Here is a 122,641-nt window from a genome sequence, read left to right on the forward strand (position 1 = left end):
AGAAACTGCAATTTAGCGTAGAATAACCGTCCAGGGCCATATAGACTCTCCCCTACCCCTCAACCCACAATACAATAGAATTCAGGTGACTGGGCGATAGAAACAACTAATTTTGCCAACATTAGGCGTCCAACACCGTATAGACTATTGTAGGGATGTGAAGAGGAACTGTTGTAGGTGGGCCGAGAGCAATAGAAACAATATGTATGCACAATAGAATCCTATTGCCTGGCAATAGAATCCAATTGCCTGGACAGTAGAAATTGCTAAACTAAACCTGCCTAAACTACCACTTTCTACGTCATTGCATCGATATTATACAATAAAATTTTATTGCCTGGGCGGTATAATTCTATTGCCTGGGCAATAGAAACTGCTAAACTAAACATACCCAAACTATCACTTTCTGCTGTCATTGCATTAACATTTAAAATTCTATTGCCTGGGCAGTAGAATTCTACTGTGCATAACAATCTAGCTAGTGGTGAAAATCATTTGTGAAAATAGATGTCAGAGTGAAAAGTTATTGAAAAACAAGAAAGAAAATTGATTTGCTCTCGAGAGCCTGGGCAGCCCCCTGGTTGGACCAGACTAGCGCGCGGCCCACCGACTAGAACATAGCATGCCCTGGGTTTCCACGCGTAACCCCCGGGCCAAAAGAACAGTAGAATTCAATTGCATCGGCAGTAGAAACTGCTAAGTCAGGCCACACCACGATCCTGGGCAGTAGAATTCTATTCCATGGGCAGTAAAAAACTGCTAAAACTATACTTGTCCAAACTACACACTTTCTACTGTCATTGCATTAACATTATACAATAGAATTCTATAGCCTGGGCAGTAGAATTCTATTGCCTAGATAGTAGAAACTGCTAAACTAAACTTGCCAAAACTACCACTTTCTATTGTCATTGTATTAATATTATACAATAGAATTCTATTGTCCAGGCAGTAGAAATTGCTAAACTAAACCTACCCAAACACACACTTTCTACTGTCATTGCATTAAAATTATACAATTGCCTACATTAACATTACAATAGAATCCTATGGCCTGGGCAGTAGAATTCTATTGCTTGGGCGGTAGAATTCTACTGCCGGGAGTGTAGAAACTGCTAAACTCAAGCTGCCCAAACTACCACTTGCTACTGTCATTGCATTAAGATTATACAATAGAATTCTATTGCTTGGGCAGTAGAAACTGCTAAACTAAACATACACAAACTACCACTTTCTACAGTCATTGCATTAATATTATAATTTTATTACCTAAGCAGTAGAATTCTATTGTGCATAATAATCTAGTGGTGAAAATCATTTGTGAAATAGATGTTCGAGTGAAAAGTTATTGGAAGAAAGAAAGAAAAATGATTTGCGTGCGTTAGTGTTTTTATTCTCCCTCTCTCTATGCATGCGAGTGCGCAGGTTACAGCATGTTGCATGCGTCATGTGGCGTGGGCCAGTCAGTTTTTTAATCCTGTTTCAAGTGAAGCGAGCGGCTTTCTGTACATGCGGCCACGTGAACCTGCTGCTGCATACCTGCATGCGAGGGCAGCGGCGCCAGGCCAGCAGCGCGGAGCGTGGGGGCACGCGGCACGAGGGAGCAGGCGTGGGGGCATGCGGGGTGCGGGACCTAGGAGGGGCGCGCTAGGCTGGCTCGCGCATGATCTGCTGGGGCGTGGGGGCTGGCTCAGGCTCCCGGCAGCCTGAGCTTCCAATAGGATATATATATATATATATATATATATATATATATATATATATATATATATATATATATATATATATATATATATATATTTGTATATATATATATATTTGTATATATATATATATTTGTATATATATATATTTGTATATATATATATTTGTATATATATATATTTGTATATATATATATTTGTATATATATATATACAAATACTGTGTATTTGTGATTGTGTAACAACCCAGAGGTTATTACGAAATTAGTAAAACTTAAACGTGCTTAACCCAAAACTAATTGGCTTGACTCTCTGCTGCTCGTCGTCGCCATGGTCAAGTTGGCCACGAACGCCGCCCGCACGCGTTGCGCGCGACGTGTGTCCCGCGCCCATGCCGTGCCCATCCCGCCACGCCCTTATCCCTTCGTCCAGGTGCCTCACTCCCTCCTCTCCTTCCCAGACCACGCCGGCCTCTCTGGCTCGCGCCCGAGCTCCACCATCGGCTGGCATGGCCACCGAGATCCGCTCGGCGGTGAACTCCCACTTCCGGTCATCATCTTCGACAACCAAAGGCTAGAATCGACTTTCCTCGACTACCTAAAGCTCATGCTCTCCTCGTTCCAGCGCGTTCCGCGAGTTTCCGCGCTCGTTCTCGAGTCATACCGCCGCCGGCATGCTGCTGCTCGCCGCGAGACCTGCGCACGCGCCTCTGTGCCGCGCCGCCGAGCGCCCACACTTCGTCCGGCCCTGCTGAACCCTCCCATGGCCGCCCTGTCGCCGGCCACTCACCGGAAAGCCGCCACAGCGGCACAGCACCACCGCCGGCCGCCGCTCGCTGTGGAGCCGCCTCCACTGGCCACCCCGAGCCCTCAAACCACCACCCACAGGTAGCTCTCGCTCTCCTCTTCCTCCTCCACCCCTCCCTTGCTGCCAGCTAGCCCTCCCATGGTCGGAATCGCCGTTCCCCTTTTCTCCCCTGCTCTGTTTTCGCGACCAGGGACCCCAGACAGCAATAGAAACAATTCTAGGGGGTTTTCTGCGAAGTCCATGACTCAGGTGAATAGTGCTGCGAAGGGTTGTTTTTCAATAATTGGCTGAAACTTTGAAAAATCATAGAAAAATCAGAAAAATGCAAACTAAAATTTATTGGATTCCTTGTCCTAAGATCTACAACTTTTCATACAGGTTGATCTTCAGTTTCTAAATACTTTTTGCTCTAGTTTAAATGTTAGTTTAAGTGGTTGCAAGCTTTGAAAATGCATAGTAGATAGTAGAAAAATGGTAAAAATGTAAAACCAGTTGGATTAGCTTTGATTTGGCATGTAGAACTTAGGAAAAATATTTAACCTGCTGTTTGTTTAATGTTTTCATGATGTATTGATTTAATCATGGTTAATGCTTGTTTACGCTTGTCTATTTAATATCTGGAGTTTTGGATGTTCAAAAATTATGAAATTTATGCAGTAGCTTATTCTTTGCATGCTTAGTTCACTGTAAAAATTTCATGTCCAGAAGCTATGCACATGTGTGTAAATCTATTTTTGTTCAGTTTGTCTTGTTGAGGATAAAATAAATACTTTATGTTATCAATAAATGTTGGTTAATTATTTTTACACTCATTCTCAGTAGCATATCATGTTGGTAAAATTTGGTTATAAGTTTAAAGCAGTAAGTCATGTTTCTGCTTTTGATTAGTTGTTAGCCATAGCTTTCCTGTTATACTTGTTGCTAGGCAATCTTTTTCTGCGGGTTTAATTTCAATAATTCATATTGATCTTGCATAATTGAAGCTAATTCCTAAGATCAGATTGTGGGTTACTTTCATGTCACTTGGTCTTATGTGCTGTTTAGTTGAATAAAAATATCTAGTTACCCGTCTTGCTCTGTGTATTTGCTTTGTCGTTCTAAGCAAGTTTAGTAATACTTTTTGAAGGAAACACTTCAGGCTAAAATAAATTGAATGAATTCTTGTATTGCAGCCCCAACCCATTTGCCTTGTGAGCTCGTTTGTTATGTTTACTCGGTAAATAATTGTCCAGCCATATCTTCTCTATTATTCACATTGCATTGCATCATGTGTTGTTTTTCTTATATTCATGCACTCGTATCATTGCATATCATTTAGGTACGCTAGATGTACAACGTGTGGATGTGAGGCACGTGCTAACGGAACCGAACCACAAGACGATGAATGGTGGATACATCTAGAAGATGGATGGATGGAACCCGAAGTGCATGACCGAAAAGAAGATGCTCGCCAAGCGAGTATCATCTAACTAACACTGGCAAGCCCCGGTGCACATCCTATTATTTGAAATTATGACACCTATATATGTATTTATTACTTGTGCATTACGTTTCAGGAGTTGATTGGAACCCTAGTTGCATGATCCCTAGGTTTCCCTGAATTATACTAGCATGTATAGGACGATAGAAATGCTATGCTTAATACTTCTCGATAGAAGTCGAGTGACTTTTTGCACTCGCGAGATATAGGATACTTAGAAGTCGAGTAATTTCCGGTTACTCGCGAGATATAGGTTATATACTTATATACAGTACCTGAGTTGTTGAAATTGACATGGAAATATGAGACCGGGCGGGGAATGATGATTATGTATAGGTATGGCAACAGGACAGGGTTCCTGGGTGTCTTAGCCTCGTCCGTGTCGATTGAGGACCGTACCGTTGTTGGCCCTGCTGATCATGTTTGAACTGTACTAACCGCATGTCGGGAGTAGGAGGTAGTCGAAACCGGTAAGCCGAGTACTGCCTTGCTTCGAAAGTACAGGAACCCGCACCCAACTCCTGGGGTAGTTGAGTAGTCGTGGAGAAATGGGGATGCATATATTTACTTTTGGTGGTCTCACGTTGAGCTCGGCTGACCATATGTCGTTGGGCTGGTTCCTGTAGTTCGAGGCGGGGAGGGGAATGGTTGGTCCGTATGGTCCGACGGGGCTAATACGTGCCGTGTTGGTTAGGTCCACCTTGCAAGGTTAAATCGGATCGATTCGCCGTCAGTCGCTCTCGGACATGAGCACCTTGATCTCCGAGTCACATCGTAGTAAGGAAATGAAACTGTCGGAACCCCAGGACTGGGGTAGCCCCTCTTACTGTGTCTAGGCAAGAGCCTTGTGGTTATCCTTGACTACGTCCAAACAGTCGAACCCCGGCGGTCCGGAGCCCTGTTCACCCGACAGCGGTCCCGGACCCGTCCCCCGGCTGGGGAAGGTCTGGGAGCACCACGTGTTCCGGAAGAAGCAGGCGCTCAGCCCGAACAGCCGGGGGCTCCGGACCTCCCGTGGAGGTCTGGACCCCCGCGGAGTCCCGGACCCCCTGTATAGTAACCGGACCCTCACTAAGGGAAGAAATTGACACCCCGCCCCGGGGAGGTCCGGAGCTGCCACGTGTCTGCAAGCACAGACGCGTATATAAGGCCGCTTGGTCTCCATACTAAGGATCACCTACCACTGCATTCATTGCGGTAGGTGGACGTCCGCATTGATATAGCAAAAGCCGAGGCGATTCTTTGACCAGGGGACACTATTGATCACGTATTACCAAGACGTGTAGTGGAGCCGCTGGCGCCGCCCACGCCGCGCCTGTCAGTCTGCCATGACAGATGGACACGACGGCTCGGGTTCACCCATTATGACGCCTACATGATAGCCTCAACAGGCCACGCCGCAAGCTACGTTTCCCCAACGGGCACCTTGCTGACGGGACCAGAGAAGACCCCCCTGAGTCAGAGAGGCAGCAGGGCATGGAAGCATATCGGAGAAAAGATTCACAACTACTGTAGCCATTTAAGTACTCTGCGCAGTATGCTACACAGTCACGTTGGGCCCACTTGTCGGGGCCTCAACGACCAATGTATCCGCACCCCTTGATCTATAAAAGGGGGGCGCCCGCTAGAAGAAAACTCAGGCTGAAAAAAGGCCAAGGCCCGATAGAGGATAGGTTCATACAAAACCAAGAACAATACTTCTCCCAGTGGATGTAGGGTATTACGCTCCGGCGGCCCGAACCACTCTAGATCGTGTGTTCTTGTGTGCTTGCCTCAGTGCTAGATTAGCCTAACCGCCTAGTACTTCCCCGAGTCCTCCCTCACTGGGAATAGGCGGGTGCGCTCCGCCACCCGGCCGTGGGTACCCCAAAAATCCCACGACATTTGGCGCCGTCCGTGGCGAAGTCAGGCATTGGCTGGATCTTCAGGCTTCTGAGCTGTGTTCATCCTCTGCAACGGCGAACGAGAAGATGAAGGAAGGCAGGGTGACGCCCACGCCGCATGCCATGGCGCCGGCACAGCAACGACCACAGATCGGCGGCGCACAGCAGCGGCGCCTACTGTGTGTCGCCACTGCGACACCTCAAAGCCGGCGCGGCGGCGCACAGCGGAGGCACCGCTGGGCGCTGCCGCCCCTCCATCGACTCAAGGTTTTCTCTCAAGCAACGGCCACGCTTCCTCTGCGGTGGCATGGCGTCGGCTCAAGGCTTTCTCTCAACATGGAGCCTGGAGCCAACGGCCATTCCGGAGGAAGTTGGCCGTGCCGTCGTGTCGTCGCCGGCACCACCCGAGGTGCTTGGTGCTGCTGCAGACAGGATCCCGCCACCTGGCGCGGGGGCCCCTGGCGCTAGCACCAAGGACAAGCCGGCAAACGACCGCCCTTCTCCACGCTCCGTGCTCGTCCATATGAGCACCCGTTCTCCTGCTGCGCCAGGGCGGAAAACCAGGTTCTGCCGTAGCAAGCGGCAGGCGGGCTGGCTCCCGGTGGCAGACGGCGACGGCAGGGGGCCTCTCCCATTCAATGCCAAAGAATTTGTCTCATGCTACCTCAGCATATGACAGCTCTTAGGCAAGGAGTGGTCCCCCAAGCTCCCGAGGTGATGCTAGATGATGCAGTTCATGCACATCCAGGGCGCCTTCGCCTCCGACGACTATGAAGAATCCAGGAGTAGCGGTACCACTTCCAATCAGAGAAGGACATGCTGTATAGAATGCAGCCGAAGGTTACTCCTAAGATAAGACTTAGAAAATTCCTCCTTTGTAATAACGTGGCGCCTATGTGTGAGTCCAGAGTGGTCAAAGTCCGACCTTGTAAACCCGACCTCTGGCCCTATCACACAAACAGGCAAAAAGCGGTCCGGAGCGGTAGAGGTCCGACCTCGTAATCCCGACCTCTGATGTATACCAAGACAACCACAATAATAAAGGAGATTTTCTTTCTCAGTTTTATCTAGGCTCCACCTTGATTGCATTTACTCGCCTTGGTTTAACTATTCTTTCCTCTTAAGCGGAATCTTCCTTTTATTGCTAACAATCCAAGTTAAGTTGCTGGCTTGTGGCCAGGTGGGGACACCCCTTCTAGCTGGAAGGCAGTTCGGACCCCTAAGGACCTGCTCCGGAGAAGTAGTACTTGTATCCAGGGGTAGAGAAGCTCCGCGTAGCTTAGTCTGGTAATGTACCCTAAGTTTACGTACTTCACTACCCTGTTACAAGTACTCTAGCATCCGAGACTGCTGTCTTTAGAGGTCCCGGGCTCCCTTCTAGTATAAGGCTTGGTTTCTCGCACCTTACTATGAGGTCCGGTGACATATTTCATCGGGTCGTCAGCAACGTCTCAAGACCGCTCGCCACGGTCGCCAAGAGCCGGGTCCGGGAAGTGGTGCTTCCTCCCTGAGCGATCCGAGGTCTGTGTAGCCGCTTAGCTTGGTTCCGCACCCTAAGCCTACACCTTCGTCGCCCTGTGGAGAGCGCTCTAGTACCTAAACCTGGCAACCGGTGTACCGGCCTTAGGGGTCCAGAGCGCCCGCTCTCTGCATGAGCACACCGACGCAATCAAGTTTGCGTGGAAACACATCACGATAGTAGGCCCCACCCGCGGGTTCGTACCTCTCCCGAGGTGGGCCCGGGGGCCACTGTCGGTACCCCAGGACTGGGGTAGCCCCTCTTGCTGTGTCTAGGCAAGAGCCTTGTGGTTATCCTTGACTACGTCCAAACAGCCGAACCCCTGCGGTCCGGAGCCCTGTTCACTCGACAGCGGTCCCGGACCCATCCCCCGGCTGGGGAAGGTCTGGGAGCACCACGTGTTCCGGAAGAAGCAGGCGCTCAGCCCGAACAGCCGGGGGCTCCGGACCTCCCGTGGAGGTCCGGACCCCCGCGGAGTCCCGGACCCCCGCGGAGTCCCGGACCCCCTGTATAGTAACCGGACCCCTCACTAAGGGAAGGAATTGACACCCCACCCCGGGGAGGTCCGGAGCTGCCACGTGTCTGCAAGCACAGACGCGTATATAAGGCCGCTTGGTCTCCATACTAAGGATCACCTACCACTGCATTCATTGCGGTAGGTGGACGTCCGCATTGATATAGCAAAAGCCGAGGCGATTCTTTGACCAGGGGACACTATTGATCGCGTATTACCAAGACGTGTAGTGGAGCCGCTGGCGCCGCCCACGCCGCGCCTGTCAGTCTGCCATGACAGATGGACACGACGGCTCGGCTTCACCCATTATGACGCCTACATGATAGCCTCAACAGGCCACGCCGCAAGCTACGTTTCCCCAACGGGCACCTTGCTGACGGGACCAGAGAAGACCCCCCTGAGTTAGAGAGGCAGCAGGGCATGGAAGCATATCGGAGAAAAGATTCACAACTACTGTAGCCATTTAAGTACTCTGCGCAGTATGCTACACAGTCACGTTGGGCCCACTTGTCGGGGCCTCAACGACCAATGTATCCGCACCCCTTGATCTATAAAAGGGGGGCGCCCGCTAGAAGAAAATTCAGGCTGAAAAAAGACCAAGGCCCGACAGAGGATAGGTTCATACAAAACCAAGAACAATACTTCTCCCAGTGGATGTAGAGTATTACGCTCCGGCGGCCCGAACCACCCTAGATCGTGTGTTCTTATGTGCTTGCCTCAGTGCTAGATTAGCCTAACTGCCTAGTACTTCCCCGAGTCCTCCCTCACTGGGAATAGGCGGGTGCGCTCCGCCACCCGGCCGTGGGTACCCCAAAAATCCCACGACAGAAACAAAACGAGTTGATACATGTTGATGTTATTTAATCAATTATGTTTTCATCTTGGTTGCTATAGATATGCAAATCATAGATGTTTAGCCAATTTATTGTTATAATTTGGAGCTAAAATTTTGAAGTTAAGGATCTATTTTAGATGCTTTTTGGCAAAATAAACCCACCAGCCAAAAGGCTTGCATGTCTAGATAATGGGCTAAGTATACCCTTAGTCGGGTAAGTCTTGCTGAGTATTAGTATACTCAGGGTTTGTTGTTTATCCTGTTTCAGGTATAGGAGCTAACCCGGATTCACATCGGTGGGCTCGATGTGACGCCCTCACGTCTCCGTAGTTATTGTTTTATTTCAAATTATTTCAGTTGGTTTCTAATGAAAATCTTTCTCAGGTTAGACTCTCTCTACCGCTGCTGTTATCTATTATATGAACTTTAATTTGTAAAAGTCATTTTGTAAATACCTTAATATTGTTTACTATTTTGTAAAATTGTATCATACTGGTACCGTCTGCACTCGCCGTCGCGCGAGACTTATGGTGTGTTTCGATCGGTCTGTGGGATGGAAACATGCTGTCAGGTTACACTTAATTAAGCTAATGTGCGTGATGCGTTCAAATGATGGTCATTACGCTTAATTAAGCCTTTTAACTTGGCGGTTCTGTCACAGATCGGTGCCTGACTGCCTGCAAATTCTAGTATGAAATACTAAAGCCTAACTGCAGTCTGTAAATATGTAGCAAACAAGTATTTCTATCTGCTTTAGTTTATTCAGATAGCCTGAATGCTTCAGAAACATTTCTTATATACTGGAATAGAAAGCATTCCAGCCTCTATACTGTTATGCATTTGGCCGTATGTTTCAGAAACTAACCTTACAATGGCGCAACGAAGCAGAAGCATACGAGTTTGCATTGTAGAGAAATACAAGTATCACAAAAAGCAGCTTATGACACATTACGCTTTTGAATAAGGCGTTTCACGGAATCTGGACCTGAAACTGGTTTTTTCTCCAAGTCCTGTATGGCATGCTCCAAGTCAAAAGTCTATCTGTAAATTGCCTGTCCCAACTGTACGCCACTGTTACGGGCTTAGGTTTCAACTAGTCGAATTTCATCCACAATAATCATGTAGTAGCACAGACGAATTGCCAGTCACCCACGTATTTGGTAACTGCTGTTTGGCTCAGTCCAGTCTGACGAACTCAACAGCATGCCAAAGTTGATTTCCATGACGTGTCATCTTCCTCATTCCTGCGACGTTGGGACTCACCGATATCAGATTCAGACGAAGCTGCATCTCTACTGAATATCTGAATGTAACACGCGCACTTGGCATCAGACGAGATGAGCAAGCCGGTGTGAATTGAATTGGTCCACGCACTGAAGCTGGCCTTGTGTACTTTTCAGGGCTAGCTGCTAGCCACACTGAGTACGGATTCTGCTGAAATCTTCGGACCGTTTCAAGCATCAGTAACAAGACCTCGATTTCTTCATCAGCAACAACCTGCCAACATTGACAAGAGTCAACATGCTTAACTTCAGCCAGAATTTGCCAGTCCCTTTCATTACGGTTTGTACGCAGAGATAATGATATCAAATCAAGTGCAATTGATATGTTACTAGGTACTAGTTGCCATCTCATATATATGTTAACACCTGCAAACTAGCTAGTAACGGAAGCATCAACAGCTAGTTGCTGCAGAGTGCAGACAACCAAGGAGAAGAAGAATAGCAGGAGAAGATAAAATTGCACTTGATTAGTCACCATGGAATCGCACGAGAGACCAGACAAGCAAAGGGAAAGCCATGGCGGCACTGTGCTGCAAAGCCAAGGCAAGGAGAAGCATGAGAGGTTCCTCGACTTCCTCAGGGCAGCTCCGTCCAAGGAGCTCGGCGTCGCCGCGCCGCACGCCTTCCTCAAACGCGTCGCCGCCCTCCGCGCCCTGCGCGCCAAGTGCGTCGCCTGGGCGAAGCACCCCACCAACGCGGCGATGCTCGTCTGGCTCGCCTTCGTCGCGGCGGGCGTGGCCTTCGTCTTCCTCCTCATGACGGGGGCGCTCGACTCCGCCGTGCCCGACGCCGGGCGGCGCAAGCGGTGGACGGAGATCGCGAACCAGGTGCTCAACGCACTCTTCACCATCATGTGCCTGTACCAGCACCCGCGGCTCTGCCACCACCTCGTGCTCCTGGTGCGGTGGCGCGCCGCCGACGCCGTCGAGCTCCGCGGCGTCTACTGCAGGAACGCCGCCGCCGCCCCACGGCACGAGCGCGTCCACGTCGCGGTCGTGCTGGTGCTGCTCCACGCGACGTGCCTGGCGCAGTACGCCTACTGCGCGCTCTTCTGGCTGTTCAGCAGCGACACGCGCCCCGACTGGGCCGTGGACCTGTGCATGGCGCTCGGCCTCGCCGACCCCGTCGCCGCCGCGCTGTACATGGTCTACGGCCCGCTCGGCAGGAAGATCACGGCGTCCGCGGGTGACGAGGCGATGGCTACTGGGGCGGCGCTGAAAGTGGAGAGCGGCGGCGGCGGCGGTAGGTGCGGAGCGGCGGTGACGGCGCCGGAGTGGGCCGGCGGGCTGCTGGACCTCGCCGACGACCCGGCGGCGGCGGCGCTGTCGCTGGCCTGCACTTTCTGCGTGTTCGGGTGGAACATGGAGCGGCTGGGGCTGGGCAACATGTACGTGCACGTCTTCACCTTCGCGCTGCTCTGCGCCACGCCGGTGCTGGTGTTCGCCGTCGCCGCGCTCAACATCCACGACGCCACCGTCGGGTACCTCGTCGGCGCTGCGGGCGCGCTGCTGTCCGTGCTGGGGCTCGCGTACGGGGGATTCTGGCGCGCGCAGATGCGGCGGCGGTTCGGGCTGCCGGCCGCCCGGTCCGTGTGCGGCGGGCGGCCCGCCGCCGCGGACTACCTCAAGTGGCTGCTCTGCGCGCCGTGCGCGCTGGCGCAGGAGGTGAGGACGGGCAACCTGTACGACGTGGAGGAGGGCAGGCTGTACCTGAGAGGCAGCGGTGAGGACGTGGCGACGGAGGAGGAACCGGGAATGATGGCGCCTCTGGAGAGGGAAGGGTGCGTTGCGCCATTGACGGCCGGCAGTAAGGGAAGTGCCCGCGATGGAGTTGAGTGTGTCGTCGCCGTTGATGCACCGCCGCTGCAAATGATGGGCGAGGAGCGGTGGAGGTAAACAGGTAGGAGAAAGGGTGTATCAGACATGGAGTATCGAATGAAATTGCTAATCCGTTTTGTTCGTAATCCGAATTGCCGAAGGGATACGGCCGCCGTCCGCCGACTGCTCCTCACCGGCGTCAGCAAGAATAGCAAGTCCCTCCGGAGGCTCCCCGTAAAGTCCTCCATGGCCGCCGCCTCCAGGCCAACGTTTTAAACAGCGGAAGCCATTTAGTTATCGATGTCTAAAAACGAGCTATAGCCAGCTACAGTGGGCTATAGCGGTAGCTAAGAGCTAAATTGTACGTGAAAAAACTTAGCTAAATTTCTCTCAAACAGAGATAGCGGAAACTATAGCTGGAGATTTAAAACCTTGCTCCAGGCTCCACCTCGGCGGAAATCCAGACCCGACCTTGTATTTTACAAAACTCCCCTCAACCCCTCAATCCGTCTGTAATATTTTCACAAAACACCCTCAGTTGGATCGCGATCCAGATATTTTTCAGAAAACCCCTCAATCGGACTGGAGTATTTTCACAAAACCCCCTAAATTGGATCGCGATCAATGATCGCGATCCAAATATTTTTATAAAACCCCCTAAAACTGTAAATCACTTGCAATATAGTCCCTCCTGTTCTGTCCCCCCCAGCCCACATCCGGGGCTTTTACATTTTTACCATTATAACGAATTGCACTCATCAAATTATCACTATTACGATGCCACCTACATCTATACCATAAGAGAGAAGTTTGACTTACAAATTTACCACATTTGAGGATGTGACAGTCACGAGACCGGTCCACGCTGGCGCTGAGTCAGCAGGCACCGACGCCGTTCGACCCGTTACTGCGCGCTGGGCCCGGTTGATGCCGCCGCCGCGCTGCTCCTTCTTCGCTCCTCGCCTCCCCGCCCCCGCTCCACGCGTCCCTCCTCCTCCCCGACCTGCCCCTGCAGCCCCACGCGCCGATCCGCGTCTACCTCCACCCCTCCGGCGCGCTCCTCGCCGCCGCGCACGGCGCCGTCCCCGCCCACCGCGCGCGCCCCGCCGCGAAGGCCCTCGTCTCCAAGCTCCAGCCGGCGGAGGTGCTGGTCCTGGACGCGGTCCGGAGCGCGTCGTACAGGGGCCGGCTCGCCGCCGACGAGCCCGTGGAGGGGAAGCTGGAGACCCGCGCGGCGCGCGCGCGAGGAGGGGTGGGCGCGGCCAGGGGCGTGGCGGCGCTGGCCCCGCCGGGGAGCGTGGTGGACGGGCTCGGCGCGGCGGTGCTCGCGGAGTGCGAGATCCGGGGCAAGGCGGCCAGCATGGTGGTGACGTGGCCGGCGGGCGCGAGGCCCGCGGAGTTCGCGGTCATGCGGCGCGTGGCGGCGGAGCTCGGCGTCGACACCAACAAGATCGCCGCCAGGGTCTCCGGCCGGGCCGAGCTGGATGTGTTGTACACTTGAGAATTGAGATGTTCTCTGCTACTGCTTCCAATTTCGTTGGCTGTACTGTCTGACGAATTGGGTTTCTGGCATTTCGGGGGAGAAATTTGAGATGTATCGGGCGAGTTGGTTTTGTGATTTGGTATACGATGAATCTTCGAAATGCGGATGAACAAATTCTGATCTCAATTGTGTCATCGCTGCAGTAGTGTACTGAGTCGGAAGCTGCCTTGCTTTGATTGTACCATGAGAATGAATTAAGCTAGTCCCTGTTTGCCACTTGAGTTCTGATGAATGTTCAGTGAAGGCTTGCTGGACTTCCCTTCCGCACTAATAGAATGGGTCTCTGTCTTGCGTGTTTCTTCTCTTGCTAACTTGTCAGTGTGCAAGCATGAATACAACCGGGCCCAGCGCGCAGTAACGGGCCGAACGAAGTCGGTGCCTGCTGACTCAGCGCCAGCGTGGACCGGTCTCGTGGCTGCCACATCCTCAAATGTGGTAAATTTGTAAGTCAAACTTCCCTCTTATGGTATAGATGTAGATGGCATCGTAATAGTGATAATTTGATGAGTGCAATTCGTTATAATGTTAAAAATGTAAAAGCCCCCCATCCCCGGTGTGTCCCTCCCCCACCTCTTGCCCAGCTCTCCTCCATCGACGCTTCCACGGACCACGGGCGCCTCGCTGCTTGGGTTGGAAGCAGCTACTGCAAGGGCCACGACGACGAGAAGGGCAACAAGAAGCCCGCCTCGCCGGCGGCAGGCACAAGCCTGATCACTGCAAGCGCCTGCTCTGCGAGCAGAACCTACTCACTTCCGTCGTTCGACTTTTTATGTCGGGCGCAGCCGATGCCGCCGCCGCTGCCGCAGTCCGTCGACTCCTAGTCACCGGCGTACGCCCGAACAACCACCTCCCACCGCTCGCAGTGAAGCTCCTCCACGGCCGCCTCCTCCGCCTCGACCTCCTCACCGACCTCTTCCCGCTCCTCCTCCGCGCCGTCACCTCCTCCGGCCTGCACCTCCACGCCCTCCGCATTCACTCCCTCCTCCACAACCCCTCCCACCTCACCTTCCCCTTCGCGCTCAAGGCCGCCTCCCGCCTGCCCGACCCTCTCCCAGCCGGCGCGCAACTCCATGGCCAATCCCTCAAGCTCCCGTACCACTCCAATCCCCACGTCCTCACATCCCTCCTCAGCCTGTATGCAAAATGCGGCCGTCTGCACGACGCCCAGCGGGTGTTCGACGAAATGCTCCAGCCCAGCACCGTTTCTTGGACCGCGCTCATCACCGCCTACATGGACGCTGGGCGCTTCCAGGAAGCCGTCGGCGTTGCGAGGAATGCGTTCGCGAGTGGCATGCGTCCAGACGGCTTCACGGCCGTGCGGGGTACTTACTGCATGTGCTCGTGTCACCGATTTGGTGACCGGTGAGGCAGTGTGGAGGTTGGCAGAGCAGGAGGGGATCGCTGGGAGCGTGTTCGTGGCCACTGCGGCGTTGGACTTGTATGTCAAGTGCGGCGAGATGGAGAAAGCTAGAGAGGTGTTTGACAGGATGCAGGACAAGGATGCGGTGGCTTGGAGTGCTATGGTTGGGGGTTATGCCTCCAACGGATTACCACGAGAGGCTCTGGAACTATTCTTTGCAATGCAGGCAGAGGGAATGCGGCCGGATTGCTACACGGTAGTTGGGGCACTATCAGCGTGCACAAGGTTGGGTGCATTGGATTTGGGTCGGAGGGCAGTCGGGATGTTGCGCTGGGATGAGTTTCTTGACAATCCAGTCCTGGGTACCGCACTGATCGATATGTATGCCAAGTGTGGGAGCACGGGTGAGGCATGGACAGTGTTCCAGCAGATGAGGAAGAGAGACATCGTTGTCTGGAATGCGATGATCTTGGGGCTTGGTATGACTGGCCAAGAGAAGATTGCATTTGCGCTTGCTGGTCAGATGGAGAAGTCAGGTATGACACTGAATGATAATACCTTTCTTGGATTGCTCTGCAGCTGTACACATACTGGCCTTGTAAAAGATGGTCGGTGGTATTTTCGTAACATGACTCAGTTATACCATATAAGCCCTAGGATTGAGCATTATGGTTGTATGGTTGACCTGCTCAGTCGTGCGGGGTTGCTGGAGGAGGCGCGCCAGATGATTGAAGACATGCCAATCCAGGCCAATGCTGTTATATGGGGTGCGCTCCTTGGTGGTTGCAAGATCCACCGGGATGCTGACCTTGCTGAACATGTGCTGAAGCAGCTCATCAGGCTGGAGCCATGGAATTCTGGAAATTACGTCATGCTCTCTAACATATACTCTAACAGTGGAAGATGGGAAGATGCAGCAAAGCTCAGGTTGGAAATGAAGGAGAAGGGGGTTGAGAAGGTCCCTGCATCTAGCTGGGTTGAATTTGATGGTAAGGTCCATGAATTCCGTGTTGGAGACAAGTCGCATCCCCTCTCAGATCAAATTTACATGAAGCTTGAGGAATTGGGCATGGAAATGAAGGCTATGGGTTATAAACCTACTACTGAGGTGGTGATGTTTGACATTGAAGACGAAGAGAAGGAGCATACGCTAGTGCATCACAGCGAAAAGATAGCCATTGCATTTAGCCTTCTTACTACTAAGCCAGGCGAGACCATAAGGGTCACCAAAAACCTCCGGGTTTGCAGTGACTGTCACACTGCCATCAAACTCATCTCGAGGATAACCAATCGTGAAATTATTGTTCGAGATAATAATCGATTTCATTGCTTCAGAGATGGTCATTGCTCTTGTAATGACTACTGGTAGTATACAGACAACTTCCTGATGCAGTTTTGAGCAGCAGGGAAAGTTGAAAGCATCATTGTCATTTTGATGTAAAACTGTAGTCAGGCTAGAGTTGTAATTGGAGCATAGGAGAGGTAGACTATAAGGCAGGCTAACACTGCAATGTTATATTTTTTTCCTCCCCGTTCTATTGTTTTCTCCTGAGAGGAATCGATAACATTTCTCTGTGGTGCTCTTGTGATTTCTTCCACACACAAAACCACACAAACTTTTTGGTTTCTGATATGCATTCATTTCAGCAAGCTGTACACGGACCTCACTAAGAAACTGTGAGGCTACCAGATCATTTCAGGGCTCTAAACACTAAGTTCAGCTCCATCAGTAGACCTGAATGTTTGCATTGCGCTGATCTCTTCTCCAATCCCACGGTTTCTCCGGGTTCTCTGATGCCCAAAGCCCTCGGTGTGCAGCTCTTGCCTCTCTCTCCCACTGCGAAAAATCATGTGGCCAGTGATAAACTTCTAGGAGTAACATATAGTTCTGAATTTGGATGGTCTAATCTGACATTCTTTCAAGATTGAGCACACAGTTGCCCTAAAAAAAAGATTGTGCACACAGACTGCATATAGCTATCGTTCAACTTCAACACATGTGCTCGTACCATTATACTACTATTATCATAGTTCGGTCATGTTCATGTCAACAAGAATACTACACGTTTCTCAGAGTGATTTGGAGCATCCCACATATATGAATTTAGGTGCAATGGAATTTCTTACCTGTGCGAACTCTGGGCGCTTGTCGTAGGTCTTGAAATGCCATACATGACCACTCTTCAGCATTTGCTCCTGAACAACTCCAGACAGACACACACACACAATTGCTCTCGTCAGAAGCAGTAAAATCTAGGCCGTGTGAGCTACTACTATTAAATAGTTTATTTATGCTTGACCTGGATGAACACATTATCACAATAAATGTCTCCCACATAACGCCCAAACTGGTCCTGTCCATACACATAAATTGTGACACTTTTCCCACCAATGAGTTTCACCAATGCATCTTTTGATTCCTTCCCATTAGGCATTTTAAGCTCGGGTGCATCAATGCCTCTTCAAGTGATGAAACAGCATGAGCTTGGAAATAGTATTTCCAATATTATTACAAATGCAATTTAGATAAACACATACCTCATTCTAATCCGGTATTTCCTTGCAAGTATCTCTTCGCCTGAAATCTTTATTATCCTGCTCATTGAAATTCTTAGTGAGCTGTGCTTTTTTATGATTCTATAAAAAGCAAAGTATATATGTAAGGTAAATACATTACCCTCAAATGAACATGATCGCTTTATTTTTCTCCCCTTCAACGGTTCAGATTGATTACTTGTGCCCACTAGTATCATAGGGGTATTGATGTGAAAACTGTGGCATACTAGTAAGGCCCTGTTTAGTTCCCACCCCATAAACGCAAAAACGCAAAATTTTGCGAAGGAATCTTGCTAATTTGAAGTACTAAATGAAGTCTATTTACAAAACTTTTTGCATAGATGGGCTGTAAATCGCGAGACCAAAAATCTAAATTAACCTTATTTCTCCCAAACATTTGCAGCACTGATATTTCCTTAGCTGTTGTATGCTTGATTTGGCACAGGGGTGGAGAATTGCTACGTATTCAAGAGCCGCCTTCAAGAGTATGCGCAGAAAGCTGGCCTTCCAACCCCGGAATACCATACCCTCAAAGAGGGCCCTTCCCACGAACCAATCTTCAAGTCCACTGTGGTGGTTAACAACACCAAGTACGACTCTCTGCCCGGATTCTTCAGCCGAAAGGCTGCAGAGCAGTCTGCCGCTGAAGTTGCGCTCATGGAGATAGTTAAGTCCATTCCAGCAACTGAATGCAGAAGCATCCCAGCAGTTGTAAGTTGCTCATGTTCTTAGCTTTCGAGTAATTTTAATCAGTTTGAGTGGTTGGTTAGAGTACTTGATGACAATCACATAAGTTTTTCTTTTCATGACATTTCACCAAGTTTCATATTGTTGGTTCTTTGCTGTTTTCTCTAGTTGTTTGTTTAATATTTTTGAAGCTCCCAGTTATGCTAAGGTATCCCATGAATACAATAGGGAATTTGTGGTAAGGATTCGTGCAAGCTTGTTCTGCCCGTTTATGAATCATAATAGCTCACTGTATGTTTATTAAATTTTCGTACTATGTCCAGAGTTTTTTTCCCCCTTCTAGAATTTGAAGATTCTTTAGTTCTTATTAGGAATCAGGATGACTAAATTAGCATCAGTGGGCATCCCTTCTTGATTGATGTGTTCGCTGATACCTGACTATGCTTTGCAGCAAGAAACTGGCCTGTGCAAGAATCTTCTTCAGGAGTATGCTCAGAAGATGAATTATGCCATTCCATCTTATATTTGCACTAAACAAGCTTCAGGCGTAGCTCCTTTCATATGCACTGTTGAGATCGGTGGCATACAATACATTGGTGCTGCCGCTAGAACAAAGAAGGAGGCAGAGATAAAAGCTGCCCGAACTGCTCTTCTTGCAATCCAGGGTAATTTTCTTATTATTCGACGCATCATGCAAATTTGTTCCTCCTGTTCAGTGCTAGCTTGGATGTTGAGTCATAAATGGATAATGTTTTGTGCAGGTCGATCAGAGGGTTGCACAAATGGTGACACAAAGTACATCGTTGTTCCTGGCCAAAGAGAGGTTAAGGAGGCAGAGAAGAAGCCAACTGAAACTCCAAAGCCACTTAAAGTCAAGAGAGGTGGTCACAAGAAGAAATGGAACAAGAGGAAATTCATGAGGAAGACTGACCAAATATTTGATGTTGAAATTGATGGACCTAGAGTGGCTGGGGATTCTGATGTCCCAATGCAGGTAACAATAGCAATGGAGCCATTCAGCGATACTATAATCCTGCAACCTGAGGAGCCTATAAGAGTAGGACAGGAGCTTCTTAGAGATACTACAATGCTACAACCTGATGACGAAGCTACAATTGTAAAGCATGGGCCAGCCGGTGAAACTGCAATGCTGCTACACGTGGAGGAAGCTAGAGTAGTAGAACAACAGCTAGCTAGAGATACTGCAATGGTTCAATCTAACAAGGAAGTTGTAGAACCACCCAGCAGCAGTGCAACGCCACAGCCTGGTGAGGAAGCTAGCATAGTAGAACTGTGGGAACCTAGAAGTACAAAACAAGAGTCACTAAGTAATGTTGAAACACTGAAACCTAAGGATGAAGCTAGAACCATAGAGCAGGAATCACTGAGTGGCTATGTAGCATTGCAGTCTAATGGGAGCGCTATGGATGCACATGAGCCAGGGCCACCAAGTAATACTGCAGTGATGCCACATAAGGAGCAAACAGAAGCCGAGGCCACCTCACATTTGTGAACTGGTGCAACCTAACTAGAACCTATTTTTTTCAGAACAGCAAATCTGTCCATGAACAGGAAGCCTGAAATTCAGGAGACGCGTGCATTGCTGGAGACATAGGTCCACAGGAGATATATGATCACGAAATAAATTGTGGGGTTGACTACAGCATAATGAGCATACAATATTAATGATGTATTCACATGCAAAGAAGTGGTATTTCTAGTTTAGAGAGAATTATGGAAAAACAGATGAGACTGTGTGCTGAGGTTGTTAGTTCACATTCGCCATTATTAGTATTAGATTGTATTCCTGATATTATGGTTGGGTTTTCCTGTCGAGAGAGGACTATTTAGAAATGAAATGAATTTGGTGTTGCTGGTCCAATCCTCCACTTGAATTCCATGATCTGGTCATTGGATGGCCGTTTCAACATTTGTATTCATTGTTTGAAGCCATAATATCTCATCGTGAATGCCAATAGAAACAGCCGTACCTTTTTCTGCATTTGCAAGCATAGTTCACTGACTGCCCAAACAACACTGAGCTAACCAACTTTCAGGAGTATTTGTGTGTGACTATCTGATTTGTACGGCAAAAACCGTGTTTACTATTCACATTCATTGCGTGACTGCGATACAAAATTTTCTGCCCCTAGCGTGGTTATTCTGTTGCTCAGCACTAACTGTTACCCCAAATTCCCCTATATATATGCAACATTGCTGAATGGCTAGATCTCAACACTGCTGTAAGCTTGCACCTTCTGCACTTGATTCTCAGCCATCATCCTCCTTGTCTCCTCTGCAGACTGCCACTCTCCATCTCCAGCATAGGCATTCGACAGTGATACGTAGGTGCCATCGCTGCTTGGCGCCATTCTCAGGATCTGCTCTGCTGCAAGCACGCCAAGTTCTTTGTTCCCATGAATCCGGCAGCCATTCATCAGAGACCTCCATACTGCAGGCCATGGCTGAAATGGCATTGCTTCTATGACATCTTTCGCTTCGCTGACGAGCCCTTTTCGCGCCAGGAGATCGACCAGGCAGGAATAGTTGGCCCTTGTCCGATGCACGCCGTGTGCAAACAGCATGGAACTGAACAGCAGCTTTCCCTCCTCGACTTGCCCAAGATGACTGCAAGCTGAGATGACCGCGACGAACGTAGCTGGTGTTGGAGCCAATTGTAGTTCTTCCATCTCTCGGTACAGCCTGAGGACTTGATGGATCAGACCATGGTTGGCATAAGCTGTCAGCATGGTGTTGTACAGTATGGTGTCCTTAGTTACCAACGAAACATCAGTGAACACACTTTCAGCAGCAGTAACATCGCCACACTTTGCATACGCATCAACCAAGGCGCTTGCCACACAGAAGTGCTTGCTGTACCCTGCCCTGACAACGAGGGAATGAATGCATCTGCATTGCCCTATCAATGCTGCGTTTGCACAAGCGTTCAGGATGGTAGCCAGGATGAACTCATCAGGCTCCTGTGTGCACTCATCTCTGAACAAAGTGAAAAGGTAAAGGGCCTCATCGTTCAGGCCATGCTTCAAGAATGCAGAGATGGTGACTCCCCATGATACCAAATCCATCTTGCCAGTGTCCTCGATGACTTTCAGTGAACCATGAACTGAACCAAGGGTTGCCTTTACTTTGATTAGTGAAGTCGAGACGAACTGACATGAAGCAAACCCATGTTTCAGAATACATGCGTGGATCTGCTCATGGTTTCTTGAGTCGTGAGCTTGTTGGAATGCAGACAAAACAGCTGGATAGGTGAACTCATCTGGTTTTGATCCAAAGCAGAGCAAGCTGCGGAAGAGCTTCATTACATCTTCAGAACTACTGTGCAGACCATAGCCTGCAATCATCTCGTTCCATGTCATAATATTTCTGACACTGAGATTACTGAAGAAGCCATAAGCAGAGTGGAGCAGACCACATCTAGACAGCATGTTGATGACCGCATTCGCTACAAGTAGTTTCTCAGAGTAGCCATGACGATAGGCAAGTCCAAAGATCTGAAGACCGAGGGAGGTGTTCTCCTTAGCACCACAGAGCCTCAGCATGACAGATAATGTAACTTGGTTAGGTTTACAACCATATAGTGACATGTCGACAAAGCAGTCTGTAGCTGCCTTCACTTCCTCATCATTGGCAAGACCGGAAATTACCGTGTTCCAGGAGACAGTGTCCTTTTGCCGAATCTTACCAAAGATAGCTATGGCCATTGTAACACCTCATGTGTTAATTCCTAGTAATTAGGAGTAATCATGTTTTTAACATCGTCATTAACACTAACCGTGCATGCATAAAATGTTTTTAATTACATTTTGCTAGCTTGTTAACACATGAAATAATGACTATTTTTCAAATCCAATAAAACATGTTTTAAAAATAACTTTTAAATTTTTGCTCAAATAAACTTTTGCCTAAAAACAAAGGTTTAGAGTTTTATCCTGTGAACAACTTTCATATTGGTGGATTTTGATGTTGCTATGCAAAAAGTGAAGAAAACTTTTAATTTTGCTTTGAATAGGACATTAATGCTTTGGTTTTAACATTTCAAATTTTAAACCATGATTTGATCTTCAAATGAAGTTTTGCCTAAAACAAAAGTTGGAGGAAATCAAATTTTGAACAACTTTCATTCTTAGAATTTTTCGAGTTTCTATATGAAATTTTGAGTTTTGGACGGTCAAAATCGAGCTAAGTTTCGTTGAACCATTTTCTCCCTCTGTTCCAGCTTCCGGCGCCCATGCCGCACGCCCATGCCAGCGACGACTCCACGCGTCGGCGATCCTCGGCCTCCGCTCGAGCGCGTCCTTGTCCTCTCCCCGAAGCCATGTTGCCCTTGCGCCTTTCCTCTTCTCCTTCCTCGAGCTCGAGACGAGCAGAGACGAGCGGAGCGCCGTCGACGTCGCGCCGACCACCCCTCGCTTTCCCGCCCCATTTCCACTCCCCAGAGCCGATTCGCCTCGACCCGAAGCTCCGCAGCCTCTCCACGAGCCCGACCGAGCCTCTCCCCAGCCGAATCGGCCCGGCGCCGCGCCATAGCCGCTACGGCCACGAGCCGAGCGCCAAGCCGCCGCTCCCCTGCCCTGCCGCTGTCGCCGTCGCCGGCCACCCCAAACCCATGTGCCGCGCCTCTGCGAGCCACTGTGCGCCGCGGATGCCCTTTGCCAGGCTGATCTCCGCGCCGCTCCGCTGCGCCGTCGACCGGCCTCGACGCTGGCAAGAACGTCGCTCGCCATGGCCACCGTTTGCCCTGCACGTCGAGCCCTTCCTCCGGTTCTCCTCCGCCCGAATCAAGGCCGTGGTGAGCTCCCTCTCGACGCCCTCATCCTCCCTGGCCCCTTCCCCAACCTACATCGGCTGCCCCCTCACCGGAATGACCGCGCCCTCGCAGCTCGAGCTGCTGCTCCGCCGCTGCCCCCCTACAGACCACCTCCGACTCCGGCTCTTGCTTCAAATCGGCCCTAGGCGAGCCCCTTGTGCTTCCCCACCACCCCACTGCATCCGCCATGGCCTCCCCTTGCCAAACCGAGCTCGTGAGCACCTCCTCTGTTCCAACTTCACGTGGAGGGCCTCGTGCAGCAATTCAGACAAATGCAGGGGGGTTTATGCACTGTCATAGACTCATAGAAATAGTGTTTCAGGGACCAAATCGCTTGAAACTTTGAAAATACATAGTAAATAGTAGAATCGTAAAATAGGAAATTAATATGTTTTGGAATCCTTGTGAGAAGATCTGTGCAGTAGAGGTATAAAAGTTTATGTGTTAGTAGAAAAATATTGCTCTCGATATTTATCTATGTTTGTTAGACATAAATTCATATATTTAGTTGTACTACTCAAATTGCTATGAAATTTTTATGGTAGGCTCTTCTTGTGAGGTGTGTGCTGTGGTAAAAATTTCAAGCTGATTAAGTGCAGTATGACCGAGTTCTTGAATTAACTTGTTAAATGCTTAGTACATAGAAATGTATAAAAATAGAAAATGTATTTCCATTGCCCTTGGATGATGTTCTTATGCCTTCTAAACTTTTAACATGGCCATGTGCTTATAGAAAATGTTGAGTTTTGCATTTATCTAGCTCTCACATGCTTAACTTAAACTAAAATTTGTTTTGTCGGTAGTAATTAGTTTATAAAGCATGTGCATGCAATATTTATACAGCATCCTAGTCTTTGCATGTGTAATCCACCATAAAAGTTTCATGATCAGAAGAGGTGTGCATGTTGTAGATCTTTAATTGGTTAGTTTATCTTGCTATTGTGTTACTCATGTGTAGATCTTGTTAACTTTTGAGAACCAGTTTATTGGTTAATTTTGTTAGCTTGCTTGTGTTGGCTTGTTAAGTTAAATGGTCTTGGTGTGCTCTCATGCTTTTTTTTTACTTGCTAGTTAAATAAAGTTCTAATCTAACCCTTCTTGCTTTACATGTTGCTTGGCTTTTCTAAATGAGTTTAGTAATGCTTTTCGAAAGGAAACACTTCAGGCTAAAATACTTAAATGAACTCTCATGTTGCAGCACCAACTCTTTTGCCTTTTGAGTTTGTTTGTTGTGTTTACTCGATAAATGATTGCACAGTCCTGTCTTTTCTTTAATTGCATTGCATTTGCATCATTGCATATCATCTAGGTACGCTAAATGTGCGACACGTGGAACCGGAGGGCAATGTTGAAGCCGAGCCAGAAGATGGTGCACGGGTGGACTAATCCAGAAGACGGAAGGACCGACTGCAGTGCATGCTTGGACTGGGATGATGTCAAGCCGGTGCAAGACTACAAGCTAACTAACTGACTTTGTGTCAAACCCAAGCAAGCCCCAGAGCATAACCCCTAATTTGAGTGTTCAATGTTTAATTAAGTATTTGTGCATTTATGTTTTTAGGAGTTGTATGGAACCATAGTATGCATGTTTCTCCCTAGGTACCTTTGAGTCTATACTAGTATACAGGTGTCGTTAGTATTGCCATGCTTAACTAGGATCCGGTAGAAGTCGAGTGATTGCTGTCACTCGCGAGCTATATGTTTTTGTTATTTATGGAAAAGTGGCTTGAGAATGAATCCGTGAGGAAAGAAAAAAATGGAGACCGGGCAGAGAGGAATTGGATTACGGATATGAAATGTTTGGAAAGTGGACCTCCGCCTGTGTCGATTGAGGACCGTACCGTTGTTGGCCCTGATGACCGAGGATTGAACAGTACTAACCACATACCGGAAGTAGGAGGTAGTCGAAACCGGTAAACTGTGTACCACTTTACGACGATACTCTGAATTCCGTCCTGCTACGCTGGGCGTGGGATGATGGCGGGTGTTGGATTGGATGTCGCCTTCGGGTTCTCTGGGAGTTCGCTGTGAGGGGCCCTTCACCTGGGTTTTAGCAGGCGTGGTTCAGATGTCGTGGTAATGATGGAAACAGCTGACGCGTGTGGCCCGGCGTGGTTTGCATGTGTCGTGTGAGTTAGGTCCACCTTGCAAGGTTAAATCGGATCGATTCGCCGTGACTCGCGGATATGAGAGCCTTGGTCACTGCGTCACATCGTAGTAAAGAAGTGGAATAATAATTGAAAGACGAGGATGGAATATATGTTTATGATACTCTTGGAAAATATAATGTGATGTACCATGTTTGCTCTAGATGTTTATGCAAACCTAGTTGATATTTGTACATTAAACTTGAGCTAAAATATTGAAAGCAAGGATCCACCATTAGTAGCTTTGAGCAAAATAACTCCAGAGCAAAAAAAACTTTGCATGTCTAGGAGTCGGCTAAGTATATACCACTAGTCGGGTAAGCCTTGCTGAGTATTAGTATACTCAGGGTTTGTTGTTATCATATTTTCAGGTAGCTGCTGCTTGTTGGAGCTAACTAGGATTCACATCGGTGGGCTCGATGTGACGTCCTCACGTCATCGTAGTTATCGTTGTTTTTCTAAACTAAACTTCTATTTATTTTCCGCTGTATTTTGAACTCTGATATTTTATGTAAATTTGTTTACAAAACTCCGTATTATAAATTAAATTTGAGAACTTTTATCTGTTTGTAATCATCTGTGCTCGTCTTCGTGCGAGACTTCCAGTGTTTTCGATCCTTAACCCAACAAGCTGCCGGATTACATCGTTTTAAGTGCATGATAACTAGATTAACAATTAAGATGATAGTTAGCGCACTTAAGCCGGTTTAATTTGGGCGGTTCTGGAACAGCCATGTCCTGCTGTCCTGTTCTGAAGTACATATCAACAAGCGCGTTCAATCGTTCATCACTGAAGTACTGGATTCGAACCTGTTGTGGATGCCAAGACCATGTAGCTGCCGCCCAAAATTCAACTCGCTGTTGATCGAAGAAGCCTTTACAGCTGAAATATAGGTGAAAACATCAGGCGTTATTCCACAGCGATGCAGCTGAACCACTGTCCTCATCGCATCACATGCGTATCCATTCGAGATATAAGCTTCCAACATCGCGTTCCAGCATGCCAGGTCTCTGAAAACAATGCCTGCAAACACGTGCTCTGCAACAGCAGTACGCCCATGCCTGGCATCAACGAGCTTCCCACATAAGGATTGGCATCCAGGCCAGCTTTGACAGCGAGGCCGTGAACGGAAAGGCCGAGCCTGGCATTGGCCACAGCTGACTGGCAACAAGCACCGAGCGCGCATGCGAGAGCGAACTCGTTGGGGGCAGAGGCCGTTGCCGAGCATGGAGACAAACAGCTGGAGGCCCAGGTCAGGCGCGGCGTTGCGCACGGAGCCGGACACCATGGCGGTCCAGGAGATGAGGTTCCGGTGCGGCATTTCGTCGAACACGCGGAGCGCGCCGGCGAGGTGGCCGCACCTCTTGTAGAAGATGAGGAGGTGGTTCGTGGTGAAGGTGTCGGCGGACACGCCGAGAGCCCGTGGCGAGGGATGGTGGAGAGGTGGAAGACGAGGAGTAGGCGATGGAGGAGAGGGCATGGGCGATGGCGAAGGGGTCCCTCTCCCTGGTGGGAGTGGGAGTGGAGCCTGCGAGGGTGGAGAGCATGTTTGCGCTGCGGGCAATGGCAGGTCGGGAGGAGAGGAAGAGAGCTGCCGTCGTTGTGGGCTTCATGCGGGGATGGAGAGCGCATGAGTGATGGCAATGGCAAATCGAGATGGGCGGCGCCGCGGCGTAGGGGCGAAGCAAGCATCAGCATCAGGAGATGGCGGCGGCGGCGGCAAAACTTGGATTCGGTTCCGGCTGTCCCAGGTGCCCTGCCTCTCACGTATCAATCCACTGTACATGTAAATTCATTGCACTACTAATACTGTAATCCGCAGTCAATATTCTGATTTTGAACTGGAATAACCTGTAAATTGTGCTTGATTTGTGATTTCTACTTCAAACTGAAAAACTTACGAGAAATGCTAGTGATTCTGCTGCGTCTGCAAGATTCACAGTTCACACTGTATCTAATACCGAGTAAGGATAAGGGTTAAAGTTGTACGAATAACTCAACGATGCTCTGCTCCTGTGTTTTTTTAATGAAAAAGAGTACACAAAATCAGCTTCAGTATTAATGAGAAAGTTCAGGTCAAACCACGACTGCCATAGTTTCCTCTAAAATTTATCAGAAAAAAATATGTAGAAAATGGTGCAAACAATGGAGCGAGAAATTAGAAAGCTCCATCATTTTATTCCCTCGTCAAATCAAATGGACAAAGTCAGCTTGTATTTCTCCGGAGCTCGTACGTGAAACGTACTCCAAATCGTACGTACCCAAGATTGACGTTGACCTGACCCCAGTTTGCTGGATCGCGCCCTTCATAAGCCGTTCCTTCTTGGCAGTACCACTTCTTGCAAGTCTCCGGCTCAGCCGTCGCTTCTTGCCACGTCGCCGCCATGCTTCTCGCCGGCGATGACAATGCCCCGGCCACACCGGACCACCACGCCCCTGCCCTCCCCAGCTACCGAGCCTCCACGCCGCCGCTCTCCGAGCACCTCCTCCCCGGCGACAGGCCACAACAGCGCGCGCACTGGCTCGGGCAGCTCCCCACCTTCTGTCGCCCAAAATCTGCCGACGACGACGCGTCGTCCGCCGTCGACCGGGGCTCCCTCCGCCGTGCGTGCAAGGAATGGCTCGAGAACCCCATGAACATCGCGTTGCTCCTCTGGCTCCTCTGCGTTGGTGTCTCCGGCGGCATGCTCGCGCTCCTCCTCCTCGGCCTGCTCGACGCCGCGTTCCCGGCGCCAGCGGACCGGAGCCGCTGGGTCGAGACCAACAACTAGGTGCTCAACGCGCTCTTCACGCTCATGAGCCTCTACCAGCACCCCGCGCTCTGCCACCACCTCTTCCTCCTCTGCCGCTGGCGACCCCGCGATGCCGCCGACCTCCGCGCTACCTACTACAAGGAGGGCGCCGCCGCCGCCGCCGCGCCGCGCCCCGGGGAGCGCGCGCACCTGGCCGTCGTCGTCGCGCTGCTCCACCTTACCGTCGCGTGCCAGTACGTGCTCTTCGGGCTCTACTGGGGGTACACCAGGCGCACGCGCCCCGAGCTCGCGGAGGACGGCTTCTTCGTGCTCGGCGTCGTCGCACCGGTCACCGCCGCCGTGTACACCGTCTGCAGCCCGCTAGGAAAGGCCAGCTCGCCGTGCAAGCTCGCGTGCTCTGACGTCATGGTCTCCGACGCAAAACAACGCCTTTCTCCGGTCGGGCACGTCGTCGTCGAGCCGGAGAGGGCCGGCGGCATGTTCGAGTGCGCCGGCAATGCGTCGCCGGCCTGGTGGCTCTCCTTCACCTGCACCTTCTGTGTGTTCGGGTGGAACATGGAGTGGCTGGGCCTGGGGAACGCGTGCGTGCACGCCGCCACGTTCGCGCTGCTCTGCTTCGCGCCGCTCTGGGTGCTGGGCGTGTCGGCGCTGCACATCCGCGACGTGGTGGGCGGCGCCGGCGTGCTGCTCTGCGCGTGCGGGCTGCTCTACGGCGGCTACTGGAGGATCCAGATGAGGGAGAAGTTTGGGCTCCCCGGGAGCACGGCCTGCTGCGGTTCCAAGTCCGTCACGGAGCGCACTGGCGCAGGAGGTGCGCACGGCCAGCCGCTACCACGTCGACGACGAGGTCTTCTTCTCCAAGGCTGCCGATGATGATCGGCATCGTCAGCAGAGGCAGTCGTTGCTTGCGGTGACCATGACCGATCACCACCGTGACGTTTTCAGTGCAACTGACATGGTTGCAGTGTCACAGGGGTCACCACCAGACGATGATCATGTGGCGGTGGTTGTTCATGATGACGACACCATGATGGCTCCGCCGGTTCAGGTTGTGGTTGAGGTGGAGGAAGATGACAAATCAGTGTTGTTCTTCATGGTGAGAGGAGCAGTTGTTCGGTTTCGACATTGGTGACGGTGAGGGAGGAAGATGCTGATGATAGTATGTCGTCTGAAGGAAGCTGGAGGGTGGAGAAGGTGAAGAAACTAATCAACATGCTCACTCTGGTTCTTTTGTACACCAGGGGCTTTCTTCACTAGAGGCGGAGGATATTGGCACATTCTGGGCAGTAGTTGGCATAGGTTAGATCACAGTCTCCTTCATTTTTCTGTTGCTGCAAAAGGGCATTCGATTTTTTTCTTCTTCTACAAACTACAGTTCATTGGTGTATATATACAGAAACACGTACGTGTAACAAGAGCCACCATGTGAATAGAATATGGGCCGTAGAATATATCTAAAGTTGTACTTTAGAACAAATCTCGAGATGTATGGATGGTCTAGATAAACCCCGCGGTCGCATGTATATGCAGGGGGCGGATTTAGCGTGGGGGCAAGGGGGGCTCAAGCCCCCCATGGTTGTGGTTGAGGTGGAGGAAGATGACAAATCAGTGTTGTTCTTCATGGTGAGAGGAGCAGTTGTTCGGTTTCGACATTGGTGACGGTGAGGGAGGAAGATGCTGATGATAGTATGTCGTCTGAAGGAAGCTGGAGGGTGGAGAAGGTGAAGAAACTAATCAACATGCTCACTCTGGTTCTTTTGTACACCAGGGGCTTTCTTCACTAGAGGCGGAGGATATTGGCACATTCTGGGCAGTAGTTGGCATAGGTTAGATCACAGTCTCCTTCATTTTTCCGTTGCAGCAAAAGGGCATTCGATTTTTTTCTTCTTCTACAGACTACAGTTCATTGGTGTATATATACAGAAACACGTACTTTAGAACAAATCTTGAGATGTATGGATGGTCTAGATAAACCCCGCGGTCGCATGTATATGCAGGGGCGGATTTAGCGTGGGGGCAAGGGGGGCTCAAGCCCCCCCTACCCCCATGAGCTCCATGGAAATTAGAGGAGAGGAGGAGGGAGGAGAAGAGGAAAGAAGGGAGAGAAGCAGAAGAAAGGGGGGGTGGGAGGAAGAAGAGGAGGAAGCAGCCCCCCTGCCGGTGATTCCAGCCTCCGCCACTGTGTATATGTGGATTTTTCGCTTTGCTGTCGGCCGCCCTCCCGCGCCCTTCACCGGCGCCGCTCCGTCCTCCCTCCCGCCTACATGGTGTTGTTGTCAGTTTCCGTTGTTTCCAAATGTATCGGCATTTGGTCCACCGCCTCAGGGATAACGTTCGTCCTGCATCATATCATGTATCCAACAGGAAAGGACAGCCATCAGCACAAAATGATTTTCAATGCATTATATATGTAATATGTTGATCCTTCATCTAATTATATATTCCAGTGAGATGTAACATATGTGCTAGCTCTCGATCGCTTCGCTATGCTTAATTTAATGAGGCAACGAATTGAAACAGGCAGGCATGAAGAGCAACTAACAACTCACCTGTTGCGATACAAGGGGACGTAGTCGTCGTCAAGCAGAAAATTCACGGCGAGGTCGTTCTGATCTGACTGATAATGCTCCAGGAAATCCAAGTCGAGGTTGTCATTTGTTGCTGCCGATGGCGGCGGCGCCCTGTTCAGTTCAGTCAGTAGCGTCGCATACATTAGTAATCAATGTATCGCAAGTAATAGTGCAGCAAATAAAAGCAGCAGGATGGGTGGGATTGGAACGCGCATGATGATAGCGTGCTCCGGCCAGTAATAAACAATATAATTGAGGGGCTATGTATCTGTCCGATCCTTCACATACTTGCATATATAACTAGACTAGATACGCAGGCAGCAAGCAAACAAGCGAGCATTTAAGTCATATTGGTTCAAATTAAACTTATTATGTCACAAAATCTATTTGCAGGGATTTTGATCAATGAATTTAAACAAAAATGGCTTACTTATCTCGCTGTAATGATCGGGTATTAAGTTATCTTGGTTTACATTAAATTTATTGTGTCACAAAATATATTTGCAAGGATTTTGATCGATGAATTTAACCAAAAATGGCCTATGGGCCATGGGCCTTATGATTGTTATAATGAACAATTGAATCTTTCTTTCTTATTTCGATTAACATGTTTTTTTCTTTTTATTTAGGTAATTGACTTCAAATTTGTATGAGCAGAGCCATCATCAGAAGCAGAGCAATCAAGCAAAAACACACGAGCATCGTCGGGATGGAATGGGATGGGATGGGATGGACGCACACGCACCGGACATCGTCGTCATCATGCGGACCCGCCACGGGGTTTTAGTTGGAGCGGGAGCCCCCAGGTGCTACGGAGACGGTGGTGGGAGCGGGGCCGGCCGAGGACGATGCGTCGCTGTCGCCGGCCATCGTGACGCGGCGAGACGACGAGCGATGGCTGCCTGCCGCTGCCCCAGTAGTACAAGATGCACTAGCATTCTGATGAGGGATCGAAATACCTTGGCACGTACATGTGGTCCTTGTGATCGTTACGCCGGTTGCTGTGCGGGTGGAGGCAGTTGGCGGATTCGCAGGGGGGCTCCAGCCCCCCCCCTACGGGCTGCAACCTCCATTGGAAGCTATGCCTGTGACCTGGATCCGCCACTGGGTGGAGGTGCAGATGGAGGTTGCCGCCGCGTTGGCCGGTGGCGGGGCCGGAGGGGCGGCCACAGCACCACCGCACGAGAACGGTACCGAGCCAGCCGGCCAGCGCGACGGCAACGGCGCTGACTAAGGCCAACCCACAGTCCTTTAAAATGGACCAAAACGAGATTCGAAAGTGCCCCATGGACTTGGATCAGTTGTGTGCTCTGCAGTACTACCTCTATCGTCCCAGTATAAATATACTTCTTATCTTGGAACTTTTTTCGAATGTTAAAATGACACTTAAGGGAGGTGTTGTACCTACACACCTACGAGATATTGAATTATCTCAGTCATTCTGTTCGGCAGCTCCTGCAGCCTCCAGCCCAACAGTATTTTCCTCTCACACCGCTCTAGCACCATCTTCCAGCCACCAGCCAACCAACAGTATTTTTTTCTCACACCACTCCAGCCACCAGCTCCAGCTCCAGCCCAGCGAACAGAGTGAGTATGGACAGCTCGTGATCCTAGGAGTACACCAGTAAGTATCTCCTAGGTGCCTAGGAGCATATATTGGTTAGCACATGTGCTCAAGATATTGGTTAGCACATGTGCTCAAGGTATTGGTCAGCGAACCAAAAATGTGTATGAATGGAATAGTAACAAGAGCGAGCAATACTGAAGAAAACTCACCAGTACGGTGCCCTCCCACTGGGATCCGTCGGCCATCCAGGTGGCCCTGGGCTCGCCGTCCTTGAGCCCCCTGGCGGCGTTGTACGCGTCGGAGCGCTGCTTGATCTCGTGCTCCAGCCAGGGGCGGATCCAACATGGGGGCAGGGGGGCTTGAGCCCCCCTACCCCCAATGCAGCAGTGAAGCCCCCCCCCGGAGCCCCCCCCCCTCTATTTTTTGCGCCATGGGAAGGAGCTTAGGAGGGGCTAGAGCCTGGCTGAAGGTTGACGAAGGAGATTTTGCCGTCGAGTCCGCCGTCCGGCCTGCGTCCGGCTATTGGTCCCCAACTCCCCATCAGTCTTGGCCCGCATATGCCACAGCCCAAAGAATTAGGTCGGCCCAATCCTAAACAAAATGGCCCATCCGGCCCGGCAACCCCACCAAAATATCAAACCCTACCACCAGTCCGGGATACCCCTGGCAGCAGCCTGGCTCCCGATCGGCCGCCACCCAACGCGACCTGGGGGCTGGCCAGCTGGGGGAGCGGCGCGCCGGCCCCGAGCCCGACGTTCAACGGCTTCCACCGCCTGCTTCGCCGTCCGGCCGTCCGCCGCCGCTCGCCTCCTGGCTCCCGCCGTCCGTCGAGCCGTCAGCGCGACCTGGGGGCTGGCCGCTTGGCCGGATGGGGGAGCGGCGCGCCGACGCCTGCGCCCGACGCGAGCACCACGCCGTGCCGCCGCACGGCGGCCTCGAGCTCGCGACTGGTGACCGCAGGCCGCAGGCCGCAGCGTGAGGACTGAGGAGTGCCCTGCCCCGTGGTCGGCGCCCTGCAACAAGGTATGCTCCTGATAGTCCTATAGAAATACAATTGGCTAAAAATTAATAGTGAAATTGTTACTTTTAGTATACTGAGTAGCCAATTGAACCTTGAATTCATCCCTAGATTGCAAGATGTCGAAAAGAACATTGTTCAACTATTATTCAAGCAGTAGCAGTACTCCTAGCCTAGAGAATAATGAGAACACAAGGCCACCAAAATTATCACGGATGGAATTTCGTTCTTCGGATATTGTTAGTGACCCAGGAATGTGCATACCAATTGATGAGCATCCATTTAAAATTAGAGATCAAGTGAAAAGAGCATATGCTTTGAGAGGACCAACTCAACCGGTTGGTATTTCATTTCCTCGCAAATGGCAAAGTGGTGAATGGAGATCCTTCCAACAAAGTTGGTTTGCAAAATATGATTGGTTGGAGTATAGTGAATCAAAGGATGCTGCATTTTGCTTGTACTGTTATCTTTTCTTTCAGCCCGGCAAGCTTGAAAATTTTGTGAGTGATGTCTTTGCAAAAAAAGGTTATGAGAAATGGAAGAAGGCTTTGGAAAGATTTGATAAGCATGCTGCCTCCCACTTTCACAACAATGCAATTATGAAGTGTGACGACTTCATGAACCAGAGGACAAGTGTGACTAACAAAGTTGTTAAGTACACTAAAGAGGAAGAAGCTCGATACAAAATTCGTTTGACCTCTTCTTTAGAAATTGTAAGATTTCTCATTGAACAAGGAGAAGCTTTTCGTGGACATGATGAGTCTTCTACTTCTCTAAACAAAGGTACATTTAGAGAGATGGTTGACTGGTACAAGAACAAGAAAAAGAAGGTGAAAGATGCATATGAAAAAGGTTCTAAACATTGTCAAATGTTGGCTCCTGATATACAAAAGGACCTTACCAAAGCTTGTGCAGAGGAGGTAACTGCAGTGATTATGGATGAGATTCGGGGTAGGCATTTCTCAGTGCTAATTGATGAGTCTAGAGATGTATCAATAAAGGAGCAAATGGCTATGATTTTGAGGTTAGTAGTCTCATGGATTATGTCATTTTAATTTCACAATTTTAAATTTTATTTATTAGTAACACACAATGGAATGTGTTATGCAGGTTTGTGAATGATGAAGGAAAGATCATGGAGAGGTTTCTTGGACTTAAACATATTGAGAAATGTACATCAGCTGCATTGAAAGAAGCTTTGGTCAATATGCTTTCCAGCCACAAGTTATCCATCTCTATGCTTCGTGGGCAGGGTTATGACGGTGCTTCTAATATGAGAGGTGAATTTAATGGTGTTCAGAGATTGATTTGAGATATAAATCCAAATGCTTTCTATGTGCATTGCTTTGCCCACCAGTTGCAGTTAGTGGTTGTTGCTGTTTCAACTTCTACCCCCGCCATTGCAGATTTCTTTAAATATGTTCCTTTAATAGTCAACACTGTGGGTGCATCTTGTATGAGAAAGGATGCATTGCTTGCAAAACATCATGATGTGTTGCTACAAAAGTTGGAGAATGGTGAGATTACAACTGGAAGAGGTATGAACCAAGAAAGTAGTCTAGCTAGACCTGGAGATACTAGATGGGGCTCACATCTTAAAACATTGCTTCGAATTTTGGTAATGTGGGAGGCTATCTTGGAGGTACTAGAGATTGTAAAGAAGGATTCTATTAAACCAACATGTAATGGTGGGGCTTTTGGTTTAATTGGTAAAATGGAAATCTTTGATTTTGTGTTCATCATGCACTTGATGATAGAATTATTGAGCACTACAGACAGTTTGTCAAAGGCTTTGTAAAGGAAGGATCAAGATATTGTTGAAGCAATGAATTTGATAATGGATGTCAGAGATCGCTTGCAGGATATGAGGGATAATGGATGGGAGCCATTATTCAAAAAGGTGAAGTTATTCTGTGATAAAAATGAGATTAAAGTGCCCAATATGGACAAGGAAGTAAATGCTAGAGGGACATCTGCACGTAGAAGGCAAAAGGTAACAAATATGCATTATTACAATGTTGAGATTTTCCTTGCTGCCATTGATGCTATTATGTTAGAGATGAATCATCGGTTCAATGAAGTTAGTTCAGAGCTATTAGTATGCATGGCTTCTCTTAATCCAAGGAATAATTTCTCTAGTTTTGATGTGGATAAACTCGTGAGACTTGCTGAAATTTATGCTGAAGATTTCAATGTTGCGGATCTTTTATTGTTACCGGGCCAACTTAAGGACTTTATCAACCGTGCTAGGAGAACTCAATATTTTAGTGGATGTAAAGAACTTTCAAAAGTTGCTGAAATTATGGTTACGAAGACAATGCACACATCTTACCCATTGGTTTATCGGCTCATTGAGCTAACTTTGATACTTCCAATGGCCACGGCTTCAGTTGAGAGGGTGTTTTCAGCTATGTCCCTTATAAAGACAGACTTGCGTAACAAAATAGGGGATGAATGGTTTAATGACTTGATGATATGCTACATTGAGAAGCAGATATTTAGAAGCATTGGTAATGAAAAAATCATGCAACATTTTGAAGAGATGAAAAAACGCCGTATGTTGTTGCCTAAACAGAATTTAGTGGTATGCTCCATTGTTCATTCTTTTCCAATATTCAAAATCATTTTCAAGTTGTTATCTGCCATTTCTCGCCAATTAATTTTCTCTTATATCATGTGCAGATTGCTCCTCATGAAGAATAATGGGTATCAAGTAGGTGTTTGGTGTGGAGAAATTGTCGATTTGTCTTTGGCTACTTTTTCAACATGTAATTTGTATTATTCCTCTCTGTTTTTATATATGCTACTTTGAACTATGATGCTGCTCTATTATGAGAATTGAGATAATATAATTGTTGGTTGCGTCAGCCCTCAGCCCCCGCCCCCCCCCCCCCCCCATTTTTTTTCCTGGATCCACCCCTGGTGCCCTCCCACTGGGATCCGTCGGCCATCCAGGTGGCCCTGGGCTCGCCGTCCTTGAGCCCCCTGGCGGCGTTGTACGCGTCGGAGCGCTGCTTGATCTCGTGCTCCAGCCCGTTGATCCGCGCCTTGAACTCGTCGTACTCGTTGCGCACGCGGCGGCGGTCGTTGACCAAGTCCTCCTACGCGCGGCCCATGTAGGGGTGGCTCTTGAGCTCGAAGTAGCTCTCGGGCCCGCGCCCAGACGGTGGCGAACTTGGCGGCCTCCGCCATGGCCTCGTAGGTGAGCAGCATGCTCGAGTCGTCGGAGATTACTTGGCGGCCTCCGCCATGGCCTCGTAGGTGAGCAGCATGCGGCGGCGGCCCGGCAGTGGCCAGTGCAGTGCCCACGGCATGGCCGATGATTACATGCCTAAGCGGCCACTATCTTCACAGTCCGGCGATCCTCTCGATGGCCTGGCGAACTCAGCGCCCCAATCGACAGCACCTCGCGATCGGCGACCAGCCAGCAGCCCGGCAGCTAACAAGCCCGGCGATGATGCCTAGATGGCACCGGCGGCGAGCACATCATCATCTTGACAGGCCCTGTACTGTCAATACATCATCTGCGGAGGAGATCGGCGGCGCCGTCTCAAAATGTGGAGGGAGAAGAAAGGAATCAGTAGGGTTTTGGAAGATAATTGATTAGTTCATTCATTGATTGATAGTCTCAGACTCAGAGAGAGCATTGGTATATATAACACCCACATGGGCTACCTTACATGGGGTTTTCCAGCCCAACAACCAAGGCTCGCAGGCCTGATTACTACTCACGCATGGCCCATACCCAGGTCATGACATTCCCCCCTCCTTAAGCGATAGCTTGTCCTCAAGCTGTGAAATTGAATGAACAGTGTCGTTTTTGACCAAGATCACACAATAATACTACCTTTTGAAAGTGGAGGTCTCAAGGGTCATCGGTCACCAGGGTGTAGAACTGAACTTTGAAAATGATCTTGCCAGCACCTTGATAAATTCTTGAGCTCACACTTGCATGATCTTCAAATAGGTTACAGTAGGTTCTGCTGTTGCCAACACAGTATAAAAACAGTAATCATCTAGAACTTCTTTGAGTTTTGGTTGTAGCCATGATAGTTGCCGAGCCCACTGACTTAACCACAGTGTATTGTTTTGGAAGTAGAGCATCACGACAACACATATGAGCATGGGTTTTCTGCGGCACCCAGCCAAATTCAGAATCTCAGTCATAGATATGAAGCAGATTTCCATGAAGCAATGCATCAAAAATAGGCACATGCTGATTGATGCAATTTTGCAATACCAGTGATAGCAAAATTAGCCAAAAGACAGGCATTCCAAATTCCAGGGGTCGATCATTACGTTCTCATCTAGTTCTTGCGGCTAAGCGTTGAAATTAAGCTCCAGTTTGCATCATCTTCAAATTATGAGAATCTAGATTGTAGATTCTGAGAATGGAATCCTTTTAGTTCCCTGGATTTTAATCTTCATAGTAGATTTGTTGTGAAAGACAAATGTATATAATGCCCCTCATCCCTGATCTCTTATTTCTTTGTACAAGCAAATAGTTCACATCCTGTTGCTTTTCAGATAGATTATGCTTACATCCTGACGTCAAAAAAAAAGATGCATAGTACAAATATACCATACAAAATATACACATGTCCTGCCATTATTTAATTATTTTCTGGTAGACAGACAACGTAAAGTATACTTTCATACATATAGTTGTAGGAGATATTTTACCAAAGAAAAAATGGTAAGCCCGGGGATATGTTATAGTTGTAGGAGGACCTGACTACCTGAGGGGTCGTGGCGGGCGCGTCGTCGTGGCCAGAGAGCAACTCCAGCAGGAGCCCTCAAATCAAGACCCTATCTGCTATTTGGGGGCCGGCTCCTATCTCTCGGCTCCTAAATCTTGCTTCGAGGTCCAGCAGCAGCCATTATCTCAAAGCCCCCATCTATTTATCTCCTTTATTTTTTTGGAAGAAAAAAAAAGGAGTAATCACGGCGGCGTTGCCGGGCGGAGGCGAGCGAGCAGGGCAACCGCGGCGGACCGACGGGGCAACTGCGGCGGCGTTGCCAGGCGGAGGTGAGAGGCCGGGCGGGGCCGAGGATGAGGCGCCGCGGCTCCTCCGACCTCGGCGACGGGCGACGGCGCGCGGCCGGCAGTGGAGACCGAGCGGCGGCGGCCGGTCGCTGGCGGTGGAGGCCGGAGCGACGCCGCTGCCGAGGATGGTGCTGACGGCGACCAATGGCGGGGGAATGTCGCGGCGCCGGCGAGTAGCTGGTGTTGGAGCCAGTTGAAGTTCTTTCATCTCTCGGTACAGCCCGAGGACTTGAGAGCAACTCCAGCCGAGTGACTATCCGGGTTCCTATCCGACATTTTAGACGCTCTGGGCTAAAAATCACCCTCCAACGGGGCGACTATACAGGTGACTAAAATTGGTAGCCCACCAAATTTTGGGGCAAAGCCCACAAATCTGGGGTCCCTCTATCCTCCCTCTATCCCCTCTCTCTCCTCTCCCTCTCTCTCTTCTCCTCGCGGTGCTGGGAGCGAGGCGGCGGCGGCGCTTCTTCTCCGGCGCCTTGCCGCCGTGTGCGTCCTCGCGGTGCTGTGCTCCCCCGCCGCCGTGGTGGAGGTGTCGGCGCGGAGGATTGGGGAGACGTGCGGCGGCGGCGTAGATCCGGGGAGCCAGACCAGCGCGGCGCGGGCCTCCTCGCCGCTGAGGCGCACGGCGAGCTCGCGGCTGCCGGCGCGGAGGCTGGCGGCGCGCGCGCGGAGCTCCTCCAGGTGCCTCCCGCAGCCGGAGTAACCAGTGAAAGCTACTAGCTGCCGCGGTCGGATCTCTGAGCTTTCGCTCGCCGTCGGTGAAGGAGAAGGCGACGGGGACGGGCTCGGCCACAGCGGCGCACCACCAAGCTGGTTGCCGTAGTTGTGCAAGGTGAAGGCCGCCGCCGGGCTGTCGAGGCGATGAGCCGCCTGCCGGTGCTGCCGGTGCAGACGCACGCTCGCCTGCATCCTTTCGAGCGCCGACGAGGCGAAGTAGCTGTGCTGCCAGGCTGGGCTCGTGAGAAGCTGGAGGCGCGTCTCCGCCCTCGGGCGCCGGCCACCGCCGAGCAGGCGCCGCTTGAGCTTGGTGTTCCAGTGGTTCTTGACGTCGTTGTCCAGCAGGAGCAGGTGAACAGGATCCAGCAGGACATGAACCTCGGCGGCGGCGGCGGGCAGCAGCCTCGTGTCGTCGTCGACGGCTCCGACGCTCACCAAGCTCGAGGAGCTCAGGGCCTACCTGCACCACCTCCAATCGGAGAAGGCCAGTTCTGATCGATTCTTCACATTTAATTTGAGCTCTTATCTGAAGGAGGAGTTGATTCCTGAATCCTGATTGATTCTTTACGATAATTATATTCTTGTTTTGAAATTTGGCAGGAGAGCCGCACCAGGAAGGTTGCGGAGCTCATGAGCTTGTTGCAGTCTTCGTCCTTGGTGCTCGGCATGGATCCCAGGGAGATCACCGCCGCCCGCCGCGGCGACGAGCATGCCGGCGACTTCAGCGACGCCGCGATCGCGAGGCTGGCGTCGGAGATCGAGAGGCTGAGGGAGATCAAACGGAGCCGGATTGAGAAGCTGCAGGACCTGGTGGCGAGCATGCTGGAGCTGTGGAACCTGATGGACACGCCGGCGGAGGAGCAGCGGCGGTTCCAGGGCGTCGCCTGCAACATCGCCGCGTCGGAGGACGAGATCCCCGACGGTCTCCGGGACGGCGTCGGAGGAGTGGCGGCGGCGCGCTGGGGAGGAGGGCCGGCGGCGCGCTGGCGTCTGGCGGGCGGCGTGGGGGCGTCGGGGCGGCGGCGAGCGAGCGGGAGAGAGACGGGAGCGCGTCGGGAGAGAAGACAGGAGAGAGACGGGGCCCACTGGTCAGATGGATAGAGGCCCTATTTAGTCAGTTGGGCTGGAGCACACCTCTCATTTGGCCCTCTAAATTTTTAAAACTGGCCCTCAAAATGAAATATAGAGGCCCATTTTTAATCAGTCCACTGGAGTTGCTCTGATGGATCAGACCATGGTTGGCATAAGCTGTCAGCATGGTGTTGTACAGTATGGTGTCATTAGTCACCAACGAAACATCAGTGAACACACTTTCAGCAGCAGTAACATCGCCACACTTTGCATACGCATCAACCAAGGCGCTTGCCACACAGAAGTGCTTGCTGTACCCTGCCCTGACAACGAGGGAATGAATGCATCTGCATTGCCCTATCAATGCTGCGTTTGCACAAGCGTTCAGGATGGTAGCCAGGATGAACTCATCAGGCTCCTGTGTGCACTCATCTCTGAACAAATTGAAAAGGTAAAGGGCCTCATTGTTCAGGCCATGCTTCAGGAATGCAGAGATGGTGACTCCCCATGATACCAAATCCATCTTGCCAGCGTCCTCTATGACTTTCAGTGAACCCTGAACTGAACCAAGGGCTGCCTTTACTTTGATTAGTGAAGTCGAGACGCACTGACATGAAGCAAACCCATATTTCAGAATACATGCGTGGATCTGCTATTCTGCTCATGGTTTCTTGAGTCGTGAGCTTGTTGGAATGCAGACAAAACAGCTGGATAGGTGAACTCATCTGGTCTTGATCCAAAGCAGAGCAAGCTGCGGAAGAGCTTCATTACATCTTCAGGACTACAGTGCAGACCATAACCTGCAATCATCTCGTTCCATGTCATAATATTTCACATTTGGTACGCCCTTCTGTCCTCATCCTTGCTCTTGTGTGAGAGTGTAAGCGAGACAGGTTTTTACAGTTCTATGTAACTTCCTGATTTCGGCTATTTTTCATACAAAAACTGCCAGATCAATGATTGGATTATCACGTGGACAATTCAAATTCAACGAAAGCGGTTGACTATATCAAAAAGAGGTAGGCATTGTATTGCGTGATGGTGAACTTTACTTGTACTCCGTACTATTTTTTATTAGCAATCTGTTTAGGTGTGGAGATGACTGTTTTTAATTAGGATCAAGATGCATGTACACTACTTCTAAATATCTATCTGATGTTCTTTTATAATGAGCCGCTACTTGATTTCAATAAAAGATACTATAAAAAATTCAAAATAAGGATATCCACTTTGCCCGTAGCAACGCATGAACATTTTTCCTTCTATATCAATTTTTGGTCGGGCACCAAATGCAAATTACTTCCAGATGTCATCATGAGAAGATTATCAATTGCTTATGTTATGTTGATTTATGATGCACCATCTATAAAAATGAAGGTACATATTCATAGCGTCCCGCAGCAACGCGCGGGCATTTTTTCTAGTGAGTTTAATAGTAGCTTGGATATCTTTATTCCGAGCACAAGAATGATAACACTAATCATGTCAAAACCAAATGATAATCCTGATGGCACGCTAAGTGTCGTGTCGACAATCCTGATCGCCAATAATCAACCTAATGATGGTAACAAAACAAGATTTTTCATGCGTTTCCAAATTCCGGACCGTAAAGTATGACCGAAGAAAGAAAGTATGACCGGGGAAAGAAAATATGTAAAAATGAACACTCTCTTGGTTCTCCCATAAGTATATGGGTGCACTAAATATATTATTATTTCACATAGCACCGTTGACTTCGTTACAATAATGACACCTTCTGATGTATGTGTCTTTTATTATTGACGATCGACTTCATCCTTGGGTACTCAACGAGACGACGACGGTGACGGGGGGCATATGGGATTACAGGCGGGGCACTTAGCCCTGCATTCGCCCTTGGTAAGATAGCAATTTTTAGCCTCATATGGATCCCCGCAGCAGTAACAGTCCTTCCAACTAGGGCCGAAGTATTTGCACTGCATTGGGAGGCACCATATGATTGTGACCTTGCCCTCGCCTAACCATGATGTTGAGTTGACAGCACCACCAGCAGTAGCACTTCCCCCAGCAGCCTCCAGATGACGACCTGCTTCATTCCATAGATGATCTTGTTCGTTCATATGTATTTATGTGATCCATCATGAAATCTAATTGATTACGAAGAAGCAATAAATAAAAATATACAAAACTTACACTCTGCAGGCGATCCGATGAGCAGGGTCAGCATTAGCATTGTCATCACATCTCTCAACAGGCTTGCCATGATAGACGACGGAGGCCTATTCTGTTGCTTTTGAAATATTACTATATATATGCTTATGCTCTCCTGAGATTTTTTTGACTAATAATCTATCAAATCGAAAAGAGTCAACGACGAAGAAGCCATCGACGGCCCTAGACTTCGTGGCTATATATAGGGTACGTGCATATGCCAGGAATATGGATGGAGTCCCTGTTGGATTCATTTGGCCTTGGCCTATTTAAACTCAATTAAATCCGAATTAATTCAGGCACACTATCAATGTTAGGAGATACCAATTAATATTGCAAGTAATTCAAGAGGACCAAGCCGTGAGGTGTTTCAGCTGTTTAAAAGAATTGATTTTGTCAATTAACCAGCTAATAAGACACATGCATGTTACTATTCAATTTATGGATATTATGTGGGTCAGTTTTGGTAACTGACATGATGATGTCCATCAATTGCTATTAACGTCAAAATTGATTCTCCTGATTTCCTTGAGCAGTAACGTCAAAATGGATTCTCTTGATTTCCTTGAGCACATATAGGAACGAGTGCTTCTTCTCCTATAAGTGATACGTGAGACGTGAGACATCCCTAGAGCTATTTTCTTCTCCTGTTGCTGCACTCGAGTATTCCCATGGCTAGTTTCTGCACGCACAGAACCGGTGAGAGCAGGGCCTCCGGAACCACGCCCGCATCTGCGACACCTGCTCGGGTGCGATCAGGATTTTGGGGAGCACGATTTCGCGCGACTGCTCACTTTCGTTCGTCTATGTCACGCGTACAACTACTTCCCGGCTATCGACGAGATCGTGATCTTTACGACTACTTCCTGGCGTCCGTGGATTAAAAATAACATGAATTTAACTAATTTTCTAACAGTCCCATGATTTATTTTGTAAGTGTATTTGGAAAATATGGAGATGGAACTAAAGATTAGAATTTGCACGATCGCATATATACATATATACACACACACTCTCTCTCTCTCTAGCCAGCCATAAAATAGCTTATTTTGTGTCCAGGCCAATTGATGCACCAACCAAGCGCATCCGGCTCCAGAATCACGGATCAACCGTGCTTACTTAATGCCTTAATGGTTGCTGACCCTCCCGAGGTGACGATAATTCCATCTGGCACCAAATCAGCAGGGAGCACTCCTGCCATTAATATCAGCACGAAATCACCGTTTGATGCAGCTTCCTATATCGGTACGTCCTGGCAAGCTACCGTCCATATCTGCATTCAAGTGTACCATATAGGGTTACGAGAATACATGTATGCATTACGAGAATAAAGAGCCCATCGTGTATATATAGGAGAAACTAAGAACGATTAACTAGCTAGATGTAATAGTAGGGCACAGTGACAAGAAATAGTTACGATAATGCAAACGACTCAACTTGATATTTAGGATGGATAATTACCTTAATTAGATGTAAACCTGTTTGCATAAACCGGTTACTATATATAATGATGAGACATATTTACCATGAAATAGGTATATGATAGTTCGAATGGTTGAGTCACTATATATCATTTTACCACAATTTGACACCAAGCCTGGGGAACAAACACTTTAATCAGGAGACTAAATTTACCATGAAAATAGTTACGTACGATGGATTAGCATGATGATTAGGATGGGGAGTTACCATAATTCTGTGAAAAGCCTTTGTTCCAAGGTACCGATAACTATAATGATGAAACAATTATCATGAAGCAATCACAACAAAATGATCTACGGCAATTGTATGATGACGAAGTTACTACAAATGATACCTAATTTATTAGAATCAGAGATGTACAATAATACGACACTTTCAGTTCTGTACAATATTTATACAATGAGTTACGACAATAGGAGAGAGAGAGGGAGAGAGAGAGAGAGTAGGCCATAGTAACTTGATAGTGCCACTTCGGTAATTGCGTATTGTCATGTATGTAAGTTCTCGTGAAGGTTAACCATAGACAAGCAGCGGCGGATGCAAAGGGGGGGCGGGGGGCTCCAGCCCCCCCTAAAGCAAATAATTACACTAAAATTACTGTAGCAAAATATTAAATCACCATTAAAATTTTATACAAATTAACAACTTCATTGATTCAGCCCCCCCTTCTTCTCCATCCTACCTCCGCCACTGTAGACAAGGGCATAATGTCTAGTGAAAACATAATTTAAAATGGCAGCAGGCATAATTCTAGTAAAGACACTAGAAACTGGGGCGCGCCTTTGGCGCGCCAGCTTGGGCTGGTATAGTAGATGACCTGTGAGTAGTATTAGCGTAGGCTATGTCTAGAGGATTATACAATTGACATGGAGGTGGGGATTAAGTGGACAAAGAAAGCGATGATGGAGTCCCGGAGATCTTAGTTGTAGGTTTGGGAATTTTGTAAATAGAATTTATGTTGTAATTGTAAAAAGAAAGATTTGTACATTTTTTCTTAAGCTGGAAGCTTAATATAAATGCGAAAACGGGAGAGTTCAAGCTAGAATCATGAAAGTTAGCAATCTGTAGACACGTGATGGTATTTTTTTAAGAAATTAGGGGTAAATATTTATGTGAACGAATTATGAAAATATTTTTTAATTTAAAATTTTGTTGTGTAGCAGGGATTTAGATTTTCAAATTTTGAGTGATTTTTTGTATTCAAAACTTTTTGACATAAAAATATTTCAGTGTCCGAATCATAGGTAGAATGGATTTCATATAAGCATTGGTGTGAATGAATTGTGGAAGTGTTTTGAGTTTAAAAATATGCTCTGTAATAAAGTTGTATATTTTGAAATGTTAAGCAAATTTTATGTTGGACACGTTTTGGTTCGAATGTGTCTTGGTAGTCGAATACTATGTATAGTGTCGCTAGTGTAGAAGTAATGAATGAAACGGATTGTTACATAATTTAAGTAATATTCGAGGGTATTTCGAAGAAAATTCTTGAGAGAGGAAAAAGACGGCGGGTTGTATTCCAAGGAAGTTAGGGGATTTTTTTTGCAAAATGTCCTAAGTTCGAGGACTTTTTTTCGAAATGACTGGGAAACGCAAGATCTGGTATTCCAAGGAAGTTCGAGGACTTTTTTGCAAAACGGCCTAAATTCGAGGACTTTTTTGCAAAATGTCGAGGGCTTTTTTGCAAAATGGCCTAAGTTCGAGGACTTTTTTGCAAAATGACCGGGAACTTTTTTGCAAAATGTCCTAAGTTCAAGGACTTTTTTGCAAAATGTCGAGGTTTTTTTTGCAAAATGACCGGGAAACACAAGATCTAGGCCGTCCGCCCGGCCGATCCGACGGCCGGGAATTGCGGGCGACGTGGCGCAATGCCGTGGCCGAGCTTGGGCCGCGTTTAGAAGTATAGAGATAAGGGCGTTGATTCTAGTAAATCACTTACAATTATTTTTTTTAAAAAAAAAAGAGGATAACCAAATACAAGAAGTATAAAATCTAGTAACTTGACCTAGGCCATCGTGGTAAATGAATTGTTTATTGCTTTACAAATTGTTTAACTTTTGAAATAAAATTAGACAGTCAACCTAGTTTTTTATTCTCGTAATCGACATTTGCAAGTACGTACATGTAACCAAAAGTGCATCGCGGCATGTGGTAACCTGCATGTACTCTGCACATGCATGTATCTGGACGGTTCGTTACGCAATATTGCTCCCAGCAGCTCCTCCTTGTTTGGCGCTGTGCCGCTGATTACGCCGTGAACTAATGACCGTTGTACCATTCGTCCGTTCAGTTCGCTCGGTGGCTTTGCCTACGGGCCGGATTAGCAGGTGGTCAATTGGGATGCGCCAGGTGACCTGGCTATAGAATAAGCTATTCTATGGCCGGCTATAGAGTATACTCTTTACTCACCACTTCCTTTACTCATTTAATCCTTTGGAATTTCGTTGGGCGCTAGCAAATATTATAATGCGACGTGAGAGTTTCCTCTTATGTGTAACTTTCTAAAAAAGTAAAGAAATTTCCATACACAAGCGTTTCCATAATGTGCGGAAGTAAATGCATATACCGGCCTGATCTAATACTCCGCCGTGGCTCTCCTAAGAAAACAAATCATCTTTTTCATGGAAGTACACACGCGTGTATCTGTGGACACGGATATACGTGGAGGGCTTTTAGATGCCTTGAATATATACCAGTGTTTTTTTTAACATTTGCATATATACCACTGGTGGTGACATATATATATATATATATATATATATATATATATATATATATATATATATATATATATATATATATATATATAGTAAAGAATAAGGTATTTGTTTCAAAGGGCAAAAACATTTATACCCCTGTTTTGCAGCCGAATGGTGATTTTGCCTCATTTTTTAAACTTTGTGATTTTACTCCTGCTATGTTAATTTTTGGACAATCGGACAACTCTGCCCATGCACTTTTACACATTTTTGTTTATTATGACAACTAGAAAAAAAATACACGTGCGTTGCTACGGGCAATATATAGATTATTATGTTGAATATTTATAAATCTTATTTACAAATTACATCTTTCGTTCTATGCAAGAACTCAGCACACTGATTGATGCAATTTTGCAATACCAGTGATAGCAAAATTAGCCAAAAGACAGGCATTCCAAATTCCAGGGGTCGATCATTACGTTCTCATCTAGTTCTTGCGGCTAAACATTGAAATTAAGCTCCAGTTTGCATCATCTTCAAATTATGAGAATCTAGATTGTAGATTCTGAGAATGGAGTCCTTTTAGTTCCCTGGATTTTAATCTTCATAGTAGATTTGTTGTGAAAGACAAATGTATATAATGCCCCTCATCCCTGATCTCTTATTTCTTTGTACAAGCAAATAGTTCACATCCTGTTGCTTTTCAGATAGATTATGCTTACATCCTGACGTCAAAAAGAAAAAGATGCATAGTACAAATATACCATACAAAATATACACATGTCCTGCCATTATTTAATTATTTTCTGGTAGACAGACAACGTAAAGTATACTTTCATACATATAGTTGTAGGAGATATTTTACCAAAGAAAAAATGGTAAGCCCGGGGATATGTTATAGTTGTAGGAGGACCTGACTACCTGAGGGGTCGTGGCGGGCGCGTTGTCGTGGCCAGAGAGCAACTGCAACAGGAGCCCTCAAATCAAGGCCCTATCTGTTATTTGGGGGCCGGCTCCTATCTCTCGGCTCCTAAATCTTGCTTCGAGGTCCAGCAGCAGCCATTATCTCAAAGCCCCCATCTATTTATCTCCTTTATTTTTTTGGAAGAAAAAAAAAGGAGTAATCACGGCGGCGTTGCCGGGCGGAGGCGAGCGAGCAGGGCAACCGCGGCGGACCGACGGGGCAACTGCGGCGGCGTTGCCAGGCGGAGGTGAGAGGCCGAGCGGGGCCGAGGACGAGGCGCCGCGGCTCCTCCGACCTCGGCGACGGGCGACGGCGCCCGGCCGGCAGTGGAGGCCGAGCGGCGGCGGCCGGTCGCTGGCGGTGGAGGCCGGAGCGACGCCGCTGCCGAGGATGGTGCTGACGGCGACCAATGGCGGGGGAATGTCGCGGCGCCGGCGAGTAGCTGGTGTTGGAGCCAGTTGAAGTTCTTTCATCTCTCGGTACAGCCCGAGGACCTGATGGATCAGACCATGGTTGGCATAAGCTGTCAGCATGGTGTTGTACAGTATGGTGTCATTAGTCACCAACGAAACATCAGTGAACACACTTTCAGCAGCAGTAACATCGCCACACTTTGCATACGCATCAACCAAGGCGCTTGCCACACAGAAGTGCTTGCTGTACCCTGCCCTGACAACGAGGGAATGAATGCATCTGCATTGCCCTATCAATGCTGCGTTTGCACAAGCGTTCAGGATGGTAGCCAGGATGAACTCATCAGGCTCCTGTGTGCACTCATCTCTGAACAAAGTGAAAAGGTAAAGGGCCTCATCGTTCAGGCCATGCTTCAAGAATGCAGAGATGGTGACTCCCCATGATACCAAATCCATCTTGCCAGTGTCCTCGATGACTTTCAGTGAACCATGAACTGAACCAAGGGTTGCCTTTACTTTGATTAGTGAAGTCGAGACGAACTGACATGAAGCAAACCCATGTTTCAGAATACATGCGTGGATCTGCTCATGGTTTCTTGAGTCGTGAGCTTGTTGGAATGCAGACAAAACAGCTGGATAGGTGAACTCATCTGGTTTTGATCCAAAGCAGAGCAAGCTGCGGAAGAGCTTCATTACATCTTCAGAACTACTGTGCAGACCATAGCCTGCAATCATCTCGTTCCATGTCATAATATTTCTGACACTGAGATTACTGAAGAAGCCATAAGCAGAGTGGAGCAGACCACATCTAGACAGCATGTTGATGACCGCATTCGCTACAAGTAGTTTCTCAGAGTAGCCATGACGATAGGCAAGTCCAAAGATCTGAAGACCGAGGGAGGTGTTCTCCTTAGCACCACAGAGCCTCAGCATGACAGATAATGTAACTTGGTTAGGTTTACAACCATATAGTGACATGTCGACAAAGCAGTCTGTAGCTGCCTTCACTTCCTCATCATTGGCAAGACCGGAAATTACCGTGTTCCAGGAGACAGTGTCCTTTTGCCGAATCTTACCAAAGATAGCTATGGCCATTGTAACACCTCACGTGTTAATTCCTAGTAATTAGGAGTAATCATGTTTTTAACATCGTCATTAACACTAACCGTGCATGCATAAAATGTTTTTAATTACATTTTGCTAGCTTGTTAACACATGAAATGATGACTATTTTTCAAATCCAATAAAACATGTTTTAAAAATAACTTTTAAATTTTTGTTCAAATAAACTTTTGCCTAAAAACAAAGGTTTAGAGTTTTATCCTGTGAACAACTTTCATATTGGTGGATTTTGATGTTGCTATGCAAAAAGTGAAGAAAACTTTTAATTTTGCTTTGAATAGGACATTAATGCTTTGGTTTTAACATTTCAAATTTTAAACCATGATTTGATCTTCAAATGAAGTTTTGCCTAAAACAAAAGTTGGAGGAAATCAAATTTTGAACAACTTTCATTCTTAAAATTTTTCGAGTTTCTATATGAAATTTTGAGTTTTGGACGGTCAAAATCGAGCTAAGTTTCGTTGAACCATTTTCTCCCTCTGTTCACAGCTTCCGGCGCCCATGCCGCACGCCCATGCCAGCGACGACTCCACGCGTCGGCGATCCTCGACCTCCGCTCGAGCGCGTCCTTGTCCTCTCCCCGAGGCCACGTTGCCCTTGCGCCTTTCCTCTTCTCCTTCCTCGAGCTCGAGACGAGCAGAGACGAGCGGAGCGCCGTCGACGTCGCGCCGACCACCCCTCGCTTTCCCGCCCCGTTTCCACTCCCCAGAGCCGATTCGCCTCGCCCCGAAACTCCGCAGCCTCTCCACGAGCCCGACCGAGCCTCTCCCCGGCCGAATCGGCCCGGCGCCGCGCCATGGCCGCTACGGCCACGAGCCGAGCGCCAAGCCGCCGCTCCCCTGCTCTGCCGCTGTCGCCGTCGCCGGCCACCCCAAACTCATGTGCCGCGCCTCTGCGAGCCACTGCGCGCCGCGGATGCCCTTTGCCAGGCTGATCTCCGTGCCGCTCCGCTGCGCCGTCGACCGGCCTCGACGCTGGCAAGAACGTCGCTCGCCATGGCTGCCGTTTGCCCTGCACGTCGAGCCCTTCCTCCGGTTCTCCTCCGCCCGAATCAAGGCCGTGGTGAGCTCCCTCTCGACGCCCTCATCCTCCCTGGCCCCTTCCCCAACCTACATCGGCTGCCCCCTCACCGAAATGACCGCGCCCTCGCAGCTCGAGCTGCTGCTCCGCCGCTGCCCCCCTACAGACCACCTCCGACTCCGGCTCTTGCTTCAAATCGGCCCTAGGAGAGCCCCTTGTGCTTCCCCACCACCCCACTGCAGCCGCCATGGCCTCCCCTTGCCAAACCGAGCTCGTGAGCACCTCCTCTGTTCCAACTTCACGTGGAGGGCCTCGTGCAGCAATTCAGACAAATGCAGGGGGGTTTATGCACTGTCATAGACTCATAGAAATAGTGTTTCAGGGACCAAATCGCTTGAAACTTTGAAAATGCATAGTAAATAGTAGAAAAATCGTGAAATAGCAAATTAATATGTTTTGGAATCCTTGTGAGAAGATCTGTGCAGTAGAGGTATAAAAGTTTATGTGTTAGTAGAAAAATATTGCTCTCGATATTTATCTATGTTTGTTAGACATAAATTCATATATTTAGTTGTACTACTCAAATTGCTATGAAATTTTTATGGTAGGCTCTTCTTGTGAGGTGTGTGCTGTGGTAAAAATTTCAAGCTGATTAAGTGCAGTATGACCGAGTTCTTGAATTAACTTGTTAAATGCTTAGTACATAGAAATGTATAAAAATAGAAAATGTATTTCCATTGCCCTTGGATGATGTTCTTATGCCTTCTAAACTTTTAACATGGCCATGTGCTTATAGAAAATGTTGAGTTTTGCATTTATCTAGCTCTCACATGCTTAACTTAAACTAAAATTTGTTTTGTCGGTAGTAATTAGTTTATAAAGCATGTGCATGCAATATTTATACAGCATCCTAGTCTTTGCATGTGTAATCCACCATAAAAGTTTCATGATCAGAAGAGGTGTGCATGTTGTAGATCTTTAATTGGTTAGTTTATCTTGCTATTGTGTTACTCATGTGTAGATCTTGTTAACTTTTGAGAACCAGTTTATTGGTTAATTTTGTTAGCTTGCTTGTGTTGGCTTGTTAAGTTAAATGGTCTTGGTGTTCGCTCATGCTTTTTTTTTTTACTTGCTAGTTAAATAAAGTTCTAATCTAACCCTTCTTGCTTTACATGTTGCTTGGCTTTTCTAAATGAGTTTAGTAATGCTTTTCGAAAGGAAACACTTCAGGCTAAAATACTTAAATGAACTCTCGTGTTGCAGCACCAACTCTTTTGCCTTTTGAGTTTGTTTGTTGTGTTTACTCGATAAATGATTGTCCAGTCCTGTCTTTCCTTTAATTGCATTGCATTTGCATTGTTGCATATCATCTAGGTACGCTAAATGTGCGACACGTGGAACCGGAGGGCAATGTTGAAGCCGAGCCAGAAGATGGTGCACGGGTGGACTAATCCAGAAGACGGAAGGACCGACTGGAGTGCATGCTTGGACTGGGATGATGTCAAGCCGGTGCAAGACTACAAGCTAACTGACTTTGTGTCAAACCCAGGCAAGCCCCAGAGCATAACCCCTAATTTGAGTGTTCAATGTTTATTTAAGTATTTGTGCATTTACGTTTTTAGGAGTTGTATGGAACCCTAGTATGCATGTTTCTCCCTAGGTACCTTTGAGTCTATACTAGTATACATGTGTCGTTAGTATTGCCATGCTTAACTAGGATCCGGTAGAAGTCGAGTGATTGCTGTCACTCGCGAGCTATAGGTTTTTGTTATTTATGGAAAAGTGGCTTGAGAATGAATCCGTGAGGAAAGAAAAAAAATGGAGACCGGGCAGAGAGGAATTGGATTACGGATATGAAATGTTTGGAAAGTGGACCTCCGCCTGTGTCGATTGAGGACCGTACCGTTGTTGGCCCTGATGACCGAGGATTGAACAGTAGTAACCACATACCGGAAGTAGGAGGTAGTCGAAACCGGTAAACTGTGTACCACTTTACGACGATACTCTGAATTCCATCCTGCTACGCTGGGCGTGGGATGATGGCGGGTGTTGGATTGGATGTCGCCTCCGGGTTCTCTGGGAGTTCGCTGTGAGGGGCCCTTCACCTGGGTTTTAGCAGGCGTGGTTCAGATGTCGTGGTAATGATGGAAACAGCTGACGCGTGTGGCCCGGCGTGGTTTGCATGTGTCGTGTGAGTTAGGTCCACCTTGCAAGGTTAAATCGGATCGATTCGCCGTGACTCGCGGATATGAGTCTTGGTCACTGCGTCACATCGTAGTAAAGAAGTGGAATAAGAATTGAAAGACGAGGATGGAATATATGTTTATGATACTCTTGGAAAATATAATATGATGTACCATGTTTGCTCAAGATGTTTATGCAAACCTAGTTGATATTTGTACATTAAACTTGAGCTAAAATATTGAAAGCAAGGATCCACCATTAGTAGCTTTGAGCAAAATAACTCCAGAGCCAAAAAGCTTTGCATGTCTAGGAGTCGGCTAAGTATATACCACTAGTCGGGTAAGTCTTGCTGAGTATTAGTATATTCAGGGTTTGTTGTTATCATGTTTTCAGGTAGCTGCTGCTGGTTGGAGCTAACTAGGATTCACATCGGTGGGCTCGATGTGATGTCCTCACGTCATCGTAGTTATCGTTGTTTTTCTAAACTAAACTTCTATTTGTTTTCTGCTGCATTTTGAACTCTGATATTTTATGTAAATTTGTTTACAAAACTCCGCATTATAAATTAAATTTGAGAACTTTTATCTGCTTGTAATCATCTGTGCTCGTCTTCGTGCGAGACTTCCAGTGTTTTCGATCCTTAACCCAACAGGCTGCCGGATTACATCATTTTAAGTGCATGACAACTAGATTAACAATTAAGATGATAGTTAGCGTATTTAAACCGGTTTAATTTGGGCGGTTCTGGAACAGCCATGTCCTGCTGTCCTGTTCTGAAGTACATATCAACAAGCGCGTTCATCACTGAAGTACTGGATTCGAACCTGTTGTGGATGCCAAGACCATGTAGCTGCCGCCCAAAATTTAACTCGCTGTTGATCGAAGAAGCCTTTACAGCTGAAATATAGGTGAAAACATCAGGCGTTATTCCACAGCGATGCAGCTGAACCACTGTCCTCATCGCATCACATGCGTATCCATTCGAGATATAAGCCTCCAACATCGCGTTCCAGCATGCCAGGTCTCTGAAAACAATGCCTGCAAACACGTGCTCCGCAGCAGCAGTACGCCCATGCCTGGCATACATTAGCATCAACGAGCTTCCCACATAAGGATTGGCATCCAGGCCAGCTTTGACAGCGAGGCCGTGAACGGAAAGGCCGAGCCTGGCATTGGCCACCGCTGACTGGCAACAAGCACCGAGCGCGCATGCGAGAGCGAACTCGTTGGGGCAGAGGCCGTTGCCGAGCATGGAGACAAACAGCTGGAGGCCCAGGTCAGGCGCGGCGTTGCGCACGGAGCCGGACACCATGGCGGTCCAGGAGACGAGGTTCCGGTGCGGCATTTCGTCGAACACGCGGAGCGCGCCGGCGAGGTGGCCGCGCCTCTTGTAGAAGATGAGGAGGTAGTTCGTGGTGAAGGTGTCGGCGGACACGCCGAGCTTTATGCACTATGCGTGGAGCCCTGAGCCCGTGGCGAGGGATGGTGGAGAGGTGAAGGAAGACGAGGAGTAGGCGATGGAGGAGAGGGCATGGGCGATGGCGAAGGGGTCCCTCTCCCTGGTGGGAGTGGGAGTGGGAGTGGGAGTGGAGCCGGCGAGGGTGGAGAGCATGTTTGCGCTGCGGGCAATGGCAGGTCGGGAGGAGAGGAAGAGAGCTGCCGTCGTTGTGGGCTTCATGCGGGGATGGAGAGCGCATGAGCGATGGCAATGGCAAATCGAGATGGGCGGCGCCGCGGCGTAGGGGCGAAGCCAGCATCAGCATCAGGAGATGGCGGCGGCGGCGGCAAAACTTGGATTCGGTTCCGGCTGTCCCAGGTGCCATGCCTCTCACGTATCAATCCCCATTGTACCTGTAAATTCATTGCACTACTAATACTGTAATCCGCAGTCAATATTCTGATTTTGAACTGGAATAACCTGTAAATTGTGCTTGATTTGTGATTTCTACTTCAAGCTGAAAAACTTACGCGAAATGCTAGTGATTCTGCTGCGTCTGCAAGATTCACAGTTCACACTGTATCTAATACCGAGTAAGGATAAGGGTTAAAGTTGTAGGAATAACTCAACGATGCTCTGCTCCTGTGTTTTTTTAATGAAAAAGAGTACACAAAATCAGCTTCAGTGTTAATGAGAAAGTTCAGGTCAAACCACGATTGCCATAGTTTCCTCTAAAATTTATCATAAAAAAATATGTAGAAAATGGTGCAAACAATGGAGTGAGAAATTAGAAAGCTCCATCATTTTATTCCCTCGTCAAATCAAATGGACAAAGTCAGCTAGTATTTCTCCGGAGCTCGTACGTGAAACGTACTCCAAATCGTACGTACCCAAGATTGACGTTGACCTGACCCCAGTTTGCTGGATCGCGCCCTTCATAAGCCGTTCCTTCTTAGCAGTACCACTTCTTGCAAGTCTCCGGCTCAGCCGTCGCTTCTTGCCACGTCGCCGCCATGCTTCTCGCCGGCGATGACAATGCCCCGGCCACACCGGACCACCACGCCCCTGCCCTCCCCAGCTACCGAGCCTCCACGCCGCCGCTCTCCGAGCACCTCCTCCCCGGCGACAGGCCACAACAGCGCGCGCACTGGCTCGGGCAGCTCCCCACCTTCTGTCGCCCAAAATCTGCCGACGACGACGCGTCGTCCGCCGTCGACCGGGGCTCCCTCCGCCGTGCGTGCAAGGAATGGCTCGAGAACCCCATGAACATCGCGCTGCTCCTCTGGCTCCTCTGCGTTGGCGTCTCCGGCGGCATGCTCGTGCTCCTCCTCCTCGGCCTGCTCGACGCCGCGTTCCCGGCGCCGGCGGACCGGAGCCGCTGGGTCGAGACCAACAACCAGGTGCTCAACGCGCTCTTCACGCTCATGAGCCTCTACCAGCACCCCGCGCTCTGCTACCACCTCTTCCTCCTCTGCCGCTGGCGACCCCGCGACGCCGCCGACCTGACCGTCGTCGTCGCGCTGCTCCACCTTACCGTCGCGTGCCAGTACGTGCTCTGCGGGCTCTACTGGGGGTACACCAGGCGCACGCGCCCCGAGCTCGCCGAGGACGGCTTCTTCGTGCTCGGCGTCGTCGCGCCGGTCGCCACCGCCGTGTACACCGTCTGCAGCCCGCTAGGAAAGGCCAGCTCGTCGTGCAAGCTCGCCGTGCAAGCTCGCGTGCTCTGACGCCATGGTCTCCGATGCAAAACAGCGCCTTTCTCCGGTCGGGCACGTCGTCGTCGAGCCGGAGTGGGTCGGCGGCATGTTCGAGTGCGCCGGCAACGCGTCGCCGGCCTGGTGGCTCTCCTTCACCTGCACCTTCTGCGTGTTCGGGTGGAACATGGAGCGGCTGGGCCTGGGGAACGCGTGCATGCACGCCGCCACGTTCGCGCTGCTCTGCTTCGCGCCGCTCTGGGTGCTGGGCGTGTCGGCGCGGCACATCCGAGACGCGGTGGGCGGTGCCGGCGTGCAGCTCTGCGCGTGCGGGCTGCTCTACGGCGGCTACTGGAGGATCCAGATGAGGGAGAAGTTTGGGCTCCCCGGGAGCATGGCCTGCTGCGGTTCCAAGTCCGTGACGGACTACGCCCGGTGGCTCTTCTGCTGGCCCTGCGCACTGGCGTAGGAGGTGCGCACGGCCAGCCGCTACCACGTCGACGGCGAGGTCTTCTTCTCCAAGGCTGCCGATGATGATCGGCATCGTCAGCAGAGGCAGCCGTTGCTTGCGGTGACCATGACCGATCACCACCGTGACGTTTTCAGTGCAACTGACATGGTTGCAGTGTCACAGGGGTCTCCACCGGACGATGATCATGTGGCGGTGGTTGTTCATGACGACGACACCATGATGGCTCCGCCGGTTCAGGTTGTGGTTGAGGTGGAGGAAGATGACAAATCAGTGTTGTTCTTCATGGTGAGAGGAGCAGTTGTTCGGTTTCGACATTGGTGACGGTGAGGGAGGAAGATGCTGATGATAGTATGTCGTCTGAAGGAAGCTAGAGGGTGGAGAAGGTGAAGAAACTAATCAACATGCTCACTCTGGTTCTTTTGTACACCAGGGGCTTTCTTCACTAGAGGCGGAGGATATTGGCACATTCTGGGCAGTAGTTGGCATAGGTTAGATCACAGTCTCCTTCATTTTTCTGTTGCTGCAAAAGGGCATTTGATTTTTTTTCTTCTTCTACAGACTACAGTTCATTGGTGTATATATACAGAAACACGTACTTGTAACAAGAGCCACCATGTGAATAAAATATGGCCCGTAGAATACATCTAAAGTTGTACTTTAGAACAAATCTCGAGATGTATGGATGGTCTAGATAAACCCCGCGGTCGCATGTATATGCAGGGGCGGATTTAGCGTGGGGGCAAGGGGGGCTCAAGCCCCCCTACCCCCATGAGCTCCATGGAAATAGAGGAGAGGAGGAGGGAGGAGAAGAGGAAAGAAGGGAGAGAAGCAGAAGAAAGGGGGGATGGGGCGGGAGGAAGAAGAGGAGGAAGCAGCCCCCCTGCCGGTGATTCCAGCCTCCGCCACTGTGTATATGTGGATTTTTCGCTTTGCTGTCGGCCGCCCTCCCGCGCCCTTCACCGGCGCCGCTCCGTCCTCCCTCCCGCCTACATGGTGTTGTTGTCAGTTTCCGTTGTTTCCAAACGTATCGGCATTTGGTCCACCGCCTCAGGGATAATGTTCGTCCTGCATCATATCATGTATCCAACAGGAAAGGACAGCCATCAGCACAAAATGATTTTCAATGCATTATATATGTAATATGTTGATCCTTCATCTAATTATATATTCCAGTGAGATGTAACATATGTGCTAGCTCTCGATCGCTTCGCTATGCTTAATTTAATGAGGCAACGAATTGAAACAGGCAGGCATGAAGAGCAACTAACAACTCACCTGTTGCGATACAAGGGGACGTAGTCGTCGTCAAGCAGAAAATTCACGGCGAGGTCGTTCTGATCTGACTGATAATGCTCCAGGAAATCCAAGTCGAGGTTGTCATTTGTTGCTGCCGATGGCGGCGGCGCCCTGTTCAGTTCAGTCAGTAGCGTCGCATACATTAGTAATCAATGTACCGCAAGTAATAGTGCAGCAAATAAAAGCAGCAGGATGGGTGGGATTGGAACGCGCATGATGATAGCGTGCTCCGGCCAGTAATAAACAATATAATTGAGGGGCTATGTATCTGTCCGATCCTTCACATACTTGCATATATAACTAGACTAGATACGCAGGCAGCAAGCAAACAAGCGAGCATTTAAGTCATATTGGTTCAAATTAAACTTATTATGTCACAAAATCTATTTGCAGGGATTTTGATCAATGAATTTAAACAAAAATGGCTTACTTATCTCGTTGTAATGATCGGGTATTAAGTTATCTTGGTTTACATTAAATTTATTATGTCACAAAATATATTTGCAAGGATTTTGATAGATGAATTTAACCAAAAATGGCCTATGGGCCATGGGCCTTATGATTGTTATAATGAACAATTGAATCTTTCTTTCTTATTTCGATTAACATGTTTTTTTTCTTTTTATTTAGGTAATTGACTTCAAATTTGTATGAGCAGAGCCATCATCAGAAGCAGAGCAATCAAGCAAAAACACACGAGCATCGTCGGGATGGGATGGGATGGGATGGGATGGGATGGATGGGATGGGATGGGATGGACGCACACGCACCGGACATCGTCGTCATCATGCGGACCCGCCACGGGGTTGTTGTTGGAGCGGGAGCCCCCAGGTGCTGCGGAGACGGTGGTGGGAGTGGGGCCGGCCGAGGACGATGCGTCGCTGTCGCCGGCCATCGCGACGCGGCGAGACGACGAGCGATGGCTGCCTGCCGCTGTCCCAGTAGTACAAGATGCACTAGCATTCTGATGAGGGATCGAAATACCTTGGCACGCACATGTGGTCCTTGTGATCGTTACGCCGGTTGCTGTGTGGGTGGAGGCAGTTGGCGGATCCACAGGGGGGCTCCAGCCCCCCCCCCCCTACGGGCTGCAACCTTCCATTGGAAGCTATGCCTGTGACCTGGATCCGCCACTGGGTGGAGGTGCAGATGGAGGTTGCAGCCGCGTTGGCCGGCGGCGGGGCCGGAGGGGCGGCCACAGCACCACCGCACGAGAACGGTACCGAGCCAGCCGGCCAGCGCGACGGCAACGGCGCTGACTAAGGCCAACCCACAGTCCTTTAAAATGGACCAAAACGAGATTCGAACGTGCCCCATGGACTTGGATCGGTTGTGTGCTCTGCGGTACTACCTCTGTCGTCCCAGTATAAATATACTTCTTATCTTGGAACTTTTTTCGAATGTTAAAATGACACTTAAGGGAGGTGTTGTACCTACACACCTACGAGATATTGAATTATCTCAGTCATTCTGTTCGGCAGCTCCAGCAGTCTCCAGCCCAACAGTATTTTCCTCTCACACCGCTCTAGCACCATCTTCCAGCCACCAGCCAACCAACAATATTTTTTTCTCACACCACTCCAGCCACCAGCTCCAGCTCCAGCCCAGCGAACAGAGTGAGTATGGACAGCTCGTGATCCTAGGAGTACACCAGTAAGTATCTCCTAGGTGCCTAGGAGCAGATATTGGTTAGCACATGTGCTCAAGATATTGGTTAGCACATGTGCTCAAGGTATTGGTCAGCGAACCAAAAATGTGTATGAATGGAATAGTAACAAGAGCGAGCAATACTGAAGAAAACTCACCAGTACGGTGCCCTCCCACTGGGATCCGTCGGCAATCCAGGTGGCCCTGGGCTCGCCGTCCTTGAGCCCCCTGGCGGCGTTGTACGCGTCGGAGCGCTGCTTGATCTCGTGCTCCAGCCAGGGGCGGATCCAACATGGGGGCAGGGGGCTTGAGCCCCCCTACCCCCAATGCAGCAGTGAAGCCCCCCCCCCCCCCGGAGCCCCCCCCCCCTCTATTTTTTGCGCCATGGGAAGGAGCTTAGGAGGGGCTGGAGCCTGGCTGAAGGTTGACGAAGGAGATTTTGCCGTCGCGTCCGCAGTCCGGCCTGCGTCCGGCTATTGGTCCCCAACTCCCCATCAGTCCTGGCCCGCATATGCCACAGCCCAAAGAATTAGGTCGGCCCAATCCCAAACAAAATGGCCCATCCGGCCCGGCAACCCCACCAAAATATCAAACCCTACCACCAGTCCGGGGATACCCCTGGCAGCAGCCTGGCTCCCGATCGGCCGCCACCCAACGTGACCTGGGGGCTGGCCAGCTGGGGGAGCGGCGCGCCGGCCCCGAGCCCGACGTTCGCCGGCTGCCACCGCCTGCTTCGCCGTCCGGCCATCCGCCGCCCGCCTCCAGGCTCCCGCCGTCCGTCGAGCCGCCAACGCGACCTGGGGGCTGGCTGCTTGGCCGGATGGGGGAGCGGCGCGCCGGCGCCGGCGCCCGATGCGAGCACCACGCCGCGCCGCCGCACGGCGGCCTCGAGCTCGCGACTGGCGACCGCAGGCCGCAGGCCGCAGCGTGAGGACTGAGGAGTGCCCCGCCCCGTGGTCGGCACCCTGCAACAAGGTATGCTCCTGATAGTCCTATAGAAATACAATTGGCTAAAAATTAATAGTGAAATTGTTACTTTTAGTATACTGAGTAGCCAATTGAACCTTGAATTCATCCCTAGATTGCAAGATGTCGAAAAGAACATTGTTCAACTATTATTCAAGCAGTAGCAGTACTCCTAGCCTAGAGAATAATGAGAACACAAGGCCACCAAAATTATCACGGATGGAATTTCGTTCTTCGGATATTGTTAGTGACCCAGGAATGTGCATACCAATTGATGAGCATCCATTTAAAATTAGAGATCAAGTGAAAAGAGCATATGCTTTGAGAGGACCAACTCAACCGGTTGGTATTTCATTTCCTCGCAAATGGCAAAGTGGTGAATGGAGATCCTTCCAACAAAGTTGGTTTGCAAAATATGATTGGTTGGAGTATAGTGAATCAAAGGATGCTGCATTTTGCTTGTACTGTTATCTTTTCTTTCAGCCCGGCAAGCTTAAAAAATTTGGGAGTGATGTCTTTGCAAAAAAAGGTTATGAGAAATGGAAGAAGGCTTTGGAAAGATTTGGTAAGCATGCTGCCTCCCACTTTCACAACAATGCAATTATGAAGTGTGACGACTTCATGAACCAGAGGACAAGTGTGACTAACAAAGTTGTTAAGTACACTAAAGAGGAAGAAGCTCGATACAAAATTCGTTTGACCTCTTCTTTAGAAATTGTAAGATTTCTCATTGAACAAGGAGAAGCTTTTCATGGACATGATGAGTCTTCTACTTCTCTGAACAAAGGTACATTTAGAGAGATGGTTGACTGGTACAAGAACAAGAAAAAGAAGGTGAAAGATGCATATGAAAAAGGTTCTAAACATTGTCAAATGTTGGCTCCTGATATACAAAAGGACCTTACCAAAGCTTGTGCAGAGGAGGTCACTGCAGTGATTATGGATGAGATTCGGGGTAGGCATTTCTCAGTGCTAATTGATGAGTCTAGAGATGTATCAATAAAGGAGCAAATGGCTATGATTTTGAGGTTAGTAGTCTCATGGATTATGTCATTTTAATTTCACAATTTTAAATTTTATTTATTAGTAACACACAATGGAATGTGTTATGCAGGTTTGTGAATGATGAAGGAAAGATCATGGAGAGGTTTCTTGGACTTAAACATATTGAGAAATGTACATCAGCTGCATTGAAAGAAGCTTTGGTCAATATGCTTTCCAGCCACAAGGTATCCATCTCTATGCTTCGTGGGCAGGGTTATGACGGTGCTTCTAATATGAGAGGTGAATTTAATGGTGTTCAGAGATTGATTTGAGATATAAATCCAAATGCTATCTATGTGCATTGCTTTGCCCACCAGTTGCAGTTAGTGGTTGTTGCTGTTTCAACTTCTACCCCCGCCATTGCAGATTTCTTTAACTATGTTCCTTTAATAGTCAACACTGTGGGTGCATCTTGTATGAGAAAGGATGCATTGCTTGCAAAACATCATGATGTGTTGCTACAAAAGTTGGAGAATGGTGAGATTACAACTGGAAGAGGTATGAACCAAGAAAGTAGTCTAGCTAGACCTGGAGATACTAGATGGGGCTCACATCTTAAAACATTGCTTCGAATTTTGGTAATGTGGGAGGCTATCTTAGAGGTACTAGAGATTGTAAAGAAGGATTCTATTAAACCAACATGTAATGGTGGGGCTTTTGGTTTAATTGGTAAAATGGAAATCTTTGATTTTGTGTTCATCATGCACTTGATGATAGAATTATTGAGCACTACAGACAGTTTGTCAAAGGCTTTGTAAAGGAAGGATCAAGATATTGTTGAAGCAATGAATTTGATAATGGATGTCAGAGATCGCTTGCAGGATATGAGGGATAATGGATGGGAGCCATTATTCAAAAAGGTGAAGTTATTCTGTGATAAAAATGAGATTAAAGTGCCCAATATGGACAAGGAAGTAAATGCTAGAGGGACATCTGCACGTAGAAGGCAAAAGGTAACAAATATGCATTATTACAATGTTGAGATTTTCCTTGCTGCCATTGATGCTATTATGTCAGAGATGAATCATCGGTTCAATGAAGTTAGTTCAGAGCTATTAGTATGCTTGGCTTCTCTTAATCCAAGGAATAATTTCTCTAGTTTTGATGTGGATAAACTCGTGAGACTTGCTGAAATTTATGCTGAAGATTTCAATGTTGCGGATCTTTTATTGTTACCGGGCCAACTTAAGGACTTTATCAATCCGTGCTAGGAGAACTCAATATTTTAGTGGATGTAAAGAACTTTCAAAAGTTGCTGAAATTATGGTTACGAAGACAATGCACACATCTTACCCATTGGTTTATCGGCTCATTGAGCTAACTTTGATACTTCCGATGGCCACGGCTTCAGTTGAGAGGGTGTTTTCAGCTATGTCCCTTATAAAGACAGACTTGCGTAACAAAATGGGGGATGAATGGTTCAATGACTTGATGATATGCTACATTGAGAAGCAGATATTTAGAAGCATTGGTAATGAAAAAATCATGCAACATTTTGAAGAGATGAAAAAACGCCGTATGTTGTTGCCTAAACAGAATTTAGTGGTATGCTCCATTGTGCATTCTTTTCCAATATTCAAAATCATTTTCAAGTTGTTATCTGCCATTTCTCGCCAATTAATTTTCTCTTAAATCTTGTGCAGATTGCTCCTCATGAAGAATAATGGGTATCAAGTAGGTGTTTGGTGTGGAGAAATTGTCGATTTGTCTTTGGCTACTTTTTCAACATGTAATTTGTATTATTCCTCTCTGTTTTTATATATGCTACTTTGAACTATGATGCTGCTCTATTATGAGAATTGAGATAATATAATTGTTGGTTGCGTCAGCCCTCAGCCCCCCCCCCCCCCATTTTTTTTCCTAGATCCGCCCCTGGTGCCCTCCCACTGGGATCCGTCGGCCATCCAGGTGGCCCTGGGCTCGCCGTCCTTGAGCCCCCTGGCGGCGTTGTACGCGTCGGAGCGCTGCTTGATCTCGTACTCCAGCCCGTTGATCCGCACCTTGAACTCGTCGTACTCGTTGCGCACGCGGCGGCGGTCGTTGACCAAGTCCTCCTACGCGCGGCCCATGTAGGGGTGGCTCTTGAGCTCGAAGTAGCTCTCGGGCCCGCGCCCAGACGGTGGCGAACTTGGCGGCCTCCGCCATGGCCTCGTAGGTGAGCAGCATGCTCGAGTCGTCGGAGAGGCAGCAGGTGTTGCGCTCCACGGGGTAGTCGGCGGCCAGGATGGAGTTGGCCGTGCTGAGGATGGGCTCCTTGAACGGGTCGGCCGTGGTGACGAAGATGTCGAGCCCGGGGAGGCGGGAGGTGCCGTCGGCGCGGTCGAACCGCTGCCGGAGCACCACCAGGTCGGGCACGCGGGTGATGGGGTTCAGCTTGGGCAGCTGGTCGAGCAGCCAGGAGAAGCCGAACCAGAAGTCGCCCGCGTTGGAGGTCACCCACAGCCACAGCGCGTCCGGGTTGCGGTGCGAGATGCGCCAGATCACGAACAGCGTGAAGGCGATCAGACGCACGAATATGAGCACCCTGCATCCACATTCATTCGGATAAATTATTAGTCATCAGGGTGCGAGTTACTTACAACTGAATATTTTTTTACTACTACTTGTTTTGCCAAGTTAGTTATAGTTTACAAATATTATTTGAAAGAAAGAAAGAAAGAATTTGGAAGAGGCGGTGCTAATCATGAGGGGTGATTAATTAAAGCGTGAGTGGTGATTGAGTGCGAGCACGACGCACGAATATCTTGGCGGTGGCGGCGGCCCGGCAGTGGCCAGTGCAGTGCCCACGGCATGGCCGATGATTACATGCCTAAGCGGCCGCTATCTTCACAGCCCGGCGATCCTCTCGATGGCCTGGCGAACTCAGCGCCCCAGTCGACAGCACCTCGCGATCGGCGACCAGCCAGCAGCCCGGCAGCTAACAAGCCCGGCGATGATGCCTAGATGGCACCGGCGGCGAGCACATCATCATCTTGACAGGCCCTGTACTGTCAATACATCATCTGCGGAGGAGATCGGCGGCGCCGTCTCAGAATGTGGAGGGAGAAGAAAGGAATCAGTAGGGTTTTGGAAGATAATTGATTAGTTCATTCATTGATTGATAGTCTCAGACTCAGAGAGAGCATTGGTATATATAACACCCACATGGGCTACCTTACATGGGGTTTTCCAGCCCAACAACCAAGGCTCGCAGGCCTGATTACTACTCACGCATGGCCCATACCCAGGTCATGACATTCCCCCCTCCTTAAGCGATAGCTTGTCCTCAAGCTGTGAAATTGAATGAACAGTGTCGTTTTTGACCAAGATCACACAATAATACTACCTTTTGAAAGTGGAGGTCTCAAGGGTCTTCGGTCACCAGGGTGTAGAACTGAACTTTGAAAATGATCTTGCCAGCACCTTGATAAATTCTTGAGCTCACACTTGCATGATCTTCAAATAGGTTACAGTAGGTTCTGCTGTTGCCAACACAGTATAAAAACAGTAATCATCTAGAACTTCTTTGAGTTTTGGTTGTAGCCATGATAGTTGCCGAGCCCACTGACTTAACCACAGTGTATTGTTTTGGAAGTAGAGCATCACGACAACACATATGAGCATGGGTTTTCTGCGGCACCCAGCCAAATTCAGAATCTCAGTCATAGATATGAAGCAGATTTCCATGAAGCAATGCATCAAAAATAGGCACATGCTGATTGATGCAATTTTGCAATACCAGTGATAGCAAAATTAGCCAAAAGACAGGCATTCCAAATTCCAGGGGTCGATCATTACGTTCTCATCTAGTTCTTGCGGCTAAGCGTTGAAATTAAGCTCCAGTTTGCATCATCTTCAAATTATGAGAATCTAGATTGTAGATTCTGAGAATGGAATCCTTTTAGTTCCCTGGATTTTAATCTTCATAGTAGATTTGTTGTGAAAGACAAATGTATATAATGCCCCTCATCCCTGATCTCTTATTTCTTTGTACAAGCAAATAGTTCACATCCTGTTGCTTTTCAGATAGATTATGCTTACATCCTGACGTCAAAAAAAAAGATGCATAGTACAAATATACCATACAAAATATACACATGTCCTGCCATTATTTAATTATTTTCTGGTAGACAGACAACGTAAAGTATACTTTCATACATATAGTTGTAGGAGATATTTTACCAAAGAAAAAATGGTAAGCCCGGGGATATGTTATAGTTGTAGGAGGACCTGACTACCTGAGGGGTCGTGGCGGGCGCATCGTCGTGGCCAGAGAGCAACTCCAGCAGGAGCCCTCAAATCAAGACCCTATCTGCTATTTGGGGGCCGGCTCCTATCTCTCGGCTCCTAAATCTTGCTTCGAGGTCCAGCAGCAGCCATTATCTCAAAGCCCCCATCTATTTATCTCCTTTATTTTTTTGGAAGAAAAAAAAGGAGTAATCACGGCGGCGTTGCCGGGCGGAGGCGAGCGAGCAGGGCAACCGCGGCGGACCGACGGGGCAACTGCGGCGGCGTTGCCAGGCGGAGGTGAGAGGCCGGGCGGGGCCGAGGATGAGGCGCCGCGGCTCCTCCGACCTCGGCGACGGGCGACGGCGCGCGGCCGGCAGTGGAGGCCGAGCGGCGGCGGCCGGTCGCTGGCGGTGGAGGCCGGAGCGACGCCGCTGCCGAGGATGGTGCTGACGGCGACCAATGGCGGGGGAATGTCGCGGCGCCGGCGAGTAGCTGGTGTTGGAGCCAGTTGAAGGTCTTTCATCTCTCGGTACAGCCCGAGGACTTGAGAGCAACTCCAGCCGAGTGACTATCCGGGTTCCTATCCGACATTTTAGACGCTCTGGGCCAAAAATCACCATCCAACGGGGCGACTATCCAGGCGACTAAAATTGGTAGCCCACCAAATTTTGGGGCAAAGCCCACAAATCTGGGGTCCCTCTATCCTCCCTCTATCCCCTCTCTCTCCTCTCCCTCTCTCTCTTCTCCTCGCGGTGCTGGGAGCGAGGCGGCGGCGGCGCTTCTTCTCCGGCGCCTTGCCGCCGTGTGCGTCCTCGCGGTGCTGTGCTCCCCCGCCGCCGTGGTGGAGGTGTCGGCGCGGAGGATTGGGGAGACGTGCGGCGGCGGCGTAGATCCGGGGAGCCAGACCAGCGCGGCGCGGGCCTCCTCGCCGCTGAGGCGCACGGCGAGCTCGCGGCTGCCGGCGCGGAGGCTGGCGGCGCGCGCGCGGAGCTCCTCCAGGTGCCTCCCGCAGCCGGAGTAACCAGTGAAAGCTACTAGCTGCCGCGGTCGGATCTCTGAGCTTTCGCTCGCCGTCGGTGAAGGAGAAGGCGACGGGGACGGGCTCGGCCACAGCGGCGCACCACCAAGCTGGTTGCCGTAGTTGTGCAAGGTGAAGGCCGCCGCCGGGCTGTCGAGGCGATGAGCCGCCTGCCGGTGCTGCCGGTGCAGACGCACGCTCGCCTGCATCCTTTCGAGCGCCGACGAGGCGAAGTAGCTGTGCTGCCAGGCTGGGCTCGTGAGAAGCTGGAGGCGCGTCTCCGCCCTCGGGCGCCGGCCACCGCCGAGCAGGCGCCGCTTGAGCTTGGTGTTCCAGTGGTTCTTGACGTCGTTGTCCAGCAGGAGCAGGTGAACAGGATCCAGCAGGACATGAACCTCGGCGGCGGCGGCGGGCAGCAGCCTCGTGTCGTCGTCGACGGCTCCGACGCTCACCAAGCTCGAGGAGCTCAGGGCCTACCTGCACCACCTCCAATCGGAGAAGGCCAGTTCTGATCGATTCTTCACATTTAATTTGAGCTCTTATCTGAAGGAGGAGTTGATTCCTGAATCCTGATTGATTCTTTACGATAATTATATTCTTGTTTTGAAATTTGGCAGGAGAGCCGCACCAGGAAGGTTGCGGAGCTCATGGGCTTGTTGCAGTCTTCGTCCTTGGTGCTCGGCATGGATCCCAGGGAGATCGCCGCCGCCCGCCGCGGCGACGAGCATGCCGGCGACTTCAGCGACGCCGCGATCGCGAGGCTGGCGTCGGAGATCGAGAGGCTGAGGGAGATCAAACGGAGCCGGATGGAGAAGCTGCAGGACCTGGTGGCGAGCATGCTGGAGCTGTGGAACCTGATGGACACGCCGGCGGAGGAGCAGCGGCGGTTCCAGGGCGTCGCCTGCAACATCGCCGCGTCGGAGGACGAGATCCCCGACGGTCTCCGGGACGGCGTCGGAGGAGAGGCGGCGGCGCGCTGGGGAGGAGGGCCGGCGGCGCGCTGGCGTCTGGCGGGCGGCGTGGGGGCGTCGGGGCGGCGGCGAGCGAGCGGGAGAGAGACGGGAGCGCGTCGGGAGAGAAGACAGGAGAGAGACGGGGCCCACTGGTCAGATGGATAGAGGCCCTATTTAGTCAGTTGGGCTGGAGCACACCTCTCATTTGGCCCTCTAAATTTTTAAAACTGGCCCTCAAAATGAAATATAGAGGCCCATTTTTAATCAGTCCACTGGAGTTGCTCTGATGGATCAGACCATGGTTGGCATAAGCTGTCAGCATGGTGTTGTACAGTATGGTGTCATTAGTCACCAACGAAACATCAGTGAACACACTTTCAGCAGCAGTAACATCGCCACACTTTGCATACGCATCAACCAAGGCGCTTGCCACACAGAAGTGCTTGCTGTACCCTGCCCTGACAACGAGGGAATGAATGCATCTGCATTGCCCTATCAATGCTGCGTTTGCACAAGCGTTCAGGATGGTAGCCAGGATGAACTCATCAGGCTCCTGTGTGCACTCATCTCTGAACAAATTGAAAAGGTAAAGGGCCTCATTGTTCAGGCCATGCTTCAGGAATGCAGAGATGGTGACTCCCCATGATACCAAATCCATCTTGCCAGCGTCCTCTATGACTTTCAGTGAACCCTGAACTGAACCAAGGGCTGCCTTTACTTTGATTAGTGAAGTCGAGACGCACTGACATGAAGCAAACCCATATTTCAGAATACATGCGTGGATCTGCTATTCTGCTCATGGTTTCTTGAGTCGTGAGCTTGTTGGAATGCAGACAAAACAGCTGGATAGGTGAACTCATCTGGTCTTGATCCAAAGCAGAGCAAGCTGCGGAAGAGCTTCATTACATCTTCAGGACTACAGTGCAGACCATAACCTGCAATCATCTCGTTCCATGTCATAATATTTCACATTTGGTACGCCCTTCTGTCCTCATCCTTGCTCTTGTGTGAGAGTGTAAGCGAGACAGGTTTTTACAGTTCTATGTAACTTCCTGATTTCGGCTATTTTTCATACAAAAACTGCCAGATCAATGATTGGATTATCACGTGGACAATTCAAATTCAACGAAAGCGATTGACTTTATATCAAAAAGAGGTAGGCATTGTATTGCGTGATGGTGAACTTTACTTGTACTCCGTACTATTTTTTATTAGCAATCTGTTTAGGTGTGGAGATGACTGTTTTTAATTAGGATCAAGATGCATGTACACTACTTCTAAATATCTATCTGATGTTCTTTTATAATGAGCCGCTACTTGATTTCAATAAAAAGATACTATAAAAAATTCAAAATAAGGATATCCGCTTTGCCCGTAGCAACGCATGAACATTTTTCCTTCTATATCAATTTTTGGTCGGGCACCAAATGCAAATTACTTCCAGATGTCATCATGAGAAAATTATCAATTGCTTATGTTATGTTGATTTATGATGCACCATCTATAAAAATGAAGGTACATATTCATAGCGTCCCGCAGCAACGCGCGGGCATTTTTTCTAGTGAGTTTAATAGTAGCTTGGATATCTTTATTCCGAGCACAAGAATGATAACACTAATCATGTCAAAACCAAATGATAATCCTGATGGCACGCTAAGTGTCGTGTCGACAATCCTGATCGCCAATAATCAACCTAATGATGGTAACAAAACAAGATTTTTCATGCGTTTCCAAATTCCGGACCGTAAAGTATGACCGAAGAAAGAAAGTATGACCGGGGAAAGAAAATATGTAAAAATGAACACTCTCTTGGTTCTCCCATAAGTATATGGGTGCACTAAATATATTATTATTTCACATAGCACCGTTGACTTCGTTACAATAATGACACCTTCTGATGTATGTGTCTTTTATTATTGACGATCGACTTCATCCTTGGGTACTCAACGAGACGACGACGGTGACGGGGGGCATATGGGATTACAGGCGGGGCACTTAGCCCTGCATTCGCCCTTGGTAAGATAGCAATTTTTAGCCTCATATGGATCCCCGCAGCAGTAACAGTCCTTCCAACTAGGGCCGAAGTATTTGCACTGCATTGGGAGGCACCATATGATTGTGACCTTGCCCTCGCCTAACCATGATGTTGAGTTGACAGCACCACCAGCAGTAGCACTTCCCCCAGCAGCCTCCAGATGACGACCTGCTTCATTCCATAGATGATCTTGTTCGTTCATATGTATTTATGTGATCCATCATGAAATCTAATTGATTACGAAGAAGCAATAAATAAAAATATACAAAACTTACACTCTGCAGGCGATCCGATGAGCAGGGTCAGCATTAGCATTGTCATCACATCTCTCAACAGGCTTGCCATGATAGACGACGGAGGCCTATTCTGTTGCTTTTGAAATATTACTATATATATGCTTATGCTCTCCTGAGATTTTTTTGACTAATAATCTATCAAATCGAAAAGAGTCAACGACGAAGAAGCCATCGACGGCCCTAGACTTCGTGGCTATATATAGGGTACGTGCATATGCCAGGAATATGGATGGAGTCCCTGTTGGATTCATTTGGCCTTGGCCTATTTAAACTCAATTAAATCCGAATTAATTCAGGCACACTATCAATGTTAGGAGATACCAATATTGCAAGTAATTCAAGAGGACCAAGCCGTGAGGTGTTTCAGCTGTTTAAAAGAATTGATTTTGTCAATTAACCAGCTAATAAGACACATGCATGTTACTATTCAATTTATGGATATTATGTGGGTCAGTTTTGGTAACTGACGTGATGATGTCCATCAATTGCTATTAACGTCAAAATTGATTCTCCTGATTTCCTTGAGCAGTAACGTCAAAATGGGTTCTCTTGATTTCCTTGAGCACATATAGGAACGAGTGCTTCTTCTCCTATAAGTGATACGTGAGACGTGAGACATCCCTAGAGCTATTTTCTTCTCCTGTTGCTGCACTCGAGTATTCCCATGGCTAGTTTCTGCACGCACAGAACCGGTGAGAGCAGGGCCTCCGGAACCACGCCCGCATCTGCGACACCTGCTCGGGTGCGATCAGGATTTTGGGGAGCACGATTTCGCGCGACTGCTCACTTTCGTTCGTCTATGTCACGCGTACAACTACTTCCCGGCTATCGACGAGATCGTGATCTTTACGACTACTTCCTGGCGTCCGTGGATTAAAAATAACATGAATTTAACTAATTTTCTAACAGTCCCATGATTTATTTTGTAAGTGTATTTGGAAAATATGGAGATGGAACTAAAGATTAGAATTTGCACGATCGCATATATACATATACACACACACACTCTCTCTCTCTCTCTAGCCAGCCATAAAATAGCTTATTTTGTGTCCAGGCCAATTGATGCACCAACCAAGCGCATCCGGCTCCAGAATCACGGATCAACCGTGCTTACTTAATGCCTTAATGGTTGCTGACCCTCCCGAGGTGACGATAATTCCATCTGGCACCAAATCAGCAGGGAGCACTCCTGCCATTAATATCAGCACGAAATCACCGTTTGATGCAGCTTCCTATATCGGTACGTCCTGGCAAGCTACCGTCCATATCTGCATTCAAGTGTACCATATAGGGTTACGAGAATACATGTATGCATTACGAGAATAAAGAGCCCATCGTGTATATATAGGAGAAACTAAGAACGATTAACTAGCTAGATGTAATAGTAGGGCACAGTGACAAGAAATAGTTACGATAATGCAAACGACTCAACTTGATATTTAGGATGGATAATTACCTTAATTAGATGTAAACCTGTTTGCATAAACCGGTTACTATATATAATGATGAGACATATTTACCATGAAATAGGTATATGATAGTTCGAATGGTTGAGTCACTATATATCATTTTACCACAATTTGACACCAAGCCTGGGGAACAAACACTTTAATCAGGAGACTAAATTTACCATGAAAATAGTTACGTATGATGGATTAGCATGATGATTAGGATGGGGAGTTACCATAATTCTGTGAAAAGCCTTTGTTCCAAGGTACCGATAACTATAATGATGAAACAATTATCATGAAGCAATCACAACAAAATGATCTACGGCAATTGTATGATGACGAAGTTACTACAAATGATACCTAATTTATTAGAATCAGAGATGTACAATAATACGACACTTTCAGTTCTGTACAATATTTATACAATGAGTTACGACAATAGGAGAGAGAGAGGGAGAGAGAGAGAGAGTAGGCCATAGTAACTTGATAGTGCCACTTCGGTAATTGCGTATTGTCATGTATGTAAGTTCTCGTGAAGGTTAACCATAGACAAGCAGCGGCGGATGCAAAGGGGGGGCGGGGGGCTCCAGCCCCCCCTAAAGCAAATAATTACACTAAAATTACTGTAGCAAAATATTAAATCACCATTAAAATTTTATACAAATTAACAACTTCATTGATTCAGCCCCCTCTTCTTCTCCATCCTACCTCCGCCACTGTAGACAAGGGCATAATGTCTAGTGAAAACATAATTTAAAATGGCAGCAGGCATAATTCTAGTAAAGACACTAGAAACTGGGGCGCACCTTTGGCGCGCCAGCTTGGGCTGGTATAGTAGATGACCTGTGAGTAGTATTAGCGTAGGCTATGTCTAGAGGATTATACAATTGACATGGAGGTGGGGATTAAGTGGACAAAGAAAGCGATGATGGAGTCCCGGAGATCTTAGTTGTAGGTTTGGGAATTTTGTAAATAGAATTTATGTTGTAATTGTAAAAAGAAAGATTTGTACATTTTTTCTTAAGCTGGAAGCTTAATATAAATGCGAAAACGGGAGAGTTCAAGCTAGAATCATGAAAGTTAGCAATCTGTAGACACGTGATGGTATTTTTTTAAGAAATTAGGGGTAAATATTTATGTGAACGAATTATGAAAATATTTTTTAATTTAAAATTTTGTTGTGTAGCAGGGATTTAGATTTTCAAATTTTGAGTGATTTTTTGTATTCAAAACTTTTTGACATAAAAATATTTCAGTGTCCGAATCATAGGTAGAATGGATTTCATATAAGCATTGGTGTGAATGAATTGTGGAAGTGTTTTGAGTTTAAAAATATGCTCTGTAATAAAGTTGTATATTTTGAAATGTTAAGCAAATTTTATGTTGGACACGTTTTGGTTCGAATGTGTCTTGGTAGTCGAATACTATGTATAGTGTCGCTAGTGTAGAAGTAATGAATGAAACGGATTGTTACATAATTTAAGTAATATTCGAGGGTATTTCGAAGAAAATTCTTGAGAGAGGAAAAAGACGGCGGGTTGTATTCCAAGGAAGTTAGGGGATTTTTTTTGCAAAATGTCCTAAGTTCGAGGACTTTTTTTCGAAATGACTGGGAAACGCAAGATCTGGTATTCCAAGGAAGTTCGAGGACTTTTTTGCAAAACGGCCTAAATTCGAGGACTTTTTTGCAAAATGTCGAGGGCTTTTTTGCAAAATGGCCTAAGTTCGAGGACTTTTTTGCAAAATGACCGGGAACTTTTTTGCAAAATGTCCTAAGTTCAAGGACTTTTTTGCAAAATGTCGAGGTTTTTTTTTGCAAAATGACCGGGAAACACAAGATCTAGGCCGTCCGCCCGGCCGATCCGACGGCCGGGAATTGCGGGCGACGTGGCGCAATGCCGTGGCCGAGCTTGGGCCGCGTTTAGAAGTATAGAGATAAGGGCGTTGATTCTAGTAAATCACTTACAATTATTTTTTTTTAAAAAAAAAGAGGATAACCAAATACAAGAAGTATAAAATCTAGTAACTTGACCTAGGCCATCGTGGTAAATGAATTGTTTATTGCTTTACAAATTGTTTAACTTTTGAAATAAAATTAGACAGTCAACCTAGTTTTTTATTCTCGTAATCGACATTTGCAAGTACGTACATGTAACCAAAAGTGCATCGCGGCATGTGGTAACCTGCATGTACTCTGCACATGCATGTATCTGGACGGTTCGTTACGCAATATTGCTCCCAGCAGCTCCTCCTTGTTTGGCGCTGTGCCGCTGATTACGCCGTGAACTAATGACCGTTGTACCATTCGTCCGTTCAGTTCGCTCGGTGGCTTTGCCTACGGGCCGGATTAGCAGGTGGTCAATTGGGATGCGCCAGGTGACCTGGCTATAGAATAAGCTATTCTATGGCCGGCTATAGAGTATACTCTTTACTCACCACTTCCTTTACTCATTTAATCCTTTGGAATTTCGTTGGGCGCTAGCAAATATTATAATGCGACGTGAGAGTTTCCTCTTATGTGTAACTTTCTAAAAAAGTAAAGAAATTTCCATACACAAGCGTTTCCATAATGTGCGGAAGTAAATGCATATACCGGCCTGATCTAATACTCCGCCGTGGCTCTCCTAAGAAAACAAATCATCTTTTTCATGGAAGTACACACGCGTGTATCTGTGGACACGGATATACGTGGAGGGCTTTTAGATGCCTTGAATATATACCAGTGTTTTTTTTAACATTTGCATATATACCACTGGTGGTGACATATATATATATATATATATATATATATATATATATATATATATATATATATATATATATATATATATATATATATATATATAGTAAAGAATAAGGTATTTGTTTCAAAGGGCAAAAACATTTATACCCCTGTTTTGCAGCCGAATGGTGATTTTGCCTCATTTTTTAAACTTTGTGATTTTACTCCTGCTATGTTAATTTTTGGACAATCGGACAACTCTGCCCATGCACTTTTACACATTTTTGTTTATTATGACAACTAGAAAAAAAATACACGTGCGTTGCTACGGGCAATATATAGATTATTATGTTGAATATTTATAAATCTTATTTACAAATTACATCTTTCGTTCTATGCAAGAACTCAGCACACTGATTGATGCAATTTTGCAATACCAGTGATAGCAAAATTAGCCAAAAGACAGGCATTCCAAATTCCAGGGGTCGATCATTACGTTCTCATCTAGTTCTTGCGGCTAAACATTGAAATTAAGCTCCAGTTTGCATCATCTTCAAATTATGAGAATCTAGATTGTAGATTCTGAGAATGGAGTCCTTTTAGTTCCCTGGATTTTAATCTTCATAGTAGATTTGTTGTGAAAGACAAATGTATATAATGCCCCTCATCCCTGATCTCTTATTTCTTTGTACAAGCAAATAGTTCACATCCTGTTGCTTTTCAGATAGATTATGCTTACATCCTGACGTCAAAAAGAAAAAGATGCATAGTACAAATATACCATACAAAATATACACATGTCCTGCCATTATTTAATTATTTTCTGGTAGACAGACAACGTAAAGTATACTTTCATACATATAGTTGTAGGAGATATTTTACCAAAGAAAAAATGGTAAGCCCGGGGATATGTTATAGTTGTAGGAGGACCTGACTACCTGAGGGGTCGTGGCGGGCGCGTTGTCGTGGCCAGAGAGCAACTGCAACAGGAGCCCTCAAATCAAGGCCCTATCTGTTATTTGGGGGCCGGCTCCTATCTCTCGGCTCCTAAATCTTGCTTCGAGGTCCAGCAGCAGCCATTATCTCAAAGCCCCCATCTATTTATCTCCTTTATTTTTTTGGAAGAAAAAAATTAAAAAAAAGGAGTAATCACGGCGCCGTTGCCGGGCGGAGGCGAGCGAGCAGGGCAACCGCGGCGGACCGACGGGGCAACTGCGGCGGCGTTGCCAGGCGGAGGTGAGAGGCCGAGCGGGGCCGAGGACGAGGCGCCGCGGCTCCTCCGACCTCGGCGACGGGCGACGGCGCCCGGCCGGCAGTGGAGGCCGAGCGGCGGCGGCCGGTCGCTGGCGGTGGAGGCCGGAGCGACGCCGCTGCCGAGGATGGTGCTGACGGCGACCAATGGCGGGGGAATGTCGCGGCGCTGGCGAGTAGCTGGTGTTGGAGCCAGTTGAAGTTCTTTCATCTCTCGGTACAGCCCGAGGACCTGATGGATCAGACCATGGTTGGCATAAGCTGTCAGCATGGTGTTGTACAGTATGGTGTCATTAGTCACCAACGAAACATCAGTGAACACACTTTCAGCAGCAGTAACATCGCCACACTTTGCATACGCATCAACCAAGGCGCTTGCCACACAGAAGTGCTTGCTGTACCCTGCCCTGACAACGAGGGAATGAATGCATCTGCATTGCCCTATCAATGCTGCGTTTGCACAAGCGTTCAGGATGGTAGCCAGGATGAACTCATCAGGCTCCTGTGTGCACTCATCTCTGAACAAAGTGAAAAGGTAAAGGGCCTCATCGTTCAGGCCATGCTTCAAGAATGCAGAGATGGTGACTCCCCATGATACCAAATCCATCTTGCCAGTGTCCTCGATGACTTTCAGTGAACCATGAACTGAACCAAGGGTTGCCTTTACTTTGATTAGTGAAGTCGAGACGAACTGACATGAAGCAAACCCATGTTTCAGAATACATGCGTGGATCTGCTCATGGTTTCTTGAGTCGTGAGCTTGTTGGAATGCAGACAAAACAGCTGGATAGGTGAACTCATCTGGTTTTGATCCAAAGCAGAGCAAGCTGCGGAAGAGCTTCATTACATCTTCAGAACTACTGTGCAGACCATAGCCTGCAATCATCTCGTTCCATGTCATAATATTTCTGACACTGAGATTACTGAAGAAGCCATAAGCAGAGTGGAGCAGACCACATCTAGACAGCATGTTGATGACCGCATTCGCTACAAGTAGTTTCTCAGAGTAGCCATGACGATAGGCAAGTCCAAAGATCTGAAGACCGAGGGAGGTGTTCTCCTTAGCACCACAGAGCCTCAGCATGACAGATAATGTAACTTGGTTAGGTTTACAACCATATAGTGACATGTCGACAAAGCAGTCTGTAGCTGCCTTCACTTCCTCATCATTGGCAAGACCGGAAATTACCGTGTTCCAGGAGACAGTGTCCTTTTGCCGAATCTTACCAAAGATAGCTATGGCCATTGTAACACCTCACGTGTTAATTCCTAGTAATTAGGAGTAATCATGTTTTTAACATCGTCATTAACACTAACCGTGCATGCATAAAATGTTTTTAATTACATTTTGCTAGCTTGTTAACACATGAAATGATGACTATTTTTCAAATCCAATAAAACATGTTTTAAAAATAACTTTTAAATTTTTGTTCAAATAAACTTTTGCCTAAAAACAAAGGTTTAGAGTTTTATCCTGTGAACAACTTTCATATTGGTGGATTTTGATGTTGCTATGCAAAAAGTGAAGAAAACTTTTAATTTTGCTTTGAATAGGACATTAATGCTTTGGTTTTAACATTTCAAATTTTAAACCATGATTTGATCTTCAAATGAAGTTTTGCCTAAAACAAAAGTTGGAGGAAATCAAATTTTGAACAACTTTCATTCTTAAAATTTTTCGAGTTTCTATATGAAATTTTGAGTTTTGGACGGTCAAAATCGAGCTAAGTTTCGTTGAACCATTTTCTCCATCTGTTCACAGCTTCCGGCGCCAATGCCGCACGCCCATGCCAGCGACGACTCCACGCGTCGGCGATCCTCGGCCTCCGCTCGAGCGCGTCCTTGTCCTCTCCCCGAGGCCACGTTGCCCTTGCGCCTTTCCTCTTCTCCTTCCTCGAGCTCGAGACGAGCAGAGACGAGCGGAGCGCCGTCGACGTCGCGCCGACCACCCCTCGCTTTCCCGCCCCGTTTCCACTCCCCAGAGCCGATTCGCCTCGCCCCGAAACTCCGCAGCCTCTCCACGAGCCCGACCGAGCCTCTCCCCGGCCGAATCGGCCCGGCGCCGCGCCATGGCCGCTACGGCCACGAGCCGAGCGCCAAGCCGCCGCTCCCCTGCTCTGCCGCTGTCGCCGTCGCCGGCCACCCCAAACTCATGTGCCGCGCCTCTGCGAGCCACTGCGCGCCGCGGATGCCCTTTGCCAGGCTGATCTCCGTGCCGCTCCGCTGCGCCGTCGACCGGCCTCGACGCTGGCAAGAACGTCGCTCGCCATGGCTGCCGTTTGCCCTGCACGTCGAGCCCTTCCTCCGGTTCTCCTCCGCCCGAATCAAGGCCGTGGTGAGCTCCCTCTCGACGCCCTCATCCTCCCTGGCCCCTTCCCCAACCTACATCGGCTGCCCCCTCACCGAAATGACCGCGCCCTCGCAGCTCGAGCTGCTGCTCCGCCGCTGCCCCCCTACAGACCACCTCCGACTCCGGCTCTTGCTTCAAATCGGCCCTAGGAGAGCCCCTTGTGCTTCCCCACCACCCCACTGCAGCCGCCATGGCCTCCCCTTGCCAAACCGAGCTCGTGAGCACCTCCTCTGTTCCAACTTCACGTGGAGGGCCTCGTGCAGCAATTCAGACAAATGCAGGGGGGTTTATGCACTGTCATAGACTCATAGAAATAGTGTTTCAGGGACCAAATCGCTTGAAACTTTGAAAATGCATAGTAAATAGTAGAAAAATCGTGAAATAGCAAATTAATATGTTTTGGAATCCTTGTGAGAAGATCTGTGCAGTAGAGGTATAAAAGTTTATGTGTTAGTAGAAAAATATTGCTCTCGATATTTATCTATGTTTGTTAGACATAAATTCATATATTTAGTTGTACTACTCAAATTGCTATGAAATTTTTATGGTAGGCTCTTCTTGTGAGGTGTGTGCTGTGGTAAAAATTTCAAGCTGATTAAGTGCAGTATGACCGAGTTCTTGAATTAACTTGTTAAATGCTTAGTACATAGAAATGTATAAAAATAGAAAATGTATTTCCATTGCCCTTGGATGATGTTCTTATGCCTTCTAAACTTTTAACATGGCCATGTGCTTATAGAAAATGTTGAGTCACTACAAGAGATTTGACTATCCATGATGATCCATTATCGTCACAAAAAATATGGGTTTTCGTCATAGAAGCTTAATAGTGACATTTAGCCTGCGTCATGAGAATCGTCACAGAACGACCGTCACAAAATAGTATTGGTGACGTTCTTCACAAAATCGTCATAGAATGGAACTAGTTTGTGACGATTCACTTATCGTCATTCAAACATACTTTATGACAATTTTTATAACATCATGTAATGTATTTTATGACGATTACATTATCATCACTAAATTTATACATTCTATGACGATATTTTTTATCATCCAATATCGCCAAAGCATCACAAATCCTCTACATACATAGCTATTCTGTGACGAAAATATCTCCACATTGTCATAAAAGGTTATCCAAATACACGTAGATGACAAATGAAAACCATTCAAAAGAATAAATATATATATTAGACAATCATCCTAGAATTCTTTTACTTATACAAGACCAGCACTTGGTCACAAGTATTCACCACCATATACAAATAAATATACACAAAAAGGACAGTGTGAACAAATGATCCTAAAGATGGTGGCCGCAATCATCGTTTGCCGTAGTTGATTCCAGTGTGCAGCTAACGCAAACATGGTTGACCACTGATGTTGACCATGTGAATGTCGACACTCTGCATGGTTTTCCCTGCTCACACAAACATGAATCAGTTGCCTGTTTAGATACGTGAAAAGACAAGAAACCACAATATAGCTGTAACATGGTTTCACAATCCACCGCTCCTTTGAAAAAAAAAGATATCTACTCTAATTAAGGACATGAAAAGCTGTATAGAAGTCACATAAATTGATTTTCAGATGAGATAAGCTTCAACTGAAGTAAATCAATGGAAGCCAATTGGCTTGACAGAACATCTAGCTTCACGACATGTCACATTAATGATGCCTTTTAACTAATATGTGAAATTTCTTTCAGTCATCAGAGAGGAGATTAAGGAAATGCATCTATGAATTCCTAAGATTTGGGGCATCTCACGCACATATGGCATCTCAGTGAAAGAAGCAATAGAGATTTGGGGCGAATGGAGTGATTGTTACCTATAAGCTGCCGGCGGTGCTTGAATCGTGGACAAAGTCAAGGGCAGCTTGGATTGGACAGGACCCGAACTCCAAATCCTGTCACAGGGAGAGAGCATATCGTGACTCATGAGCCAAGAAAGAAACTGGATCTAAATTAAAGATCGAAATTAGTTGCAATGGATTGGGGGGATTGGGAGAAGTTGAGCACCTGCTCGGCGGCGTTCCTTGCGCCCAATGTAGCCATCCGCCATGGCGTGCGAGTACTCCGGGAGCCCGGCCGTGTACCCATTCTTGCCGCTGCGTATGGCCCCAGCAAGCAGTGTGCGCACCTCGCCGTAGTCCGCTCGCATGCTGTGCTGCGCAACAGGCTGAGGCTGGCGGTGATGGAGGCCAGAGCGACGAGGCAGGCAGAGGGCATCACCCCGCTGCGTGCGCTGGCGCAGCGGCGCCACGCATGGAACTTGGGGAATAGGCCACGCGCTTGGTTCTTGGTGCTGGTGGTGTGTGGTGCTTGGTTCTTGGTACGGAGGAGGGAGAGAGAACAGACGAGGGAGAGACGAAGGGATAAGAAGGGAACGTGTGGACAGGAGCGTTTGGATTCCAAATTTTGAAGGCCGCGCGCGCGCAGGTGATAGCGGGGGTATTTTCAGTTCTGACGGATGCATGGTTGACCGCCAAAACTTTCAAAATAAAAGTGTGGCCACCAAAATTTTATGTGCCGAATGTAGTATGTCTGACTTTTTTATCTGAAAATAATATGGGACTCATATTTTGCCTAAGAATTTTGCTATTAAAAAATATTTGAACTAATAATCACCTTGTATCACAAAAATATTGAACTACTAACAAATTAAATGATTCTATCAAATAGACCTAGTGAAAAATACTAATAAAAAAATTGAACTAATAATCACCTTGGTCTGTTTGGATCTATGGGTTATTTTTTAGCCCACCCCTGAATAGCCAAAAGGGAGCCAAACAGGAGGGCTATTTCATTTAAGGGCTATTTTCTTGAGTTAAACTTTAGCCCTCAAAATAACTCTTGGCTATTTCTCCGAACAGAACCCTTGTATCAATGTAGCTTGCTAGTCAATATGATAACTATGAATGTACGCTGTCAGTTAACACTAAATGGGATTACCTCTTTCGTTTCATTTTTAAAACTTTTTTGGGACCTTAAAAAAGATGCATGCACCGTAACCATCCCTACCATCCTAGAGTAGCGCTATTGCTCGTCGTTGCTCGCACACATATGAAAGAAGTGTGTCCTTTTGAAAATAGTATTATTGAGTAAAACTATTAATAGTCTTTTTATGTAAGCAAACATGTGAAATAAGGTTTTGTTATATTTTAGTGTGAAGAAGTAATGTTAGCTCTTAATCATATTGAGAGGGAAGACTAGGACTTCAAAGGTGTACTCTCCCTAGAAGGCTAAATGAAGAATAAGTTTATGATGTTTGGTATTTAGTGACGAACCTACATTTATCATGAAACAAAAACGTCACTAACTATTTGATATTTGACGACAAATTTGTCATATCGTCATTGATTGTTGCATCTTTTGTGACGAAAATTCATGTTCGTCATTAAGGTACTTGTCTACCTTAGATTAGTGACGATATTGCTTAAATCGTCACAGAATGGCAGCTATTCTATGACATTTTCGTTTTTCGTCATTTAGATTTTCGTCACGGATACTCATATTTCTTGTAGTGAGTTTTGCATTTATCTAGCTCTCACATGCTTAACTTAAACTAAAATTTGTTTTGTCGGTAGTAATTAGTTTATAAAGCATGTGCATGCAATATTTATACAGCATCCTAGTCTTTGCATGTGTAATCCACCATAAAAGTTTCATGATCAGAAGAGGTGTGCATGTTGTAGATCTTTAATTGGTTAGTTTATCTTGCTATTGTGTTACTCATGTGTAGATCTTGTTAACTTTTGAGAACCAGTTTATTGGTTAATTTTGTTAGCTTGCTTGTGTTGGCTTGTTAAGTTAAATGGTCTTGGTGTTCGCTCATGCTTTTTTTTTTACTTGCTAGTTAAATAAAGTTCTAATCTAACCCTTCTTGCTTTACATGTTGCTTGGCTTTTCTAAATGAGTTTAGTAATGCTTTTCGAAAGGAAACACTTCAGGCTAAAATACTTAAATGAACTCTCGTGTTGCAGCACCAACTCTTTTGCCTTTTGAGTTTGTTTGTTGTGTTTACTCGATAAATGATTGTCCAGTCCTGTCTTTCCTTTAATTGCATTGCATTTGCATTGTTGCATATCATCTAGGTACGCTAAATGTGCGACACGTGGAACCGGAGGGCAATGTTGAAGCCGAGCCAGAAGATGGTGCACGGGTGGACTAATCCAGAAGACGGAAGGACCGACTGGAGTGCATGCTTGGACTGGGATGATGTCAAGCCGGTGCAAGACTACAAGCTAACTGACTTTGTGTCAAACCCAGGCAAGCCCCAGAGCATAACCCCTAATTTGAGTGTTCAATGTTTATTTAAGTATTTGTGCATTTACGTTTTTAGGAGTTGTATGGAACCCTAGTATGCATGTTTCTCCCTAGGTACCTTTGAGTCTATACTAGTATACATGTGTCGTTAGTATTGCCATGCTTAACTAGGATCCGGTAGAAGTCGAGTGATTGCTGTCACTCGCGAGCTATAGGTTTTTGTTATTTATGGAAAAGTGGCTTGAGAATGAATCCGTGAGGAAAGAAAAAAAATGGAGACCGGGCAGAGAGGAATTGGATTACGGATATGAAATGTTTGGAAAGTGGACCTCCGCCTGTGTCGATTGAGGACCGTACCGTTGTTGGCCCTGATGACCGAGGATTGAACAGTAGTAACCACATACCGGAAGTAGGAGGTAGTCGAAACCGGTAAACTGTGTACCACTTTACGACGATACTCTGAATTCCATCCTGCTACGCTGGGCGTGGGATGATGGCGGGTGTTGGATTGGATGTCGCCTCCGGGTTCTCTGGGAGTTCGCTGTGAGGGGCCCTTCACCTGGGTTTTAGCAGGCGTGGTTCAGATGTCGTGGTAATGATGGAAACAGCTGACGCGTGTGGCCCGGCGTGGTTTGCATGTGTCGTGTGAGTTAGGTCCACCTTGCAAGGTTAAATCGGATCGATTCGCCGTGACTCGCGGATATGAGAGTCTTGGTCACTGCGTCACATCGTAGTAAAGAAGTGGAATAAGAATTGAAAGACGAGGATGGAATATATGTTTATGATACTCTTGGAAAATATAATATGATGTACCATGTTTGCTCAAGATGTTTATGCAAACCTAGTTGATATTTGTACATTAAACTTGAGCTAAAATATTGAAAGCAAGGATCCACCATTAGTAGCTTTGAGCAAAATAACTCCAGAGCCAAAAAGCTTTGCATGTCTAGGAGTCGGCTAAGTATATACCACTAGTCGGGTAAGTCTTGCTGAGTATTAGTATATTCAGGGTTTGTTGTTATCATGTTTTCAGGTAGCTGCTGCTGGTTGGAGCTAACTAGGATTCACATCGGTGGGCTCGATGTGGTGTCCTCACGTCATCGTAGTTATCGTTGTTTTTCTAAACTAAACTTCTATTTGTTTTCTGCTGCATTTTGAACTCTGATATTTTATGTAAATTTGTTTACAAAACTCCGCATTATAAATTAAATTTGAGAACTTTTATCTGCTTGTAATCATCTGTGCTCGTCTTCGTGCGAGACTTCCAGTGTATTCGATCCTTAACCCAACAGGCTGCCGGATTACATCATTTTAAGTGCATGACAACTAGATTAACAATTAAGATGATAGTTAGCGTATTTAAACCGGTTTAATTTGGGCGGTTCTGGAACAGCCATGTCCTGCTGTCCTGTTCTGAAGTACATATCAACAAGCGCGTTCATCACTGAAGTACTGGATTCGAACCTGTTGTGGATGCCAAGACCATGTAGCTGCCGCCCAAAATTTAACTCGCTGTTGATCGAAGAAGCCTTTACAGCTGAAATATAGGTGAAAACATCAGGCGTTATTCCACAGCGATGCAGCTGAACCACTGTCCTCATCGCATCACATGCGTATCCATTCGAGATATAAGCCTCCAACATCGCGTTCCAGCATGCCAGGTCTCTGAAAACAATGCCTGCAAACACGTGCTCCGCAGCAGCAGTACGCCCATGCCTGGCATACATTAGCATCAACGAGCTTCCCACATAAGGATTGGCATCCAGGCCAGCTTTGACAGCGAGGCCGTGAACGGAAAGGCCGAGCCTGGCATTGGCCACCGCTGACTGGCAACAAGCACCGAGCGCGCATGCGAGAGCGAACTCGTTGGGGCAGAGGCCGTTGCCGAGCATGGAGACAAACAGCTGGAGGCCCAGGTCAGGCGCGGCGTTGCGCACGGAGCCGGACACCATGGCGGTCCAGGAGACGAGGTTCCGGTGCGGCATTTCGTCGAACACGCGGAGCGCGCCGGCGAGGTGGCCGCGCCTCTTGTAGAAGATGAGGAGGTAGTTCGTGGTGAAGGTGTCGGCGGACACGCCGAGCTTTATGCACTATGCGTGGAGCCCTGAGCCCGTGGCGAGGGATGGTGGAGAGGTGAAGGAAGACGAGGAGTAGGCGATGGAGGAGAGGGCATGGGCGATGGCGAAGGGGTCCCTCTCCCTGGTGGGAGTGGGAGTGGGAGTGGGAGTGGGAGTGGAGCCGGCGAGGGTGGAGAGCATGTTTGCGCTGCGGGCAATGGCAGGTCGGGAGGAGAGGAAGAGAGCTGCCGTCGTTGTGGGCTTCATGCGGGGATGGAGAGCGCATGAGCGATGGCAATGGCAAATCGAGATGGGCGGCGCCGCGGCGTAGGGGCGAAGCCAGCATCAGCATCAGGAGATGGCGGCGGCGGCGGCAAAACTTGGATTCGGTTCCGGCTGTCCCAGGTGCCATGCCTCTCACGTATCAATCCCCACTGTACCTGTAAATTCATTGCACTACTAATACTGTAATCCGCAGTCAATATTCTGATTTTGAACTGGAATAACCTGTAAATTGTGCTTGATTTGTGATTTCTACTTCAAGCTGAAAAACTTACGCGAAATGCTAGTGATTCTGCTGCGTCTGCAAGATTCACAGTTCACACTGTATCTAATACCGAGTAAGGATAAGGGTTAAAGTTGTAGGAATAACTCAACGATGCTCTGCTCCTGTGTTTTTTTAATGAAAAAGAGTACACAAAATCAGCTTCAGTGTTAATGAGAAAGTTCAGGTCAAACCACGATTGCCATAGTTTCCTCTAAAATTTATCATAAAAAAATATGTAGAAAATGGTGCAAACAATGGAGTGAGAAATTAGAAAGCTCCATCATTTTATTCCCTCGTCAAATCAAATGGACAAAGTCAGCTAGTATTTCTCCGGAGCTCGTACGTGAAACGTACTCCAAATCGTACGTACCCAAGATTGACGTTGACCTGACCCCAGTTTGCTGGATCGCGCCCTTCATAAGCCGTTCCTTCTTAGCAGTACCACTTCTTGCAAGTCTCCGGCTCAGCCGTCGCTTCTTGCCACGTCGCCGCCATGCTTCTCGCCGGCGATGACAATGCCCCGGCCACACCGGACCACCACGCCCCTGCCCTCCCCAGCTACTGAGCCTCCACGCCGCCGCTCTCCGAGCACCTCCTCCCCGGCGACAGGCCACAACAGCGCGCGCACTGGCTCGGGCAGCTCCCCACCTTCTGTCGCCCAAAATCTGCCGACGACGACGCGTCGTCCGCCGTCGACCGGGGCTCCCTCCGCCGTGCGTGCAAGGAATGGCTCGAGAACCCCATGAACATCGCGCTGCTCCTCTGGCTCCTCTGCGTTGGCGTCTCCGGCGGCATGCTCGTGCTCCTCCTCCTCGGCCTGCTCGACGCCGCGTTCCCGGCGCCGGCGGACCGGAGCCGCTGGGTCGAGACCAACAACCAGGTGCTCAACGCGCTCTTCACGCTCATGAGCCTCTACCAGCACCCCGCGCTCTGCTACCACCTCTTCCTCCTCTGCCGCTAGCGACCCCGCGACGCCGCCGACCTGACCGTCGTCGTCGCGCTGCTCCACCTTACCGTCGCGTGCCAGTACGTGCTCTGCGGGCTCTACTGGGGGTACACCAGGCGCACGCGCCCCGAGCTCGCCGAGGACGGCTTCTTCGTGCTCGGCGTCGTCGCGCCGGTCGCCACCGCCGTGTACACCGTCTGCAGCCCGCTAGGAAAGGCCAGCTCGTCGTGCAAGCTCGCCGTGCAAGCTCGCGTGCTCTGACGCCATGGTCTCCGATGCAAAACAGCGCCTTTCTCCGGTCGGGCACGTCGTCGTCGAGCCGGAGTGGGTCGGCGGCATGTTCGAGTGCGCCGGCAACGCGTCGCCGGCCTGGTGGCTCTCCTTCACCTGCACCTTCTGCGTGTTCGGGTGGAACATGGAGCGGCTGGGCCTAGGGAACGCGTGCATGCACGCCGCCACGTTCGCGCTGCTCTGCTTCGCGCCGCTCTGGGTGCTGGGCGTGTCGGCGCGGCACATCCGAGACGCGGTGGGCGGTGCCGGCGTGCAGCTCTGCGCGTGCGGGCTGCTCTACGGCGGCTACTGGAGGATCCAGATGAGGGAGAAGTTTGGGCTCCCCGGGAGCATGGCCTGTTGCGGTTCCAAGTCCGTGACGGACTACGCCCGGTGGCTCTTCTGCTGGCCCTGCGCACTGGCGCAGGAGGTGCGCACGGCCAGCCGCTACCACGTCGACGGCGAGGTCTTCTTCTCCAAGGCTGCCGATGATGATCGGCATCGTCAGCAGAGGCAGCCGTTGCTTGCGGTGACCATGACCGATCACCACCGTGACGTTTTCAGTGCAACTGACATGGTTGCAGTGTCACAGGGGTCACCACCGGACGATGATCATGTGGCGGTGGTTGTTCATGACGACGACACCATGATGGCTCCGCCGGTTCAGGTTGTGGTTGAGGTGGAGGAAGATGACAAATCAGTGTTGTTCTTCATGGTGAGAGGAGCAGTTGTTCGGTTTCGACATTGGTGACGGTGAGGGAGGAAGATGCTGATGATAGTATGTCGTCTGAAGGAAGCTAGAGGGTGGAGAAGGTGAAGAAACTAATCAACATGCTCACTCTGGTTCTTTTGTACACCAGGGGCTTTCTTCACTAGAGGCGGAGGATATTGGCACATTCTGGGCAGTAGTTGGCATAGGTTAGATCACAGTCTCCTTCATTTTTCTGTTGCTGCAAAAGGGCATTTGATTTTTTTTCTTCTTCTACAGACTACAGTTCATTGGTGTATATATACAGAAACACGTACTTGTAACAAGAGCCACCATGTGAATAAAATATGGCCCGTAGAATACATTTAAAGTTGTACTTTAGAACAAATCTCGAGATGTATGGATGGTCTAGATAAACCCCGCGGTCGCATGTATATGCAGGGGCGGATTTAGCGTGGGGGCAAGGGGGGCTCAAGCCCCCCTACCCCCATGAGCTCCATGGAAATAGAGGAGAGGAGGAGGGAGGAGAAGAGGAAAGAAGGGAGAGAAGCAGAAGAAAGGGGGGATGGGGCGGGAGGAAGAAGAGGAGGAAGCAGCCCCCCTGTCGGTGATTCCAGCCTCCGCCACTGTGTATATGTGGATTTTTCGCTTTGCTGTCGGCCGCCCTCCCGCGCCCTTCACCGGCGCCGCTCCGTCCTCCCTCCCGCCTACATGGTGTTGTTGTCAGTTTCCGTTGTTTCCAAACGTATCGGCATTTGGTCCACCGCCTCAGGGATAATGTTCGTCCTGCATCATATCATGTATCCAACAGGAAAGGACAGCCATCAGCACAAAATGATTTTCAATGCATTATATATGTAATATGTTGATCCTTCATCTAATTATATATTCCAGTGAGATGTAACATATGTGCTAGCTCTCGATCGCTTCGCTATGCTTAATTTAATGAGGCAATGAATTGAAACAGGCAGGCATGAAGAGCAACTAACAACTCACCTGTTGCGATACAAGGGGACGTAGTCGTCGTCAAGCAGAAAATTCACGGCGAGGTCGTTCTGATCTGACTGATAATGCTCCAGGAAATCCAAGTCGAGGTTGTCATTTGTTGCTGCCGATGGCGGCGGCGCCCTGTTCAGTTCAGTCAGTAGCGTCGCATACATTAGTAATCAATGTATCGCAAGTAATAGTGCAGCAAATAAAAGCAGCAGGATGGGTGGGATTGGAACGCGCATGATGATAGCGTGCTCTGGCCAGTAATAAACAATATAATTGAGGGGCTATGTATCTGTCCGATCCTTCACATACTTGCATATATAACTAGACTAGATACGCAGGCAGCAAGCAAACAAGCGAGCATTTAAGTCATATTGGTTCAAATTAAACTTATTATGTCACAAAATCTATTTGCAGGGATTTTGATCAATGAATTTAAACAAAAATGGCTTACTTATCTCGTTGTAATGATCGGGTATTAAGTTATCTTGGTTTACATTAAATTTATTGTGTCACAAAATATATTTGCAAGGATTTTGATCGATGAATTTAACCAAAAATGGCCTATGGGCCATGGGCCTTATGATTGTTATAATGAACAATTGAATCTTTCTTTCTTATTTCGATTAACATGTTTTTTTCTTTTTATTTAGGTAATTGACTTCAAATTTGTATGAGCAGAGCCATCATCAGAAGCAGAGCAATCAAGCAAAAACACACGAGCATCGTCGGGATGGGATGGGATGGGATGGGATGGGATGGGATGGGATGGGATGGACGCACACGCACCGGACATCGTCGTCATCATGCGGACCCGCCACGGGGTTGTTGTTGGAGCGGGAGCCCCCAGGTGCTGCGGAGACGGTGGTGGGAGCGGGGCCGGCCGAGGACGATGCGTCGCTGTCGCCGGCCATCGCGACGCGGCGAGACGACGAGCGATGGCTGCCTGCCGCTGTCCCAGTAGTACAAGATGCACTAGCATTCTGATGAGGGATCGAAATACCTTGGCACGGACATGTGGTCCTTGTGATCGTTACGCCGGTTGCTGTGCGGGTGGAGGCAGTTGGCGGATCCACAGGGGGGCTCCAGCCCCCCCCCCCCTACGGGCTGCAACCTCCATTGGAAGCTATGCCTGTGACCTGGATCCGCCACTGGGTGGAGGTGCAGATGGAGGTTGCCGCCACGTTGGCCGGCGGCGGGGCCGGAGGGGCGGCCACAGCACCACCGCACGAGAACGGTACCGAGCCAGCCGGCCAGCGCGACGGCAACGGCGCTGACTAAGGCCAACCCACAGTCCTTTAAAATGGACCAAAACGAGATTCGAACGTGCCCCATGGACTTGGATCGGTTGTGTGCTCTGCGGTACTACCTCTGTCGTCCCAGTATAAATATACTTCTTATCTTGGAACTTTTTTCGAATGTTAAAATGACACTTAAGGGATGTGTTGTACCTACACACCTACGAGATATTGAATTATCTCAGTCATTCTGTTCGGCAGCTCCAGCAGCCTCCAGCCCAACAGTATTTTCCTCTCACACCGCTCTAGCACCATCTTCCAGCCACCAGCCAACCAACAATATTTTTTTCTCACACCACTCCAGCCACCAGCTCCAGCTCCAGCCCAGCGAACAGAGTGAGTATGGACAGCTCGTGATCCTAGGAGTACACCAGTAAGTATCTCCTAGGTGCCTAGGAGCAGATATTGGTTAGCACATGTGCTCAAGATATTGGTTAGCACATGTGCTCAAGGTATTGGTCAGCGAACCAAAAATGTGTATGAATGGAATAGTAACAAGAGCGAGCAATACTGAAGAAAACTCACCAGTACGGTGCCCTCCCACTGGGATCCGTCGGCCATCCAGGTGGCCCTGGGCTCGCCGTCCTTGAGCCCCCTGGCGGCGTTGTACGCGTCGGAGCGCTGCTTGATCTCGTGCTCCAGCCAGGGGCGGATCCAACATGGGGGCAGGGGGCTTGAGCCCCCCTACCCCCAATGCAGCAGTGAAGCCCCCCCCGGAGCCCCCCCCCCTCTATTTAATGGTGTTCAGAGATTGATTTGAGATATAAATCCAAATGCTATCTATGTGCATTGCTTTGCCCACCAGTTGCAGTTAGTGGTTGTTGCTGTTTCAACTTCTACCCCCGCCATTGCAGATTTCTTTAACTATGTTCCTTTAATAGTCAACACTGTGGGTGCATCTTGTATGAGAAAGGATGCATTGCTTGCAAAACATCATGATGTGTTGCTACAAAAGTTGGAGAATGGTGAGATTACAACTGGAAGAGGTATGAACCAAGAAAGTAGTCTAGCTAGACCTGGAGATACTAGATGGGGCTCACATCTTAAAACATTGCTTCGAATTTTGGTAATGTGGGAGGCTATCTTGGAGGTACTAGAGATTGTAAAGAAGGATTCTATTAAACCAACATGTAATGGTGGGGCTTTTGGTTTAATTGGTAAAATGGAAATCTTTGATTTTGTGTTCATCATGCACTTGATGATAGAATTATTGAGCACTACAGACAGTTTGTCAAAGGCTTTGTAAAGGAAGGATCAAGATATTGTTGAAGCAATGAATTTGATAATGGATGTCAGAGATCGCTTGCAGGATATGAGGGATAATGGATGGGAGCCATTATTCAAAAAGGTGAAGTTATTCTGTGATAAAAATGAGATTAAAGTGCCCAATATGGACAAGGAAGTAAATGCTAGAGGGACATCTGCACGTAGAAGGCAAAAGGTAACAAATATGCATTATTACAATGTTGAGATTTTCCTTGCTGCCATTGATGCTATTATGTCAGAGATGAATCATCGGTTCAATGAAGTTAGTTCAGAGCTATTAGTATGCATGGCTTCTCTTAATCCAAGGAATAATTTCTCCAGTTTTGATGTGGATAAACTCGTGAGACTTGCTGAAATTTATGCTGAAGATTTCAATGTTGCGGATCTTTTATTGTTACCGGGCCAACTTAAGGACTTTATCAACCGTGCTAGGAGAACTCAATATTTTAGTGGATGTAAAGAACTTTCAAAAGTTGCTGAAATTATGGTTACGAAGACAATGCACACATCTTACCCATTGGTTTATCGGCTCATTGAGCTAACTTTGATACTTCCGATGGCCACGGCTTCAGTTGAGAGGGTGTTTTCAGCTATGTCCCTTATAAAGACAGACTTGCGTAACAAAATGGGGGATGAATGGTTCAATGACTTGATGATATGCTACATTGAGAAGCAGATATTTAGAAGCATTGGTAATGAAAAAATCATGCAACATTTTGAAGAGATGAAAAAACGCCGTATGTTGTTGCCTAAACAGAATTTAGTGGTATGCTCCATTGTTCATTCTTTTCCAATATTCAAAATCATTTTCAAGTTGTTATCTGCCATTTCTCGCCAATTAATTTTCTCTTAAATCTTGTGCAGATTGCTCCTCATGAAGAATAATGGGTATCAAGTAGGTGTTTGGTGTGGAGAAATTGTCGATTTGTCTTTGGCTACTTTTTCAACATGTAATTTGTATTATTCCTCTCTGTTTTTATATATGCTACTTTGAACTATGATGCTGCTCTATTATGAGAATTGAGATAATATAATTGTTGGTTGCGTCAGCCCTCAGCCCCCCCTATTTTTCTTTCCTGGATCCGCCCCTCCAGCCCGTTGATCCGCGCCTTGAACTCATCGTACTCGTTGCGCACGCGGCGGCGGTCGTTAACCAAGTCCTGCTGCGCGCGGCCATGTAGGGGTGGCTCTTGAGCTCGAAGTAGCTCTCGGGCCCGCGCGGTTCGGTGCCGTCGGCGCGGTCGAACCGCTGCCGGAGCACCACCAGGTCGGGCACCAGGAGAAGCCGAACCAGAAGTCGCCCGCGTTGGAGGTCACCCACAGCCACAGCGCGTCCGGGTTGCGGTGCGAGATGCGCCAGATCACGAACAGCGTGAAGGCGATCAGACGCACGAATATGAGCACCCTGCATCCACATTCATTCGGATAAATTATTAGTCATCAGGGTGCGAGTTACTTACAACTGAATATTTTTTTACTACTACTTGTTTTGCCAAGTTAGTTATAGTTTACAAATATTATTTGAAAGAAAGAAAGAAAGAATTTGGAAGAGGCGGTGCTAATCATGAGGGGTGATTAATTAAAGCGTGAGTGGTGATTGAGTGCGAGCACGACGCACGAATATCTTGGCGGTGGCGGCGGCCCGGCAGTGGCCAGTGCAGTGCCCACGGCATGGCCGATGATTACATGCCTAAGCGGCCGCTATCTTCACAGCCCGGCGATCCTCTCGATGGCCTGGCGAACTCAGCGCCCCAGTCGACAGCACCTCGCGATCGGCGACCAGCCAGCAGCCCGGCAGCTAACAAGCCCGGCGATGATGCCTAGATGGCACCGGCGGCGAGCACATCATCATCTTGACAGGCCCTGTACTGTCAATACATCATCTGCGGAGGAGATCGGCGGCGCCGTCTCAGAATGTGGAGGGAGAAGAAAGGAATCAGTAGGGTTTAGGAAGATAATTGATTAGTTCATTCATTGATTGATAATCTCAGACTCAGAGAGAGCATCGGTATATATAACACCCACATGGGCTACCTTACATGGGGTTTTCCAGCCCAACAACCAAGGCTCGCAGGCCTGATTACTACTCACACATGGCCCATACCCAGGTCATGACAGCCTGATGGCCTATCGGCACGCCGCAGGCCCGGCGAGCCCAATAGTGTGGCCTAGCTGTGCCACATATTTGGCCCGATCAATGATGGCCTGCTCACACACGACCGTTACATCAACATGCAAGCCTACAGGCCCATGCAACATGCATGTATACGTGCACCTAAGCGTGTCCACAAGAAACACAGGATGCAAGAAATAATATCAACTAGATGCTGGGAGGCGCACCGCTCTCTCGTTCCATTTTTTTTTAAAAAATAAATAAATGGAGACATCTGTATCTTATATTTCTAACTCTGATTTTGTTTGACCAAACTTTTTTAGAAAATTCAAAACCATTTCATTCTCAGCAATGATCAAGGCACCAATGCAATGCACAAGTGTAGACACAATCAAGCTTCAGTATGTGATAAACATCACATTATTTTCAATTGAAATCCATCTAAAATCAGACATCCATCCAATCCAATCCTAATAAGTAGTCTCCACCTCCAACTCAGTCCAATCCAACTCCACTTAATCCAAATCCATCCAATATAATCCAAAATCCAAGCATACAGTGCGAGATGTCCTCCTCATCTGCAGCAAACTCGCCGGCAAAGAAGCTCTGCGGCCTTCGCTGGCCTCATCCTATGGCCATCAAATGTAGGACCAATCCCTTCTACCAGAAGCACCACGACTTCTTCCCCATCGAGGGCTGCAAAGGATGATGCATCGCGAGCGCAGAGTGGCGAGCCAGCGAGTACTGCAGCCTTAGGACTCACACCTTCCGCTCCCAGACGGGGCGCGTTGCCGCGAGGCTGCACGGGGAGAAAGACGTGCGACGCTACCGCCATGACGCCAGCATGGTCTTGCAGACCTGGTAGGCAGCCAAATGATGAATCGCCATAAAAGCTAGTCGGAGACGACATGCGCGGCCAGGCGCCGCCGCGCCGCGCCGGTCCTGCATGCCGTGAGGGCCTTCTGAGCAGAGCCAAGTGAGAGACGCGCACACGACACACGTGTGGAAGAGGTTGCCGATGAGCAGGAGCAGCTTGGGTCCAGCGCCCAGCTGCCGCGGTCAGTTGCCTGATGTCGTTCCCTTCATCTATTCATCTAGTCCAATAAGATTTGGATTATCCTCTAATTTTTATCCAACATAATCCAATCCTATTAGATTCAAAGCAAATGGATGTCCATATCCAATTAGATCTAAGTCCAAGAGAATTCAAGTGTCAAAATCCAATTGGATTTGGATTTGACCCGATCCATTCCCAGCAGTAATTGTAGGTGCTCCTGCACTGGAAAAGCTGCGACAGCTGCTGTTTTTCTTTTAAAAAAAACTAGACGTTGCTGTTGCTCAAAAATGCAAGTATTGTAGGTAAAAAAAAAGATGAAACGGGAAAGAAAATGCTGTAAACCAGAATGGGTCATGGGTGGTTAATACAGCAGCAATTATGGCTCTTGTCCTGCTACTGTTTGGCAGCAAGCATTCCCCCATCCATCTGCAACTATAGAAACTTGCTAAAAAGTTTGCATCCAGTAAACAATAGAGGCTGTGTTTAGTTCCAACACAAAAAAAAATTTGTGATGGAATTTTGCTAATTTGAAGTCCTAAATGAAGGCTATTTATAAAACTTTTGTTACTGTAGCAACACTGTTGTAAATTATGGATTAAGTAGGCTCATTAGATTCGTCTCGCGATTTACAGCCCATCCATGCAAAAAATTTTATAAATAGACTTCATTTAGTACTCCATGCATGTGTCAAAACATTCGATGTGACGTTTTTTCGTTTACGGGGTTTACGGGTAAAGATCTAAACAGGGTCAGAATCTGGATGTCTGGACAATAGAAACTGCAATTTAGCGTAGAATAACCGTCCAGGGCCATATAGACTCTCCCCTACCCCCTCAACCCACAATACAATAGAATTCAGGTGACTGGGCGATAGAAACAAGTAATTTTGCCAACATTAGGCGTCCAACACCGTATAGACTATTGTAGGGATGTGAAGAGGAACTGTTGTAGGTGGGCCGAGAGCAATAGAAACAATATGTATGCACAATAGAATCCAATTGCCTGGACAGTAGAAATTGCTAAACTAAACCTGCCTAAACTACCACTTTCTACCGTCATTGCATCGATATTATACAATAAAATTTTATTGCCTGGGCAGTATAATTCTATTGCCTGGGCAATAGAAACTGCTAAACTAAACATACCCAAACTATCACTTTCTGCTGTCATTGCATTAACATTTAAAATTCTATTGCCTGGGCAGTAGAATTCTACTGCGCATAACAATCTAGCTAGTGGTGAAAATCATTTGTGAAAATAGATGTCAGAGTGAAAAGTTATTGGAAAACAAGAAAGAAAATTGATTTGCTCTCGAGAGCCTAGGCAGCCCCCTGGTTGGACCAGACTAGCGCGCGGCCCACCGACTAGAACATAGCATGCCCTGGGTTTCCACGCGTAACCCCCGGGCCAAAAGAACAGTAGAATTCAATTGCATCGGCAGTAGAAACTGCTAAGTCAGGCCACACCACGATCCTGGGCAGTAGAATTCTATTCCATGGGCAGTAAAAAACTGCTAAAACTATACTTGTCCAAACTACACACTTTCTACTGTCATTGCATTAACATTATACAATAGAATTCTATGGCCTGGGCAGTAGAATTCTATTGCCTAGATAGTAGAAACTGCTAAACTAAACTTGCCCAAACTACCACTTTCTATTGTCATTGTATTAATATTATACAATAGAATTCTATTGTCCAGGCAGTAGAAATTGCTAAACTAAACCTACCCAAACACACACTTTCTACTGTCATTGCATTAAAATTATACAATTGCCTACATTAACATTACAATAGAATCCTATGGCCTGGGCAGTAGAATTCTATTGCTTGGGCGGTAGAATTCTACTGCCGGGAGTGTAGAAACTGCTAAACTCAAACTGCCCAAACTACCACTTGCTATTGTCATTGCATTAAGATTATACAATAGAATTCTATTGCTTGGGCAGTAGAAACTGCTAAACTAAACATACACAAACTACCACTTTCTGCAGTCATTGCATTAATATTATTATAATTTTATTACCTATGCAGTAGAATTCTATTGTGCATAATAATCTAGTGGTGAAAATCATTTGTGAAATAGATGTTCGAGTGAAAAGTTATTGGAAAAAAGAAAGAAAATTGATTTGCATGCGTTAGTGTTTTTATTCTCCCTCTCTCTATGCATGCGAGTGCGCAGGTGACAGCATGTTGCATGCGTCATGTGACGTGGGCCAGTCAGTTTTTTAATCCTGTTTCAAGTGAAGCGAGCGGCTTTCTGTACATGCGGCCACGTGAACCTGCTGCTGCATACCTGCATGCGAGGGCAGCGGCGCCAGGCCAGCAGCGCGGAGCGTGGGGGCATGCGGGGTGCGGGACCTAGGAGGGGCGCGCTAGGCTGGCTCGCGCATGATCTGCTGGGGCGTGGGGGCTGGCTCAGGCTCCCGGGAGACTGAGCTTCCAATAGGATATATATATATATATATTACTGTGTATTTGTGATTGGTGCCTGACTGCCTGCAAATTCTAGTATGAAATGAAATACTAAAGCCTAACTGCAGTCTGTAAAGATGTAGCAAACAAGTATTTCTATCTGCTTTAGTTTATTCAGATAGCCTGAATGTTTCAGAAACATTTCTTATATACTGGAATAGAAAGCATTCCAGCCTCTATACTGTTATGCATTTGACCGTATGTTTCAGAAACTAACCTTACAATGACGCAACGAAGCAGAAGCATACGAGTTTGCATTGTAGAGAAATACAAGTATCACAAAAAGCAGCTTATGACACATTACGCTTTTGAATAAGGCGTTTCACGGAATCTGGACCTGAAACTGGTTTTTTCTCCAAGTCCTGTATGGCATGCTCCAAGTCAAAAGTCTATCTGTAAATTGCCTGTCCCAACTGTACGCCACTGTTACGGGCTTAGGTTTCAACTAGTCGAATTTCATCCACAATAATCATGTAGGGTGTGTTTAGATGTGTAAAAAGAGTGTAAAAAGTGGATGCGAAAAGTCACATCAGTCACTATAGCGCACTGTAGCACGTTTCGTTTGTTTGTGGCAAATATTGTCCTATCATGACCTAACTAGGCTCAAAAGATTCGTCTCGCAACGTACATCAAAACTATGTAATTAGTTTTTTTATTTAACTACATTTAGTACTCCATGCATGAGTCATTTGCTATATTTAATGTTTTGATGTGATGGAGATGTGATGGAAAGTTTGGAGCTTGGGGGGAGTTTTTTGGAACTAAACACAGCCGTAGTAGCACAGACGAATTGCCAGTCACCCACGGGCCACGTATTTGGTAACTGCTGTTTGGCTCAGTCCAGTCTGACGAACTCAACAGCATGCCAAAGTTGATTTCCATGACGTGTCTTCTTCCTCATTCCTGCGACGTTGGGACTCACCGATATCAGATTCAGACGAACCTTGTGTACTTTTCAGGGCTAGCTGCTAGCCACACTGAGTACGGATTCTGCTGAAATCTTCGGACCGTTTCAAGCATCAGTAACAAGACCTCCTCGATTTCTTCATCAGCAACAACCTGCCAACATTGACAAGAGTCAACATGCTTAACTTCAGCCAGAATTTGCCAGTCCCTTTCATTACGGTTTGTACGCAGAGATAATGATATCAAATCAAGTGCAATTGATATGTTACTAGGTACTAGTTGCCATCTCATATATATGTTAACACCTGCAAACTAGCTAGTAACGGAAGCATCAACAGCTAGTTGCTGCAGAGTGCAGACAACCAAGGAGAAGAATAATAGCAGGAGAAGATAAAATTGCACTTGATTAGTCACCATGGAATCGCACGAGAGACCAGACAAGCAAAGGGAAAGCCATGGCGGCACTGTGCTGCAAAGCCAAGGCAAGGAGAAGCATGAGAGGTTCCTCGACTTCCTCAGGGCAGCTCCGTCCAAGGAGCTCGGCGTCGCCGCGCCGCACGCCTTCCTCAAACGCGTCGCCGCCCTCCGCGCCCTGCGCGCCAAGTGCGTCGCCTGGGCGAAGCACCCCACCAACGCGGCGATGCTCGTCTGGCTCGCCTTCGTCGCGGCGGGCGTGGCCTTCGTCTTCCTCCTCATGACGGGGGCGCTCGACTCCGCCGTGCCCGACGCCGGGCGGCGCAAGCGGTGGACGGAGATCGCGAACCAGGTGCTCAACGCACTCTTCACCATCATGTGCCTGTACCAGCACCCGCGGCTCTGCCACCACCTCGTGCTCCTGGCGCGGTGGCGCGCCGCCGACGCCGTCGAGCTCCGCGGCGTCTACTGCAGGAACGCCGCCGCCGCCCCACGGCACGAGCGCGTCCACGTCGCGGTCGTGCTGGTGCTGCTCCACGCGACGTGCCTGGCGCAGTACGCCTACTGCGCGCTCTTCTGGCTGTTCAGCAGCGACACGCGCCCCGACTGGGCCGTGGACCTGTGCATGGCGCTCGGCCTCGCCGCCCCCGTCGCCGCCGCGCTGTACATGGTCTACGGCCCGCTCGGCAGGAAGATCACGGCGTCCGCGGGTGACGAGGCGATGGCTACTGGGGCGGCGCTGAAAGTGGAGAGCGGCGGCGGCGGCGGCGGTAGGTGCGGAGCGGCGGTGACGGCGCCGGAGTGTGCCGGCGGGCTGCTGGACCTCGCCGACGACCCAACGGCGGCGGCGCTGTCGCTGGCCTGCACTTTCTGCGTGTTCGGGTGGAACATGGAGCGGCTGGGGCTGGGCAACATGTACGTGCACGTCTTCACCTTCGCGCTGCTCTGCGCCGCGCCGGTGCTGGTGTTCGCCGTCGCCGCGCTCAACATCCACGACGCCACCGTCGGGTACCTCGTCGGCGCTGCGGGCGCGCTGCTGTCCGTGCTGGGGCTCGCGTACGGGGGATTCTGGCGCGCGCAGATGCGGCGGCGGTTCGGGCTGCCGGCCGCCCGGTCCGTGTGCGGCGGGCGGCCCGCCGCCGCGGACTACCTCAAGTGGCTGCTCTGCGCGCCGTGCGCGCTGGCGCAGGAGGTGAGGACGGGCAACCTGTACGACGTGGAGGAGGGCAGGCTGTACCTGAGAGGCAGCGGTGAGGACGTGGCGACGGAGGAGGAGCCGGGAATGATGGCGCCTCTGGAGAGGGAAGGGTGCGTTGCGCCATTGACGGCCGGCAGTAAGGGAAGTGCCCGCGATGGAGTTGAGTGTGTCGTCGCCGTTGATGCACCGCCGCTGCAAATGATGGGCGAGGAGCGGTGGAGGTAAACAGGTAGGAGAAAGGGTGTATCAGACATGGAGTATCGAATGAAATTGCTAATCCGTTTTGTTCGTAATCCGAATTGCCGAAGGGATACGGGCGCCGTCCGCCGACTGCTCCTCACCGGCGTCAGCAAGAATAATAGCAAGTCCATCCGGAAGCTCCCCGTAAAGTCCTCCATGGCCGCCGCCTCCAGGCCAATGTTTTAAATAACAGGCTAAGCCATTTAGCTATCGATGTCTAAAAACGGGCTGTAGCCAGCTATAGCGGTAGCTAAGAGCTAAATTGTACGTGAAAAAACTTAGCTAAATTTCTCTCAAACATCTATAGCCGGAGATAGCGGAAGCTATAGTCGGAGATTTAAAACCTTGCTCCAGGCTCCACCTCGGCGGAAATCCAGACCCGACCTTGTATTTTACAAGACTCCCCTCAACCCCTCAATCCGTCTGGAATATTTTCACAAAACACCTTCAGTTGGATCGCGATCCAGATATTTTTTAGAAAACCCCTCAATCGGACTGGAGTATTTTCACAAAACCCCCTAAATTGGATTGCGACCATGATCGCGATCCAAATATTTTTATAAAACCCCCTAAAACTGTAAATCACTTGCAATATAGTCCCTCTTCCCCCCACAGCCCACATCCCCGGACGGCGACGGCGAGTGATCTCCGGCTCACCATCCCCGGTTTGTCCCTCCCCCACCTCTTGCCCAGCTCTCCTCCATCGACGCTTCCACGGGCGCCTCGCTGCTTGGGTTGGGAGCAGCTACTGCAAGGGCCACGACGACGAGAAGGGCAACAAGAAGCCCGCCTCGCCGGCGGCAGGCACAAGCCTGACCACTGCAAGCGCCTGCTCTGCGAGCAGAACCTACTCACTTCCGTCGTTCGACTTTTTATGTCGGGCGCAGCCGATGCCGCCGCCGCCGCCGCAGTCCGTCGACTCCTAGTCACCGGCGTACGCCCGAACAACCACCTCCCACCGCTCGCAGTGAAGCTCCTCCACGGCCGCCTCCTCCGCCTCGACCTCCTCACCGACCTCTTCCCGCTCCTCCTCCGCGCCGTCACCTCCTCCGGCCTGCACCTCCGCGCCCTCCGCATTCACTCCCTCCTCCACAACCCCTCCCACCTCACCTTCCCCTTCGCGCTCAAGGCCGCCTCCCGCCTGCCCGACCCTCTCCCAGCCGGCGCGCAACTCCATGGCCAATCCCTCAAGCTCCCGTACCACTCCAATCCCCACGTCCTCACATCCCTCCTCAGCCTGTATGCAAAATGCGGCCGTCTGCACGACGCCCAGCGGGTGTTCGACGAAATGCTCCAGCCCAGCACCGTTTCTTGGACCGCGCTCATCACCGCCTACATGGACGCTGGGCGCTTCCAGGAAGCCGTCGGCGTTGCGAGGAATGCGTTCGCGAGTGGCATGCGTCCAGACGGCTTCACGGCCATGCGGGTACTTACTGCATGTGCTCGTGTCACCGATTTGGTGACCGGTGAGGCGGTGTGGAGGTTGGCAGAGCAGGAGGGGATCGCTGGGAGCGTGTTCGTGGCCACTGCGGCGTTGGACTTGTATGTCAAGTGCGGCGAGATGGAGAAAGCTAGAGAGGTGTTTGACAGGATGCAGGACAAGGATGTGGTGGCTTGGAGTGCTATGGTTGGGGGTTACGCCTCCAACGGATTACCACGAGAGGCTCTGGAACTATTCTTTGCAATGCAGGCAGAGGGAATGCGGCCGGATTGCTACACGGTAGTTGGGGCACTATCAGCGTGCACAAGGTTGGGTGCCTTGGATTTGGGTCGGAGGGCAGTCGGGATGTTGCGCTGGGATGAGTTTCTTGACAATCCAGTCCTGGGTACCGCACTGATCGATATGTATGCCAAGTGTGGGAGCACGGGTGAGGCAGGGACAGTGTTCCAGCAGATGAGGAAGAGAGACATCGTTGTCTGGAATGCGATGATCTTGGGGCTTGGTATGACTGGCCAAGAGAAGATTGCATTTGCGCTTGCTGGTCAGATGGAGAAGTCAGGTATGACACTGAATGATAATACCTTTCTTGGATTGCTCTGCAGCTGTACACATACTGGCCTTGTAAAAGATGGTCGGTGGTATTTTCGTAACATGACTCAGTTATACCATATAAGCCCTAGGATTGAGCATTATGGTTGTATGGTTGACCTGCTCAGTCGTGCGGGGTTGCTGGAGGAGGCGCGCCAGATGATTGAAGACATGCCAATCCAGGCCAATGCTGTTATATGGGGTGCGCTCCTTGGTGGTTGCAAGATCCACCGGGATGCTGACCTTGCTGAACATGTGCTGAAGCAGCTCATCAGGCTGGAGCCATGGAATTCTGGAAATTACGTCATGCTCTCTAACATATACTCTAACAGTGGAAGATGGGAAGATGCAGCAAAGCTCAGGTTGGAAATGAAGGAGAAGGGGGTTGAGAAGGTCCCTGCATCTAGCTGTGTTGAATTTGATGGTAAGGTCCATGAATTCCGTGTTGGAGACAAGTCGCATCCCCTCTCAGATCAAATTTACATGAAGCTTGAGGAATTGGGCATGGAAATGAAGGCTATGGGTTATAAACCTACTACTGAGGTGGTGATGTTTGACATTGAAGACGAAGAGAAGGAGCATACGCTAGTGCATCACAGCGAAAAGATAGCCATTGCATTTAGCCTTCTTACTACTAAGCCAGGCGAGACCATAAGGGTCACCAAAAACCTCCGGGTTTGCAGTGACTGTCACACTGCCATCAAACTCATCTCGAGGATAACCAATCGTGAAATTATTGTTCGAGATAATAATCGATTTCATTGCTTCAGAGATGGTCATTGCTCTTGTAATGACTACTGGTAGTATACAGACAACTTCCTGATGCAGTTTTGAGCAGCAGGGAAAGTTGAAAGCATCATTGTCATTTTGATGTAAAACTGTAGTCAGGCTAGAGTTGTAATTGGAGCATAGGAGAGGTAGACTATAAGGCAGGCTAACACTGCAATGTTATATTTTTTCCTCCCCGTTCTATTGTTTTCTCCTGAGAGGAATCGATAACATTTCTCTGTGGTGCTCTTGTGATTTCTTCCACACACAAAACCACACAAACTTTTTGGTTTCTGATATGCATTCATTTCAGCAAGCTGTACACGGACCTCACTAAGAAACTGTGAGGCTACCAGATCATTTCAGGGCTCTAAACACTAAGTTCAGCTCCATCAGTAGACCTGAATGTTTGCATGCGCTGATCTCTTCTCCAATCCCACGGTTTCTCCGGGTTCTCTGATGCCCAAAGCCCTCGGTGTGCAGCTCTTGCCTCTCTCTCCCACTGCGAAAAATCATGTGGCCAGTGATAAACTTCTAGGAGTAACATATAGTTCTGAATTTGGATGGTCTAATCTGACATTCTTTCAAGATTGAGCACACAGTTGCCCTAAAAAAAAGATTGTGCACACAGACTGCATATAGCTATCGTTCAACTTCAACACATGTGCTCGTACCATTATACTACTATTATCATAGTTCGGTCATGTTCATGTCAACAAGAATACTACACGTTTCTCAGAGTGATTTGGAGCATCCCACATATATGAATTTAGGTGCAATGGAATTTCTTACCTGTGCGAACTCTGGGCGCTTGTCGTAGGTCTTGAAATGCCATACATGACCACTCTTCAGCATTTGCTCCTGAACAACTCCAGACACACACACACACACACACACACACACACACACACACACACACACACACACACACACACACACACACACACACACACAATTGCTCTCATTAGAAGCAGTAAAATCTAGGCCGTGTGAGCTACTACTATTAAATAGTTTATTTATGCTTGACCTGGATGAACACATTATCACAATAAATGTCTCCCACGTAACGCCCAAACTGGTCCTGTCCATACACATAAATTGTGACACTTTTCCCACCAATGAGTTTCACCAATGCATCTTTTGATTCCTTCCCATTAGGAATTTTAAGCTCGGGTGCATCAATGCCTCTTCAAGTGATGAAACAGCATGAGCTTGGAAATAGTATTTCCAATATTATTACAAATGCAATTTAGATAAACACATACCTCATTCTAATCCGGTATTTCCTTGCAGTCGTGACCGGGGAGGACGCTTCGACAAGGAGTCGCTCAAGAAGCGCTTCCAGTACAAGGCCAAGAAGCGGGAGAAGGCCTTCCTGGCGCAGCTCAGCGACCTCGACAAGAGCTCCGACACCGACCGCTCTACTTCATCGACCTCCGACGACGACGACAAGAAGAAGAAGAAGCGGGACAAGGAAGCCACCGGCTTCATCGGCCTTTGCTTGGCGGCCGGTCGGCGCAAGAGCTTCTGCACCATGGCAGGCGAAGCTGATGGTGCTCGTGCGTCTTCGGGTGGACATGCTACACCGACGCACTCCGGCTCTTCTCCTGGATCCGAGAGCGATTCAGAGGTAAACTCCACGATCGACCTACTTGATACAGAGGTTAGGGAGTTGTATGCCGCTCTCGACAACCAGAAGATGCTGCTTAAGGAAGCAGCCAGAGAGCGTAGAAAGCTTAGGGCTGAGCTGGCTTGTGCTAGGGAGAAATCTAGTGAGGATGAGTGCGCTGGCTGCATATCTCACATGAATGATCTTCTTGCTCTCCGTGCCAAGTATGATGAGAACGTCGCGAACTTAGATGTTGCTAAGACTTCGCTTTCTGACGTGTCTCACGAGCTAGCCAATGCCAAGCATGAGCTTGAACTTGTCAAGGACGCTCCCATTGTTAGTGATGTGCTTGAATGCGATGAGTGTCCTATATTCAAGTCTGATCTAGCTTCTTTGCAGTCCAAGTTTGCTACTATTGTTTGTGAACTAGAGGAGCTTAGATCTATGCCTGTTTTGCTTGGTGCTTGTAAGCTTTGTCCCACGCTTAGGTCGGAGCTAGAGGAGAAGAACGCTTTGATCAAGTCTTTTGGAAAGACTAAGGTCATAGAGTCTAGCCCACCTATCGACTGCTCTGTTTGCCCTAGTTTGATCTCTGATTTGGATAGTCTTGCGGTAGAGAAAGCCAACCTGGAGAATGAGAATACCTATCTTAGAGCGATTCTGAGTTGGGTTTCTAGCAGAGAGCCGCAGTTGGGCATGATGATTAAGCAGTTCAAGCGTGGTGATGGGTTTGGGGTCGGTTACACATACACGAAGTCAGACTTTGACAGGTTGTATGGTAAGATTGGCAAGGCTGCTGGAAACACTGCTAGCACGAGCACGCAGCCTTCGCTTGTTGACCCCGCGGATGGTAAGCACCTCCGCAGAAGCAGGTTTGGGTTCCAAAGCCCAATGAGCTGAGGAATCCCCTCGGCACGCTCCCTGCTACCACAGCCCAGGTTGCCCAGAAGAAGGGGGCTGCTCATCCCCGTCCGTAGGCTAGGCCTCCACCTCCCAAGCGTGAGGTGAGGTACCACTGCGAGTTCTGTGACAGGGAAGGTCACCTGGAGGAGTTTTGCTTCAGGAGGAAGCGGGCTGTGAGGAGAGAGCAGGAGAGACGGAACGCGGACATGTACTCTGCTCGGGTGCATGGTCCTTCTCGGCGTGGTGATAGGCGAGTTGCTAGGGCGCGCCGTGTAGGTGGAGGTCAGGGAGACGGTGGAGGTTACCGTGCTCCAGCGGGTGGTCGCTTTGCCGGCCGTGCTCCTGGTCGTTTTCAGTACGACTATGGACCACGAGACCGAGGTGTTGGAGAAGGTTTTGAGGCTCCACGCTTTCCTCGCGGTGGTGTTCGTCAGTCACGCGGTAGACGGGATGGGGGATACGCTTTTCCTGGTTTTGCTAACCCTTCTGTAGAGCAAATGGCTCGACACTGGTTTGCTTCTCACTTTGCTAACCCCAGTGTTGAGACATTTGCTCACCTTTTGTCTCACTACTGATGTGCAGGTCGGAGGCTTGGAGAACAGGTGGATCATGGACTCCGGTTGTTCGCGCCACATGACCGGAAATGACAAATGGTTCTCCAGCCTCACCCCGATGCGCTCAAAGGAGTACATTGTGTTCGGGGATAATGGAAGAGGAAAGGAGATGATGAGCTCGGCACCTCCATCTTTGAAGATGAGGAGGAAGAAGCTGCAGATGGCGAGGCTGAGGCTACCACGCGTGCTGTGGACCCAGCTATCTCTGCTACGAGCTCGGACGATGACGACGGCCCCGACCCGACTACGTCTACTTCCCGGGGGCTGTTCGAGGAGGTGACTCAGGCTTCACCAGCTGCACCTGAGGAGACACCAGTCTTGGTTGAGGAGGAGGCGACTTCGACACGGGAAGCACCGCGACACATTCAGCGTCGCCATCCACCTCAACAGATGCTAGGTGATCTCAACGAGCGAGTCACCAGGTCCAAGGTAATAAGTATCACTGGCTTTGCTCATTCAGCGTTTGTTGCCTCTTTTGAGCCCAACGATATTGGACACGCTCTTTCTGATTCTAATTGGGTCGATGTCATGCATGAGGAACTTGAAAATTTTGAAAGAAACCAAGTTTGGGTTTTAGTCGAGCCTCCATCTGCTTGTAATCCCATCGGAACAAAGTGGGTTTTCAAAAACAAGTAGGGTGAGGATGGGTTGGTTGTTCGAAACAAGGCTCGTCTTGTTGCCCAGGGGTTCTGCCAAAAAGTGGGTATTGATTTTGAGGAAACCTTTGCTCCTGTTGCTCGTTTGGAGGCTATTCGAATCTTTCTTGCATTTGCTACTTCCAAGGGTTTTAAGGTTTTCCAAATGGATGTTAAATCTACCTTCTTGAATGGTTTTATCGAAGAAAAGGTTTATGTGAAGCAACCCCCTGGTTTCGAAAATCCCAAGTTTTCAAACTGTGTTTATAAACTCCAGAAAGCTCTTTACGGTTTGAAAATGGCACCTAGAGCTTGGTATGATAGATTGAAAACCTTTTTGCTGGCTCAGGGCTTTAAAATGGGATGTGTTGATAAAACTTTGTTTCTCATGCGATCTGGCACTGATTTCCTTTTGGTTCAGATATACGTGGATGATATTATCTTTGGTGGCTCTTCTCACGCTCTTGTCTCCAAGTTTTCTGAGCAGATGTCCAGGGAGTTCGAGATGAGCATGATGGGTGAGTTGTAGTTCTTCCTCGGGCTGCAGATCAAGCAAACTCCTCAGGGCACTTTTGTCCATCAAGCCAAGTACACTAGAGACTTGCTGCGGAAGTTCGACATGAGCGACTTGTCTCCTCAGCCGACTCTGATCAGCACATCGACGGCGCTTGATGAGGACTTGGACGGCGAGGCGGTGGACCAGAAGGAGTACAGGAGCATGATCGGCTCTCTCCTGTACCTGACGGCGACGCGACCGGACATCCAGTTCGGCGTCTGCCTCTGCGCGGGGTATCAGGCTTCGCCGTGCACCTCCCACAGGCAGGTGGTGAAACGCATCTTCAAGTATCTGAAATTCACCCCTGAATTTGGTCTTTGGTATTCTGCGGATTCTTCTCTGGTTTTGGTGAGCTTTTCTGATGCCGATTTCGATGGGTGTCGGTTGGATCGCAAGTCGACATCCGGCACTTGTCAATTTCTCGGTACATCTTTGGTGTCTTGGTCTTCTCGCAAGCAGGCTAGTGTAGCGCTTTCTTCCACAGAAGCTGAGTATGTTGCCGCTGCTAGCTGCTGCTCCCAGATACTTTGGATGAAACAAACCTTGCAGGATTATGGCTTGAGTTTCGGTAGGGTTCCCATATTTGTAGACAACATGTCAGCCATTAACATTGCAAAGAACTCTGTCCTACACTCCAGAACCAAGCATATAGACATCCGATTCCATTTCCTGCGAGATAATCATGAGAGAGTACACATAGACCTGATCCATGTCCCTTCAGAGAGTCAAACCGCAGATATTCTCACCAAACCGCTTGAGCAGGACACTTTTGCTCGCTTGCGAGGGGAGCTTGGGGTTTGTTACCCCTTTTGATCGCTGATTTTTCTTTAGTTAGCTTTGTAGGCTTTATTTGCTTCTCTTTTATCTCTAGGTTTGGTAGTTGCATTGTGCATATGCATTGTACATTTTGCATTTTGCATTGTCTCACTTGCACTAGCATTCTTGTATACATTGCTATGATCTTCTAGTGCCTGCTAGTGTGAGTTGATAAACTTGATCATGTATAGCTTGCTCCATTGTGTATATAACATCATCTGAGTTAAGCTATTTTGATTTGAAAATCTGAAAACATGATCACCCTGTCTTGGCTACTAGCATGTTAGGGCGTGTTGATGTGCTTTGCTATCTTATTCATGCTAGTGTGCCTTTTCGTTCAGCAATTCATACTTGAAATGATCTAAATCTGATAAAATTGCATGAACTATTCTTGAAATGGATTGAAAAGATTCAGGTGGGATTGCTTGTCGCACTGATCGAGCTTTCGGGATGGCTCACTTTGCACTTGTGAGAACCCGGGCAAGGCTGTGCATGACTGAAACGAGTGCTTTAAGCTTCTGATTGTCTTTTGGCATAGGCTTGGCCTCGTTGCTAAGTAAAGCATGACAAGCTTTCAACCCCTGTCATTAAAAAATTGCTTGATATAAATTTGATTGCAAAATGAATGTTGGCAACTTGTTTTGGCTGGTTTGGCTCACCTGTATGAGTTTGAGTAGCACTGCTTTCATTTCCTCATTGTTAGTGCTAAATCATGGGTGATGCTTTTATTTCTCCTAAACTGAACTTGCCTAGCTCTAAACTGATTTGATATACCCTGTTGAGCTAGATGCAGGTCTAGTTTATGGATGCACACGTGCTTGTGACTAGATGTTGCTCATATCTTTGTATCCCTGAATGCTTTCACTTACACCTCCTGCATCGCATTCATTGCATAGCATCTGTTTAGGGGGAGTTTCAGCTTCAGGGGGAGCTTTAGGTCTTTCTAGACTTGATGTGTGCATGTGCCAACAAGGGGGAGAATTTTGAGAGAAGTGATCGAACAAGGGGGAGACTTGTTTGATTTTTTGAAAAACTTGTTGTGCACAGGGATTTGAGAGTGCATCATTTTGGGAGAGTTGCACATGTGAGAGAGAAAAACTTTGCTTGTGGAGTTTCTGCTTTGGTTTTGGCTCCTGGTTTCCTCGTTTTCCCTCTGCTGCTTGCATGACTGCGTCGAGCGTTACCTCTGTCTTTGAGAAGTCATGTTTTGGCTTTTGATCGATTGCATCGAGCCGTTGCCCTTGTCTTAGGGGATCGATCTCTGCTTGAGTAAGTGACTATTTCTGCTTTTCTGAGTTTTGTGTCACTTGCTTGAGTTCTTCGCCTTCTTGTTTCTCTTCTTTTCACTTCTCTTGGTTCATTTGTGGTGTGTTGACAATGCACTCATCAAGGGGGAGATTGAGGAACGAGAGTACTCTATCCTGCTTGTGATGAGTGAATTGTCAACCGTGCGGTGTGATCGTGCGCTTGGTCTTTGGATTGCAGGTACACGGGCGTCGAGTGTCGACGGGGAGCTGCCGTGGAGGTGCTGTGGCCGATGGACCGTGCGGTGGACGGCGGTGAAGGGCAGCCGGGACCGGAGCTCGGACCGGGCGGCAGCTGTGGCGTCCACTCCTGGATCGAGGGCGCAAGCGGCGACGGAAGGCGGGTTTCTTGGTTTGTGCCACAAAACCAAGAAGGCGGACGGCGGTTGAAGACGCCAAGTCGTGGAGGCACGGGCGTCGGTCTCGGGACTGACGGAGGCGACGGGCGTCGACGGCGTCTAGGGCCTCGCTGCGGGCGAGGAGGTGACGGGCATCGGACGGCGTTTAGGGCCGTCAGAAGGCCGAGGCGGGAACGGCGTCTAGGGCCACGGCGCGGAGGCGGGAATCTTCCCGCGCGTGAGGTTTTGGCGGTTTTCTCAAAATCGGCCACCTACCCGGGTTTCGCGGACCCTCCAAAACCGTGGACTGGATCTTCATCAAGACGGCGGCATCGCGGAGAAGACTTCGTTTCGAAGAAAGAACCTCGGCCGTAGGATGAGATCGTGTACAGGGGGTGCTGCAGGCCAACCGGTCTGACCGGTCCCTGGCACCGGTCTGACCGGTCCCGCGGGTATAAATACCCCTTCACTTGTGTTGGGTCAAGGGCGGCTTTTGTATTGTGTCCGTGAATTCTCTGTTTCTCCAGGCCGCCGCCCCTGTGTCTCTCTCCCCCCGTTCTTCCCTTTAGGGTAGATTTAGTTGATGAATTGTTGAGACTTTGTGTGGGAATTGATTGGGAAAGGAGGCCCTATCCCCCTCGTGCCCTCTGGGCTTTTGATTCGATTCAATCCCCTGGTTTTGTGCCTTGTGCAATGGATTTTTGACTTCGTTTTTGGCGCACTTGATTGCGAGGAGGCTACGAGTTCTTTGCTGTGATTCCCGTGCATCTAGCCCTGTCCTACACCCTCTGGAATCACGAGCTCTTTTGAATTGGATTTCTTGAGTTTTTGAGAAAACCCCAATCCCTTTTGATCTCCCCTCGAATTCTCAAGATTCTTTGATCTTTAGGACGAGATCTCTTGGGGATATGTTCACGGGGTAGGGGCGAAGCAATCCCCCAAGTTTCATCGATTTTCGTGGTCGTTTGGTCGAGATTCACCGTTTGAATCAAAGTTTTTCGGGGTTTTCTGGGTGCCACCGGTCAGACCGGTAGGCAAGACCGATCAGACCGGTCTGCTAGATTTTGAACAGCTGCGACCGGTCAGACCGGTCCAGTACACCGGTCAGACCGGTCCTGGCAGATCAGTTCTGTAGTTTTCCCACTTTGCTTCCGATTTGCTTCGTGTTTTTGTTCGCTGGCTCGAGGCCTTTTGTGTTGGTTTAGCTTTTCCATAGCTATTCCAAACTTTGGGCAGAACGCTTGATGGCTTGGGTGATTTTTCGGGATATAGGCCGACGGTTCTAATTTCGAAAAAATTTTGATCGGCTCCCATTCACTCCCCTCTGGTCGCCGGTTTCGGTCCCTCATCCTGTGAATTCACCTGAGGGCTTAGCTGATCCACATTTAAGCTCTGCTGCAGCTCCCAGTAATGCTGAACTAAGTATAATTCCACAATCAACAATTTACAACTGCAGCAGTGGTCATTTCTCTATGCCACTTTTAACTGATTCTGAAGATAATGAAGAAGTGAATGCTAGAAGAGAAGAGAGAGAAAGAATTGCATTAGATTGCATTGCAAAGTGCCAGCGATCCTGTATGTTGATAGATATATTATTCTGCATTAAGTTGTTGTTGTTGGTATTCTTGCATATTTATCTGTTCCTTTTCTTTTGTTGTTGTTGCTCATCGTGGGAATAGCAGCTTGCAAGATGACCAGCCAAATTACTAGTTGGGACACGAGGTTTGAGTCAGGTACAAAAGCAGCACTGCTGTTGCCATTTTCTCCGATCGTTATTGCAGCTGATGAAAATGAGCAAATAAGGTAAAAAATCATTATTGAAATTAATACTTTAAATGCTCTGCTGCACTTGTACTAAAGTTCTGTCATATCAGAGTGTGGAACTATGATGATGTGCTACCGGTAAACTCTTTTGAAAACCATAAGTTGTCCAATAGAGGGCTATCTAAGCTTTTGCTTATCAATGAACTCGACGAGAGCTTGGTTTTAGCTGCCTCAAGTATGCCTCTCTTTCCTAAGTATTTCTTTCTGTATTTCTACCACTGGGTTATCTAATTTCATATTGCAGGTGATGGAAATGTCCGTATATGGAAAAACTTTAATCAAAGGGGAGGACAAAAACTTGTAACTGCTTTCTCATCAGTTAAGGGTCATCGAGCTGCTGGTCGCAATATTGTGATCGATTGGCAGAAACAATCTGGTTACCTGGTAATTTTCTATCCAGTTCAATGATTTTATTTTACATGCTGTAGGTTGTTCTAATACAGGGACTTGCTCCCTTTCATTGTCCAATAGTATGCATCTGGTGACATGTCTTCCATCTTGGTGTGGGATCTTGAAAAGGAACAACTTCTCAGCACCATTGAGTCCCCTGCTGACAGCGCGATTTCTGCACTGGTGAGTAGTTGCCAACTTAACCAAAAGATATGTAGCATACTCCATTGTAATGGTTTTGTCAGCTTATGTTGTTATTCTCCGTTCATTTTGAAAGTTTTTTTCCTTAGTACACGTGTATTTCTGTTCTATAGTCGTGAGATGGGCTATTTGATTGCTTTATTATGATTCTTTCCATCAAGTCTTTTGCTAATCTGGTTCACATCGTATGTTTTTTAGCATGACTTCTGCTTGCTTCTTCGTTTCAGTCTGCATCTCAGGTTCGATCTGGACATTTCGCGGCTGGTTTCGCTGCTGGTTCTGTTAGGATATTTGATGTCCACACACCTGATAGGTAAGCATAGTAGTATTCAGGTCCTCTGGCCTTCAGCCATTTGATGCATACCATGCATATGTTCCAGGTGTCCTATCCAATATCCTGCTTCATCTTTCTTTTCTGCCAACTTATTTTTACTCTGGATATTCTTATTCTATATTGTAGGCTTGTCTATATGGCGAGGCCGCATGCCCCAAGAACAGAAAAGGTTGTTGGCATAGGGTTTCAGCCTGGGTTTGATCCATACAAGGTAAATACTACCACCTATCTTCACTTGTATGTTATGCTTCTTTTGTTTTGGTTTGTTGAAGCACGTTAAACTATTTTATGGGCTTGCTTAGGCTTTACAATGCTTTCTTATTTATGATCATTTTATGTTATCACAACCCCAACTTGCTTGGGAAAAAGGCTATGTTGTTGTTGTTGTTGTTGTTGTTATGTTATCACAGATTGTAAGTGCGTCTCAAGCTGGGGACATTCAATTTCTTGATGTTAGAAGGGCAGCAGAACCTCAGGATGTAAGTGGGCGCAGGCCCACCTGCAATCCTGCTAGAATTAGCTGCAAAAATCGGCCTCGCGGGCACCTGCTGAGGCCTGCTTTTTTCAAATGGGCTTGCGCAGGCATACCTGCTAAGCCCAGCAGCATCCGCAGGCAAGCCTAGAGGCATTCGGTCCAACTGTGGATCGCCTCAAGGGGAGCTGCGGCAGCTCTCCCGAACCCTAGCCTCATCCAGCCTCTCCCTCTCGGTCTCTCCGTCTCTCATCTCACACTCGCCTCTCTCAGCCGCCGCCGCCCCCAGGCAGAGGGGCGTCCAGGTGGCCAAGCTGCCGCCGCGCCCGCCGGCCCCCAGCCCCCAGGCCGCCACTGCCCGCCGCACCCAGTCCTGCAGCCGGCGCCTCGCCGCGCAGGAACAGTGTTTTCCTCTGATCCTCCCCGCAAGGCCGCGGCATCCACCCGGCGACCCCCTCGCGGCGGCCTGCACGCGACCGTTCCGTCCCCCCCCCCCCCCCCCCCGCGGTGGCGAGTGAGCGCCCCTTCCGCACCGTCCGCGCCGCCGCCCCTCCCTCCTGCAGTCCGCGCCGCCCCCTCACTCACTCCGGCGATGCAGAGCTCCGCAAAATCCGCGGCGCCGCCCTCCCTCCCTACCTCCCTGCACTGCGCGCCGGCCACTTCCCTCCCTCCCTCCCCTGCAGTCCGCGCGGCTACCCTAGGATCTGTGCCCGCGTCGTCCCGTGCGCACCAAGCCGAAGCACGATCGCCTCTGATTCATGGCGCCGCCATGCCCTCCGGACCCACACAGTTCTTGTTGCGCCAGGCCACCGGATCTTCGCCTTCCCGGCTTCCCTCTGCCTGCACGGTTCAAGAACAGGTATGTCTGCCGCTGGATGCCAGGCTTCGATAGGTTGTCTAGATCCTGCTTGATGAGTAATAAACGAGGAATGATTGGTGCTATGTGATGGATTTAATGTTCGCTGATGGTAAGATGGATTTACATAGGCTGATGATTTAGTGTTGAAGGATAATTTCCCTGTTCGTGCCTGTCTTAGATTTACCTGTAAATTGTTAGTTAACACACTGGCAACTGCTGTACATGGAAGGGTAGGTCGTGGTGTAGTAGTAGTAAAAGCTGTTCGTTTCTAACTTGACAAGTAAATTCCCTGCTAACTTTATCAGAAGTGTCGTTCATGCATCAACAATTCTTTCATTGTTACTTAAAGTTTTTTCATGCTTAACTGTATAATCTTAACTTTAGATCCTCTACTGCACAAGCTTGACATTTTTTCTTGCTTGTCATACATGACATTCTTACCTTATCTTGAAATAATGTTGCATTTTCTTCTTTGCAGATGGAGTTGGCATCAATCCCCAGGGCATCACAATCTGTACCTGAAGAAGTTGGGGGCTCAGGTGGCGCACCTTTGATCAGCTCTTCAGCAACAAAGCATAAAAAGCCTCCTGCTATGGGAAATCAGAAAAGGCACATGGTTGCAAAGCGGGCAGAAACGACTCAAAAGAAGCAATTGGCTAAAAAACGAGTGAAGTCTCCTGCAATGGGAAGTCAACAAAAGTCTCCTACAAGCTCTCCATTAAAGAGGCGTGCAGAAACAAGTAAACAGAGGCCTGCAAAGCGGTTCAAGCCTCCAATGGTGGGAAACAAACAAGTGTCTCCGCTGGTGATAAGGTCTCCGCTAGTGACAGGTTCTCCAATGATGAGGTTGGTTGTGTCACCTGTGGTGATGGGGCCAAGGTCGACGTCACGCAGCCCGACAAGTCCTATATTGGAACCACATGCTCCAGAGAGATCCCCATCCCATTCCACATCGTCATCGCAAGGTTTTCAGTTAGCTACAAAAGCTATATTTTCTTCTGGATTATATAATCTTTACATATGAGATGGCACAAAGATATATGATATAACTGAATTGAGAGTGTAGGCCACTAGTTCACAAAAGCCTCCAAATTGCAGTTATATTGTTTGAGTTCTGCAACGTTAATTGCAGTGTCACCTGACAATGATATTACGTCTCTTTTTCCTTAATGTTACATGTAGTACATGATCATTGTATTTGTGCTTACTATACTGAAAGGTGCAATTACCATGGATGTATTTCTGAATACCAACTGGGAAGAGGTAAAGAGCTGCTCAGCTGTCGACTATGGATGATACCTTATGTTATTTTCCTTATATCTGTTCTTTGATGAAAACCTTATTTTCTTTCCTATGCTTGCAGTTCTTTATAACTTGTGCAAAGTGTGACTGGCTGGACAACAAACATGTGGTCTTTGGGGTAAGATTACTCAGTTCAAATATCTCTTTCTTGACCAAACATCAAGCAATTGGTTTTTAGAATATTATGGCAAGTAGATGTATATACCTTATTAGTTTGGAGACAATAAGATGTGGACCAAAAAAACAATCAGATGTCTTGCCTTTTGTCACTTTTTTCCAGAAATTACTTATGATGTGCATGACTTGTGAACTTCGTGTGCTATTTCATCTTGCCATGTTTCGAGTAATCCTTGATATATTTCTCCACTTTATTTTTCCCAGCTATTGGAGGCGAGGACATGTTGCTGCATCTGTTGGCTTCATATCTGATTAGCTCAACGCTAGGGAAAGAATAAAGTGTGAGTTAGCTGAATTAAGGCTGATGTAGACTGTGTAGACGATGAATTAAGCCAGATGATGAATTTCGATGGTTGATGGATCTGGAGAAAAGCCACATGATGAATTAAGGCTGTGTAGACGATGTGAATGATGTTTGTTTTTATTGTAGATGGTAACTGAACGAGCATCAGTGGAGTATTGCATATTTGTTCTTCCCAGCTCTGAGCTCTGTGTAGACGATGTGAATTAAGGCTACTACTCTACTCACCATGGTCCCTGAAGCTCTGAGCTCGTCTTCCCAGCTTGTTCACCCAGTGGATCACCTGGCCCTTGCTGCCTGAAAACCATAGCGTGTGGACTTCCTGTTAGCATCAAGCACGTTGCGGCGGTTTGCGGCGGCCTGCAGGTGTGCTTGCATCCTCCGCCAAGGCCTAGCGGGCCAACGCAGGCTGAAAATCTTTAGCACATGGGCTCCTGCCGAGCAAGCCGCCTGCGCACGCGGCAGTTGCGGCAGCCTGCAGGAACTCTGCAGACCGGCCCGCTTACATCCTGAGCAGAACCATACCTGACTATCGAGGCACACAGGGGTTCACTTACAGCGTTAGCTATTCATCGGCATGCCCCTGTTGTCGCGAGTGGTTCAGCCAGGCAGATGATTAAAGTGTTCAGTCTTGAAGGAGAACAGTTGACTAAAATTCGCTACCAGCCGTCGTTTATGGGCCAAACAATTGGCAGCGTGAATTGCCTCTCTTTCCACCCATATAAATCACTCTTCGCCGCTGGTACTGGTGATAATTCTCTTGTCTCTATCTACGCTGAGGAAAATTAGAAGATGGCCTACATCTTGTGACATGCAATCACAATGCAATCGGTAGGCCTTATGTTTTGGCCGATGGTGGCTCCACGCCATGGTCCAGCTACAAGATCCCAGATGATGTGAAAGCCTTGTGACCGACATGGTGGTGACGGCGCCGGAGCATTTGGCAGTTGGACTGACATGTACAGTTTGTAAGATACAGATAAAGATTCAGTTTGCCTCCTTGGAGAAGGTTATGAAACCCTACCCTAGATCTGTCATTGAACTTGGAGGCTTACCCCAAATAATCAATCATACCTAGGTTAACCAAAATGTAAATAGTCACCTAATTTGGGTTGTCCTTTGGTTTGCCAATTGTAAAAAGGTTTGCAGACGTTCACCATGATATTTTTTTAAAAAAAGGTTTGGTAGGGCTACTGCCTGGGCAAGCGGGGTTGTGTATTTGGGCCCAGCCGCCCAGGTAGAATGCATGAACATGCATCACAGATGGCGACATTGTCTGAATAGATAGATGCATTTGTCCAGCTAATATGGAGCAGTAGATGGTATTAGCATGGATCAACCAATGTTGTGGAATCACTTGCATTGTAATCATTGGACAGATTGTCCATCTGTACATACGGATGGTGTTGGTGCAGTTGCCAGCGATGGTATCTGTGTGTACCCTAGACGTGGGTATGATGAGGATTGATTATATTTACTTCATCGATGAGGGATTGTCTCCCCACATTGGCTGTTGTGCGGAAATTGAAGATGATGAAGTGACGAGGGACCGAAACCGGCGACCAGAGGGGGTGAATGGGAGCCGATCAAAATTTCTCTCGAAATTCACACCGTCGGCCTATATTCCAAAATCACCACAATCCCTCAAGAATTCTAGGTGAAGTTTGGGATAGCTATGGAAGAGCTAAACCAACACAAAACACCCCTAGATCGTGCGAGAGAAACCACGGAAGCGAACGAGAAAATCCGCAGACCTGGCAGACTTGGACCGGTCTGACCGCTCTCTCCGACCGGTCAGACCGGTCGGGCTGGAGTTCAAAACCCAGACCGGTCGGACCGGTTTCAGAGACCGGTCAGACCGGTTGCACCTAGACAGATCTCAGACAAAGCTTCAAACGGCAAATCTCGAGCAAACAAAGTCCAAATCCAATGAAACTTGGAGGATAGCTTCACATCAACCCCGTGAACATAGTCCCAAAAGATCTTTCCCAAAAGATTAACAGATCATGAGAAATCAAGGGAAGATCAAAGAAAATTGGGGTTTTCTCAAGAACCCAAAAACTCCAATTCGTGAGAACTCTCGATTCCAGTAGATTTAGCACTTGGCTAGAAGGATGAGAATCGTCACAAAGAGTCCATCAAACCACGAATTCAAGGGTTCGTCTCCTCCGAACACAAAACACACCAAAAGAGGAGAATTGAAACCCAAAACGCAAGAGAGGAAGGGGGACGAAAAGCTCAGCACACACGGGTGAATCTCAAATCAATTTCATTCATAAATCACGGAGGAATTCACCTATACAAAGGCTAGAGCCGACCACACCATCATCCACCCTCTGGATTGGAGAGATTAGCTATAATCTAACCCTCTTTTGCGTTGGAGTCCTTGGCCCTAACCTAGAGCAGGGGCAGGGAGAAGGGAAAACGAAGAGAAAACAAAAGACTCAAGAGACTCAACCAGCCACGGGCTGGTGGGGGTATTTATACCCAGCTGCTGCGGCCAGACCGGTCGGGTCTGCAGCAGCCCGCTGTACAGCCTCGATCGACGGCGGAGCTTCTTTCTTCGACTCGAAGTCTTTGCTGCAATGCCGCCACGTCGACGAAGTTCCGGTCCGCGGTTTTGGAGGGTCCGCGAAACCCGGGTAGGTGGCCGGTTTTGAGAAAACCGCCAAAACCTCACGCGCGGGAAGATTCCCGCCTCCACGCCGTGGCCCTAGACGCCGTTCCCGCCTCGGCCTTCTGACGGCCCTAGACGCCGCCCGACGCCCGTCACCTCCTCGCCCGCAGCGAGGCCCTAGACGCCGTCGACGCCCGTCGCCTCCGTCAGTCCCGAGACTGACGCCCGTGCCTCCACTACCTGGCGTCTTCAACCGCCGTCCGCCTCCTTGGTTTTGTGGCGCTAACCAAGAAACCCGCCTTCCATCGCCGCTTGCGTCCTCGATCCAGGAGTAGACGCCACAGCTGCCACCCGGCTCGAGCTCCTCCATGGCAACTCACCGTCGACACTCGACGCCCGTGTACCCGCAATCCAAAGACCAAGCGCACGATCACACCGCACGGTTGACAATTCACTCATCACAGGCAGGATAGAGTACTCTCGTTCCTCAATCTCTCCCTTGATGAGTGCATTGTCAACACACCACCTGAAAACAGAGAAGTGATAAAATAGAAACAAGAAAGCGAAGAACTCAAGCAAGTTACAAAAAAGCTCAGAAAGTCAAGAATAGTCACTTACTCAAGGACAGATCGATTCCCTAAGACAAGGGCAACGGCTCGACGCAATCGATCAAAGCCAAAACATGACTCCTCAAAGACAGAGGTAACGCTCGACGCAGTCATGCTGGTAGTGGAAGGAAAACGAAGAAAACCAAGAGCCAGAAACAAAGCAGACACTCCCAAACCAAAGCTTTTCCCTCTCACAAGTGCAACTCGACACTCCCAAACCAAAGCTTTTCCCTCTCACAAGTGCAACTATCCCAAAATGATGCACTCTCAAAGCCCTGTGCACAACAAGTTTTTCAAAATCAACAAGTCTCCCCCTTGTTCGATCACTTCTCCCAAATTCTCCCCCTTGTTGGCACATGCACACATCAAGTCTAAAAAGACCTAAAGCTTCCCCTGAAGCTGAAACTCCCCCTGAACAGATGCTATGCAACGAATGCAATGTAGGAGATGTAAGTGAAAGCATTCAGGGATACAATGATATGAGCAACATCTAGTCACAAGCACGTGTGCATCCATAAACAAGACCTGCATCTAGCTCAACGGGGGGTATATCAAATCAGTCTAGAGCTAGGCAAGTTCAGTTTAGGAGAAATAAAAGCATCACCCATGATCTAGCACTAACAAGTAGGGAATGAAAAAGCAGAGTGCTAATCATACTCATACAGGTGATCCAAACTCAGCCAAAAACAAGTTGTTAACATTCATTTTTCAATCAATTTTATATCAAGCAATTTTTAATGCTAGGGGTCGAAAGCTTGTCATGCTTCACTTAGCAACGAGGCCAAGCCTATGCCAAAAGACAATCAGAAGCTTAAAGCACTCGTTTCAGTCATGCACAGCCTTGCCCGGGTTCTCACAAGTGCAAAGTGAGCCGTCCCGAAAGCTCGATCAGTGCGACAAGCAATCCCACCTGGATCTTTTCAAACCATTTCAAGTACAGTTCAATCAATTTTATCAGATTTAGATCATTTCAAGTATGAATTGCTGAACGAAAGGCTACACTAGCATGAATAAGATAGCAAAGCATATCAACACGCCCTAACATGCTAGTAGCCAAAACAGGGTGATCATGTTTTCAGATTTTCAAATCAAAATAGCTTAACTCAGATGATGTCATATACACAGTGGAGCAACCTATACATGATCAAATTTATCAACTCACACTAGCAGGCACTAGAAGATCATAGCAATGTACACCAGAATGCTAGTGCAAGTGAGGCAATGCAAAATGCAAACATGTACAATGCATATGCACAATGCAACTACCAAACCTAGAAATCAAAGAGAAGCAAATAAAACCTACAAAGCTAACCAAAGAAAAGTCAGCGATCAAAAGGGGTAACAAACCCCAAGCTCCCCTCGCAAGCGTGCAAAGGTGTCCTGCTCTAGCGGTTTGGTGAGGATCTCTGCGGTTTGCCTCTCTGAAGGGACATGGATCAGGTTTATGTGTCCTCTCTCATGGTTGTCTCGCAGGAAATGGAATCGGATATCTATGTGCTTGGTTCTGGAGTGTAGGACAGGGTTCTTTGCAATGCAAATGGCTGACATGTTGTCCACAAAGATGGGAAACCTACCGAAACTCAAGTCATAATCCTGCAAGGTTTGTTTCATCCAAAGTATCTGTGAGCAGCAGCTAGCAGCGGCAACATACTTAGCTTCTGTAGAAGAAAGCGCTACACTAGCCTGCTTGCGAGAGGACCAAGACACCAAAGATGTACCGAGAAATTGACAAATGCCAGATGTCGACTTGCGATCCAACCGACACCCACCAAAATCGGCATCAGAAAAGCCCACCAAAACCAGAGAAGAATCCGCAGAATACCAAAGACCAAATTCAGGGGTGAATTTCAGATACCTGAAGATGCGTTTCACCACCTGCCTGTGGGAGGTGTGCGGAGAAGCCTGGTACCCTCGCACAAAGGCCGACCCCGAACTGAATGTCCGGCCGGGTCGCCGTCAGGTATAGGAGCGAGCCGATCATGCTCCTGTACTCCTTCTAGTCCCCCGCCTCGCCGTCCAAGTCCTCATCAAGCGCCGTCGAAGTGCTGATCGGAGTCGGCTGAGGTGACAAGTCACTCATGTCGAACTTCCGCAGCAAGTCCCTGGTGTACTTGGCTTGATGGACGAACGTGCCCTGAGGAGTTTGCTTGATCTGCAGCCCGAGGAAGAACTGCAGCTCACCCATCATGCTCATCTCGAACTCCCTGGACATCTACTCAGAAAACATGGAGACAAGAGCGTGAGAAGAGCCACCAAAGATAATATCATCCACGTATATCTGAACTAATAGAAAATCAATGCCAGACCGCATGAGGAACAAAGTTTTATCCACACATCCCATTTTAAAACCCTGAGCCAGCAAAAAAGGTTTTCAATCTATCATACCAAGTTCTAGGTGCTTGTTTCAAACCGTAAAATGCTTTCTGAAGTTTATAAACACGGCTTGAAAACTTGGGATTTTCGAAACCAGGGGATTGTTTCACATAAACCTCTTCTTCGATAAAACCATTCAAGAAGACAGATTTAACATCCATTTGGAAAACTTTAAAACCCTTGGAAGCAGCAAATGCAAGAAAAATTCGAATAGCTTCCAAACGAGCAACAGGGGCAAAAGTCTCCTCAAAATCAATACCCTCTTTTTGGCAAAACCCCTGGGCAACAAGACGAGCCTTATTTCGAACAACCAATCCATCCTCACCCTGCTTGTTTTTGAAAACCCACTTCGTTCCGATGGGATTACAAGCAGGTGGAGGCTCGACTAAAACCCAAACTTGGTTTCTTTTAAAATTTTTAAGTTCCTCATGCATAGCATTGACCCAATTAGAATCAGAAAGAGCGTGTCCAATATCCTGGGCTCAAAAGAGGCAACAAACGCTGAATGAGCAAAGCCAGCGATACTCGTTACCCTTGGACATGGTGACTCGCTCGTTGAGATCACCTAGCATCTGTTGAGGTGGATGACGACGCTTAATATGTCGAGGTGCTTCCCGCGTCGAAGTCGCCTCCTCCTCAACCAAATCTGGTGTCTCCTCAGGTGCAACTGGTGAAGCCTGAGTCACTTGCTCGATCGGCCCCCAGAAAGTAGACGTAGTCGGGTCGGGGCCGTCGTCATCGTCCGAGCTCGTGGCAGAGACGGCTGGGTCCACAGCACGCGTGGTAGCCTCAGCGTCGCCCTCCGCAGCTTCTTCCTCCTCATCTTCAAAGATGGATGTGCCGAGCTCATCATCTCCTGCAACTTCAAAGACAGAAGAATTGCACGGTGCAGTCTCGTCGAAAGTGACTTCACAAGTCTCTCTGACGATGTTAGTATCTATAATCAGCACACGGTAAGCTCTGGAGTGAGAAGCATAACCGAGAAAAATGCCGTCAGACGAGCGAGACTCAAACTTATCAAGATTTCCATCTTTCAGCACAAAACACCGGCAACCGAAAACTCTGAGATGGTCAACACGGGGCTGGCGTCCAAATCGCAACTCATAAGAAGTCCTGTGCATGAAAGCACGCAAGAAAATGTGGTTGGACACGTAACAAGCGGTGTTAACCGCCTCAGCCCAGTATTTGCGATGAGTCCTATGCTCATCGAGCATCGTCCTCGCCATCTCAACCAGCGTCCGATTCTTCCGCTCTACAACTCCATTCTTGCTGTGGAGTGTAGGGAGAAGAATACTGGTGTCAAGTCCTTGATCACTGCAAAAAGCATCAAAACGAGCGTTTTGAATTCTGTGCCATTATCACTGCGAATCGCTCTCATGGCCTGGGGTAGCTCGTTTTTGAACCTCAAGATCAAGTCTCGAACAAACTCGAAAGCCTCATCCTTGGTTCTCATGAAAAAGACCCAAGAATAGCGGAAGGAAAAATCGTCCACGATCACAAGAACATACCACTTCCCACCAACAGACATCACCCTAGAAGGACAAACTGTGTCCATGTGTAGCAACTCTCTAGGGTGAGCAGTCATCACCTGATTGACAGGTGGATGTGAAGTAGCAATCATCTTCCCGTGGTGACACGGATGGCAAACAAGGTCCTTTTCAAACTTTAATTTGGGCAATCCTCGGATTAGGCCAAGTGAGCTAAGTCTCGACAACAAATCGAAGCTCAAATGTCCAAGTCTCCTATGCCACTTCCACAAATCAGAAGAAGGACCAGCCAACAAGCAACGAGAAGGGCCAAGAGGAGTTCCAGAGAAGTCAACCAAGAAAACCTAATCGCGAGGTGTCATCCGGCAAACCAAATCTCCTCTGGAATCCAAATCACGCTAACAACCCTCCTTGAAGCGAACCTCAACCCCTCATCAAGAAGTTACGAAACAGAAAGCAAATTGAACCCAAGGTTCGAAACCAGAGCAACCTCTCTCAGGGTAAAGCGATCAGAAACTCGAATAGCGCCAAGTCCACGTACCTTCCTCTTCAATTATCCCCTAAAACAATGTACTCCTTTGAGCGCGGGGTGAGGCTGGAGAACCATTTGTCATTTCCGGTCATGTGGCGCGAACAACCGGAGTCCATGATCCACCTGTTCTCCAAGCCTCCGACCTGCACATCAGTAGTGAGACAAAGGGTGAGCAAATGTCTCAACACTGGGGTTAGCAAAGTGAGAAGCAAACCAGTGTCGAGCCATTTGCTCTACAGAAGGGCTAGCAAAACTAGGCGAAGCATATCCCTCGTCCCATCTACCGCGTGACTGACGAACACCACCGCGAGGAAAGCGTGGTGCATCGTAACCTCCTCCAAAACCTCGGTCCCGTGGTCCATAGCCGTACTGAAAACGACCAGGAACACGACCGGCAAAGCGACCACCCGCTGGAGCACGGTAACCACCACCGTCTCCCTGACCTCCACCTACACGGCGCGCCCCTAGCATCTTGCCTACCACCATGCCGAGAAAGACCATGCACCCGAGAGAGGCCATGTCCGCGTTCCGTCTCTCCAGCTCACGCCTCATAGCCCGCTTCCTTCTGAAGCAAAACTCCTCCAGGTGACCTTCCCTGTCACAGTACTCGCAGTGGTACCTCACCTCACGCTTGGGAGGAGCAGCCCCCTTCTTCTGGGCAACCTGGGCTGCGGCAGTAGGGAGCGTGTTGAGGGGATTCCTCAGCTCATTGGGCTTTGGAACCCAAACCTGCTTCTGTGGAGGTACTTTTTGTGGTTCTTTCAGCACACCATTCACGGGGTCAACAAGCGAAGGCTGCATGCTCGAACTAGCAGTGTTTAGAGCACTCTGAACTCCAGCAGCCTTGCCGATCTTACCATACAACCTGTCAAAGTCTGACTTCGTGTAGGTGTAACCGACCCCAAAGCCATCACCACGTTTGAACTGCTTAATCATCATGCCCAACTGCAGCTCACTAGCAGAAACCCAACTAAGAATCGCCCTAAGATAGGTATTCTCATTCTCCAAGTTAGCTTTCTCTACCGCAAGATTATCCAAATCAGAGATCAAACCAGGGCAAACAGAGCAGTCAATAGGTGGGCTAGACTCCACTACCTTAGTCTTCCCTAAAGACTTAATCAAGGCGTTCTTCTCATCTAGCTCCGACCGTGTGGGACAAAGCTTACAAGCACAAAGCAGAACTGACCTAAACTTCATCTCCTCTAGCTCGCACACAATAGTAGCAACTTGGACTGCAACGAAACTAGATTGGACTTAAAGATAGGACACTCATCACATTCAAGCACATCGCTAACAATAGGAGCGTCCTTAACCAGTTCTAGTTCATGCTTGGCCTTAGCGAGCTCATGAGACACGTCAGCAAGCGAAATCTCAGCAACATCTAAGTTCACGACGTTCTCATCATGCTTGACACGGAGAGCAACAAGATCATTCATGTGAGATATGCACCAGCGCACTCATCCTCACTACATTTCTCCCTATCACAAGCCAGCTCAGCCCTAAGCTTTCAATGCTCTCTAGCTGCTTCCTTAAGCAGCCTCTTCTGGTTGTCGAGAGCGGCGTACAACTCCCTAACCTCCGTATCAAGCAGGTCGATTGTGGAGTTTACCTTTGAATCGCTCTCGGATCCAGGAGAAGAGTCGACGTGCGTCGGTGTAGCATGTCCACCCGAAGACGCACGAGCACCATCGGCTTCGCCCGCCATGGTGCAGAAGCCCTTGCGCCGACCGGCCGCCAAGCACAGGCCGATGAAGCCGGTGGCTTCCTTGTCCCGCTTCTTCTTCTTCTTCTTGTCGTCGTCGGAGGTCGGTGAAGAAGAGCGGTCGGTGTCGGAGCTCTTGTCGAGGTTGCTGAGCTGCGCCAGAAAGGCCTCTCCCGCTTCTTGGCCTTGTACTTGAAGCGCTTCTTGAGCGACTCTTTGTCGAAGCGTCCTCCCCTGTCACGACTGCGGTGCTTGTGGCGCCGACGCTCCTTGTTGGAACCTCCTCGTCACGGTCGCGGTGGTGGTAGTAGTCGAAGTGGTTGTTCTGGCCGCCACCGGACTTCTTGGACACAATCGGCGATGAAGTGGTCCAGATCGCCGCAGTTGTAGCACCCGGGGTTCTTCTTCCTCTGCTGTTGTGGTAGATGCGCTGGAACTTGCTGATGAGGAGGCACAAGTCGTCGTCTCCCAGTGTCTCCAGCTGCTCATCTGTAACAGAA

At 48.5% G+C, this 122,641-nt stretch overlaps 13 protein-coding genes, 5 long non-coding RNA genes and 5 pseudogenes across 18 annotated transcripts; 17 read left to right on the plus strand and 6 right to left on the minus strand.

Moving 5' to 3' along the window:
• Nucleotides 1–10,376: 10,376 nt before the first annotated feature.
• LOC120687196 lies at nt 10,377–11,976 on the plus strand. The gene has a single exon (XM_039969187.1). It carries the CDS (start codon nt 10,501–10,503, stop codon nt 11,917–11,919), a length of 1,419 nt encoding a protein of 472 aa, XP_039825121.1. The 5' UTR covers nt 10,377–10,500; the 3' UTR covers nt 11,920–11,976.
• Nucleotides 11,977–12,781: 805 nt separating this feature from the next.
• On the plus strand, nt 12,782–13,677 carry LOC120689433 (the record flags this gene model as incomplete). The annotated part of the gene is made up of 1 exon (XM_039971704.1): nt 12,782–13,677. A coding segment is annotated over one exon (561 nt), but the record flags the coding sequence as incomplete, so codon positions are not given.
• A 264-nt stretch (nt 13,678–13,941) lies between these two features.
• LOC120689717 lies at nt 13,942–16,282 on the plus strand (annotated as a pseudogene).
• Nucleotides 16,231–17,600, minus strand: LOC120689718 (probable staphylococcal-like nuclease CAN2). The gene is made up of 4 exons (XM_039972102.1): nt 17,283–17,600; nt 17,045–17,204; nt 16,872–16,940; nt 16,231–16,581 (listed from the first exon to the last, which is right to left on the minus strand). Exons 1-4 carry the CDS (start codon nt 17,555–17,557, stop codon nt 16,471–16,473), a joined length of 615 nt encoding a protein of 204 aa, XP_039828036.1. The 5' UTR covers nt 17,558–17,600; the 3' UTR covers nt 16,231–16,470.
• A 135-nt stretch (nt 17,601–17,735) lies between these two features.
• On the plus strand, nt 17,736–19,915 carry LOC120689719 (double-stranded RNA-binding protein 8-like; the record flags this gene model as incomplete). The annotated part of the gene is made up of 3 exons (XM_039972103.1): nt 17,736–18,011; nt 18,439–18,652; nt 18,749–19,915. Coding segments are annotated over 3 exons (1,242 nt in total), but the record flags the coding sequence as incomplete, so codon positions are not given.
• A 136-nt stretch (nt 19,916–20,051) lies between these two features.
• Nucleotides 20,052–26,579, minus strand: LOC120689435 (annotated as a pseudogene).
• A 771-nt stretch (nt 26,580–27,350) lies between these two features.
• LOC120689436 lies at nt 27,351–29,503 on the plus strand (annotated as a pseudogene).
• Nucleotides 29,504–32,868: 3,365 nt separating this feature from the next.
• On the plus strand, nt 32,869–35,240 carry LOC120693194 (zinc finger MYM-type protein 1-like). Its single transcript, XM_039976615.1, has 2 exons — nt 32,869–33,898; nt 33,985–35,240. The coding sequence occupies exons 1-2, from the start codon at nt 32,994–32,996 to the stop codon at nt 34,184–34,186; spliced, it is 1,107 nt and encodes a 368-aa protein (XP_039832549.1). The 5' UTR covers nt 32,869–32,993; the 3' UTR covers nt 34,187–35,240.
• An 82-nt stretch (nt 35,241–35,322) lies between these two features.
• On the plus strand, nt 35,323–35,739 carry LOC120693195. The gene is made up of 2 exons (XR_005682917.1): nt 35,323–35,458; nt 35,557–35,739. It is a non-coding gene; the product is annotated as an uncharacterized LOC120693195 (long non-coding RNA).
• A 2,584-nt stretch (nt 35,740–38,323) lies between these two features.
• LOC120691183 (65-kDa microtubule-associated protein 3-like) lies at nt 38,324–39,866 on the plus strand. Its single transcript, XM_039974193.1, has 2 exons — nt 38,324–39,125; nt 39,242–39,866. The coding sequence occupies exon 2, from the start codon at nt 39,272–39,274 to the stop codon at nt 39,740–39,742; it is 471 nt and encodes a 156-aa protein (XP_039830127.1). The 5' UTR covers nt 38,324–39,125; nt 39,242–39,271; the 3' UTR covers nt 39,743–39,866.
• LOC120689437 (pentatricopeptide repeat-containing protein At3g09040, mitochondrial-like) lies at nt 39,756–53,242 on the minus strand. Its single transcript, XM_039971705.1, has 4 exons — nt 52,541–53,242; nt 49,549–49,552; nt 47,263–48,548; nt 39,756–40,319 (listed from the first exon to the last, which is right to left on the minus strand). Exons 1-4 carry the CDS (start codon nt 53,132–53,134, stop codon nt 39,756–39,758), a joined length of 2,448 nt encoding a protein of 815 aa, XP_039827639.1. The 5' UTR covers nt 53,135–53,242.
• Nucleotides 53,243–54,240: 998 nt separating this feature from the next.
• On the plus strand, nt 54,241–55,839 carry LOC120689438 (annotated as a pseudogene).
• A 4,008-nt stretch (nt 55,840–59,847) lies between these two features.
• On the plus strand, nt 59,848–60,937 carry LOC120691182 (zinc finger MYM-type protein 1-like). The gene is made up of 2 exons (XM_039974191.1): nt 59,848–60,330; nt 60,417–60,937. Exons 1-2 carry the CDS (start codon nt 59,906–59,908, stop codon nt 60,616–60,618), a joined length of 627 nt encoding a protein of 208 aa, XP_039830125.1. The 5' UTR covers nt 59,848–59,905; the 3' UTR covers nt 60,619–60,937.
• Nucleotides 60,938–61,556: 619 nt separating this feature from the next.
• LOC120691184 lies at nt 61,557–62,172 on the plus strand. The gene is made up of 2 exons (XR_005682130.1): nt 61,557–61,891; nt 61,990–62,172. It is a non-coding gene; the product is annotated as an uncharacterized LOC120691184 (long non-coding RNA).
• A 5,119-nt stretch (nt 62,173–67,291) lies between these two features.
• Nucleotides 67,292–83,349, minus strand: LOC120689439 (pentatricopeptide repeat-containing protein At4g13650-like). Its single transcript, XM_039971706.1, has 4 exons — nt 82,293–83,349; nt 76,518–76,521; nt 74,222–75,517; nt 67,292–67,461 (listed from the first exon to the last, which is right to left on the minus strand). Exons 1-4 carry the CDS (start codon nt 82,884–82,886, stop codon nt 67,292–67,294), a joined length of 2,064 nt encoding a protein of 687 aa, XP_039827640.1. The 5' UTR covers nt 82,887–83,349.
• LOC120692469 lies at nt 77,736–78,927 on the minus strand. Its single transcript, XR_005682641.1, has 3 exons — nt 78,655–78,927; nt 78,465–78,542; nt 77,736–78,054 (listed from the first exon to the last, which is right to left on the minus strand). It is a non-coding gene; the product is annotated as an uncharacterized LOC120692469 (long non-coding RNA).
• A 649-nt stretch (nt 83,350–83,998) lies between the features above and the next one.
• LOC120689441 lies at nt 83,999–85,597 on the plus strand (annotated as a pseudogene).
• Nucleotides 85,598–89,288: 3,691 nt separating this feature from the next.
• Nucleotides 89,289–90,034, plus strand: LOC120687261. The gene is made up of 2 exons (XR_005680670.1): nt 89,289–89,753; nt 89,852–90,034. It is a non-coding gene; the product is annotated as an uncharacterized LOC120687261 (long non-coding RNA).
• A 5,843-nt stretch (nt 90,035–95,877) lies between these two features.
• Nucleotides 95,878–97,476, plus strand: LOC120692914. Its single transcript, XM_039976301.1, has one exon. The coding sequence runs from the start codon at nt 95,954–95,956 to the stop codon at nt 97,373–97,375; it is 1,422 nt and encodes a 473-aa protein (XP_039832235.1). The 5' UTR covers nt 95,878–95,953; the 3' UTR covers nt 97,376–97,476.
• Nucleotides 97,477–98,004: 528 nt separating this feature from the next.
• On the plus strand, nt 98,005–100,385 carry LOC120692936 (putative pentatricopeptide repeat-containing protein At3g08820). The gene has a single exon (XM_039976321.1). The coding sequence runs from the start codon at nt 98,265–98,267 to the stop codon at nt 100,221–100,223; it is 1,959 nt and encodes a 652-aa protein (XP_039832255.1). The 5' UTR covers nt 98,005–98,264; the 3' UTR covers nt 100,224–100,385.
• Nucleotides 100,386–100,557: 172 nt separating this feature from the next.
• On the minus strand, nt 100,558–101,457 carry LOC120689442 (probable staphylococcal-like nuclease CAN2). Its single transcript, XM_039971710.1, has 4 exons — nt 101,453–101,457; nt 101,215–101,374; nt 100,980–101,048; nt 100,558–100,689 (listed from the first exon to the last, which is right to left on the minus strand). The coding sequence occupies exons 1-4, from the start codon at nt 101,455–101,457 to the stop codon at nt 100,558–100,560; spliced, it is 366 nt and encodes a 121-aa protein (XP_039827644.1).
• Nucleotides 101,458–108,367: 6,910 nt separating this feature from the next.
• Nucleotides 108,368–114,175, plus strand: LOC120691717 (regulatory-associated protein of TOR 1-like). Its single transcript, XM_039974884.1, has 9 exons — nt 108,368–108,537; nt 108,642–108,765; nt 108,837–108,961; nt 109,031–109,170; nt 109,258–109,359; nt 109,605–109,690; nt 109,838–109,922; nt 110,122–110,194; nt 113,340–114,175. Exons 1-9 carry the CDS (start codon nt 108,435–108,437, stop codon nt 113,609–113,611), a joined length of 1,110 nt encoding a protein of 369 aa, XP_039830818.1. The 5' UTR covers nt 108,368–108,434; the 3' UTR covers nt 113,612–114,175.
• Nucleotides 112,010–112,995, plus strand: LOC120691719. Its single transcript, XR_005682363.1, has 3 exons — nt 112,010–112,305; nt 112,406–112,462; nt 112,726–112,995. It is a non-coding gene; the product is annotated as an uncharacterized LOC120691719 (long non-coding RNA).
• Nucleotides 114,176–122,641: the final 8,466 nt, after the last annotated feature.

This window comes from Panicum virgatum, chromosome 9N (genome assembly GCF_016808335.1).
Source record: "Panicum virgatum strain AP13 chromosome 9N, P.virgatum_v5, whole genome shotgun sequence".
Taxonomy (NCBI): domain Eukaryota; kingdom Viridiplantae; phylum Streptophyta; class Magnoliopsida; order Poales; family Poaceae; genus Panicum; species Panicum virgatum.

Coding starts and splice junctions, on each gene's coding strand:
- LOC120692936 (XM_039976321.1), top strand. CDS start 98,265: ATGTCGGGCGCAGCCGATGCCGCCGCCGCCGCCGCAGTCCGTCGACTC.
- LOC120687196 (XM_039969187.1), top strand. CDS start 10,501: ATGGAATCGCACGAGAGACCAGACAAGCAAAGGGAAAGCCATGGCGGC.
- LOC120693194 (XM_039976615.1), top strand. CDS start 32,994: ATGTCGAAAAGAACATTGTTCAACTATTATTCAAGCAGTAGCAGTACT. Junction 33,899..33,984: donor CAAATGGCTATGATTTTGAG/GTTAGTAGTCTC, acceptor TGTGTTATGCAG/GTTTGTGAATGATGAAGGAA.
- LOC120692914 (XM_039976301.1), top strand. CDS start 95,954: ATGGAATCGCACGAGAGACCAGACAAGCAAAGGGAAAGCCATGGCGGC.
- LOC120689437 (XM_039971705.1), bottom strand. CDS start 53,134: ATGCCGCACCGGAACCTCGTCTCCTGGACCGCCATGGTGTCCGGCTCC. Junction 40,320..47,262: donor CCGCCGCAGTTGCCCCGTCG/GTCCGCCGCGGT, acceptor GCTTCATGTCAG/TGCGTCTCGACTTCACTAAT.
- LOC120689439 (XM_039971706.1), bottom strand. CDS start 82,886: ATGCCGCACCGGAACCTCGTCTCCTGGACCGCCATGGTGTCCGGCTCC. Junction 67,462..74,221: donor TGCCCCGTCGGTCCGCCGCG/GTTGCCCTGCTC, acceptor AGATGATTGCAG/GTTATGGTCTGCACTGTAGT.
- LOC120689442 (XM_039971710.1), bottom strand. Junction 101,049..101,214: donor GTGATAATGTGTTCATCCAG/GTCAAGCATAAA, acceptor GGAGTTGTTCAG/GAGCAAATGCTGAAGAGTGG. Junction 100,690..100,979: donor AGCGCCCAGAGTTCGCACAG/GTAAGAAATTCC, acceptor GATTTTTCGCAG/TGGGAGAGAGAGGCAAGAGC.
- LOC120691183 (XM_039974193.1), top strand. CDS start 39,272: ATGAGCTTGTTGCAGTCTTCGTCCTTGGTGCTCGGCATGGATCCCAGG.
- LOC120691182 (XM_039974191.1), top strand. CDS start 59,906: ATGAAGTGTGACGACTTCATGAACCAGAGGACAAGTGTGACTAACAAA. Junction 60,331..60,416: donor CAAATGGCTATGATTTTGAG/GTTAGTAGTCTC, acceptor TGTGTTATGCAG/GTTTGTGAATGATGAAGGAA.
- LOC120689718 (XM_039972102.1), bottom strand. CDS start 17,557: ATGGGGTGGGAACTAAACAGGGCCTTACTAGTATGCCACAGTTTTCAC. Junction 17,205..17,282: donor AAATACCGGATTAGAATGAG/GTATGTGTTTAT, acceptor CATCACTTGAAG/AGGCATTGATGCACCCGAGC. Junction 16,582..16,871: donor AGCGCCCAGAGTTCGCACAG/GTAAGAAATTCC, acceptor GATTTTTCGCAG/TGGGAGAGAGAGGCAAGAGC.
- LOC120691717 (XM_039974884.1), top strand. CDS start 108,435: ATGCCACTTTTAACTGATTCTGAAGATAATGAAGAAGTGAATGCTAGA. Junction 108,538..108,641: donor TGCAAAGTGCCAGCGATCCT/GTATGTTGATAG, acceptor TCGTGGGAATAG/CAGCTTGCAAGATGACCAGC. Junction 110,195..113,339: donor AGCAGAACCTCAGGATGTAA/GTGGGCGCAGGC, acceptor CATCCTGAGCAG/AACCATACCTGACTATCGAG.